Genomic DNA, 121,896 nt, shown 5'->3' on the forward strand with positions numbered 1-121,896 from the left:
CTTTCTGCAAGAACTCGGACAGAACTTCCGCGGTGTGTCTGTTGTCGCCCAAACACTTCATAGCCAATACAGCCTGCTGACGTTTGCCAGTAGCTGCCCCATAATGGGAGACCTGGTGTGCAACAGTGGCAGCTGCGGATGGAGTGGTTGTGCGACTGCGGTCTGTGGACGAGCTCTCGCTTCTGCAGGAGGACGAAGAGGAGGAGGAGGGGGTGCGAACGGCTACAGCCAACTGTTTCCTAGACCGTGGGCTAGGCAGAACTGTCCCAAACTTGCTGTCCCCTGTGGACCCTGCATCCACAACATTCACCCAGTGTGCCGTGATGGACACGTAACGTCCCTGGCCATGCCTACTGGTCCATGCATCTGTTGTCAGGTGCACCTTTGTGCTCACAGATTGCCTGAGTGCATGGACGATGCGCTCTTTAACATGCTGGTGGAGGGCTGGGATGGCTTTTCTGGAAAAAAAGTGTCGACTGGGTAGCTCGTAGCGTGGTACAGCGTAGTCCATCAGGGCTTTGAAAGCTTCCCTTTCAACTAACCGGTAGGGCATCATCTCTAACGAGATTAGTCTAGCTATGTGGGCGTTCAAACCCTGTGTACGCGGATGCGAGGCTAAGTACTTCCTTTTTCTAACCATAGTCTCATGTAGGGTGAGCTGGACTGGAGAGCTGGAGATCGTGGAACTAGCGGGGGTGCCGGTGGACATGGCAGACTGAGAGACGGTGGGAGATGGTATTGTTGCCGCCGGTGCCCTAGATGCAGTGTTTCCTACTACGAAACTGGTGATTCCCTGACCCTGACTGCTTTGGCCTGGCAAAGAAACCTGCACAGATACTGCAGGTGGTGCGGAAAATGGTGGCCCTACACTGCCGGAAGGGATGTTGCGTTGCTGACTAGCTTCATTGGCCGAGGGTGCTACAACCTTAAGGGACGTTTGGTAGTTAGTCCAGGCTTGCAAATGCATGGTGGTTAAATGTCTATGCATGCAACTTGTATTGAGACTTTTCAGATTCTGTCCTCTGCTTAAGGTAGTTGAACATTTTTGACAGATGACTTTGCGCTGATCAATTGGATGTTGTTTAAAAAAATGCCAGACTGCACTCTTTCTAGCATCGGATACCTTTTCAGGCATTGCAGACTGAGCTTTAACCGGATGGCCACGCTGTCCTCCAACAGGTTTTGGCTTTGCCACGCGTTTTGGGCAAGATACGGGCCCGGCAGATGGAACCTGTTGCGATGTTGATGCCTGCTGCGGCCCCTCCTCCTCCGCTTCAGAACTGCTGCCGCCTGCACCCTGTTCCCCCAAAGGCTGCCAATCGGGGTCAAGAACTGGGTCATCTATTACCTCTTCTTGTAGCTCGTGTGCAACTTCGTCTGTGTCACCGTGTCGGTCGGTGGTATAGCATTCGTGATGGGGCAACATAGTCTCATCAGGGTCTGATTCTTGATCATTACCCTGCGAGGGCAATGTTGTGGTCTGAGTCAAAGGACCAGCATAGTAGTCTGGCTGTGGCTGTGCATCAGTGCACTCCATGTCAGATTCAACTTGTAATGGGCATGGACTGTTAACTGCTTCACTTTCTAAGCCAGGGACGGTATGTGTAAAGAGCTCCATGGAGTAACCCGTTGTGTCGCCTGCTGCATTCTTCTCTGTTGTTGTTTTTGCTGAAGAGGACAAGGAAGCGACTTATCCCTGACCGTGAACATCCACTAACGACGCGCTGCTTTGACATTTACCAGTTTCACGAGAGGAGGCAAAAGAGCTAGAGGCTGAGTCAGCGGTTTTCCTACTCCCAGAAAAGGGAGCGTTCGAGGCCTTGTGTAGCCAGACGACGAACCTGGCTCCACAGCTCCAGACTTAGGTGCAATATTTTTTTTCCCACGACCAGCTGATGCTCCACCACTACCACTACCCTCATTACCAGCTGACAATGAACGCCCCCGGCCACGACCTCTTCCACCAGACTTCCTCATTGCTTTAAAAATGTAAACAAACTAACGGTATTTGTTGCTGTCACACAACTTACACGGTGAGCTATAACTTCAGTATGATTTAGCTACCCCTTTACAGGTGAGTGAGACCACAACGAAAATCAGGCACAATGTTACACACTCTGTTGTTGGTGGCAACAAATGAGAGAGATGCCACACACGCTGGACTGTCACTGAAGCACAAATGTAAATATTAATCTCCCACTGATTTTTTTTTTTTTTTCAGGGAGACTTTAGGAAAAAAAAAATAATAGAATAAAATGATTTTTTCAGGAAGAATTTAGAAACCAAATAAAATAAAATGATTTTTTCAGGGAGAATTTAGAAAACAAATAAAACAAAAAAAGGCTTTCTATGGCCCACTGAGTGAGAGATGACGCACACAGGAGTCAGGAGTGGCACACAAGCCCAGAGGCCAATATTTATCTCCCACTGATTGATGTAGTGATTTTTTCAGGTAGATTTTGGAACCCAAATCAAGCTAAAAAAATATTAGGCTTTCTATGGCCCACAATTGGAGAGAGAGAGAGAGAGAGATGGCACACCCAGGAGTCAAGACTGGCACACAAGCAGAAAGGGCAATATTAATCTCCCACTGATTTTTTTTTTTTTTTTTCAGGGAGACTTTAGGAAAAAAAAAAAATAGAATACAATGATTTTTTTCAGGAAGAATTTAGAAACCAAATAAAATAAAATGATTTTTTCAGGGAGAATTTAGAAAACAAATAAAACAAAAAAAGGCTTTCTATGGCCCACTGAGTGAGAGATGATGCACACAGGAGTCAGGAGTGGCACACAAGCCCAGAGGCCAATATTTATCTCCCACTGATTGATGTAGTGATTTTTTCAGGTAGATTTTGGAACCCAAATCAAGCTAAAAAAATAATAGGCTTTCTATGGCCCACAATTGGAGAGAGAGAGAGAGATGGCACACCCAGGAGTCAAGACTGGCACACAAGCAGAAAGGGCAATATTAATCTCCCACTGATTTTTTTTTTTTTTTTTTTTTCAGGGAGACTTTAGGAAAAAAAAAAATAGAATAAAATGATTTTTTCAGGAAGAATTTAGAAACCAAATAAAATAAAATGATTTTTTCAGGGAGAATTTAGAAAACAAATAAAACAAAAAAAGGCTTTCTATGGCCCACTGAGTGAGAGATGACGCACACAGGAGTCAGGAGTGGCACACAAGCCCAGAGGCCAATATTTATCTCCCACTGATTGATGTAGTGATTTTTTCAGGTAGATTTTGGAACCCAAATCAAGCTAAAAAAATAATAGGCTTTCTATGGCCCACAATTGGAGAGAGAGAGAGATGGCACACCCAGGAGTCAAGACTGGCACACAAGCAGAAAGGGCAATATTAATCTCCCACTGTTTTTTTTTTTTTTTTTTTTATCAGGGAGACTTTAGGGAAAAAAAATAATAGAATACAATGATTTTTTCAGGAAGAATTTAGAAACCAAATAAAATAAAATGATTTTTTCAGGGAGAATTTAGAAAACAAATAAAACAAAAAAAGGCTTTCTATGGCCCACTGAGTGAGAGATGACGCACACAGGAGTCAGGAGTGGCACACAAGCCCAGAGGCCAATATTTATCTCCCACTGATTGATTTATTGATTTTTTCAGGTAGAATTTAGAACCCAAATCAACCAAAAACATAAATAGGCTTTCTATGGCCCACTATTTGTGAGAGAGATGGCACGCTCAGGACTGGCACACAAGCCCAGAGGCCAATATTAATCTCCCACTTTTTTTTTTTTCAGGGAAAATTTATAAACCCAATAAAAAATAAATAAATAGGCTTTCTATGGCCCACTATCTGAGAGAGAGAGATGGCACGCTTAGGACTGGCACACAAGCCCAAAGGCCAATATTAATCTCCCTTTTTTTTTTCAGGGAGAATTTATAAAACCAAAAAAAAAAAAAAAAATAGGCTTTCTATGGCCCATTATTTGTGAGAGAGATGGCACGCTCAGGACTGGCACACAAGCCCAGAGGCCAATATTAATCTCCCACTTTTTTTTTTTTTGTTCCAGGGAAAATTTATAAACCCAATAAAAAAAATAATAAATAGGCTTTCTATGGCCCACTATCTGAGAGAGAGAGATGGCACGCTTAGGACTGGCACACAAGCCCAAAGGCCAATATTAATCTCCCACTGATTGATTTATTGATTTTTTCAGGTAGAATTTAGAACCCAAATAAAGCAAAAAAAAAAAAAAAGGGCTTTCTATGGCCCACTGAGTGAGTGATGATGCACACAGGAGTCAGGAGTGGCACACAAGCCCTGAGGCCAATATTTTTCTCCCACTGATTGATGTAGTGATTTTTTCAGGTAGATTTTAGAACCCAAATCAAGCAAAAAAATAAATAGGCTTTCTATGGCCCACTGACTGAGAGATGGCACACACAGGAGTCAAGAGTGGCACACAAGCCCTGAGGCCAATATTTTTCTCCCACTGATTGATGTAGTGATTTTTTCAGGTAGATTTTATAACCCAAATCAAGCAAAAAAATAAATAGGCTTTCTATGGCCCACTGAGTGAGAGATGGCACACACAGGGATGGCACTCTAGCAGAAATGTCAATCTTAATCTCCCACAAAAAAAAAAAAAAAAAAAACAGGGAGTGTCCAACAATTACTATCTCCCTGCAGTAATCTCAGCCAGGTATGGCAGGCAGCAATAAGGAGTGGACTGATGCACAAATTAAATAAAAAGTGTGGACAAACAAAAAAGATAGCTGTGCAGAAAGGAAGGAACAAGAGGATTTGTGCTTTGAAAAAAGCAGTTGGTTTGCACAGCGGCGTACACACAGCAATGCAGCTATCAGGGAGCCTTCTAGGGCAGAGGTCCCCAACTCCAGTCCTCAAGGCCCACCAACAGGTCATGTTTTCAGGATTTCCTTTGCATTGCACAGGTGATGCAATTATTACCTGGGCAAGACTAAGGAAATCCTGAAAACATGACCTGTTGGTGGGCCTTGAGGACTGGAGTTGGGGACCCCTGTTCTAGGGCAGCCCAATGAGCTACAGCGCTGAGGGGAAAAAAAAAAAAATGTAGCTTCCACTGTCCCTGCACACCGAAGGTGGTGTTGGGCAGTGGAAATCGCTACAGCACAAGCGGTTTGGTGGTTAATGGACCCTGCCTAACACTATCCCTGCTTCTGACGAAGCGGCAGCAACCTCTCCCTAAGCTCAGATCAGCAGCAGTAACATGGCGGTCGGCGGGAACGCCCCTTTATAGCCCCTGTGACGCCGCAGACAGCAAGCCAATCACTGCAATGCCCTTCTCTAAGATGGTGGGGACCAGGACCTATGTCATCACGCTGCCCACACTCTGCGTTTACCTTCATTGGCTGAGAAATGGCGCTTTTCGCGTCATTGAAACGCGACTTTGTCGCGAAAGTCGCGTACCGCATGGCCGACCCCGCACAGGGGTCGGATCGGGTTTCATGAAACCCGACTTTGCCAAAAGTCGGCGACTTTTGAAAATGAATGACCCGTTTCGCTCAACCCTAGTTGGATGCACTGACCAGTAAGGAAAGGCTGTCTGGGAAATTTGTAAATACTTGGTCTCTTTTTATACCATCTCTTCCTTTCGGGATTAAAGAAAACTTATGAGCTCGATGGTATCTAATGCAGCGAATAGGTGGTCATACACCAATTCCATAGCACAAATCGAATAATAGATGCACGCAGAAAAGGGTAGGGGTGGGTTTGGGGTGGGTAATTGTATTTGGGCAGTGGTAATGCTATTTGCATATTTGTACTGTTCATATACGATTTGTCTAATTGTACTGTTTATTTATTATTATTTATTTGTACTATTATTTTAAATTCAATAAACAGATTTATTAAAAAAAAAAAATATATATATATATATATATATATATATATATATATAATTGGTAGTTAGTACAATGACTGCAAAGATACTTTGTAAGAAGTGAACCTGCTGCTCATCCAGGGAGGTGAGGACTCACTAACCAGTCGAAGCCTACTCCCCTTTAAGGCTACTTTCACACATCCGTCCTTCACCGTCAGGCATAATCCGGCGGTGGGACCGATTGCTGGATCCGGCAAAATTAATGTAAAAACTGATGTGACGGATCAGTTTTTGTTCTGGATCCATAGAGCTGTTGTGACCAATCGGAGCATTCCGTCGAGCTGTTGTGGCCAATCGGAGAAGGGAGAGAGAGGGAGAGAGAGAGACCCGGAATAGGGAAAAAACCAATTCTGGGCATGACCAGACGGAAAAACAGAATCTATCGCCGGAATCCGTCACTGACTGATTTCAACACCATAGGCTTCCATTACAGGAAAAGCTGGACGGCATCGGATCAGGCGCTGTCCGGTTTTTCGCCGGACACAAAAAAGGTTCATCTGTACGTTTTGTCCGGCCGCCGGATCAGCTATGATTGCCGTCGAAAAACGGACGAAACGGAAGGCCATTCGGCACAATCCGGAGCTAATACAAGTCTATGGGGAAAAAACGGATCAGGCAGCATCATTCGCCGGATCCGTTTTTTTCACAATTCGCCGGATTGCGCCTGCCTGCGAAAGACGGATGTGTGAAAGTAGCCTAACATAAGGTTAACTCCTTCAGCCATACTCACACTTTGACAGAAGCGAGCAGTTTCTTATTTTTCTGCTCCTATGCTGAAATACACAAACATACTTGACAACGCAAGTGTGAACTCAGTCCTATATCAGGGCACTATTCATACATTGCTAATCTCCTCCCAGGTGCCCCACTTCTGGGCTGTACTGCACATTGGGCACAACCTACATCCCTTTAAATTCGGAAATAAGAGGAAGAACACCAAGCAATAGCTGTAAGCCCCTGTAAATGCACACTGCGAGCTGCAGAGACCCCCGGGACGTGATGAGCCTGCCCTCAGCAAGCACTGTACACGCCTCCACAGAGGTTGCATCAGAAACTCCCCAGCAGCTGCCAAGCAGAACGGGTTCTCGGCTGTGGGCGTGACCTGCATGACAGATAGGTGTGCCCTTAATGACAGGGGGCGTGGCCTGACGAGAAGGAGAAGCATCGCTGCGGTAAGCTGGGTTCCACGTCAGCTGACATGATGGACAGGAAAGAGGGTGGGGTTTAATTGCGGGGGGCGGGGCCTAGCTGGATTTGGTCCTTGTTGTTTGCAGGGTCTCCAGTCAGCCAGGGCTCAGGGCTGCAGTTGGTGATTGCTCCTTCTCTGCTGCTGTCTAGGTGGCATTGGGTGACTGACCACTTCTAAAAATGCTGTGGGCTGCCAATCAGTTCTTCAGGAAGTTCTCCACCGCAACAGTGAGTAACCTGGCACTGAACTGGCACGATTATACAGCTGGCACCCAGTCACTGGGTTGTATGTAATCCCATCTGCCCTGGACTTCCCTGCCATGTGGCAACGAATGACACACTCTGAGGGTCTACTAGAATGGATCTAACCCATGACACGCACACGCGCACACACACACACACACACACACACACACACACACACACACACACACACACACACACACACACACACACACACACACACACACACACACCTGTCCTGTTTCTATCTGAGCACACATAGGCATGTGTATATATATATATATATCTATCTCCTCTATCTATCCATCCGCCTATCTGCACATACATACATATACTAGCATGGATCTAACCCATGACACACACACACACACACACACACACACACACACACACACACACACACACACACACACACACACACACACACACACACACACACACACACACACACCCCATTACCATAATGTAATGATTACAATTAAACTTTCATATATTATAGATTCATTATCCACCAACTGAAATTTGTCAGGTCTTTTATTGTTTTAATACTGATGATTTTGGCATACAACTCCTGATAACCCAAAAAACCTGTCTCAATAAATTAGCATATTTCACCCATCCAATCAAATAAAAGTGTTTTTTAATAACAAACAAAAAAACCATCACATAATAATGTTCAGTTATGCACTCAATACTTGGTCGGGAATCCTTTGGCAGAAATGACTGCTTCAATGCGGCGTGGCATGGAGGCAATCAGCCTGTGACACTGCTGAGATGTTATGGAGGCCCAGGATGCTTCAATAGCGGCCTTAAGCTCATCCAGAGTGTTGGGTCTTGCGTCTCTCAACTTTCTCTTCACAATATCCCACAGATTCTCTATGGGGTTCAGGTCAGGAGAGTTGGCAGGCCAATTGAGCACAGTAATACCATGGTCAGTAAACCATTTACCAGTGGTTTTGGCACTGTGAGCAGGTGCCAGGTCGTGCTGAAAAATGAAATCTTCATCTCCATAAAGCATTTCAGCCGATGGAAGCATGAAGTGCTCCAAAATCTCCTGATAGCTAGCTGCATTGACCCTGCCCTTGATGAAACACAGTGGACCAACACCAGCAGCTGACATGGCACCCCACACCATCACTGACTGTGGGTACTTGACACTGGACTTCAGGCATTTTGGCATTTCCTTCTCCCCAGTCTTCCTCCAGACTCTGGCACCTTGATTTCCGAATGACATGCAAAATTTGCTTTCATCAGAAAAAAGTACTTGGGACCACTTAGCAACAGTCCAGTGCTGCTTCTCTGTAGCCCAGGTCAGGCGCCTCTGCCGCTGTTTATGGTTCAAAAGTGGCTTTACCTGGGGAATGCGGCACCTGTAGCCCATTTCCTGCACACGCCTGTGCACGGTGGCTCTGGATGTTTCCACACCAGACTCAGTCCACTGCTTCCTCAGGTTCCCCAAGGTCTGGAATCGGTCCTTCTCCACAATCTTCCTCAGGGTCCGGTCTCCTCTTCTCGTTGTACAGCGTTTTCTGCCACATTGTTTCCTTCCAACAGACTTACCATTCAGGTGCCTTGATACAGCACTCTGGGAACAGCCTATTTGTTGAGAAATTTCTTTCTGGGTCTTACCCTCTTGCTTGAGGGTGTCAATGATGGCCTTCTTGACATCTGTCAGGTCGCTAGTCTTACCCATGATGGGGGTTTTGAGTAATGAACCAGGCAGGGAGTTTATAAAAGCCTCAGGTATCTTTTGCATGTGTTTAGAGTTAATTAGTTGATTCAGAAGATTAGGGTAATAGGTTGTTTAGAGAACCTTTTCTTGATATGCTAATTTATTGAGACAGGTTTTTTGGGTTATCAGGAGTTGTATGCCAAAATCATCAGTATTAAAACAATAAAAGACCTGACAAATTTCAGTTGGTGGATAATGAATCTATAATATATGAAAGTTTAATTGTAATCATTACATTATGGTAAATAATGAAATTTAACACTATATGCTAATTTTTTGAGAAGGACCTGTATATCCTCTATCTATCCATCCGCCTAGCTGCACATACATACATATACTAGCATGGAACCCATAATACAACGACCAGCCTGGCCATTGGCGAGGGGACCCTCTGATGTTGCCACATATGTTTGCAGACAGCGGTGCATGTTGAATGTATGAATGCAATCAATATACAATACAATGTCTCTTCTGCACAAGCTCATACAGAGCTGGCTGCTTCATTTACACTACTGTTACTCTGTTGTAATGTTTTCATAGACAATGTAGACAAACAATTCACTGATATCAATGGAATTTTACTAATGTCAAATTTCATGTGGGGACATAAAAACGCCCAAGGTACATAAGGAAATGTTTCTTTGGCTCTCTAGAATGTCATATCCAACTAAACTATATGCGGAATAGAAAGGAAAATGAGCTTGAACTTGTGTTTATTTTCTGACATTGTAGTCATCATCTGGTAAGTAGCCAATCACTGGCCTCCGCCGTGATGCCTGCATGTATGGCATAAGCGCAGTGATTGGCTGCAGCATTCATGTATGCGTTGTTGCCAAGTAATCAGTGCAGGTCAGTTAACAAAGATCAAAGTAGAGGGATTTACTATAAGTAAGCTGGTAAATAAGTTGTTGTTTTGTTATTTTAGCTCATTGCCTGATATTTTTAATATTATGGCCAATCCCATTACTATTGTACAAATCATGAATAACGTCAAATAGTAGAATTTAGCAAAAATATTTGCAAGACCCTGCTCATCAGCCTTGTTGGCGGTCCATGGCCACCGTACAAACGCCAAAGCGAACCTTCTCCTACCTTCTGGTATCCTCATTCCTTCTCCTGATTAATAGGCTTTATGTGACATTGTAAGGGGTTGTCTAAAACTGTGATATACGTGCCTTAAATCTATGTTATGTATATTTAATGTTAAGGTTTACTGTAAGGTTTACTGTATGATTTTTATGTTTCTAAATACTACAAATGTACTGTTTATAGTATTTTTGTAGGGAAAGTGTATTACCCTATTTGGCCCACTAGATGGGGATATAGTTAAGCTCAGAGTGTAAATAGTTAATGTAGGAGGGGCAAGCTATGGTTAAAGGGAACCTGTCACCTGAATTTGGCGGGACTGGTTTTGGGTCATATGGGCGGAGTTTTCGGGTGTTTGATTCACCCTTTCCTTACCCGCTGGCTGCATGCTGGCTGCAATATTGGATTGAAGGTCATTCTCTGTCCTCCGTAGTACACGCCTGCATAAGGCAAGATTGCACAGCGCAGGCGTGTACTATGGAGGACAGAGAATGAACTTCAATCCAATATTGCAGCCAGCATGCAGCCAGCGGGTAAGGAAAGGGTGAATCACACACCCGAAAACTCCGCCCATATGACCCAAAACCAGTCCCGCCAAATTCAGGTGACAGAGTCCCTTTAAGCCGAGGAGCATCCGGCATTATTGGCACTCAGCCCCGTAATGTTTTAAGACAGGAGCCCAGCCGTTCAGGGCCTGAGGGCCACAGATGGCAGCGCAGAATATAACAGCACAGATTGTAGCAAGACAGCTAGCAGCTGTACAGCAACGCAGGTTGCGCATCATTTGGCAGCTTACTACGTGGGCAGACACCCTTTTCTTAGGTGAAGCGGACAGGGGAGTACCTGAGTGTGGTGAAGCTGGACAGGGAGGACGCTGTGATGCCAGATTGGACGGGATGCTGAGGGATGACAGGGAAAGCACAGGGAAAGTGAAGGCGACAACCTGTGTGGAACCTGAAGAGTATGCTGTAATTAATGTGAACGGACTGAGAACAGATAATAGTAAGGTTACACGTTTAAAGTTAGAGCTGCACTGTGTCTCTGTTTCTGAGCAAGTGTCGGAGGGAAGTCTCACCCACCTACAGGAAACCCTGACAGTGTGAAGAATGTAGCAACAGGTATGCTGACTGAGAACCGTGAAATGCATGTGATGGGAGACCAGGGCACGTTGGAGCCGTTTGCCTCAGCCATGACTACGGCCCTGGTCAACCCTCACACTTGACATAGACGGCAGGATGCCGTCACCTTGCAATGTGGACAAACCGCGAAGGAAAAAGATGCCGATGATTTGAAAGTGACTGATATATCAGATTTGTCTGACACCGTTTATGTGACAAAGATGACGGCCATAAAGATGATGGTAAATGGCGCAGAAGAAGACGGCGACTTGGACTACCCCCTTTGTCAGTGTTCTGATACCCAGTTGGTGACAAAATCTACCTATCTACATTCCCTAGTCTGCCCATGGTGGGTGCGGATGAAGAGAAATAAGCTTCACTCTCCCCTACAGAATTCAAGCAAATGGGTGGAGTAGTCGGAAGTGTCCCCACCCTGGAACGGGTGGGGTCCAGTAGAGATCCCTGAGGCTATGTGCACACGTAGCGGATTAGGCTTAGGAATTTCTGGTGAGAATTCTGCCTCCTGACAGAAAACGCACCTGCGAATTTGTTGCGTTTTTTGTGCGGTTCCACAGCGTTTTTCGTGCGTTTTTGCTGCGGTTTCCTTGCGGATTTGCTGTGTTTTTTACCCCTGCGGTTTTCTGTAATGGAATGGGTACAAAAACGCTGCAGATTCACAAACAAGAAGTGACATGCTACTTCTTTGAAACCGCAGCGTTTCTCCGCAGCGGATTTTCCGCAAAGTGTGCACAACATTTTTTTTTTCTCATTGATTTACATTGTACTGTAAATCAATTGCGGATCTGCAGCGTTTCTGCACCTCAAAAAATGCTGCAGATCCGCAGAGAATCCGCAACGTGTGCACATACCCTGAGTGCAGCTACGCGGTGCCATCATGTGATCCGGGACCGGCAGCAAAGGAGCATTCGTGCACCCAACACTGCAGGGGCGTAGGCCGCATGGAGTTAAAATGGCGGCAAGAAGAGAGAACCTGACCCGGACGGCAAACGGGAATGCAGGATGAGTTTTGGACTCGCTGCTTTCCCGAGCTTCCACAGGAGCAAGATCAGCATCTGCCAGAGTCATCACATCCACGGGGTCGGAGCCTCTTCATGCATAGCCAGTACCTCGATGTACTTTGGACGTTGCGGCTCCCCGCAGTGATGTTCCAGCTCCAGAGATAGAACCTCTTCGCTGGGAACCAGAATCAAGCCCTCAGGAGCTGGATGCAGGCGGACCGTAAACATTGACCGCCCTGGAGGAACCCGTGCTGGAAGTCAAGGCCGAGACGGATCTTTATCAGCAAATGTTGGAGTGCACCGCCGCAGTCGTGGAAGAATCCAGCAGTCCTTGGATGGGCGCGGACAGCATTCTGGAGCAGAAAAGGGTGAGTGCACCTCGGCCCTTAGAGGGATGGTCCCGGTCTCGACCCCTTGCTTTGGAAGCTGCTGTATGGCCCCTCATTCCTGAAGGGTGGTCTGTGTCTCAACCCTGGACCCTGTAGGCCCAGCCTATCTCCAGCAAAGCCATGTCCATGGGCGCCTCCCATTTCCATCACCCGGCGGAGGGCCCTTTCCCTACTCCTGGGCAGGTCACTTGGATAGACGAGGTCATTAAAAGAAACAAAGACAGTGGGAGATGGAAGTGTGGGCCGAACTACGTCAACCCGGAGAGGGCGCTATGGCCTGCCCACACACCCGCGGGCACCTTGTCTATATGGATATGGATCGTGGATACGGTTTTATCCGCGAGGAAGGTACCGAAGCAAAAAATTACGTCAGCATTGCGTTTGTGAAATTTGGGAAACCCTTAAAAAAAGGGGACCGGGTTTCATTTTTCAAAGAGAACTGCCCCCGGGGCTATTACGTGGTAGCGGTCACTTTATGCAGCGAGGATGAACTTGGACTTTATGCGAGTCCAGAGCCGACTAAGTCAGCACCTTGTACAAGGGCCGCTGCTAGGCCTAACCCTGCCTCTGCCACATCTTGGCAACTTACCACTCTTGCGGCTGCAGAGTCGCCCTCGACCTGAACCCGGGCATGGGATTCAGATACCGAGCAAGTGGCACGGGATGCGTGCCATTGAACTGTCACTATTGCTGATTAAAGGACATTGTGCTCATTGCACCTTGTTAATTTCGGGACTGTTCCGCGTCCCTACGGGCAAAGTAGCCCTAGAGCACCCTTGGAGTTGAGTGCAGCATGACCGGGCGGCCAGGAGTGAATGTTAATTTTTTTTGTTGTTGCACCAGTTGTGCCTTTTCTGCTGGATAGCAGGACTTTGCCCTTTCAGAATGACAGGTCCTTGGACTAATGCACCGGCCGTGGCTGTAGCAACAGACTGTGTTCTAGGACTAGGCAGCACGCACATGACCGTACTCTACTCAAAGGGAGGGGAATGCCTTCCCCTAAGGACTGTTGACCTAATGAATGGGTCACATGGTTTTACATATGATTTAATCCAGTGGACAGGACCAGAGTCTAATGGGCTAGGAGTCTGACCTGGGGGACTGTGAACCAGGCACCCAGGACCAGAACATGAACTCTTGCTTGAAATGACTCGGCTCGCGTTGAACCATATTTCTCCCTGCGTGGAGTGTTGTTTGTATCTAATAAAAATTTTGCATGGCATGGTCGGGGATGACCACTGTTAAGGAGAGGGGGAATATAAGGGGTTGTCTAAAACCGTAATATACGTGCCTTTAATCGATGTTATGTATATTTAATGTTGATTTAGGTTTACTGTTTGATTTTTATGTTTCTAAATACTACAAATGTACTGTTTATAGTATTTGTGTAGGGAAAGAGTAGTACCCTATTTTGCCCACTAGATGGGGATATAGTTATGCTCAGAGTGTAAATAGTTAATGTAGGAGGGGCTAGCTGAGGTTAAGCCGAGGAGCACTCGGCATTATTGTCAGTTGGTCAGAGAGCCCTGACAGGACAGTCAGCCTCGTAACATTTTAAGACTGGAGCCCTCCGTTCAGGACCTGAGGGCCACAGATGGCAGCGCAGATTACAGCAGCACAGATTACAGCAAGACAGCTAGTAGCAGTACAGCAACACAGGTCGCTCTTCATGTGGCAGCTCAGTAAGTGGGCAGATGCCCTTTTGTCTGGGGCGAAGCGGACAGTGGAGTACCTGAGTGTTGTGAAGCTGGACAGGTAGTAATACAATCCAACCCTGAATATGCGGACAAAGCTCACCTGATCAATTCAACAACAATTGTAGTGCAACCTACACTGGAAATGTTACTTAAAGAAGCATTTGCACTAAGTTTTTTATTCATTAAATGTGTCTACATTCATGTAATGTAGCGTGAGTATATTAATATATTCAACTACCACTGCTCCCTCCAGGATCCAGCATTGTTCTTCTCCTCTTCAGGGTGACGTCACTGCTCATCAGCCTCTCAAGGTCACATTGCGCTTTGTGTGACCCAGAAGTGACTTTTACAGTAACTCTTTGGAGTGTCAGGCCGAGGATCCATAGGCTTACATTGAAGAAGAGGCTTTTGGCTCAACACTTAGCATAGAGTGAGCCAACAAGTTGTAATTGGAATGACCCAACTCATAAAAGGAGAACAACATTGGACACTGGAGAGAGCAGTAGGTGAGTATATTTATAAACTCACACTACACTACATGCATATCCACACATTTTATGAATAAAAAAACAGTGCGTTTTTATGTCCATGACTGGAGTAATAATCCTCGTGGAGGTGCACATCAGTTGTAATCTGCATATAATTGTGAATGCACCTTTTTATGAATTAGGCACATCTTATTTCAATATGCCCAGCCATCATTAACCCCTTAATGAGCAAAGGCATTTCAGCTTTTGCATTTTTGTTTTTTTGCTCCACTTTTTCCCAGAGCCATAACTTTTTTTGTGTCAAAATAGCCATGTAGGGCTTGTTTTTTGCTGGACAAGTTGTACATTTGAATGACACAATTGGTTTTAACATATTACATACGGTACTTGAAAACGGGAAACAAATTCCAAGTGCAGTGAAATTGCAAAAGAAGTGCAATTCCACAGTTAAGTCTTGGAAAAATATTCAGCATTTGGTAAAAAAAATTAAAGACACCATTTTCCGAGACCTGTAGCGTCTCCATTTTTCGTCATCTTGGGCTGGGTGAGGGCTTAGTTTTTGTGCTCCGAGCTGACATTTTTATTGATACCATTTTGGTGCAGATAGGTTGTTTTGTCTGTTATTGCATTTTATTTCAATGTAGTGGCGACCAAAACAAGGTAATTCTGATCTTTTTAATTTTTTTATCAGTACACCGTATAGCGATCGCGTAAATTCTATTTTAATTTTCATAGATCGGGTGATTCTGAACACGGTGATACCAAATGTGTGTGTATTTGATTTATTTTTATTGTTTCATTTTGAAAGGTGGTTGATTTTAACTTTTATATTATTTGTATTTTTTTAATATTTTAAAAAAATATTTTAAAAAAGCTGCAGTACTTCAATCGCCTCTGCTACACACAAGTGATGATCACATAGCAATCCGGCAATGATAACCATAAAGGTCTGCTTCAGACCACCTCTGGTTGTCATGCCGACTAGAGATAGGCGGACACCTGCATGTTCGGGTCTGGCAGGTTCAGCCGAAAAGTTACAAAAAGTTTAGGGTCAGGTACCAAAATAGTACCCGGACCCAAATGCGCCAATTCTGGCGCTTTGCGCGGCGCTTCCCACTTGCCCTGTAGCTGTGGCAAGTGGAGTTCATATTTCTGGGGTTGATGTCACCTTTGTATTGTCAGGTGACATCAAGCCCACGGCTAAGTAATGGAGAGGTGTCTATAAGATACCTAACCATTTCTAATCCTATAGTTACAGTGGGTACGGAAAATATTCAGACCCCTTTAAATTTTATATTCTTTGTTTCATTGCAGCCATTTGGTAAATTCACAAAAGTACATTTTTTTTCTCATTAATGTACATTCTGCACCCCATCTTGACTGAAAAAAAGCAGAAATGTAGACATTTTTGCAAATTTTATAAAAAAGAAAAACTGAAATATCACATGATTATAAGTATTCAGATCATTTGCTCAGTATTGAATAGAAGCACCCTTTTGAGCTAGTACAGCGATGAGTCTTCTTGGGAATGATGCAACAAGTTTTTCACACCTGGATTTGGGGACTCTCTGCCATCCTTCCTTGCAGATCCTCTCTAGTTTCGTCGGGTTGGATGGTGAACGTTGGTGGACAGCCATTTTCAGGTCTCTCCAGAGATGCTCAAATGGGTTTAGGTCAGGGCTCTGGCTGGGCCAGTCAAGAATGGTCACAGAGTTGTTCTGAAGCCACTCCTTTGTTATTTTAGCTGTGTGCTTTTGGTCATTGTCTTGTTGGAAGGTAAACCTTCAGCCAAGTCTGAGGTCCAGAGCACTCTGGAAGAGGTTTTCATCCAGGATATCTCTGTACTTGGCTGCATTCATGCTTCCTTCAACCGCAACCAGTCGTCCTGTCCCTGTAGCTGAAAAACACCCACATAGCATGATGCTGCCACCACCATGTTTCACTGTTGGGATTGTATTGGGCAGGTGATGAGCAGTGCCTGGTTTTCTCCACACATACCACTTAGAATTATTACCAAAAAGGTCTATCTTCATCTCATCAGACCAGAGAATCTTAGTTCTTCATGTGTTTTTTGCAAACTCTATGCGGGCTTTCATACGTCTTGCACTGAGGAGAGGCCTCTGTAGGACCACTCTGCTATAAAGGCTCGACTGGTGGAGTGCTGCAGTGATAGTTGACTTTATGGAACTTTCTCCCATTATTATTATTATTATTTATTTATATAGCACCATTGATTCCATGGTGCTGTACATGAGAAGGGGTTACATACAAATTACAGATATCACTTACAGTAAACAAACTAACAATGACGGACTGATACAGAGGGGCGAGGACCCTGCCCTTGCGGGCTTACATTCTGCAGGATTATGTCCCTACTGCATCCCTGGAGCTCAGCCACAGTGATCTTGGGATTCTTCTTTACCTGTCTCACCAAGGCTTTTCTCCCACGATTGCTTAATTTGGCTGGACGGCCAGGTCTAGGAAGACTTTTGTTGGTCTCAAACTTCTTCCTTGTAAGGATTATGGCAGCCACTGTGCTCTTAGGAACCTTGAGTGCTGCAGAAATTCTTTTGCAACCTTGGCCAGATCTGTGCCATGCCACAATTCTGTTTCTAAGCTCCTTGGCCAGTTCCATTGACCTTATGATTCTCAGATTCTCATTTGGTCCGATATGCACTGTGAGCTATGAGGTCTTATATAGACAGGTGTGTTCCGTTTCCAAATCAAGTCCTATCAGTTTAATTAAACACAGCTGGACTCCAATGAATCTCAAGGATGATCACAAGGAAATGAACAGCATGTGACAAAGGGAACCTGTCACCTGAATTTGGCGGGACTGGTTTGGGGTCGTATGGGCGGAGTTTTTGGGTGTTTGATTCACCCTTTCTTTACCCGCTTGCTGCATGCTGGCTGAAATATTGGATTGAAGTTCATTCTCTGTCCTCCGTAGTACACGCCTGCGCCAAATTCAGGTGACAGGTTCCCTTTAAATATGAGTGTCTGAGCAAAGGGTCTGAATATACTTATGACCATGTGATATTTCAGTTTTTCTTTTCTAATAAATATGCAAAAATGTCTACATTTCTTTTTTTTTCAGGCAAGATGGGGTGCAGAGTGTACATTAATGAGAAAAAAATTAACTTTTGTGAATTTACCAAATGGCTGCAATGAAACAAAGAGCAAACAATTTAAAGGGGTCTGAATAATTTCTGTACCCACTGTATATGGTAAATAAAGACACAGCAAGAATAAAGTCCTTTATTAGAAATAAAACAAAACACACTTTTACATTTTTTATTTTAAAATAACAAACACAGTTATGCTCACCAAATGCCTAATTCCACCGAATCCCTTGTCTTCTGTAAGAAAATAAAAAACAAATGTATCCCTCACCTCTCTAACTTTCTGTCCAACACTGTAATCCATGTCTGGGGGAAAAACAGTTTTCAATCTGGACGGTGCCAAGATGCAACTGTCCAGGCTGAGAACCACTGGTAAATGAGCTGCTGCAGGTGCAGACTCAGTGAACGGTGGTGATGTCATCGAGGTTACCTCCGATCACTGAGGCTGCATTCCCAGCTGGGCTGAGCTGCTGTGACCCCGCTAGCACCATGGGAACTGTGGCTCTCTGACCGTTGGCGATATTTTCCTGATGAAGTCCGTGTTCGGTGTCTGTGCCCGAAGAGTAGATGTTCGGTATGGACGCTGAACTTTACTTTTCGGGTTCACTCATCTCTAATGCCAACCCATCGGTGACCCTCAATCATGTGACGGGGTCACCGATGGGCGGGATTAGCAACACGCTTCCGGTAAGCGCGAGTTAAATGCTGCTGCTAGAAGCTGACAGCGGCATTTAACTAGTTAACAGCCATGGGTGGATAGCGATTCCACCTGCGGCTGCTGCAGGTACATGTCAGCTGTAGATCAGCTGTCATGTGCTCAGAAAGGTGCGGGCTCAGCGACGCAGCCTGCATCAAACAGAGGGAGTCCAACATTGGCGTACTATTATGCCCAATGTCAGAAAGGGGTTAAAGGGATATTCCCGCAAGCAAAAGTTAAGTTTAATCACTAGATCATGGAATAATGTTACACAATGGGATGTGTTAAAGTTCCTGTGCTGAGATAATCTTATAAGTGTGCCACTGCTATGTACTGTGCAATGGCTGTGTCTTTCATTCTGCCCCGTGTCTCCAATCATGCCTCGTATCTCCATTCTTGCCCCATCTGTCTCCAGTCCTGCCCCCAGTGTGTCCAGCATTCTGCCCCAAGTGTGTCCAGCATTCTGCCCCCAGTGTGTCCAGCATTCTGCCACCAGTGCTCAAGCATTCTGCCACCAGTGCTCCAGCATTCTGCCCCAGTGTGTCTAGCATTCTGCCCCAGTGTGCCCAGCATTCTACCCCCAGTGTGTCCAGCATTCTGCCCCCAGTGCTCCACCATTCAACCACCAGTATGCTCTAGTGTTCTGCCCCCAGTGCGCCAGCATTCTGCCCCCAGTGTGTCCAGCATTCTGCCCCAGTGTGTCCAGCATTCTGCCCCCAGTGTGTCCAGCATTCTGCCCCCAATGCTCCAGCATTCTACCCCCTGTGTGTCCAGCATTCTGCCCCCAGTGCTACAGCATTCTACCCCCAGTGCTCCAGCAGAGGGAGTCCAACATTGGCGTACTATTATGCCCAATGTCAGAAAGGGGATAAAGGGATATTCCCGCAAGCAAAAGTTAAGTTTAATCACTAGATCATGGAATAATGTTACACAATGGGATGTGTTAAAGTTCCTGTGCTGAGATAATCTTATAAGTGTGCCACTGCTATGTACTGTGCAATGGCTGTGTCTTTCATTCTGCCCCGTGTCTCCAATCATGCCTCGTATCTCCATTCTTGCCCCATCTGTCTCCAGTCCTGCCCCCAGTGTGTCCAGTATTCTGCCCCCAGTGTGTCCAGCATTCTGCCCCCAGCGTGTCCAGCATTCTGCCCCAGTGTGTACAGCATTCTGCCACCAGTGTGTACAGCATTCTGCCACCAGTGTGTACAGCATTCTGCCACCAGTGCTCCAGCATTCTGCCCCAGTGTGTCCAGCATTCTGCCCCAGTGCTCCAGCATTCTGTCCCAGTGTGCCCAGCATTCTACCCCCAGTGTGTCCAGCATTCTGCCCCCAGTGCTCCACCATTCAACCACCAGTATGCTCCAGTGTTCTGCCCCCAGTGCGCCAGCATTCTGCCCCCAGTGCTACAGCATTCTACCCCCAGTGTGCCCAGCATTCTGCCCCCAGTGCTCCACCATTCAACCACCAGTATGCTCCAGTGTTCTGCCCCCAGTGCGCCAGCATTCTGCCCCCAGTGCTACAGCATTCTACCCCCAGTGTGTCCAGCATTCTGCCCCCAGTGCTCCACCATTCAACCACCAGTATGCTCCAGTGTTCTGCCCCCAGTGCGCCAGCATTCTGCCCCCAGTGCTACAGCATTCTACCCCCAGTGTGCCCAGCATTCTACCCCCAGTGCTCCAGCATTCTGCCCCAGTGTGTCCAGCATTCTGCCCCAGTGTGTCCAGCATTCTGCCCCCAGTGTGTACAGCATTCTGTCCCAGTGTGCCCAGCATTCTACCCCCAGTGCTCCAGCATTCTGCCCCAGTGTGTCCAGCATTCTGCCCCCAGTGTGTCCAGCATTCTGCCACCAGTGCTCAAGCATTCTGCCACCAGTGCTCCAGCATTCTGCCCCAGTGTGTCCAGCATTCTGCCCCAGTGCTCCAGCATTCTGTCCCAGTGTGCCCAGCATTCTACCCCCAGTGTGTCCAGCATTCTGCCCCCAGTGCTCCACCATTCAACCACCAGTATGCTCCAGTGTTCTGCCCCCAGTGCGCCAGCATTCTGCCCCCAGTGCTACAGCATTCTACCCCCAGTGTGCCCAGCATTCTACCCCCAGTGCTCCAGCATTCTGCCCCAGTGTGTCCAGCATTCTGCCCCCAGTGTGTCCAGCATTCTGCCACCAGTGCTCAAGCATTCTGCCACCAGTGCTCAAGCATTCTGCCCCAGTGTGTCCAGTATTCTGCCCCAGTGCTCCAGCATTCTGCCCCAGTGTGCCCAGCATTCTACCCCCAGTGTGTCCAGCATTCTGCCCCCAGTGCTCCACCATTCAACCACCAGTATGCTCTAGTGTTCTGCCCCCAGTGCGCCAGCATTCTGCCCCCAGTGCGCCAGCATTCTGCCCCCAGTGTGTCCAGCATTCTGCCCCAGTGTGTCCAGCATTCTGCCCCCAGTGTGTCCAGCATTCTGCCCCCAATGCTCCAGCATTCTACCCCCTGTGTGTCCAGCATTCTGCCCCCAGTGCTACAGCATTCTACCCCCAGTGCTCCAGCAGAGGGAGTCCAACATTGGCGTACTATTATGCCCAATGTCAGAAAGGGGATAAAGGGATATTCCCGCAAGCAAAAGTTAAGTTTAATCACTAGATCATGGAATAATGTTACACAATGGGATGTGTCAAAGTTCCTGTGCTGAGATAATCTTATAAGTGTGCCACTGCTATGTACTGTGCAATGGCTGTGTCTTTCATTCTGCCCCGTGTCTCCAATCATGCCTCGTATCTCCATTCTTGCCCCATCTGTCTCCAGTCCTGCCCCCAGTGTGTCCAGTATTCTGCCCCCAGTGTGTCCAGCATTCTGCCCCCAGCGTGTCCAGCATTCTGCCCCAGTGTGTACAGCATTCTGCCACCAGTGCTCAAGCATTCTGCCACCAGTGCTCCAGCATTCTGCCCCAGTGTGTCCAGCATTCTGCCCCAGTGCTCCAGCATTCTGTCCCAGTGTGCCCAGCATTCTACCCCCAGTGTGTCCAGCATTCTGCCCCCAGTGCTCCACCATTCAACCACCAGTATGCTCCAGTGTTCTGCCCCCAGTGCGCCAGCATTCTGCCCCCAGTGCTACAGCATTCTACCCCCAGTGTGCCCGCATTCTACCCCCAGTGCTCCAGCATTCTGCCCCAGTGTGTCCAGCATTCTGCCCCCAGTGCTCCAGCATTCAACCACCAGTGTGCTCCATTGTTCTAGCATTCTACCGCCAGTGTGCTCCAGAGTTCTGCCCCCAGGGCGCCAGCATTCTGCCCCAGTGTCCAGCATTCTGCCCCTGTGTGTCCAGCATTCTGCCCCAGTGTGTCCAGCATTCTGCCCGTGTGTCCAGCATTCTGCCCCAGTGCTCCAGCATTCTGCCCCAGTGCTCCAGCATTCTGCCCCAGTGTGTCCAGCATTCTGCCCCTGTGTGTCCAGCATTCTACCCCCAGTTTGTCCAACATTCTGTCCCCAGTGATCCAGCATTCTACCCCCAGTGTGTCCAGCATTCTACCTCCAGTGCTCCAGCATTCTACCCCCAGTGCTCCAGCATTCTACCCCCAAGTGTGCTCCAGCATTCTGCCCCCAGTGCTCCAGCATTCTACCCCCAAGTGTGCTCCAGCATTCTGCCCCCAGTGCTCCAGCATTCTACCCCCAGTGTGTCCAGCATTCTGCCCCAATGCTCCAGCATTCTATCCCCAGTGTGCTCCAGCATTCTGCCCCCGGTGCTCCTTCATTCTACCCCCAGTGTGTCCAGCATTCTGCGCCCAGTGCTCCAGCATTCTACCCCCAGTGTGCTCCAGTGTTCTGCTCCCAGTGCTCTAGCATTCTGCCACCAGTGTGCTCCAGTGTTCTGCTCCCAGTGCTCCAGCATTCTGCCCCAGTGTGTCCAGCATTCTGCCCCAAAGCTCCAGCATTTTGCCCCAGTGTGTCCGGCATTCTGCCCCCAGTGCTCCAGAATTCTGCCCCAGTGTGTCCAGCATTCTGCCCCCAGTGCTCCAGCATTCTGCCCCAGTGCTCCAGCATTCTGCCCCCAGTGCTCCAGCATTCTGTCCCAGTGTGTCCAGCATTCTGCCCCCAGTGTGCTCCTATGTTCTGCTCCCAGTGCTCCAGCATTCTACCCCCAGTGTGTCCAACATTCTGCTCCCAGTGCTCCAGCATTCTGCCCCAGTGTGTCCAGCATTCTGCCCCCAGTGCTCCAGCATTCTGCCCCAGTGTGTCCAGCATTCTGCCCCCAGTGTGTCCAGCATTCTGCCCCCAGTGCTCCAGCATTCTACCCCCAGTGTGCTCCAGCATTATGCCCCCGTGCTCCAGCATTCTACCCCCAGTGTGTCCAGCATTCTGCCTCCAGTGCTCCAGCATTCTGCCCCAGTGTATCCAGCATTCTGCCCCAGTGTGTCCAGCATTCTGCCCCCAGTGCTCCAGCATTCTGCCCCAGTGTGTTCAGCATTCTGCCTCGGGCCCCCCGATTTCCGCTCTCAATAATAAAAAAAAAAGAAATTCTTCTTACCTGGCCGCACTCCTGCGGAGAAAGTGAAGCACCTTCCACTCAGCTGAAGCGTGCACTTGCCGGCAACTGACACGGACATCAGACGCTGGCAACGTGCGCGCTGCGGGTGACGTCAGCTGCCAGCCTCCGATTGGCTGGCGGCTGTTAACTATTAACTTGCACCTACACATCAATAGCGTTAAACTGCCGCAGCATCGATAAGGGCCCGGTTTAGCCTGCCGGTAGGGGCCCGGTGAGCAGATGAGACGGGGCCCGATGCGGGCCCCCTCTGCCCACCGGGCCCCATACGCCAGTCAGGGCAGTAATGCCCTGATGGCAGCCCTGCCTGCAGCTAAGACGATAAAGCAGCTTTACTCATACAGCTTCCAGGCCGGGCATTCACTGAGCCATGTGTAAGGGGTATCGCATTACCCCCTTTACAGTGCCTTGCGAAAGTATTCGGCCCCCTGGAACTTTTAAACCTTTTCCCACATATCATGCTTCAAACATAAAGATACCAAATGTAAATTTTTGGTGAAGAAGCAACAACAAGTGAAACACAATTGTGAAGTAGAACGAAATGTATTGGTTATTTAAAATTTTTGTGGAAATTCAAAAACTGAAAAGTGGGGCGTGCAATATTATTTGGCCCCTTTACTTTCAGTGCAGCAAACTCACTCCAGAAGTTCATTGTGGATCTCTGAATGATCCAATGTTGTCCTAAATGCCTAATGATGATAAATATAATCCACCTGTGTGTAATCAAGTCTCCGTATAAATGCACCTGCTCTGTGATAGTCTCAGGGTTCTGTTTGAAGCACAGAGAGCATCATGAAGACCAAGGAACACAACAGGCAGGTCCGTGATACTGTTGTGGAGAAGTTTAAAGCCGGATTTGGATACAAAATGATTTCCAAAACGTTAAACATCCCAAGGAGCACTGTTCAAGTGGTCATATTGAAATAGAAGGAATATCATACCACTGCAAATATACCAAGACCCGGCCGTCCCTCTAAACTTTCATCTCAAACAAGGAGAAGATTGATCAGAGATGCAGCCAAGAGGCCCATGATCACTCTGGATGAACTGCAAAGATCTACAGCTGAGGTGGGACAGTCTGTCCATAGGACAACAATCAGTAGTACACTGCACACAAATCTGGCTTTTATGGAAGAGTAGCAGGAAGAAAGCCATTTCTCAAAGATATCCATAAAAAGTGTTGTTTAAAGTTTGCAACAAGCCACCTGGGAGACACCAAACATGTGGAAGAATGTGCTCTGGTCAGATGAAACTAAAATCGAACTTTTTGGCAACAATGCCAAACAATATGTTTGGCGCAAAGGCAACACAGCTCATCACCCTGAACACACCATCCCCACTGTCAAACATGGTGGTGGCAGCATCATGGTTTGGGCCTGCTTTTCTTCAGCAGGGACAGAGAAGATGGTTAAAATTGATGGGAAGATGGATGGAGCCAAATACAGGACCATTCTTGAAGAAAACCTGTTGAAGTCTACAAAAGACCTGAGACCGGGACAGAGATTTTTCTTCCAACAAGACAATGATCCCAAACATAAAGCAAAATCTACAATGGAATGGTTAACAAATAAACTTATCCAGGTGTTAGAATGGCCAAGTCAAAGTCCAGACCTCAATCCAATCGAGAATCTGTGGCAAGAGCTGAAAACTGCTGTTCACAAACGATCTCCATCAAACCTCACTGAGCTCGAGCTGTTTGCCAAGGAAAAATGGGCAAGAATTTCAGTCTCTCGATGTACAAAACTGATAGAGACATACCCCAAGCGACTTGCAGCTGTAATCGCAGCAAAAGGTGGTGCAACAAAATATTAACCCTTGTCAGGCTGCATAATTTTACAACCTTAACAGGCTGCATAGGTACAATTGTACCTTCACATATACCTCCACTGTGGGAAGACTTTACTTGGTTTCAGAAACTAAAGTTCATTCAGCTACAAATGTTATGCTGATATCTATTGTTCAGTGTTGTTACTGGTCACTTATGTTGCTGTCAATTAAGTTAATTCAAACTGGGAGTGGCTTCTACTTGTCTTCCTGCCTCCCTCCTCTCATTAGCCATTTTGCTGTTCATCTCATTGCTGTGAGCACACATTTCTAGGCTTGTGAAGTCTTCAATTTCTTGGAAACGAAGGTAGGAAAGTCTCACAGCATCTAACAGCCAGTTATACCTTTATTCTCATTATGTGGGGACAGAACAGTTAAATTGTCTTTCAGCCTGGACTTGGCTTACATATATTTTGTATGAAACTTATCACTATAGGTATAATTTTTATACGAAAAATGGATAATAATTAGTATCTACATATTGTTTTACGATGTTTTATTTATATTCAGCACAAAATACGAAGCCAAAATTCATCTAGCAAGTCATCATGAGTGATAGTAATGCTGGATCTAGTTTCCGCCATAATCCAAGAAAACATGTTTGCAGGTTAGTATAATTTTGTGAAAAGCCAATAATGTAGTATTTCGGAAAATTATTTATTTTACATTTTTTCATATTTACAGATTTACGTCTGACGAAATAATGCGAATGCTAGAAGAATCTGATTCTGAGCATGAGGATGAACCATATGTTCCATCTGATGATGAAAACTATGTACCACAAGTGGATGTTACTGAAGAAGATTCAGACATTGAACAAGAAATGGTCATAGAGCATGAAAATGAATACGAATCAGACGAAAGTGTTGAGGATGATTCTGTGCGTCAAAGTGCAGGCGACATTTGGACTGCTAAGGATGAAACTCAATGGTGCAGTAATCCACTGCCAAATGCACAAACAAAATCTCGTAATGTCCTACGACAAAGAGGTGGCCCTGCAGCAATCAGCAACCTATATACAGCAAAAGAGCTATTCAAGTCCATCATGACTCCCGAGATGTGTGACATCATATTACGGGAAACGAATCGAAAGGCCAAGAGAGTTTGTGATGCTTACAACAACGAACTGGTACAACGTTTTCCTGATTCTTCCAAACGGCCACCACAAAAAACATTCAAGCAATTTACTGAAACTGAACTTCATGCATTTTTGGGCATACTGATTGCTGCTGGTGTGCACAGAGCCAACAAAGAGAATCTGGAGGAAATGTGGAATGTTGCTGCTCTGCCTCTTATACGTGCAGCCATGTCTCGTGACCGCTTCAAGATGATACTCAGATTTATCAGGTTTGACAACGAAAATACACGTGCAGAACGTGTGCAAACAGATAAAGCTGCACCAATACGGGACATCTGGACAATGCTGAACAGTAATCTGGAGAGAGCCTACAAGCCATATCATTGTATCACCGTCGACGAGCAATTATTTCCATTTAGAGGTCATACTAAATTTACCCAGTATATACCTTCAAAACCAGCTAAATATGGCATAAAGATTTTCTGGGCTTGTGACTCATCAAATGCCTACCCTTTACAAGGTCAGCTCTACACTGGGAAACCAACTGATGGTCCTCGACAAGTAAACATTGGAGAACGAACAGTATTGGACCTAGTGAGCTCGTATAAAGGCTCTGGAAGAAATGTCACCACCGATAACTTCTTTACAACCATGGAACTAGCTAAGGTATTGAACTCCTGGAACATGACACTAGTTGGTACAGTGAGAAAAAACAAAAGGTTCCTACCTAACAACATGCAGCCTGCCAAAGAAAGGCCTGTATACTCGACAAATTTTGCCTACAATCATGATGCAACAGTCTGTTCATATGTACCAAAGAAGAACAAATCAGTCGTGCTTCTATCATCTATGCACATGACGGGAGAAGTTGAAGAGACACTAGCAGCCAAGCCAGAGATAATAAAATACTACAACATAACAAAAGGTGGCGTTGATGTTATGGATAAAATGTTGGGAGAGTACACTGTGAAACGACGAACATCACGTTGGACTTTGGCATTTTTCTACAATATGATTGATGTCAGTGGGTTAGCATCCTACATCATCTACAGAGAACACAATCCAAGCTTCAGGGCAAAGGATCAACGAAGAAAGTTCCTGAAAGATCTCGCAAATCAGCTGTGTATGATTGCAATTGAAGATCGTAGTACAAACAAAATGATAATGAGAAACCATTTTCTTCGAGGTGCAGTAGAAATGGTGCTTGGACGATGCATTGTGGTAGCATCGCAGCCAGCAGCTGGCCCCAAAATACCTCATGGTAGTCGTGGACCCTCCCCTGTTGTTGGTAGTTGCTATGTCTGCAGAGACCTGAGGCGAAAACAACGCAAGACTAGAAAGTCTTGTGTGGTTTGTGTGAAACCCATTTGCGATGAACACTCTGTAGCAAAGCCAACATGCATTACTTGCAAAGAAAATCAATAAAAAAAAGTTTCTTACATTTTCTTTTATAATGTAAATGAACAGTTTTTTACTTGTTTATAATAGTTAAATAGCATTATCATTAAAAAAAAATTTATGCTTTTTCCCTTGCATTATCTTCATTCAAAATATATGAGGTACATTTGTACCTATGCAGCTTGTTATGGATGCAAAAAGATCTCGACCCCTTATCTCGGAAGCGGGTGGAGATATTTTATTGAAATTTGGCCAATATATTCTGGACCAAAAATGTAGAGATGTCACGAAATTTCAGCCCTCTACGTCTTTTCAAAAAAAAGTTATTGCAATTTTAAAACGGAATAGTTACAATTGTACCTATTCAGCCGGATAAGGGTTAAGTTAAAGGGGCCGAATAATATTGCACACCCCACTTTTCAGTTTTTGAATTTCCACAAAATGTAAAATAACCAATAAATTTCATTCTACTTCACAATTGTGTTCCACTTGTTGTTGATTCTTCATCAAAAATTAACATTTGGTATCTTTATGTTTGATGCATGATATGTGGGAAAAGGTTGAAAAGTTCCAGGGGGCCGAATAATTTCGCAAGGCACTGTAAATGTGTAAATCCTTTTATTGTGTAAATTTGTTATGCTGCTATGTAATGTGTTATGACCTGGTGGTGAGGACAATAATGGACCTGGTGGTTAAGAGCACACGGAATGACCTGATAGTTACTGATAATAAGGACGAGCTCTGGGACGTGGGAACTCTGCTGACCGCAATCCCTAAACCTATCAAACACACTAGAAATAGCCGTGGATTGCGCCTAACGCTCCCTATGCAACTCGGCACAGCCTAAGAAACTAGCTAGCCCTGAAGATAGAAAAATAAAGCCTACCTTGCCTCAGAGAAATTCCCCAAAGGAAAAGGCAGCCCCCCACATATAATGACTGTGAGTAAAGATGAAAATACAAACACAGAGATGAAATAGATTTAGCAAAGTGAGGCCCAACTTACTGAACAGACCAAGGATAGGAAAGGTTACTTTGCGGTCAGCACAAAAACCTACAAAAAGACCACGCAGAGGGCGCAAAAAGACCCTCCGCACCGACTCACGGTGCGGAGGCGCTCCCTCTGCGTCCCAGAGCTTCCAGCAAGCAAGACAACAAATTAAATAGCAAGCTGGACAGAAAAATAGCAAACCAAAGAAATACAAGCTGGAACTTAGCTTCTGATGGGAAGACAGGTCACAAGAACGATCCAGGAGTGAACAGACCAATACTGGAACATTGACAGGTGGCGTGGAGCAAAGATCTAAGTGGAGTTAAATAGAGCAGCAGCTAACGAATTAACCTCATCACCTGTGAAACTCAGAAACACCCACCAGAGGAAGTCCATGGACAGAACCAGCCGAAGTACCATTCATGACCACAGGAGGGAGCCCGACAACAGAATTCACAACAGTAATGTTGGGTATTGTAGGATAGGGCAAGTGTAAAATCTGTTATAGGACACTAGATGTGGCTCCACATTATACATAGTTATGTAGGAGGGGCTGTCTGTGATAAGTAAAAGTGTCTTCCTGTTTTAGAGTTAGTTAGAGCCTGGGAGCTGAACAGCTCAGGAGGGCCGTTGTACCCAGATAGTCCCGTGGAGCTTAATGCCCCGGACCGCACAGGGACAGCCCTGTAACTTCAAGCAAAGTACCCAGCCATTCTGAGTCCGGACGGACAGAGGGTACAGCTGAGACAGCAGCGCTTTCCACAGTTCAGAACAGGAGTCAAGAAGTGGTTCTTAACCAGTACAGGGGACACAGGTCGCTCGCCACGTAGCAGATCATGGCTTGGGCTGATGCCTTTTGTACCAGGACGAAACGGACGGAGGAACACTCAGGTGTATTTAGCTCACACAGGGAGAATGCTGCATTATCGCAAGAGGTGGTATGTCACCATAAAGTACTGCAGGCAGTAGAGGAAAGCGTAGGAAAAGCGGAGAACGTGAACTGCGTGGAACCTGATGCTAATGCTGTAACTGACTGGAATGTGCTGAGACAATCTAATAGTAAAGTTCTTCGTTTTAAGTTGGAAAAGGATTCTGTCTCTTATTGTTCAATGGAAGCAGCGGAACCACAGCCAGCCTGATGGGACTCAGATGGTGCAGAAGGTGAAGCAAAAGGTATGCTGCAGAAGAGACATTGTTTACATGTAATGGGGGGCCAGAGCATTTGTAACCAGTTCATCTCAGCCACCACTATGGCTCTGGCTCTGCATTTTACACATGCACTCTTCCAAGCAGAACAGACATTGGCTGGCACAGCTTAGTTCAGTGGAGATTCCCCAGTACTGGCCCTCTTGTCTTATTAATTCATTTATAATCCTACCTGAAGAAGGAGCCTCTGTGCTCTAAAAGCTGCAAACATATTATTTTCTGGTTAGCCAATAAAGGTATCACTTCCGAGAATACTTTTGTCATCATTGGGCATAAAAGTTATTTACATTGTACTAATCCCTTGTACTATATGGACAGCATAAGCCTAGACTGGGCAATCTGGAAATTTGCCTAATTTATCACTATCACTGGATATTACATTTGGTGCACTCTAAGATACTTGTCTTACAGTTTTTACTATTTAAGTGCTTAACTTTGCACCAAAATTGGGCACCCAAATCCCCACCCTCTTGTCAAGTGAGGCAGAAATCTTATGATGCCATAAGTGAAATATTAAAACTAGATAGTCTTCCAAAGCATGAAAATATTATAACTATAAACAAGCAAATATGTATACTAGATATTTATTATACACAATGGATGCAAAGATAATGTATGTTTCTTTGTATTTCCTCTGTTGTGCCCCATGACAGTTTAATGCTCTGTTTGCTATACTTTACTTGTTGTTATCACCTTGGTGCTGCCTGGAATGGGGGATTTGCACAATTTAATGACACACCAATCTCTAATTCCTGTTATTTTTAGGTGCAACTACGCTTTATAACATATGCTACCTATGGGAGTAAAAACTGCTGTTATATGAATGCCCAGGTGTGCCCTATCGTTCGTGCCAGTAAAACAGCCACTCCCAGTATCTAAAGTAAATAAGAGCGACCTTGTGATTACCTGCAGCTTTCTTTCAGAGGTTTCCCTAGGTTGGGATGGTATCCGTATGCTGTATATTGTTAGGATAGGCAAGTTTTCATCCATCTAGCACATAGTGATTGCTTGCTCCATAGAGCTGGAGGTTACTCTTTGTGCTGACGTTGGCATAGCAGAAGACTGGTACTCTATAGAGCTGGAGGTTACTCTTTGTGCTGAGGTTGGCATAACAGATGACTGGTGCTCTATAGAGCTAGAGGTTGCTCTTGGTGCTGGAGGTTGGTATAGCAGAAGACTGGTGCTCTATAGAGCTAAAGGTTACTCTTTGTGCTGGAGACTGGCATAGCAGAAGACCGGTGCTCTATAGAGCTGGAAATAGCTCTTTGTGCTGGAGGTTGGCATAGCAGAAGACTGGTGCTCTATAGAACTGGAGGTTTCTCTTCGTGCTGGAGATTGGCATAGCAGAAGACCGGTGCTCTATAGAGCTGGAAATTGCTCTTTGTGCTGGAGGTTGGCATAGCAGAAGACTGGTGCTCTATAGAACTGGAGGTTTCTCTTCGTGCTGAGATTGGCATAGCAGAAGACCGGTGCTCTATAGAGCAGGAAATTGCTCTTTGTGCTGGAGGTTGGCATAGCAGACGACTGGTGCTCTATAGAGCTGGAGGTTGCTCTTTGTGCTGAGGTTGGCATAACAGATGACTGGTGCTCTATAGAGCTGGAGGTTGCTCTTGGTGCTGGAGGTTGGCATAGCAGAAGACTGGTGCTCTATAGAGCTAAAGGTTACTCTTTGTGCTGGAGACTGGCATAGCAGAAGACCGGTGCTCTATAGAGCTGGAAATAGCTCTTTGTGCTGGAGGTTAGCATAGCAGAAGACCGGTGCTCTATAGAACTGGATGTTTCTCTTCGTGCTGGAGATTGGCATAGCAGAAGACCGGTGCTCTATAGAGCTGGAAATTGCTCTTTGTGCTGGAGGTTGGCATAGCAGACGACTGGTGCTCTATAGAGCTGGAGGTTGCTCTTTGTGCTTGAGGTTGACATAGCAGAAGAGCAGAAGACTGGTTTTTAAAACTTGGCATTTCAGGTTGGGATAAGCTGTGATAACATGTTGTAACTTAGTAAAAGGTTGATATGACTTGGTAACATAGGTATGTAACCATATTGCAGAAAGATTGGAAGAAATATTAACTTTGATCCATACAAACCAATATAATTTATACTGTAAGAGCATCCTTCAGAATGCATATGGAGCAAATCAGAACCGAAAACATACAGTAATACAGATCTCAGTTGATGTATGTTTTGCATCTGGATAAAACACCATATTCTTACTGTATTGTAATACATGCGTGTGCCCTAAATCCCTAAGGTTAAAAATGATCTACCATATTTACCTTTATGAGTATCATATACTATGGGTGTCATTCAATTTTCCATAGATGATGTATAATTGTGCATTTCTATATATTATGGCTCGGTACAATAAAGGTTTGTGGAAAACTGAGTGTCAACGCTTGGGACAAAGCAATAAGTCATTAGTGCACTAGAGGAAAAAATATAAATGCCTAAGTCCGTAAATCAGAATTTTCTGAATCCCTTTCCTACAACAGTGTCAGTACTGATCATTTCCTTCACCATTGACTGCAGTGAGTGCACACCTATAAAGACTAAGTTTGTTTCTGGTTATTCTGGAGCCAACTTCCATCACTGTGTTAAATGTTCTTATTTTTTTAGGGTCGTTACATTGCTTTCTTTTTCTTCTGTTTATGGGTATAGCTTCTCCATAAACTGCTGCCTCTTCCAAAATACTGGGACATCCACAATAGAGTAGAACTATAGACATTAGCTCCAGGAGGATCAGAACACTTAGGCTACGTCCCCACAGTCAGTAATCGGCAGCGCTTTGGACACAGCACAATTCCGCTCCGTCCAAAGCGCTGCCGGCTTTTGAACGCAGGTGATTCCGCATGTATTCATTGAACCGTGCGGAATCACCGTGTCCAATACATTGGGCTGGTGACATTTATCTTGCGGAGACTGAGTGTCTCCGCAAAATAAATAGACATGCTGTGGTCTGGAAAGACGCTCCCCATGTCCGTCTCCACAGGGACACCGGAGGCATCCGCCGTGTACGCATAGTGGAGATGGGATTTCTTGAAATCCCATCCACTATGCTTTAACATCTGGTCGCTGCAGGTTGGACGCTGCATATGTATTCAGCGTCCAACCCGCAGCATTTATTGACAGTGGGAACATACCCTTAGTCTTGTCAGTAGGGGGTGCTGAGAAGACCACTATAGCTGACGATATGCTGCATATCAGCAGAGTGGTGGAATATATAGTGGTAATAATAATTATAATAGTTTATTTAGCACAGAGCAATGTGTTTCAACCTTGGTGCAAAGTCTTCGTCAGGCTCACTCCAGTGTAGAGTATATGCATAAGTTTTCATTGTCATATAGTTTTGAATCATTCTTCTTTGGCTCTTGTATATTGATGTTTATTAGAGAAACAATTGCTTGCAAATGCCATTGTGTGTTACAGGTATACTACAAGAATAAACTACGATTAGCTCTTATTGGTCAGAGCATCTTTGGCCAGGAAGTGTACAGTAATCTACGTAAAGAAGGGCATAAAGTGGTGGGAGTATTCACTGTCCCAGACAAGGATGGGAAGGCAGATCCTCTTGGTAAGTCTTATTTTTAGAGATGCTTGGACACTCATGTAATCACATTGTGGAATTACTCTATAGAAATCAATTTCTGACCTATTTATCACTGACCACAAGCTTTTCTTTCAGTAGACCATTCCTAGGTCATATAAATGTAAAACGAAGTACTGTATCTATTTTCGTCTGACTTCTCACAGGAGAAAAGAATAAAACTATTATAAAATTTAGTGGACAATATTATCTGTATCAGATCAGATAGCTGTTGTTAGCTGTCAGGTACCTAATTTGTTGCCAAGGCAAAAATGTAGGTAGGGCATGAAAGTCAAGTAACCTGGGGCTACCGGTACATTGGGAGCCTGCAGCAACCACATTCCCTGTTAAAAGAATATCTTTCTATCACTCGCATATCTATTCAATTTAGTGGTGATTTAAGCAGATATTTATGACTTTGATACCTACACTGAGCAGTGAAGTGCTGAAGAAAAATTGAAATTTCACTTCTGGTACCCCAAACAAAGAAGATATGTCTGTCTCTCAGCCACCAATTGTGCAAGTTCTTCCACTTAAAAAGATAAAAGAGGGCTGTAATTGACAATGACATCATAGGTAGACCACAACTATGAGAGTCAAAATGAGAAAACTCCAGAAAATCACCTTGACTGATTTGGCAAGACTTATTTTGCAAATTATGGTGGAAAATAAGTATTTGGTCATTAACAAAAGTTCATCTCAATATTTTGTTATATATCCTTTTTTGGCAATGACAGAGGTCAAATGTTTTCTGTAAGGCTGCCGTCACACTATCAGTATTTGGTCAGTATTTAACATCAGTATTTGTAAGCCAAAACCAGGAGTGGAACAATCAGAGGAAAAGTATAATAGAAACATATGCACCACTTCTGCATTTATCACCCACTCCTGGTTTTGGCTTACAAATACTGATGTAAAATACAGACCAAATACTGCTAGTGTGACGGCAGCCTTAGTCTTTACAAGGTTGGCACACATGGTTGGTGGTATGTTGGCCCATTCCTCCATGCAGATCTCCTCTAGATCAGTGATGTTTTGGGCCTGTCGCTGGGCAATACGGACTTTCAACTCCCTCCAAAGGTTTTCTATCGTGTTGAGATCTGGAGACTGGCTAGGCCACTCCAGGACCATATGCTTCTTACTCCCTGGCGGTGTGCTTGGAATTATTATTATGCTGAAAGATCCATCCACGTTTCATCTTCAATGCCCTTGCTGATGGAAGGAGGTTTGTACTCAAAATCTCACAATACATAACCCCATTCATTCTTTCATGTACACGGATCAGTCATCCTGGTACCATTGCAGAGAAACAGCCCCAAAGCATAATGTTGCCACCCCCATGCTTCACAATAAGTATGGTGTTCTTTGGATGCAACTCAGCATTCTGTTTCCTCCAAACACAATGAGTTTTGTTTCTACCAAACAGTTCTACTTTGGTTTCATCAGACAATACGACATTATCCCAATACTCTTCTGGATAATCCAAATGCTCTCTAGCAAATTTCAGACGTGCACGGACATGTACTGGCTTAAGCAGGGGGACACATCTGGCACTGCAGGATCTGAGTCCCTGGCTGCGTAGTGTGTTACTGATGGTAGCCTTTGTTACGGTGGTCCCAGCTCTATGTAGGTCATTCACTAGGTCCCCCCGTGTGGGGGCAAGTGTCATCCAACCATGTCAAGTTGTACCTGCATATGGATGATCCTTATCACTGAATGTTCTACCTCTCTATATGCCAAACAGCCTCATGTGAATGGGGAGGGAAAAGGATACCAGGCATAGTTCGCAATAAACACTTGATGTGGCAAAGTACCTTATATTTTAAACATTGCAATATTGGAATTCAGGTATTCATTAGTCGCAGTGTGTTGATGACACATCGTGTATGCGTATCTTTTCTACAGATACTCATTCATTATTCTGGGAGAAAAAAAATCTTGCGTCATCAGAAGTCAGGTGTCAGAAACCCCTCTCGGTCATGGGTCTTGGATGTATTAAATAATTATTTCCTCTTACAAAGGGGTAAGACTTCTCCTTGAGGAGAGTGACATACCAGCTCTGGCTTGTCAAGGTAAGGAGGCTTATTCGCCGTGCAATGCTCCCCTGGGAAATTTTATATGCACATTGCCTCTTCAGAGAGAAGGAGGACTTGAACTCGGTATAGCGCCACCTGATATATTGCAAGACTCGTTAAAGAGAACCTGTCACCCCCAAAATCGAAGGTGAGCTAAGCCCACCAGCATCAGGGGCTTATCTACAGCATTCTGTAATGCTGTAGATAAGCCCCCATGTATCCTGAAAGATGAGAAAAAGAGATTAGATTATACTCACCCAGGGCCGGTCCCGGTACGATGGACATCGCGGTCCGATCCGGGGATTCCCATCTTCTTACGATGATGTCCTCTTCTTGTATTCACGCTGCTGCTATGGCGCAGGCGTACTTTGTCTGCCCTGTTGAGGGCAGAGCAAAGTACTGCAATGTGTAGGCGCTGGGCCTCTCTGACCTTTCCCGGCGCCTGCGCACTGCAGTACTTTGCTCTGCCCTCAGTAGGGCAGACAGAGTACGCCTGCGCCGGAGCTGCTGCGTGACTACAAGAAGAAGAGGACGTCATCGTAAGAAGATGGGAGGCCCCGGACCGGACCGCAACGCCTATCGGACCGGACTTCAGCGGGACCACCCCTAGGTGAGTATAATCTAACCTCTTTTTCTGATCTTTCAGGATACATCGGGGGCTTATCTACAGCATTCCAGAATGCTGTAGGTAAGCCCCTGATCCTGGTGGGCTTAGCTCATCTTAGATTTTGGGGTTGACTGGTTGCCTTTAAGGCTATGTGCACACGTTCAGGATTTCTCGCAGAAAATTCCTGAGAAAAACCGGACATTTTCTGCAAGAAATCCGCAAAAAAAACGCATGCGTTTTTGCCGCGGTTTTGCCGCGTTTTTTTCCGGACACTTCCCAATGCATTTTGTAGTGGGAAATCCGCAAAAAAACCGCAAAATTAATGAACATGCTGCGTTTTTTACCACGATGCGTTTTTTTCGCGGAAAAAAACGCATCATGTGCACAAAACATGCGGAATTCTTTCTAAATGATGGGATGCTTATTGTATGCGTTTTTTTTATGGTTTTATATAGTTTTTATCGGGAAAAACCGCGAAAAAACCGCAACGTGTGCACACATCCTAAAGGGTTGATTGTGACTTGTAGGAAGAATTCAAGTCCTCTTTCTCTCTGAAGAGGCAATTTGCAAATAAAAATTCCTCTTACAAATTAATTAAATTACTTCTTATGCATAAAAGTGCCATCTGCCACAGTTTTGTGCACTTCTGAAAAGGATACAGCTGAACATAGGCTAGATGAAGTCCAGAGTAACTCTGCTGCCTCATTATAGTGAATGGATCCCTTGGGGGTTTCATCTGAATCACGTCACGTAGAGATTTAGATGGAAACCCCAAAGTAAGTGCTCATCGTAGAGCATTGGATAAATGTGATAACAAACTTTATGTAAAATGTTCCCAATAAAAGTTTCAACTCAATCCACAAAAAAAAAACAAGACCCCACTCAGGTCTGTCATCTGAAATATAGGGAGCTTCCACGTTACTACATAATAACATAGTTATTAAGGTTGAAGGAAGACTATAAGTTCATCTAGTTCAATCCATAGCCTAACCTAACACACCCTAACATGTTGATCCAGAGGAAGGCAAAAAAAAAACCCATGTGGCAAAGAGTAAGCTCCACATTGGGGAAAAAAAATACTTCCTGACTCCACATATGGCAATCAGACTAGTTCCCTCGATCAAACATAAAAAAACAGTGTATAAATCAAATACAAAAACAACCGAAACTAAATATATAAAGAACAAAAGTATATACAGATTTACGCAGGATTATACAATAGCCAGAGATATATTTCATAAATGTATAAGACGTATTGCGTAGCAGTAAGAACACGCTTATACATACTTGCTCGATATAGGTTATGGTGGATAAAAGAAACACACATACCGTGCTGTGCCTAAGAGTGGATACCGGACATGTCATGAGTTGGGATACAGATCATGCCTGTGGCCTAGTATAGCATAAGAGAAGGAGGATTTAGTGGAGGTATAGTGTGGACCAGGAGCCTGCGCCGGAGCGTGAAGACAAGAAGAGGACGTCATCTGATGAAGATAGGAGGCGCCAGACTGGACCGCGACACCCATAGGACCGGGACCGCCCCTAGGTGAGTATAATCTAACCTCTTTTTCTCATCTTTCAGGATACATTCCAGAATGCGGTAGATAAGCCCCTGATGCTGGTGGGCTTACCTCACCTTCGATTTTGGGGGTGACAGGTTCCCTTTAAAGCTCATTTGCCATTTATCAGCCCAAGCTTCTAGTTTACATAAATCATCCTGTAATATAAAATTGTCCTCCTCTGTATTGATTACCCTGCAGAGTTTAGTGTCATCTGCAAATATTGAAATTCTGGTTACTGGTGGTACAAAGGCTCTGAAAAAGCAAAATGGTTCCTCACCCTCCAAAAGAAATTCAGCAAATTCTCCGCTCCCAAATCCAAATGCCCCCTCCCTTCTGTGTACCTAAACCACATATAGTGTCCACATGTTTGGCATTTCTGAAGTGATGAGAGCCTGCCTAACTCACGGGTGCATGTTTGCAGAAGCACGGGCTGGGCATAACGTACTGATGACTGCAGCGTACTGGTCACTACAGCGTACTGTTCACTATAACAGCAATTTGCATTTTGCACTAGGCAACATTCATTGCTGCTTGTTTCTGGAAATTTCATTTCAAATCTGAGAGAGACAGAAGAGTCTGGGAATATAAACTGATGACGACCTTTGACACACTGTGTCACGAGACAAAAATAGGAAGACAGGAGATGAGGAATCTGGGCCCCTGAACTGCCCCTCAGGGGTAGCCCTGTCTTTCCTTAACTTGGGGGTACCCTTGAAGGTAGGGAGGCCCAAGTCACCGACCTGTCCCTGTCTCCTGTAAAACCCTGAACTAAACCCCCAACCCCCACCCCAGGAGGTGGACAATGTAAACAGCACCACAAAGCAAATAAACAGGAATAAACAATATGAGAGTGAAGGGAACATGATACCAAAAGGTGAATGCACAAACTACAAAGCCACAAAACTCAGAACTTAGCTTGTGCACGCCGCTGCAGACTCCACGATACAGATAGTTCAGCAACTGAGCTCCTAACACCAGACTAGGCTGACACCAGGGAGCTGCTACTGCGAGGTTGGTCTCCTAAAAGGACCTGTATAACCAACAGTCAGCTGATGCACCAGGTGACCTTATAAAGGATGGTGGGAGTGGTCATAAACATCAGCTGACCCAGCAGCAATGCAATGCAATAACACCAGCGGCCACCAGGGGGGGGGGGGACTGCATTAACCCCCAATGACCAGAAAGGAAAAAAGTTTTAAATTAGAGGGAAACCAGATTTGCCACAGATCCAAACATGGATCGTGACAGTACCCCCCTTTCAATGAGTGGCCTCCGGACACTCAACATCAGACCTCACCAGACCTACCTACAGCGAGGACACCTCGATCCACCAGAGTTCACCTCATCAGGCACCTGACTCTCAGGTCTATGGCAAATGCGACCTGATGAAAATGCCAGCAACGTAGGCTCCGGAGGGCCACAAATCTCCAGAGTGCCGACCTGGGGAATGAGTTGTGTACATGCATAACTGGGGGTAACTCCAACTGAAAAGTCCCCGGGCTGAGAATGGCCGACACTCGATATGGCCCAATCACCCTGGAACTCCAGGTCCCAGTTGCACATTTCCACCTGATGTTTTTGGTGGACACCCATACGTACTCATTCACACACAGGTCCAGACCTGAACGTTTATTTTCAAGCAAACGTTTGCCACAGGACTGAGAATTCTTTGAGGAATTGACAACAGAGGCTTCCCCCTGTGTCACTACACTCACACCCCCACAATGATCCGAGGGAACCACCACCCTCATCTGACCCCTCCTCCTAAGAAATCTCTGACCCACCAGGTTAACCTGTAGTGAGGGTAAAGTCTTGCCCCTAGTCCCTGGCAGGACCTCTGCTGCCCCCACTGAAGGGGAAGGGGTAGGTTTTAGAAGAATGGCAGAGATCGTAGCTCCCGGGCAGCAGTCCTTACTGACCCCAACTGACTACTTCCCTGGACCGCCAGTCTATGACTGGGTTATGTCTTTTCAACCAAAGGAGTCCTAAAACCATGGGAGTTGGTATGCCCTCCAAGACGTAGCATGATAATGACTCTTCATGACAAGTCCCTATACGCAGATGTATATTGTCTACGACTTGTGTAATGCTCCCCTGGCTGAGCGGAGCAGAGTCAATGGCCTGGACGCTTAAGGGTTTCGCTAGCGTCCTACTCATCAGGCCATGGGTCTGGACAAAATGAGCATCCACCAAATTGGCTCCTGCTCCACTGTCCACAAGCACCGGAATATTCTCAGTTACCCCACCAATAACCACCTCAGCAGGTAAGGTACACTGAGACGAAAAAATGGAGGAAATATACACACCCTGGTCGCCGCCCTCCACACGACCAGGGGGACGCAGCTCTTTGGATGGTGCAGGTACTTTGGCACGCGCTGGGCAGACATTGATAAAATGACCGGTCTGCCCACAGTAGAAACATGCCTCCACTCCACGGCAAACCACAGGCAACCCAGTTTGGGAACCAACTCCTCCCACCAACATGGGTTTGTCCGCCTGCACAGGTGTGTCCTCCTCCCTAGCAAGGACTATAGGGGGCACATTTGGTGTATGCCTCTCCCTCAAGCGTCTATCCACCCGGATGGCAAGGGACATAGCGGCCTCCAACGACCTGGGGGCTGCGTACTGCACCAGGGTATCTTGCAACCTAGGGGACAGACCCTGCACAAAATGGCTCCTAAGGGTAGGGTCATTCCACTGTGTGTCAGTGGCCCACCTCCTGAACCCTGAACAGTACTCCTCAGCCGGCCAACCCCCGTGCTTGATCTTATCGAGTCGGGATTCCGCCAGGGAAACGCCATCTGGATCACCATACACCAGCGCTAGAGCCGTAAAAAACTCGTCCACTGACCGTAGGGATGGTGAACAGGTCGGCAGGGAGAAGGCCCAGGATTGGGGATCACCCTTAAGAAGGGAAACGATAATTCCCACCCGTTGTTCCTCACTCCCTGATGAACGAGGGCGGAGCCTGTAGTACAACTTGCAGGCTTCCTTAAAAACCAAAAATGTATCTCTCCCTCCAGAGAACCTGTCAGGGAGATATCTTGGGTTCTGGTTGAGCCTGTACTTGAGCTGAGGCCCAAAACCCCAACAATTGCTGCAACTGCTGCACCACCTCACTACGCAGCACCTTACACTCATCGGTGAGAGTCTGTAGCAATTGGGCAAAGGCCTGCATCTGGGCCATGGCTCACCAGAAAAAACAAAATGGTTGGTTAAAATATCACGAGACAAAAATAGGAAGACAGGAGATTAGGAATCTGGACCCCTGAACTGCCCCTCAGGCTAGGGGTAGCCCTGTCTTTCCTTAACTTGGGGGTACCCTTGAAGGTAGGGAGGCCCAAGTCACCGACCTGTCCCTGTCTCCTGTTAAGCCCTGAACTAAACCCCCAACCCCCACCCCAGGAGGTGAACAGTGTAAACAGCACCACAAAGCAAATAAACAGGAATAAACAATATGAGAGTGAAGGGAACACGATACCAAAAGCTGAATGCACAAACTACAAAGCAACAAAACTCAGAACTTAGCTTGTGCACGCCGCTGCAGACTCCACAATACAGATAGTTCAGATCCAAACATGGATTGTGACACTCATTGCAGGAATGAATGTGTAGCATGGATTTATGTATTTTTACATCAATTAAGGAATTTGCTACTCAGACCATGTGGGGGCATCATAACCCAGAACCAGACCCCAATCAGAGGACAATAAAACATTTACACTCCTTATCTATGAACTGTTCAATATTTATAGACACAACTGTTTATCACTCTCAAGGCCCCTTCACATTAAGCGACGCTGCAGCGATACCGACAACGATCCGGATCGCTGCAGCGTCGCTGTTTGGTCGCTGGAGAGCTGTCACACAGACCGCTCTCCAGCGACCAACGATGCCGGTAACCAGGGTAAACATCGGGTAACTAAGCGCAGGGCCGCGCTTAGTAACCCGATGTTTACCCTGGTTACCATGCTAAAAGTAAAAAAAAACAAACAGTACATACTTACCTACAGCCGTCTGTCCTCCAGCGCTGCGCTCTGCTTCTCTGCTCTCCTCCTGTACTGTCTGGGAGCCGGAAAGCAGAGCGGTGACGTCACCGCTCTGCTTTCCGGCTCACAGCCAGTGCAGGAGGAGAGCAGAGCACAGCGCTGGAGGACAGACAGCGGTAGGTAAGTATGTACTGTTTGTTTTTTTAAACTTTTAGCATGGTAACCAGGGTAAACATCGGGTTACTAAGCGCGGCCCTGCGCTTAGTTACCCGATGTTTACCCTGGTTACCAGTGAAGACATCGCTGGATCGGTGTCACACACGCCGATCCAGCGATGTCAGCAGGAGTCCAGCGACGAAATAAAGTTCTGGACTTTATTCAGCGACCAACGATCTCCCAGCAGGGGCCTGATCGTTGGTCGCTGTCACACATAACGATTTCATTAACGATATCGTTGCTACGTCACAAATAGCAACGATATCGTTAACGATATCGTTATGTGTGAAGGTACCTTCACATACTGGTAGTTCGGCTTCATGTCTCTTGTCTTATCTATACAATTATTTCTGGGCTGTGTTGTGCATAAATATGTGTTTCTTCAGAATTTGTATTAGTCTATGTCTGGTGAAGGGACCTGAGTAATCTCGAAAGCTTGTAATTTGTTACCATCTTTTCAGTTAGCCATTAAAAGGTATCAACCACTGAGGACTCTCAATTCTAAATATTTTTTATCCTTGTGTAATTTTTCATGCATGTAACTGTGTATTTAATAAATAAGTATTGTTTCTCCTTGCGGAGATTGGCATGCTTAGCATGCCGAGATGAGGAGACTTAAAGCTGCAATGCTCATCTGGGTAATATGCTAATTATGCAAATTGTCTCTTCAGAGAGGAAGAGAGCTAGAACTCTAGCAATCCTACAAGTCAAATGCATGCTTAGCATGTCGATCTCCGCAAGGAGAAACGATGCTTACACAACAAATGTTGGGGTCCATTTTTTCCTGTTAGTCTTGTCAACATAAAAAAAAAAATTGGATCTGAATTTAATTCTTGGCGAAAAAAAGTGAACTGTTCATTTTCTTTTCCATATTAAAAAAATTCCTGTGAAGCACTTGAAGGGTTAACAAACTTATTGAATGCGGCTTTGACCAGACTGAGGGGTGCAGTTTTTAGAATGGTGTCAATTTTTGATATTTTCTGTCATATAGACCCCTTAGGGTATGTTTCTAAGTTCAGGAAACGCTGCGTGTTTGACGCTGCGTAGAGCCGCGGCGTCAAACACGGAGCATCCAGATGTTACAGCATAGTGGAGGGGATTTCAAGAAATCCCGTCTCCACTATGCGGTAAAACACGGAGGCGGCAGACCCACGTAAACGGACATGAGGCGCGTCTTTTCAGAATGCAGCATGTCTGTTTACAAAGCGGCGACGCTCTATCGCCGCGCCGTATATTTATATTTACCATAGACTATCATTAGATGCGATAAAATCGCATCTAATGATTAGTCACATGCGTAGAAACTGCGTACAAGCAGCTTACTATGCATGTCTGCCGGCTCACCTGTCCCCCGCCGGAAGTCCCTCGTCCACTGCAGTTCTCGCGATAACTTATGTTATCGCGAGAACTGCCATGCACGTGACCGAGACTTGTCTCCGGCCACTAGTCTGGTTCTCGCAAACAGCCGATCAGCTGTTTCTGAGAACGCTGTAGTGTAGGTGATCACTGGAGAGTTATGCATGCGATGACATGCAACATGCGGCAACATGCGACGACATGTGACAACATGCGACAACATGCAACATGTGACATGCAACATGTGACATGCAACATGCGACGACATGCAACAACATGCAACATCATGCAACATGTGACAACATGTGACAACATGTGACAACATGCAACATGTGACATGCAACATGTGACATGCAACATGTAACATGCAACACGTGACGACATGCGACGACATGCAACATGCGATGACATGCAACTTGCGACAACATGCGACAACATGCAACATGCGACGACATGCAACATGCGGCGGCATGCAACATCATGCAACAACATGCGACATGCAACAACAGGCGACATGCGACAACATGCACCGTACGACATGCAACATACACCATACAACACATACATACAGTACATACATACAACATACATACAGACATACAGTACATTAAGCATAGATTACATACTCACCATCATTTGTCACTTTGATCCCCGAAGCCATTGTCACTTGTAAAAAATATTAAAATAATAAACAAACACTATACTCCCTGATCCGCAGAAATCACCCGATGTCACTGTTCTATAGGGGAGATTGTCATGCGACACTCGTTTTTAATTGGACTGCGTCGGACAGGGAGTATACGGTTTATTATTTTACATTTTTTGCAGGCGATCGAGTATGGTAAGTATGGTGAAATTAAGAATAATAAAATACTTTTTTCTGGCCGTGTCTTTGTTTCTTTTTTAACTCTTTCACTACTCTAGGATTAATAATGGATAGGCGTCTTATTGACGCCTCTCCATTATTAACTCGGCTTAATGTCACCTTACACTAGCAAGGTAACATTAACCCCTTATTACCCCATATCCCACCGCTACACAGGAGTGGGAAGAGAGGGGCTAAGTGCTGGAATTGGCGCATCTTACAGATGCGCCATTTCTGGGGCGGCTGTGGGCTGGCATTTGTAGCTGGGGGGGGCGATATCCATGGCCCCTCTCTAGGCTATGAATATCAGCCCACAGCTGTCTGCGTAGCCTTTCTGGCTATAAATTAAAGGGGGACCCCACGTCATTTTTTTTTGGGGGGGGTCCCCCTATTTTAATAGCCAGTAAAGGCTATGCAGACAGCTGCGGGCTGATATTCATAGCCTGGGAGGGGCCATGGGTAATACCCCCTTCCCAGGCTACAAATATTGGCCCCCGGCCGTCGGCTTTTCCCCTCTGGCGCAGAAAATTGCACGGGAGCCCACACCATTTTTCTTCCTATTATTTTTTTAAATTAAACATTCATTCATAAACATCAGCCTTGCTATCATATATCTACTAGATGGTGGCCCGATTCTAACGCATCGGTTATTCTAGAATATGTATGTACTTTATTTACGAAGTGGTGTTTAAATCCCGCTGCAATATCACTGATTGGTCGCGGCCAGCCGGGCGCGAGCAATCAGCGAAGCGTGGTTTAAATCCTGCACCAATTCACGGCCTGACTGCACCTGTCGCTGATTGGTCGCGCCAGCCACCCACGACCAATCAGCAACGCAGGATTTCCGTTACAGACAAACAGACCCGTAGACGGTTATATATATACTAGATTGTGGCCCGATTCTAACGCATCGGGTATTCTAGAATATGCATGTCCCTGTAATATATGGACAATGATGATTCCAGAATTCGCGGCAGACTGTGCCCGTTGCTGATTGGTCGAGGCAACCTTTATGACATCATCGTCGCCATGGCAACCATTATGACATCATCGTCGCTGTGCCCGTTGCTGATTGGTCGAGGCCTGGCGGCCTCGACCAATCAGAGACGCGGGATGTCTACGTCCTTTATGACATCATCGTTGCTGTGCCCGTTGCTGATTGGTCGAGGCCTGGCGGCCTCGACCAATCAGAGACGCGGGATTTCTACATCGATGCTGTGCCGGTCTCTGATTGGTCGAGGCCTGGCGGCCTCGACCAATCAGAGAGCCGGGATTTCCAGGACAGACAGACAGACAGACAGACAGACAGACGGAAAAACCCTTAGGCAATTATATAGTAGATACTAGATGGTGGCTCGATTCTAACGCATTGGGTATTCTAGAATATGGTTGTATGTAAGTACGTCGCGCTGCGAGTGGGGGTTAAATTCTGCGCCAATATCGCTGATTGATCACGGCCGGCCGCGTAGTATATAGCACAGCCACGTAGTATATAGCACAGCCATGTAGTATATAACACAGCCCATGCAGTAGATAGCACAGCTACGTAGTATATAGCAGCCACGTAGTATATAGCACAGCCACGTAGTCTAAAGCACAGTAATGTAGTATATAACACAGCCACGTAGTATATCACACAGCCAACACAGTACATATAGCAGCCACGTAGTATATTTCCCAGACACGTAGTATATAGCACAGACACGTAGTATATTGCACAGTCACGTAGTATATTGCCCAGCCACGTAGTATATAGCACAGATACGTAGTATATAACCCTGCCCATGCAGGGTATAACACAGGCCACATAGTATAGAGCACAGCGTAATACACGAAATATATACTACAGCCACGTAGTATATAACACAGCCCACGCAGTATCTAACAGCCCACGTAGTATATAGCAATGTGGACACCATATCCCTGTTAAAAAAAAGAATTAAAATAAAAAATAGATCTATACTCACTCTCCGTCGGCCCCTGGATCCAGGCGAGGCATTTACCAATGCTCTTCGCGATGCTCCGCTCCCAAGAGTGCATTGCAGTCTCGCGAGATGATGACGTAGCGGTCTTGCGAGACCGCTACTTCATCTCGCGAGACTGCAATGCATGGACTGGTCACCGGAGCGTCGCGAAGAGCGGGAAAGGCCTCGGCTGGATCCGAGGGGCCGACGGACGGTGAGCATCAATAGTAAAAAGTTGGTCACACAGGGTAAATAGCAGCGTTAACGGAGTGCGTTACACCGCGGCATAGCGCGGTCTGTTAACGCTGCTATTAACCCTGTGTGAGCGCTAACTTGAGGGGGCACTGACTGCAGGGGAGTAGGAAGCGGCCATTTCACCGCCGGACTGTGCCCGTCGCTGATTGGTTGTGGCCGTTTTGCAGCGACCAATCAGCGACTTGGGATTTCCGTGACAGACAGATTATCCATCTACTATATAATTGTCTAAGGGTCACTTCCGTCTCTATTCTATCTATAGATATATTTATAGATAGATATATCTATAGATACATAGATATACTAAACATCGGCCTTAGTATTATCTATCGTATCTATCATCTATCTATCTATTATCTATCTATCGATATATCTATCTAGCTATCTATAGATATATCTATCGATAGATATATTTATAGACAGATAATAGATACGATAGATACGATAGATCTATCTATCATCTATCTATCGATCTATCTATCTGTTATCTATCATCTGTCTGTGTGTGTAAACATTATTCTTCAATGGAGTATGTAAATGAAGAGGTTGGACAAGAAATTACATCACCCTTATTTTTTGGTATATCTTTATTGAGCTTACAAAAACACACACAAATCCGCATGAAAAAAACGCATGAAAAACGCAGGTGACCTGCCAATGACCTCAGGTGCAGATTTACCTGCGTCAAATCCTGATCAAATCCTGATGCAATCCTGAACGTGGACACATTCCCTAAAAAAAATGGTTTCGTAAATTTTGTTGGAAAAATGAAAATAGCTGGTCAACTTTTAACCCTTACAACTTCCTAACAAAAAAAATTGGTTCCAAAATTGTGCTGATGTGAAGTAGACATGTGGGAAATGTTAATTATTAACTATTTTGTGTGACATATCCCTGTGATTTAAGGGCATGAAAATTCAAAGTTTAAAAATTGTGAAAATTTCGCCAATTTTCAGTTTTTTTCACAAATAAACGCAAGTCATATTGCAAAAATTTTACCACTATCATGAAGTACAATATGTCACAAAAAACAGTCTCAGAATCACTGGGATCTGTTGAAGCGTTCCAGAGTTAAAACCACATAAAGTGACAGTGGTCAGAATTGTAAAAATTGGTCTGGTCACTAACGTGCAAACCACCTTCGGGCGTAAAAGGGTTAAATTTAGGCCTCTTAGAGATCATTTCATCTTCAATTTGCTTAAATGTTCACAATAGCAGTAATTTTGACCAGGGGTGCCCAAACTTTTACATGTCACTGTAGCTGAGAGAGAGACATGCTGGGTTCTCTCTCTGAATGGAGTGACTGAGGAGTAAGGCCTCTTTCACATTTCAGTCTTCTGGCGTCAGTCAAAATTCGTCGTCACGACGGAGCGACGGATCCGTCAATAATAGTGAAAAACGGAAACAACAGATCCGGTTTTTCGATGGAGCCGTATAGCGGATCAGTCAAAAAGCCGTATCCGTTGCATCCGTCGCATTTGTTTTTTCATCCGTTTCTTCAGTTTTTTCAACAGATCCGTTTCCGGGCAAATTCGCTGGATCTGTTTTTTTCACAAAACGACGGATTTTGACTGAAACAAAAAGACTGAAGTGTGAAGAGGCCTTAGTCCAGAGGTCTCAAACACGCGGCCCGCGGGCCACATGCTCCGGCTGCTTCATGCGGCTCGCAGGCACATACACCCTGTAACGATCGCGCTCGCTCCAGCAGCCGCCGACATCCGCACTTGTAGTGCAGTGTATTGCCGCTCAGAGACCGGATCTCGGCACAGCAATACTAGTGTCAGCCGCCGGCCTATCAGGAGCCTACAGCTGACATCTGCGCATGGCAGTGACATAATACGCCGCTGCGCCGGGACACAGATGTCAGCTGCTGGCCTCTGATAGGCCGGCGGCTGACAGTAGTATTGCTGTGCTGAGAGTCGCTCTCTGCACGGCAATACACTACACTACAGTGCGGATGTCGGCGGCTCCTGGACCGGGCTGCGATCATCAATGGGTCTATGTGCCTGCGGGCCACAGGAGCAGAAAGGACGCCGAGGGAACGGAGGACAGGTTAGAAGAATCTTTCTTCTCTGTTATGTCTATGTGAAAATGGGGGGACCTGGATGGGGGACCTGTCTGCAATATGGGAAGGGGGGGGGGGGGGGCGTGGATGGGGGACCTGTCTGCAATATAACAGAACAGGAAAAAAAATCCAGCTTCCAAAAATAGTCCAATTTATTGAGAGTAAAATGCAAAGTCCAAAAACATGGGAACAAGAGAGTGAGTAGCAGCAGGCTACGCGTTTCGAACAGTGTGTTCTTTTTCAAAGCTGCTCCATATGCATCACAGCAGGATTAAATACCAGCTGTAACCAATCAGAATGATTGGGACTAACATTTGACACATATATATAAGTCCACAAAAGAGAAAGGAATAAGAAAAACATAATATACAAAATACAAATACACAAGAGAAAATAAAAATATACAAAAGTGATGACCTAACAGTAAAACATGATTTCTTTGCGAGCATTTAAGCCCGCAAGATAACAGGTATTGAGACAGAACATTCAATAAACTTCACGCATCATTAAGCGTTTTTTTAAAGTCTCCCCCTATAGCGATATGGGGGGGACCTAGATGGGGGACCTGTCTGCAATATGGGGGGGCCTGGATGGGGGACCTGTCTGCAATATGGGGGGGACCTGGATGGGGGACCTGTCTGCAATATGGGAGGGACCTGGATGTGGCATATGTCTGCAATATATGGGGGAACTTGGATGGGGCATATGTCTGCAGTATATGGGGGAACCTGGAATAAGCACATGTCTGCAATATGGGTATGTGGATGGGGAACATAACGACAAGAATGGGACCAGGATGGGGACGTTAGTACCAAATGAGGACCAGGATGGGGCCATGTCTACAAGATGGGGACCTGGATGGGGCACATTACTACAGCATAGGGACCATCCTGGGGCATTACTATAAGATAGGGACTAGCATGGGGCATTACTGCAAGAGGGGGACCAGCATGGGGCATTACTACAAGATGGGGACCAGCATGGGGCATTACTACAAGATGGGGACCAGCATGGGGCACATTGCTACAACATAGGGACTAGCATGGGGCATTACTGCAAGATGGGGACCAGCATAAGGCATTACTACAAGATTGGGACCAGCATGGGGCATTACTACAACATAGGGACCAGCATGGGGCATTACTACAACATAGGGACAAGCATGGGGCATTACTCCAAGATGGGGACAAGCATGGGGCATTACTACTAGATAGTGATCAGCATGGAGCACATTACTACAAGGTAGGAACCAGCATGGGGCACATTACTACAAGATAGTGATCAGCATGGGACATATTACTACAAGGTATGGACCAGCATGGGGCACATTACTACAAGGTAGGGACCAGCATGGGGCACATTACTACAAGATAGTGATCAGCATGGGACATATTACTACAAGGTATGGACCAGCATGGGGCACATTACTACAAGATAGTGACCAGCATGGGACACATTACTACAAGATAGTGACCATCATGGGGCACATTACTACAAGGTAGGGACCAGCATGGGGCACATTACTACAAGGTAGGGACCAGCATGGGGCACATTACTACACGATAGGGACCAGTTCAAAAGGTGTATAGAGAAAAATGTGGTATCACTAAAAATGTCATTTTGTCATGCAAATAATATGACCCCTGAAAGTAAATGTTTTTCCGTGTGCAGCCCATATACCCAGCTGAGTTTGAGACCCCTGCCTTAGTCAGTCTGCTGGATGTAGCAGAGGCATATGTGTTAGCTCATGAATACACAGACTATGGGCACCAGACTAGATGCGTCTTGGAGCTAAAGAGAGGCCAATAAAATCTTTACCTATTTGTACCAATACTGCATTGCCTGTGTGAAAGCTACTTAAGGCCCAATGCCTAACGCCTACCAGATAAAGTGAACCCCTACAATTGGTGCAGAATGTGGGCATAAAATCCCATAGAGCACAGGCAATTGCAGTGTAAGGATTGGATGTCCTGGATTAAGATTACAATGTTGCAGATGTGGTCTGAAAGCATGGCATCACTGGCCAGAAGGAGACATTTCTGCAGGGTCATGGTATCGTTGGTGCAGCTCAAAGGACTGCTAATAGCTGGGAGAACTGGGGTCCGCAATGTTGGGGGCCGGTGGACTCCAGCATTGGCTGGCGCAACTAATACTTCGCCTACCCTGCCTGCAGTATTGTTCCTCTTCCTGGCGGGGGACCTCTGGTGTGCAAGGTGACTGTGAATGGTGTCCAATTGATGGGACTTCTGGACTCAGGGAGATTGGTGACCCTGGAAAGGGGCAAAATTCTTCATGTGATAGTTCCTCAGGGAGGTAAGGTGTATCAATGGTGATGCCAAGAACTATCCCATGGCCTAGGTAAACATACACACAGATTGTGGTTTTGTGCCCCACGAAGTGGGAATGCTCAAGAACTTGTTGCATGCTATGAGACTTGTGGGCTGAAGTGATAGCACTCAGTAGCCCAGTATTCCCCCAGGAGTTGGCTGTGGTGACAAGATCACATGATGTGTGATGTACTCATGATGTGTAGTGACAAGGTCATTAGATGTGTGGTGATGTACACATGATATGAAGGGTGAATTTTTTCTTGATGTACTGGAGCAATAAGAGAATGTAGTGTCAGTGCAGACCACAGTCAGTGCAGTGTGTAGGACCATCAGTATGACTGTGTACAATGTGTAGGATTGTGTGCAATGAGTTTGGTAATGTGCAAGTGGTAGGGCCTGTGAGCGTAATGTAATCTGTAGGTGGCAGAGCATTGCATGTCGTCTGTAGATAGTAGAGCGCTGTATGTACGCTGTAGATAGCAGAGCCCTGTGTGAATGGTGTTTACCAGAAGTTGGGAGACAGTAATCAGTTTTGGTAGAGTGACCCCCTGTTGGCACTGTAAGTTGGCAGGTGTTGCCTAGCCCTCGACTTTGGGCAGAGGTGGAAGTGGGGTATGTAGCATAGCTGGGAAGAACACGGTTAAATCCCGACTCTGCAAGGTCTTGATTAGATTCACATACAAGGTTTTTATAAGAATAATGAAGTAGGTTCAGGAAAGCTGACCAGCCAAGATGTGAGCTGTAGTTGAGAGTGAGACGTGCAGGGGTCTCTTTCTGAATGGATTGACTGAGGAGTCTGTTAGTCTGCTGGATGAAGCAGAGGCAAAGGTGTTAGCTTGGGGATGCACAGACCATGGGCAGGCACCAGTCTGGATGTGTCTTGGAGCTAAAGAGAGCCCAGAATGAATCCCTCTCTGAGAAGAGTCTGCACCAGGCCGTGTGCTGAGAACCGCAAGTATCACTTGTTGTTATGGACTGTAGCTGTTTTTTGTGACCGAGCTGGGGCTGAGCCGTGTATGAGTAACCAGGGTCTGTTCGGTTTAGCTAGCCCCTGGAGAAGCCAAAGGAATTATATTTATAAGTTATGAGTTTATTTTGGTGCTGCACAATCTGTACAAAGCAATAACAACTGCACATTTGGGCCAAAACTGCATTGCCAGTGTGAATGCTGCCTAACGCCGATCAGTGAGAGTGAACCCTACAATTTTTATCTTTTATGGCATCTGCTATAACTTTTTTTTAATATAACAAGTAATTTTACCGTGTGTTATTTCCACGTGTATTCTAACTCAGTATTTTTTTCATGTTTGTTCCTGACACTTGGCCATAATGATTGACTGTTAAGTATGTCATCTCTGTTCTAGCTGTAGCCGCAGAAAAGGATGGCACACCAGTATTTAAGTTCCCGCGATGGAGACTGAAGGGGAAATCGATTCCTGAAGTAGTAGAGGCCTATAAGTCTGTTGGAGCTGAGCTCAATGTTCTACCTTTCTGCTCCCAATTTATACCTATGGATGTCATTGATAACCCCAAACATGGATCGATCATTTATCACCCCTCTATCTTACCTCGCCACAGAGGAGCCTCAGCTATTAATTGGTGAGCCCCCTTTTGATAAACTTTATAATAGGCAAAAACTCTAAAAAGCAAAGTGGAAAACCCACAAAATACACCAAACAAGCTATCCTCCAATAAATCAAATTTAATTAATTCCAGTAATAATATCTCTGACATGCTTTGCTTTTATTTTTTTTGTTCTTGTACGTATAACTAATGTTGATTCACTTGCCAATATTTTTTATCTGTCGCATGCATGTTTTTTTTTGTCAATAGCATGAGAAAATCACCATAGAGGATAGTTTAGAAATTTTTCCACAGGGGCTAATATTTCACTCAATTGTGATATAATTCACAGGACCCTAATTCATGGAGATAAAAAGGCGGGCTTTTCTGTTTTCTGGGCCGACGACGGTCTGGATACAGGACCAATCCTGCTCCAGAGGGTTTGTGATGTTGAGCCCAGTGATACTGTAGATTCTCTATACAACCGTTTCCTATTTCCAGAAGGAATAAAATCCATGGTAAGTAAGAATCACTGTTATTTATGCTGCATCCTTATTATCTATTTGCTCAAACTTTGTTGCTTTTCTTAACACTACTTGTTCTGCTATGACTGCCCTGGTGAGATTCTGTTAGTGCTCGTGCACATGACCGTATTTTCGGTACTATCCGTTAAAAAACGGATTGCACTTGGACCAGTGTTATTCAATGGATCGGTGCAGATGACCAGTTTTTCACTGACCAATTTGGCGAGTGAATATAATCACAGCATGCACCATTTTCCTCCATATAGCATGCAGTTTTTATGGATACATTGCAATTCTTGAAATGATTAATAGCTGCTGCTGTAAAAAAGAAAACAGAAAAAAATTGTCCCGCTTTCTGGATGAAATTCTGAACAGTTTTTTATACGATTGTGTGAACCTACCTTAATAGTAATATACTCACTAATATGCATCGTCATGTTCCTGGTTAATGGAATGTTCACACAAGTGCTCTTTTACAACATTTTTTCTTTCCCTCTTGTAAAAAATACAGCGTTTTGGGAGTAAAACCATTCAATATATTACATGTGTTTTTTATGCATTCAGTTGAATGGATAAAAAAATTTAAAAAAAACACTTAAAGAATTGATATGATGCGGTTTAAAAAAAAACTCACAGCAGCTCAAAGGTGCATGAAAAAAAACACTGTGTGAATGAATGAGATTTTAGAAATCAAATTTTTGTTGCTGATACTGTAGAACGCTGCATTTGTTCTTCATGGGGAAAAAAAGGCAGCAAAAATGCAAGAAAGCCCTTAATCTCTAGGATGAGTAAAACAACAAGTTTGGTTGAGAGATGGCATTCTGTCCTCCGAGTGAGTCCACCTGCGTATCATTGTATTGGCTTTGTCATATGCCCTCCATTAGACGGCAGCGGCACTGCACAATGCACCCCTTTAACCCTTGTCCTTGCCATTTTAATGTATATGAAATATGCTACTTGTTGTTATTATGCACATTATATATAGTGCAAGTGATCCACACTGCCAGGAAGAATAACTTCATTAGCTCTCCATTATAGAGTGAACCTAGATATGTAAGAGACAGCAGGCTAACTTTAATAAGACCTCAATTAAGGCATCTGATGTGTGAAAAACGTTGTTTGGACTGGTTAGGTGGAAGCTGTACAATTAATTGCTGATGGGAGAGCACCTCGTATAGACCAGCCGGAAGATGGAGCTACTTATGAAGGCATTCAAAAGAAGGAAAATGCTAAGGTAATTGGCCGTGCTATGGTCTATCGCATGCTAGTATTTAGTCTAATAGATATGACTATTACAGACTTAATATGGTTTATATCCAACCAAAGGTGATAAACTTAATTGAACAGTACATTGAAGAAGAGACCCCCACCTGATCTAATGCCTATTAATTGTACATAAGTGTAATATAGTTGCTCTTAAACACCAACATATGACATTTGGGCAAATAATCTAATATTAAATCCCCATTAAGGGGACATTTAAATGTCACTCCCAATCAGCTCAAAAATACCCATAAAATCCCAACAGCGTCCATTTGAGAACACATTTGCCCTTGCTCCTTTTAAGAACCATTTCACTTGACAGCTCAGACACTTTGGAGGCTTACCATTGGACACCAAGCATCTTAATACATTCAACTTCTAAAATAACCATTAATAAAGACTTTTGTATTAGTAACACTTTCTAATTCACTAAATTGGCTAGATCTGTTGGGACAACTCTGCGGAGGCAATCCATAATTGGATCCGAGGACATGATAAAGTACCTGGAGCGTGGACAGTCATTGATGATCATGTATGTAATGTAAAAAAGTCTCTGCAATGATTATATTATTATTTAGTATCAAATTCATCTACATGTTAATTCTTTTTCAAAATGTTTCACCAGGTAGTAACACTATATGGATCTTCTTTACTGGAGGGTACAGTGCCCACCGGTGAACCACTGCATATTGAAGGAGCTTCAAAGCCAGGGTTTGTAACAAAAAATGGACTAGCTCTATTTGGCAAAGATGGGAAAATGGTGAGTTATTATATCCTGCTCTAGGTGAGGGGTTAAATTATAATATCGTTAAAAGGTTTATTGTGAAATTGGAATAGTCATGATAAAATGTATATTATATGGTAGAGCAGTGGTCTCCAAACTCTAGATCTCAAGCTTAGTGTGTTCTGTTATGGGTACAAGTCACAGTGCCCCCTATTAGGAGACATAAAGGGAACCTGTCACCAGGTTTTCCCAATATAAAGTAGGGCCAGCACCTGTAAGCCCGCATATATAGCATTCTAGTGTGCTGTATATATGTCTCCAATCCGCTCTACATAACATGAAAAAGAGCTTTTTTTGTATTTACCTACGGGGAGGTCCGGTCCTATGGGCGTCTCTGTTCTTGATCCGTTGACTCCTCTCTTCTTGCGATTGCCTTCCTGCTTCATGTGGATGACGCATCCTACGTCATTCACCCCGGGTCCTCCTCCTCAGGCATTCTTCTCTCTGCCCTTCCGAAGGCAGAACAAAGTGCTGTAGTGTGCAAGCATTGATGCTCTTTGGCTTTTCAATGCACATGTGCATTACCGTATTTTGTACTGGAGGACGCTGTGTGGAGGATGTAGGATGCGTCATCCAAACGAAGCATGAAGGAGGACGGCGACCGCAAGAAGAGAGGAGGAATCGGATCAAGACCAGCGACAACCATAGGACCGCACTGTAGGGGAGTATAATAAATCTCTTTTTTGTGCTATGCAGAGCACATTGGGGACAATGTTCCAAAATTCTTACTTCATGAAGAATACAAGCATTTACTGAAATAAGAGAAACAACAAATTCTCTTTCATACACTCCAATGAGAAACATGGGCAAAGCCTACTAGTCAGTGTGGGACGCAACAGGACCCAGCTGTCAGGGGTTACCACAAGGATCTTTATGATCTTGCGGAGACTGGTGTGGTCATATGTGCATTTTGTTGCTAAATGTGGTTATTGATCTCTTTTAGGTAATCACTGTATAATCGTTTCAATATATTTTATGTGTCCCAGTTAATAGTGAGAAATCTTCAATTTGAAGATGGAAAAATGATTCCTGCATCCAATTACTTTTCAATGGGCGATGTCTCCATTTTGGAATTAACAGAAGAGGAAAAGGTCATGGAGTCCCATATAAGGGTAAGCAATAATGTAACTTTTTAATGTAGGAATATAAGTTAAAATCTGTAAATGATTGATAATAGGAATGCAACTTGAAATAAATGATGAAAGAATGTCTGAGCGTGTAAATCTACATCATCTTATTGGGTGCTGTATCCATTATTAACACCTAAGAGGTATCTTTTACTTACATAGGATATTTGGAAGGGGATTCTAAGCAATGTTGCTATAATTGAAGATACCACAGACTTTTTTAAATCTGGAGCTGCCTCGATGGATGTAGTCAGGTTAGTGATATCAAAAAAAATACAGTATGTCAGATGTCTTACTTTGATATTTTATGCATAACATAGAAAATGATTAACTGTCAGCGAATATCATTGATTTAGCCCACAATCCGAATAGCTTGACTATCCTTAATTACTTACTGGCTGTCCGGGAGTCAAGGAGATAAATGATGCTAGAGATGCCTGGTTGGCTCTTATCCTGTTCTTCATACCACAATCAAGATTCTTCTGGAAATTAAGAAAATATTATATGTAATTGATTGTGCTTGAAATAAGGATAGTATTATTATTTAAAAAATTAAAAAAATATTCTGATGTTATATTAACACTAACAGGCTACAATCCAAATTTACATGTGAGAATAGTGGTATCAAATCTACATGTGCATACCCATAACCTACCCATATTCTAATTCACCACTAAAATGACTGCTGGTTTGGTACACTACTGGAAACTACTGATACGACTGCTGGTACCAGTTATAACTAATCTCAATTTACGGGACTTGTCTGTCAAAACACTTTGTTACTTCCTAAACTCTACAAAGTGGTTTCATGGAATATATTAACGACTACTACATCCTTGCACAAATATGTAAATCCTCTGAAATTTGTACTTTACGATCTATTATCAGGGAAATCAATACCAACTATATGTGGACACATTATCACGTGTAGCCGACACAGGTGTAGCAAACTCAATAATTCATGGGAATGTTGAAACCTCTCCAAACGTGCTACAGCTATTTATATATAACTCTGAGTTTTGAACTCTGAATTATAATTACCTAAGTACTGCGCAAAAGTTCTAGGCAGGTGTGGGAAAAAATGCTGGAAAGTAAGTATGCTTTTAAAATTAGAAGTTTTAATAGTTTATTTTTATCAATTAATAAAATGCAAGGTGAATGAACAAAAGAGAAATCTAAAACAATTTTTGGTGTCACCACACTTTTCTTCTAAACAGCACCAATTTTTCTACAGTAGGTATGCTCACACCGTTTTTCCAGCAAGAGTGCGCCAAACATCTTGGGAGAACTAATCACAGATCTTCTTTGGATGTAGGCCTGTACAAATCCTACTGTCTCTTCATGTAATACCACACATTCTCATTAATTCTGAGATCAGGGCTCCATTTACTGAAATGCAGGGCCCAACCTTGCAAAGAACCTCTATTATGCTTCACTGTTTCCTGCAGTCATTATTTTTCTGCTCTTTGATCCTTCAGTAAATAAACTGCCTTATGTTAAAGCCAAATATTTCATATTTTGACTCAGTCCATTTTTCTGCATCCCCATTTCCCATATTTTGTGCATAGTTGAGTTAGGTGGCTTTTTTTTCATGTCAAAGGTATTGCTTGTCGGCCAAAATTCTTATATGAAGATTATTTCTGGCCAGATTTATCCAAACAGTAGACGGGTTTAGTTTAAGTCTTCAATGATTGCTGCCAGTTCTGAGCTGATGGCACTGCTGAACATCTGCCTATTTCAACTGAAAGTAAGCATGGTGTGTCTTTCATCTGCTAAACGGTTTCACTGCCTGACCACAGCACTTTCAGTCCTCAACACTGCTAATTCTTGGTGCTTCTTCAAAAGAGCTTAAATAGCACATTTTGAATCCCCAGTCTGCTTTAACCCCTTCATGACCCAGCCTATTTTGACCTTAATGACCTGGCCGCTTTTTGCAATTCTGACCAGTGTCCCTTTATGAGGTAATAACTCGGGAACGCTTCAAAGAATCCTAGCGGTTCTGAGATTGTTTTTTGTGACATATTGGGCTTCATGTTAGTGGTAAATTTAGGTCGATAATTTTTGTGTTTATTTGTTAAAAAAATGGAAATTTGGCTTAAATTTTGAAAATTTCGCAATTTTCTAATTTTGAATTTTTATTCTGTTAAAAGAGAGAGTTATGTGACACAAAATAGTTAATAAATAACATTACCCACATGTCTACTTTACATCAGCGCAATTTTGGAAACAAAATTTTTTTTTGCTAGGAAGTTATAAGGGTTAAAAGTTGACCAGCGATTTCTCATTTTTACAGCAAAATTTACTAAACCATTTTTTTTAGAGACCACTTCACATTTGAAGTCAGTTTGAGGGGTCTATATGGCTGAAAATACCCAAAAGTGACACCATTCTAAAAACTGCACCCCTCAAGGTGCACAAAACCACATTCAAGAAGTTTATTAACCCTTCAGGTGCTTCACAGCAGCAGAAGCAACATGGAAGGAAAAAATGAACATTTAAATTTTTAGTCACAAAAATGATCTTTTAGCAACAATTTTTTTATTTTCCCAAACGTAAAAAGAGAAACTGGACACCAAAAGTTATTGTACAATTTGTCCTGAGTACGTCGATACCCCATATGTGGGGGGTAACTACTGTTTGGGCGCACGATAGGGCTCGGAAGGGAAGGAGCGCCATTTGACTTTTTCAATGAAAAATTGGCTCCAATCTTTAGCGGACACCATGTCGCGTTTGGAGAGCCCCTGTGTGTCTAAACATTGGAGCTCCCCCACATGTGACCCCATTTTGGAAACTAGACCCCCCAAGGAACTTATCTAGATGCATAGTGAACACTTTGAACCCCCAGGTGCTTGACAAATTGATCCGTAAAAATGAAAAAGTACTTTTTTTTCACAATTGTACAATTTGTCCTGAGTACGTCGATACCCCATATGTGGGGGGGGGGGGGGGGGAACTACTGTTTGGGCGCACGACAGGGCTCGGAAGGGAAGGAGCGCCATTTGACTTTTTCAATGAAAAATTGGCTCCAATCTTTAGCGGACACCATGTCGCGTTTGGAGAGCCCCTGTGTGCCTAAACATTGGAGCTCCCCCACATGTGACCCCATTTTGGAAACTAGACCCCCTAAGGAACTTATCTAGATGCATAGTGAGCACTTTGAACCCCCAGGTGCTTGACAGATTGATCCGTAAAAATGAAAAAGTACTTTTTTTTCACAATAAATTTCTTTTAGCCTCAATTTGTTCATTTCCACATGGGCAACAGGATAAAATGGATCCTAAAATGTGTTGGGAAATTTCTCCTGAGTACACCGATACCTCATATGTGGTCACAAACCACTGTTTGTGCACACGGCAAGGCTCAGAAAGGAAGGAGCACTATTTGACTTTTGAATGAAAAATTAGCTCCAATCGTTAGCGGACACCATGTCGCGTTTGGAGAGCCCCTGTATGCCTAAACATTGGAGCTCCCCCACATGTGACCCCATTTTAGAAACTAGACCCCCCAAGGAACTTATCTAGATGCATAGTGAGCACTTTGAACCCCCAGGTGCTTCACAAATTGATCCGTAAAAATGAAAAAGTACTTTTTTTTCACAAAAAATTTATTTTAGCCTCAATTTGTTCATTTCCACATGGGCAACAGGATAAGATGGATCCTAAAATTTATTGGGCAATTTCTCCTGAGTACACTGATACCTCACATCTGGGGGTAAACCACTGTTTGGGCACACGGCAGGGCTTGGAAGGGAAGGAGCGCCATTTGACTTTTTGAATGAAAAATTAGCTCCAATCGTTAGCAGACACCATGTCACGTTTGGAGAGCCCCTGTGTGCCTAAACATTGGAGCTCCCCCACATATGACCCCATTTTGGAAACTATACCTCCCATGGAACTAACCTAGATGTGCGGTGACCACTTTAAACCTCCAAGTGCTTCACAGAAGTTTATAACGCAGAGCCGTGAAAATAAAAAATCATTTTTCTTTCCTCAAAAATTATTTTTTAACCCGCAATTTTTTATTTTCACAAGAGTAACAGGAGAAATTGGACCCCAAAAGTTGTTGTCCAGTTTGTCCTGAGTACGTTGATACCCCATATGTGGGGGGGAACCACTGTTTGGGCACACGTCGGGGCTAAGAAGGGAAGTAGTGACGTTTTGGAATGCAGACTTTGATGGTATGGTCTGCGGGCATCATGTTATGCAGTGGCATATCCAGGGGGGGGCAGCCGGGGCATGTGCCCCGGGCGCAGCCGGCAGGAGGGCGCAGTCGAGCCGCCTAATGCGGCGGTCCGCAGTGTCTCCCCTGGCGGCTGCATTCTGCCGCCCCCTGTCTGGGAGTCAGCTGTTCTCTGTGCCGACTGTCAAGCTGACAGCCGACACAGAAAAGCTGCGAATGTGCAGAGAAGTGAATGGTGTGTGTGTGGGGGGGGGGAGGATAGGGCAATGATGGGGAGAGAGCAATTATGGGGATGGGGGAGGAGGAGAGGGCAATGATGTGGCTGATGGGGAGAGAGCAATGATGGGGATGGTGGAGGAGGAGAGGGCAGTGATGGGGCTGACGGGGAGAGGGCAATGATGGGGATGGTGGGGGAGGAGACGACAATGATGGGGCTGACGGGGGCATATGTCCTTGGGGGGGGGGGGCGCCGAAATGAATTCTTGCCCCGGGTGCCAGAAACCCTAGATACACCTCTGATGTTACGTTTGCAGAGCCACAAGTGACCCCATTTTAAAAACTAGACCCCCCAAGGAACTTATCTAGATATGTGGTGAGCACTTTGAACCCCCAAGTGCTTCACAGAAGTTTACAACGCAGAGCCGTGAAAATAAAAAAATAATTTTTCTTTCCTCAAAATGATGTTTTAGCAAGCAATTTTTTATTTTCACAAGGGTAACAGGAGAAATTGGACCCCAATAGTTGTTGCCCAGTTTGCACTGAGTATGCTGGTACCCCATATGTGGGGGTAAACTACTGATTGGGCACACGTCGAGGGTCGGAAGGGAAGTAGTGGCGTTTTGAAATGCAGACTTTGATGGAATGGTCTGCGGGCGTCACGTTGCATTTGCAGAGCCCCTGATGTGTCTAAACAGTAAAACCCCCCACAAGTAACTCTATTTTGGAAACTAGACCCCCAAAGGAACTTATCTAGATATGTGGTGAGCACTTTGAACCCCCAAGTGCTTCACAGAAGTTTATAACACAGAGCCGTGAAAATAAAAAAATAATTTTTCTTTCCTCAAAAATGATGTTTTAGCAAGCAGTGTTTTATTTTCACAAGGGTAGCAGGAGAAATTGGACCCCAATATTTGTATTGCAGTTTGTCCTGAGTATGCTGGTACCCCATATGTGGGGGTAAACCACTGTTTTGGCGCATGTCGGAGCTCGGAAGGGAGGGAGCACCATTTGACTTTTTGAATGCAAGATTGGCTGAAATCAATGGTGGCGCCATGTTGCGTTTGGAGACCCCTGTTGTGCCTAAACAGTGGAAACCCCTCAATTTTAACTCCAACACTAACCCTAATCTCAACTCTAGCCATAACCCTAATCACAACCCTAACCCAGCCCTAACCCCACACACCCCTAACCCTAATCCCAACCCTAACCATAAACCTAAACCTATTCCAAACCCTAACCCCAACACACCCCTAACCACAACCCTAACCCCAACACACCCCTAACCATAACTCTAACCACAAGCCTAATCTTAACCCTATTTCCAACCCTAGCTCTAATTCCAACCCTAACTCTAATTCCAACCCTAACCCTAAGGTTATGTGCCCACGTTGCGGATTCGTGTGAGATTTTTCCAAACCATTTTTGAAAAATCCGTGGGTAAAAGGCACTGCATTTTACCTGCGGATTTACCGTGGATTTCCAGTGTTTTTTGTGCAGATTTCACCTACGGATTCCTATTGAGGAACAGGTGTAAAACGCCACGGAATCTGCACAAAGAATTGACATGCTGCGGAAAATACAACACAGCGTTCCCGCGCGGTATTTTGCGCACCATGGGCACAGCGGATTTGGTTTTCCATAGGTTTACATGGAACTATAAAGCTGATGGAAAACTGCTACGAATCCACATCAGTTTTTCCAGCCATGGCCGATGATATTGCAGCATCGGCCATGGTTGGATTGTAATATTTCACCAGTTCTTTAGGTGAAATATTACAAATCGCTCTGACTGGCAGTTTCACTTTCAACAGCCAATCAGAACGATCATAGCCACGGGGGGGTGAAGCCACCCCCCCCCCCTGGGCTGAACTACCACTCCCCCTGTCCCTGCAGATCGGGTGAAGTTGGAGTTAACCCTTTCACCCGATCTGCAGGGACGCGATCTTTCCATGACCCCACATAGGCGTCATGGGTCAGATTGACACCGACTTTCATGACGCCTACGTGGCGTCATGGGTCGGGAAGGGGTTAAAATGTTTGCCTAGGAGAGGCCATGCGATTGCAGTATACCTACTTTGTGTCTTAGGCCGGGGTCACACTTGTGAGAAACTCACACGAGTCTCGCGTCTCAATGCCCAGCACTGTCGCCGACACTCAGGACCGGAGCGCTCAGCTGCATGTATTTCTATGCAGCTGAGCGCTCCGGACTGAATGCCGGCGGCAGTGCTGGGTATTGAGGCGCGAGACTTGTGCGAGTTTCTCGCAAGTGTGACCGTGGCCTTATTGTTGTGCTCAGTCTTGCCATGGTGTATGTTCTATATTCCACAGCCTCTCCTTTGTAGCAGAGTTTGTCTGTTCCTCACCCAGTTTAAGCCTCCTACACAGTTGTTACTGCTTAAATTAATGACTATGTTTCAACCTACATATGAAACTGATGATCATTATCACCTGTTTAGTAGAATCGGTTACTCATACACCTGGTTATGAGCCTAAAAAATCCCTGACTTTGTTCAAGTGTTCATAAAAGAATTGATGCCATTCTGAAAGATAAGGGTGATCACACCAAAAATTGCTCCACCCCTGACCAAGCATCATCTGTGCGCATGTATGATGTTTCTTCTCCCTTTCTCTGCTGTCTTGTATTGTGGCTCATATGTCAAAGTAGAGCTACAAAGAAGCACAAATCGAGTGTGTGCGCGGTTTTAACTCTTTTATGCTATCTCCCTGCTTCTTTATTCGTCTTTCCTCATGCCTCCCTGTCTGCTTGCCCTGGTAAATCGCCAACGCTCACTCACAGATTGTATGTGACATGGCAGAGCATGGAGGACGCACAGTGTAAGCAGGGAGAGAGCCATGAGGCGCTACGTAAGACCCAGAGGGAAAAAAAAGGAAGAGAGTGCAAAATTAGCCATAACAATACACATACTTGTTCTGTGCTCGTTACAGCTTTTATATGACATATGAGTCACAACAATATAGAGATAGGAATGGGGGAGATCAAATATACATACATGAAGTTGGCCCGGGGGCTGACTTTTATAAGGTAAAAGAAGTAAGCCATGCCCCCCTTTTGTGTGACTAAGTGTCCCAAAAATGAGGTGGAGCACTCGGGAGCAGCATCCATACTGTCAGTAGTAGTAAGGCTAGGTTCACATTGCGCTAGGTGAGTCCGTCTAACGGACACGTTTTTAAGTAGTAAAAACGCAATGTAACGCACATACTAACGCGCCCATAGACTTGCATTGTCTGACGCATCGTGACGCATCCCTAAATTGGTATGCGTTTGTCACATAACGTTTTTTTTCTGACGGACCTTGAACGCGGCTTGCAGCATTTTCGGGTCCGGCCAAGCTAACGCAATACTAACGGAAGCGTTCATTCTGCCATAGAAGGCTATGGCAAACGCAGTCAGACGCAAATCATGAAAAATTTCCAAATAGGACCACACGTTTTAATAGCGTTTGAGGGTGGTCACATGTGGTCATGTGACAGGAAATGTGATTTCGGCCAAATGAGGAGTATCCCACCCACACATTTCTCCTGAGGCCTACTGCACGTGACAGAGTGTTGCAAGAGATCACAGGAAATGTAAGTATATTTCTATATATTATATATCTCTGTATACATCATGGGAGTCTGTAATATCCGTCGGATGTGTGTATACTAAAAACGTATTGCTTTGTTGCACGCAGATGTCGGATACTGATGTCAGCAGCAGCAGCAGCGTGTCAGCGGTGTTTTCATCGCAATCAGTAGGCTTGCACTTTAAAAAACCACAATAATGTTGTGTGAAACTCCATTGTATTGAGCTAAGCACGTAATAAAAATCATGTTTTTATTGTGAATAGGAGTCTTCTGAGCCCGAGGCTGCTAGACCTCCCCCCAAAAAACAGGCAAAAACCACAAAGGTACATAGCACACATTTTGAATTTTTCAGGCATAAATTTATTGATCCAATAAATGTTAATTTTTTTTTCATTTTACATACACAATAGGTTGTGGCACACGGTGGACACAAAAGAAAGAAGGTCCCTAGCCGCCTGTCGTCGCCACAACTGCCAGTGGTAAATATAAAACTAGAAATATTCTATCCAATATTTATCAACAATCTATCTATTCACTTTCTATCTACTATATCTATAAACTATCTATCGCTACATCTATGTATCTATCAATATCTATGTATCTATCTATCTATATCTATGTATCTATCTATCGCTATATCTATGTATCTATCTATCGCTATATCTATGTATCTATCTATATCTATGTATCTATCGCTATATCTATGTATCTATCGCTATATCTATGTATCTATCTATCGCTATATCTGTGTATCTATCTATATCTATGTATCTATCGCTATATCTATGTATCTATCTATCTATCCATCTATCTCTGTATATATGAATATGGGCATCCAGTGAAATTGACACTATCAACATAACGTTTTGTGTTTACATAGTCCAAGTCAGCGACCAAAAAAAAAAGGATTGTCGTTGACGAAGAGCCATTGACTATTCACAACGAGACACTGATCAACCTTGTGGAAGCCAACCCCTCCATATGGGACCAGAGCGACAGCTCCCACCATGACATTGTGAAGAACCGCAAGTTGTGGGATCAAATTATCTGTCACTTTGATCCCCGATACATGGAGAAGTCGACAACCTCAAAGAAAAAAATTGGTAAATATTGGTGACGTTACATCGAAAAATGTGAAAAAATAAAAAAAAAATTTCTATCCTATCAACCTATCCACTTGTTGTCTGCTATCTATCTCTTTTATTATCAACTATCTGTACACTATATATCTATCTATACACTATTTCTAAACTATTTCTCTATTATCTAACAACTATCTATATACTATTTATATATCAACTATCGTAAAAAACTATGAACAATTTTTCATATATCTTCAAACTATCTATCTACTATTTTTATATATATATATTTTTTTAATTTAAAGCCGATGCTGTCCATACCCGTTGGAAGTCCATCCGCGATCGCTTTGTTCGTGACTACCGGAACAGTCAGAATGCACCAAGCGGATCAGGTGGCAAACGGGTGACACCGTATGTGCATTACGACCAATTGCTCTTCCTTCAAAAAACATTGTCTCAGCGCTCGTAAGTAGAAATAGGTCTGTGTGCGAGACATATTTGTTTAAAGGAAAATAATTAATTTTTTTTTTGTGGTTTTACAGCACGATATGCAGTACCGCTGCGCCTAGACCGGCAGAGGAACTGGAGCCTTCTCCAGTGGAACCAACCCAACCTGAAGATGTGTCTGGCATCAGCGAGCCACGATCTGTGGATAGAAGCACTCTTGCTGCAGGTGTGAGTGCCCGGTTGCAATCACAGCGTGGACGCAAGCGAGCATCACAAAAAGATGAAGCTGATGCAATTATCGTCGATGGACTGCAACGGGTAGAGGACATGTGTCGCAGTGAGCTCAAAGACCTGAGGCGGGAAATTACCGAGCTGCAAGCCCGCGAGTCTGTATACTCTGCTAATGAGTGGAAGCTACCTTTCTTATCCTATGTGCCTGTAGCACAAAATATCCCGGCACATAGAAACCTTATGTTTAGACAAAGACTGAACGACCTTCTTGAGGAATTTGTGGGCCCCCAGGAACCCGCTCCATCGGGAACAAGAAGAATGGACATGCCGGCCTACAACCCTCAATATAGAGGCCGGGGTGAAACGAGCATGGAACCTCATAGACAATGTAGCAGTCCATCATACAGTTGGGCAGACAATACGCCCGTGCAGTACCAAAGTCTTTAGTACAGTTCAGTGTCCCCAGCCAAGTGCAATTACCGCGTTGCAAGTTTTGTTTTTTCATTTTTTTTTTTTTATTTCAATTTTCCTTTGGTTTTCATCCCTATGGGATATCATATGTTAAACCTGTCTACCAACAGTTTGTTGGCAAAATCCATAACCATTTAGTAAACTGTTTCAAATTTAAGATTCTTGTATTACTTAAACTTTTAACACAACATAACTTTTTACACGACATAAGGTAACTTTTTACACGACATCAGGTTAAACAACATAACTTTTTACACGACATAACGTAACTTTTTACACGACATCAGGAAGACTTTAAATTATTTTCACACGTATCTGTCTTGCCATGGAACATGGCCTTCATGTGTGAAGTAATGTGCAAATTGATCACGAATCCTCATTATTTGTGCTGTAGACCGAACTGCATTCGATTCAATGCTAATGAGGTTCGACTCACAATCATCGGGGTCTACCACCTGGGGTTCATGTCTCGCCACAAAATTATGCAGACAGATGCACGCCTTCACAACACGGTCCACATTTTCTGGTTGCAGTTGCATGCAGGTTAGTAAAATCCGCCATTTTAATGTCAAAATCCCAAAGGCACACTCCACATAACGTCTTGCCCGGCTCAAGCGATAATTAAAAATGCGCCTGGTGGAGTCTAGACTACGGCTTGAGTACGGCTTGAGGAGATTTTGTCCGAGTTGGAACGCCTCATCACCAACTAAAACATAAGGCAAACTTGGGCCTTCGGTCCCCGGAAGAGGTCGTGATGAGGGTATGTTGAAACTTTGGCTGTACAAACATCGGCCCATGTTGGAGTCTCTGAAGACTCTGGAATCGTTAGTCCGGCCATAAGCACCAATATCCACAGCAACAAAACGGTACCTGGCATCCGCAATCGCCATCAATACTATAGAAAAGTATTTCTTATAGTTATAGTAGAGGGATCCACTATGCGCAGGTTTCTGAATCCGAATGTGCTTGCCGTCCACGGCACCAATACAATTGGGGAAATTAGCCACATCCTCGAACTGTTGGGAAATCGCTAGCCACATTTCTGATGTTGGTGTTGGTAGCACAAGTGGTCGCAAGTTGTTCCAAATGGCATCATAAGTTTCCCGAACAAGTTGGCAAATTGTTGACTTCCCAAGTCTAAACTGATAATGCAGTGACGCAAAAGATTCTCCGGTAGCCAGATATCTGTCGACATTCAAAAAGAAAAAAAAATTAGGATTTTAATGATCATCTAAAAGGCTAGTTACAATAGAATATACAATTGCTAAATGAACATTAGGCCACACGATACCGAGATCTAGTCTTTGTTAATAGAATGATAAAAAAAAAATGTATAATTACCTCACAGTCACTACTAAACGTTGCTCCGCACAGATGCTTTCACGAAAAGTGCTGCGATGATGATGTATCTCATCCTTCACATGTGAGAGCAGAACATCAAAGGTCTCAATGGACATCCGTAGATAGCGTTGGAATTTGAAGGGATGATCCCGAAGCTGCACATACAGGGTGTGAAAGGCACCATATGTATTCCGCAAGAAATTCACTTCGTGGATCCAATATCTCCTTTGAGAACTACGCTTTCTCTGCCGAAGTCGCAACCGCATCAAGCGAAATCTAACAAGCTCAGACAAAAACATCTTGCTAGCAGAAGTTCACTCAATGCTTTCAAAATGGAGAATGAGTCTGTGCCCACACCCGACAGTGACAAAAGGGAAAAAAAAAAAAGAACAACTTTATTGACAGTGACAAACGCAGCCAAACGGATACTTCGTAACGGACATCAAAAAGAAAAAACGCGATCACATGCGTTAACGCTAGCGTTACCGTGACGACGAATTTTTACATATTTTGGCTCCTTTTCTGTACATGCGTTTAACGAATCCGTTTAACGCCATGTACTTGACGCAATGTGAACCTAGCCTTAATGACAAAATGTGGATTTTTCTCCCCAGAGTACCACTTTAAGATTGTTAATTTGGGATATGTTCTATATTTGCTTGTAAGCTACCAGCCTGTTAAACTTCTATTTTGCCTTTGTTATAGGCGTTTCTCTCATTTAAAAAAAAAAAAAATCAATAAACTATATTGTAACAAACATATGGCAGCAATTCTTTACAAAACACAGCACTGAAACAATGATAACATAATGGCTGCAAGAAAGCAGGAGGAACGGATGAGAGTGGCATTATATCGATCATTGTAATATTAAAGTGCTACATTTTCTTTTATGTACAGATTAGTGGAAGAGATCAAACAGAAATGCGCTGGCTTAGAGTTACAGAATGAAGATGTCTACATGGCCACCACATTCCAAGACTTTATACAGATGGCAGTAAGGAAATTCCGGGGAGAAGATAAAGAAGAAATTGTCATAGATTATGTAAGTAACTCCACTATAGAATGGAAATGTAAAAAAGGGCCATATGAGTGTTTACAGGACATATGAATGTTTTTAAAAACCCAAATGAAGAGCTAGTTTAGGTAGCCGTGGTTATGACCACTCATATAGTGACCGTTCGTTGTTAGTGGTCGTAACCATGGATACCTAAGGTCCTGCACATGAGGTAAGAACTATACTACATTTCTAATTGGAGGTATTTGCTAATATTATTACACCTACTACTTATTGAGACAGGCTCTTGGAGATGGGAATACCCATGTAAAGCAAATAAAATCACTTTGCTAATCTACACAGCAAGTAAATCTGTCTCTTTAACACATCGGTGTATATTAATAAACTGCCTTGTCTTGTCTATTTATTCCTTTTATCTACAGTCTACATTAAATGTGAACAATATGACTGTGAAAATGCCATACCAGTGTTTTATTAATGGGCAGTTTGCGGATTCTGACAGTGGGAAAACATATGACACTATTAATCCGACAGATGGATCTGTAAGTATGCTTGTTTTCTTATTTATATAATACATACAGTATATTAGTAAAAAAAGAAATCTAAATCCACACTGTGTAATTAGGTAAACGTTGTGTGCAGATGTTTGGTAATCTTGATTTATGAATATATGTACATCTCTGTTTGGTTCTAGGTGTTATGTAAAGTCTCTTATTGCTCTGTAGCGGATGTAGACAAGGCTGTGGCAGCAGCAAAAGAAGCCTTTGAGAATGGGGAATGGGGAAAAATGAATGCTCGAGATAGGGGGAGATTACTGTACAGGTGAGTGCGTGCGTCACAACCTTTGGTTCGGTATATCGCTATTAATTTATTAGTACATGAAAGGACAAATCATAGTCTAGGAGCAGCTCCAAAATACGCAGTGTTAAAGATTGCTCTGTAGCTCAACTAGACATGCGAGACAGGCCTTATATATTGCTTGAGGCTTTTGTCCTCCTCTAAAGGAGTTAGATGAGACCCAACATTCATAATATTCACTGTCTCTGAAAGTAAAAGTTTTGGCCTGCACTCTCCTGTCTTTTCCACAAACCACAGCAGTCTTCCCTGCCCATTTCATTTGCAGACACATTAGTCTCCATATTTTTTTTGTGATCAGATAAAGAAAAATTGCATATAAAAATCTTTTTTATTTGTCTGATTTCTCATGATCCGCCCACACTGGTCTTTTGTGCAGACGACTTGCTCATATTAGAAACCGTTATTTTACCAATGCATGTGTCATTTTCTGACTATGGTTCCTAGTAACTGCACATTTTATTGGAACGCTAGACTTGCAGATCTTATGGAAGAGCATCAAGAAGAATTAGCCACCATTGAAGCTTTAGATTCGGGAGCAGTGTACACACTGGCTCTGAAGACCCATGTTGGGATGTCTGTGCAGACCTTCAGGTACTTCGCTGGATGGTGCGACAAAATTCAGGCAAGAGTTTGCTTATTTTTTAAAAAAATCAGTTAATTTTTATTGAAAAACCACATCATTAGATTTTCCATTTTCCAAAACATATACCGTACATCAAAGAGGAACACAGGAATACCTAAAGGAGTTGTTCAATACTAGGACAACCACTTCTCACTCTGAATGTTTAACGCCCCATTAAAATAAAAACACCCATAGTCATCTCCGGTGTCTGTGCTGTTCCAGCAGTGTCACCACTTGCGTTCCCGAGGCTCACAGGAGATTGTTTTGTCCCGTCAGCCCTGCACCCAATCAGCGCTGGCGTCACTGTTCCTGCATTCAAACATATACATAAGAGGAAATGGGAGCTGGGACTGAAGGAGGAGATAGTAACGCCAGTGCTGATTGGGCTCACATTACAAAGAAACCGCAGGTGAGCCTGGGAACGCGAGTGCCGACACTGCTGGAATGGAGCCAGAACCGGTGGTGAGTATATACAAGGGTAGACATTAAGAGTGAGAAAGGGTTGTTCTCATTGTGGCATCCATATAACACAATATGAAAGTTGCATATTTCTTATGTGGACACAAAGTCAAACCTGTCATCAAGAGTTTGCTTATTAGTTTTGTACGTTTAATAGTTGATTTACTGAATTGAGTTATTGTACAACATGAAGATCTACTACCTATAATGTGTTAAATTATGTTTTTCAAGAAAGGCATTCAGGTCGTTCTTTTTCCTGTTCAATGAATCAGACATCTTAATATTGTGTGACAGAGAGTTGTAAATTATTCTGCTCTAACAGTAAAGAATCCCCTTCTGTGATGATTTTGAAACAAAATTAATGCCCTTCTTAGGCTACTTTCACACTAGCGTCAGCCCGACGTACCGACGCAGGTTGCAAAAAAAATGAACAACGGGGGCAGCGGATGCAGTTTTTCAACGCATCTGCTGCCCCATTATAAGGTCCGGGGAGGAGGGGGAGTTCCGGCCGCGCATGCGCGGTTGGAAATGGCGGACTCGACGCACAAAAAAAGTTACATGTAAGGTTTTTTTTGCCGAGGGTCCGCCAAAACACGACGCATCCGTCGCATGACAGATGCGACATGTGGCGATACGTCGCAATGCGTCGGCTAATGCAAGTCTATGGAGAAAAAACGCATCCTGCGGGCAACTTTGCAGGATGCGTTTTTTCTCCAAAACGACGCATTGTGACGTACGTACGTCACACAACGCAAGTGTGAAAGTAGCCTTAGGCTATGTTCACATATTGCTACTTTTTACGCAAATTAAAAGCTGATTTTTACAGTACCAGCAAAAGCTATGTGATTTCAAAAAATCTTGTGCACACAATTGATTTTTTCTCCTGACTGAATTTGAAAAATGCTACTAAAATCTGCAGCATGTCACTTCTTTCAGCGTTTTTGCAGCAATCTTTCACCCATAAAAAGCAACGAGTAAGTGCAAAAATGCTGCTAATCAGTTTTTGCTGTGTTTTTGGTGAAAAAAAAAACACAGGTACAGCAAGATGTGAGACCAATTTATTTTTGTGATTTTCCCAAGTTTAAACCATAATGTCTTGGTCTCCTCACCTGAGCTTAGCAGTAATTAGTACAGTTTCATTAAATTAGTGATATGGATGAAAGTAAACAATGACTGACCAACTCAATGTTCTACTCAGAGGTATAGGTAGGGGTTTAGCTCAGGAGAGGCGAAACATCTGAGTGGGCCTCTAACCAGGTAAGGCTACTTTCACACTAGCGTTTTCTGCAATCCGTCACAATGCATCGTTTTGCAGAAAAAACGCATCCTGCAAAAGTGCTTGCAGGATGCGTTTTTTTCCCCATAGACTTGTATTGACGACGCATTTGCGACGGATTGCCACACGTCGCATCCGTCGAGCGACGGATGCGTCTTGCTTCTGCGGACCGTTGGGAGCAAAAAACGCTACATGTAACGTTTTTTGCTCCTGACGGACCGCTTTTTCCGACCGCACATGCGCAGCCGGAACTCCGCCCCCACCTCCCCGCACCTTACAATGGGGCAGCGGATGCGCCGGAGAAATGCATCCGCTGCCTCCATTGTGCAATGCGCTAAACGCTAGCGTCGGAATCTCTCCCCGACGCATTGCGACGGGGAGATTCCGACGCTAGTGTGAAAGTAGCCTAACCCTGATTACAACCATACTGGGGAACCTTAATTGTGGGCACAGGGAAACCTCAGTAGATGATAATGGTATTACTTAAAATAAACCTCTATAAAAAAAACAATACTGATATTATCGCATTTGGTGCTGATATAGTAGTAGATACCAGTCCGCAGATCATATAGGATATTACAGTACAATTATAGTGAGCTACAGATGACGTTCTTTCTGGTGGAGTCATTCACTTTTCCATCTGGCCCAGAACGACAGGACAAGTTCTTCCAGCCAGGACTCGGCTGCAGAGATTACAACAAAGACACATTTGACTTTCCTGCCCCATCACCATCTATTCCCAACCTGCACAATCAGACAATACTGCTGATATCCGAATGATGAGCTTCTGCTGCTGTATACAGGGGGTACGGAAAGTATTCAGACCTCTTTAAATGTTCCCCTTTTTTTTTCATTGCAGCCATTTGGTAAATTCAAAAAAGTTCATTTTTTTCTCATCAATGTACACTCTGCACCCCATCTTGACTGAAAAAAAAACAGAAATGTAGACATTTTTGCAAACTTAGTAAAAGAGAAAAGCTGAAATATCACATGGTCATAAGTATTCAGACCCTTTGCTCAGAATTGAGTAGAAGCACCCTTTTGAGCTAGTACAGTCATGAGTCTTCTTGGGAATGATGCAAAAAGTTTTTCACATTTGGTGATCCTCTGCCATTCTTCCTTGCAGATACTCTCCAGTTCCGTCAGGTTGGATGGTGAACGTTGGTGCACAGCCATTTTCAGGTCTCTACAGAGATGCTCAATTGGGGTTAGGCCAGGGCTCTGGATGGGCCAGTCAAGAAGAATGGTCACAGAGTTGTTCAGAAGCCACTCCTTTGTTATTTTATCTGTGTGCTTAGGTTCATTGTCTTGTTGGAATGTGAACCTTCAGCCAAGTCTGAGGTCCAGAGCACTCTGGAAGAGGTTTTCATACAGGATATCTCTGTACTTGGCCGCATTCATGTTTCCTTCAATGTCAACCAGTTGTCCTGTCCCTGCAGCTGAAAAACACCCCCATAGCATGATGCTGCCAACACCATGTTTCACTGTTGGGATTGTATTGGGCAGGTGATGAGCAGTGCCAGATTTCCTCCACACATACCGCTTAGAATTATCACCAAAAAGGTCTATCTTCTTCTGATCAGACCATAGAATATTTATTTCTCATAGTCTGGGAGTCCTTCATGTGTTTTTTAGCAAACTCTGTCCTGGCTTTCATATGTCTTGCACTGAGGAGAAACTTCCGTGGGACCACTCTGCCATAAAGGCCCGACTGGTGGAGGGCTGCAGTGATAGTTGACTTTGTGGAACTTTCTCCTATCTCCCTACTGCATCTCTGCCACAGTGCCACATAAATCTTGGGGTTCTTCTTTACCTGTCTCACCAAGGCTCTTCTCCCACGATTGCTCAGTTTGGCTGGACGGCCAGGTCTAGGAAGACTTCTGGTGGTCCCAAACTTCTTCCATTTAAGAATTATGGAGACCACTGTGCGCTCAGGAACCTTGAATACTGCAGACATTCTGTTGTAACCTTGGCCAGATCTGTGTCTGACCACAATTCTGTCTCTGAGCTCCTTGGCCAGTTCCTTTGACCTCATGATTCTCATTTGGTCTGACATACACTGTGAGCTGTGAGGTCTTATATAGACAGGTGTGTGCCTTTCCAAATCAAGTCCTATCAGTTTAATTAAACCCAGCTGGACACCAATGAAGGAGTAGAACCATCTCAGAGAGGCTCACAAGGGAATGGACAGCATGTGAGCTAAATATGGGTGTCTGAGCAAAGGGTATGAATACTTAGGACCATGTGATATTTTAGTTTTTCCTTTTTATTAAATTTGCAAACATTTCTACATTTCTGTTACTTTTTCAGTCAAGATGGGGTGCAGAGTGTACACTAATGAGAATTTTTTTTAACTTTTTGAATTTGCCAAATAACTGCAATGAAACAAAGATTGAAAAATTTAAAGGGGTCTGAATACTTTCTGTACCCACTGTATGTCCCGATTACTGCACCTGCTGATTGGCACAAAAACAGCGCTCCTCTTACTGCCCGACATAGCAATGCCAGCATTATGCCTTGTACGCAGTAATAATGCCTTGTTTGTCCTCCTTGATGGCAAATTTACACCTAGAAATTATTAATGTCCTGTGCAAGTGTGCTAGAAGACAGTGTCCACATTTTGCCCCTAGAACGTGATAATGCCTCATGTGCATATTTGACGGCCACTGTACTCTGCGTGCTCCTATAACAATAATGCTTCTTAAGTGTCCACTTAACATTTAATAATGTCCCCTGAGTTCCCCATGTAACATAGTAACATAGTTAGTAAGGCCGAAAAAAGACATTTGTCCATCCAGTTCAGCCTATATTCCATCATAATAAATCCCCAGATCTACGTCCTTCTACAGAACCTAATAATTGTATGATACAATATTGTTCTGCTCCAGGAAGACATCCAGGCCTCTCTTGAACCCCTCGACTGAGTTCGCCATCACCACCTCCTCAGGCAAGCAATTCCAGATTCTCACTGCCCTAACAGTAAAGAATCCTCTTCTATGTTGGTGGAAAAACCTTCTCTCCTCCAGACGGAAAGAATGCCCCCTTGTGCCCGTCACCTTCCTTGGTATAAACAGATCCTCAGCAAAATATTTGTATTGTCCCCTTATATACTTATACAGGTCCTTCTCAAAAAATTAGCATATAGTGTTAAATTTCATTATTTACCATAATGTAATGATTACAATTAAACTTTCATATATTATAGATTCATTATCCACCAACTGAAATTTGTCAGGTCTTTTATTGTTTTAATACTGATGATTTTGGCATACAACTCCTGATAACCCAAAAAACCTGTCTCAATAAATTAGCATATTTCACCTATCCAATCAAATAAAAGTGTTTTTTAATAACAAACAAAAAAACCAACAAATAATAATGTTCAGTTATGCACTCAATACTTGGTCGGCAATCCTTTGGCAGAAATGACTGCTTCAATGCGGCGTGGCATGGAGGCAATCAGCCTGTGACACTGCTGAGATGTTATGGAGGCCCAGGATGCTTCAATAGCGGCCTTAAGCTCATCCAGAGTGTTGGGTCTTGCGTCTCTCAACTTTCTCTTCACAATATCCCACAGATTCTCTATGGGGTTCAGGTCAGGAGAGTTGGCAGGCCAATTGAGCACAGTAATACCATGGTCAGTAAACCATTTACCAGTGGTTTTGGCACTGTGAGCAGGTGCCAGGTCGTGCTGAAAAATGAAATCTTCATCTCCATAAAGCATTTTAGCCGATGGAAGCATGAAGTGCTCCAAAATCTCCTGATAGCTAGCTGCATTGACCCTGCCCTTGATGAAACACAGTGGACCAACACCAGCAGCTGACATGGCACCCCACACCATCACAGACTGTGGGTACTTGACACTGGACTTCAGGCATTTTGGCATTTCCTTCTCCCCAGTCTTCCTCCAGACTCTGGCACCTTGATTTCCGAATGACATGCAAAATTTGCTTTCATCAGAAAAAAGTACTTGGGACCACTTAGCAACAGTCCAGTGCTGCTTCTCTGTAGCCCAGGTCAGGCGCCTCTGCCGCTGTTTATGGTTCAAAAGTGGCTTTACCTGTGCACGGTGGCTCTGGATGTTTCCACACCAGACTCAGTCCACTGCTTCCTCAGGCTCCCCAAGGTCTGGAATCGGTCCTTCTCCACAATCTTCCTCAGGGTCCGGTCTCCTCTTCTCGTTGTACAGCGTTTTCTGCCACATTGTTTCCTTCCAACAGACTTACCATTGAGGTGCCTTGATACAGCACTCTGGGAACAGCCTATTTGTTGAGAAATTTCTTTCTGGGTCTTACCCTCTTGCTTGAGGGTGTCAATGATGGCCTTCTTGACATCTGTCAGGTCGCTAGTCTTACCCATGATGGGGGTTTTGAGTAATGAACCAGGCAGGGAGTTTATAAAAGCCTCAGGTATCTTTTGCATGTGTTTAGAGTTAATTAGTTGATTCAGAAGATTAGGGTAATAGGTCGTTTAGAGAACCTTTTCTTGATATGCTAATTTATTGAGACAGGTTTTTTGGGTTATCAGGAGTTGTATGCCAAAATCATCAGTATTAAAACAATAAAAGACCTGACAAATTTCAGTTGGTGGATAATGAATCTATAATATATGAAAGTTTAATTGTAATCATTACATTATGGTAAATAATGAAATTTAACACTATATGCTAATTTTTTGAGAAGGACCTGTACATGGTTATTAGATCGCCCCTCAGTCGTCTTTTTTCTAGACTAAATAATCCTAATTTCGCTAATCTATCTGGGTATTGTAGTTCTCCCATCCCCTTTATTAATTTTGTTGCCCTCCTTTGTACTCTCTCTAGTTCCATTATATCCTTCCTGAGCACCGGTGCCCAAAACTGGACACAGTACTCCATGTGCGGTCTAACTAGGGATTTGTGCAGAGGCAGTATAATGCTCTCATCATGTGTATCCAGACCTCTTTTAATGCACCCCATGATCCTGTTTGCCTTGGCAGCTGCTGCCTGGCACTGGCTGCTCCAGGTAAGTTTATCATTAACTAGGATCCCCAAGTCCTTCTCCCTGTCAGATTTACCCAGTGGTTTCCCATTCAGTGTGTAATGGTGATATTGATTCCTTCTTCCCATGTGTATAACCTTACATTTATCATTGTTAAACCTCATCTGCCACCTTTCAGCCCAATTTTCCAACTTATCCAGATCCATCTGTAGCAGAATACTATCTTCTCTTGTATTAACTGCTTTACATAGTTTTGTATCATCTGCAAATATCGATATTTTACTGTGTAAACCTTCTACCAGATCATTAATGAATATGTTGAAGAGAACAGGTCCCAATACTGACCCCTGCGGTACCCCACTGGTCACAGCGACCCAGTTAGAGACTATACCATTTATAACCACCCTCTGCTTTCTATCACTAAGCCAGTTACTAACCCATTTACACACATTTTCCCCCAGACCAAGCACTCTCATTTTGTGTACCAACCTCTTGTGCGGCACGGTATCAAACGCTTTGGAAAAATCGAGATATACCACGTCCAATGACTCACCATGGTCCAGCCTATAGCTTACCTCTTCATAAAAACTGATTAGATTGGTTTGACAGGAGCGATTTCTCATAAACCCATGCTGATATGGAGTTAAACAGTTATTCTCATTGAGATAATCCAGAATAACATCCCTCAGAAACCCTTCAAATATTTTACCAACAATAGAGGTTAGACTTACTGGCCTATAATTTCCAGGTTCACTTTTAGAGCCCTTTTAGAATATTGGCACCACATTTGCTATGCGCCAGTCCTGCGGAACAGACCCTGTCGCTATAGAGTCCCTAAAAATAAGAAATAATGGTTTATCTATTACATTACTTAGTTCTCTTAGTACTCGTGGGTGTATGCCATCCGGACCCGGAGATTTATCTATTTTAATCTTATTTAGCTGGTTTCGCACCTCTTCTTGGGTTAGATTGGTGACCCTTAACCCCTTAGCGACCGCCGATACGCCTTTTAACGGCGGCCGCTAAGGGTACTTAAACCACAGCGCCGTTAATTAACGGCGCTGTGGAAAAAGTGTATAGCGCCCCCCACAGGCCGATTTTCTCCGGGGTCTCGGCTGCCGAGGGTAGCCGAGACCCCAGAGAACATGATTCGGGGGGTTTTTAACCCTCCCCGCATTTGCGATCGCCGGTAATTAACCGTTTACCGGCGATCGCAAAAAAAAAAAGCGATCTCTTTTTAATTTCTCTGTCCTCCGATGTGATCGCACATCGGAGGACAGAGAAAAGGGGTCCCAGGTGGCCCCCCAATACTCACCTAGCTCCCCCGATGCTCCTCGTGTCTCCCGGTGGGCGCCGCCATCTTCAAAATGGCGGGCGCATGCGCAGTGCGCCCGCCGGCCGGCACCGGGAGAATCTTTGGGGTCTCGGCTGCCTGGGGTAGCCGAGACCCCAAAGAGCATGATCGGGGGTCGGTTTTAGCGACCCCTGTTTTGCGATCGCCGGTAATTAACTGTTTACCGGTGACCGCAAAAAAAAAAAAAAAGTAAAGTGTAATTCTCTGTCCTCTGATGTGATCGCACATCAGAGGACAGAGAAATAGGGGGATTCGGGGACCCTAGCATACTCACCTAGGTCCCTGGATCCTCTTGCTGCTCCTCCTGGCCGCCGGCAGAAGAACATGGCGGACGCATGCCCAGTGCGCCCGCCATCTGTCTCCATCTGCCGGCCGGCAGGAGAACAGCGGTTAGGGCTAAAATTAGGGTTAGGGTTAGGGGTAGGGGTAGGGTAGGGGTAGGGTTAGGGTTAGGGCTAGGGTTAGGTTAGGGGTAGGGTTAGGGGTAGGGTTAGGGGTAGGGTTAGGGGTAGGGTTAGGGTAGGGGTAGGGTTACGGCTAGGGTTAGGTTAGGGGTAGGGTTAGGTTAGGGTTAGGGCTAGGGTTAGGTTAGGGGTAGGGTTAGGGTTAGGGGTAGGGTTAGGGTTAGGGGTAGGGCTAGGGTTAAGTTAGGGGTAGGGTTACGGCTAGGGTTAGGTTAGGGGTAGGGTTAGGTTAGGGTTAGGGGTAGGGTTACGGCTAGGGTTAGGTTAGGGGTAGGGTTAGGTTAGGGGTAGGGTTAGGTTAAGGGTAGGGTTGGGGCTAAATTTAGGGTTAGGGTTGGGGCTAAATTTAGGGTTAGGGTTGGGGCTAAATTTAGGGTTAGGCTTCTTTCACACTTACGTCGGTACGGGGCCGTCGCAATGCGTCGGCCCGACATACCGACGCACGTTGTGAAAATTGTGCACAACGTGGGCAGCAGCTGTAGTTTTTCAACGCATCCGCTGCCCAATCTATGTCCTGGGGAGGAGGGGGCGGAGTTACGGCCACGCATGCGCGGTCAGAAATGGCGGATGCGACGTACAAAAAAACGTTTCATTGAACGTTTTTTTGTGCCGACGCTCCGCTAAAACACAAATGATCCAGTGCACGACGGACGCGACGTGTGGCCATCCGTCACGATCCGTCGGCAATACTATGGGCAAAAAACGCATCCTGCGGGCACATTTGCAGGATCCGTTTCTTGTCCAAAACGACGGATTGCGACGGAATGCCAAACAACGCAAGTGTGAAAGTAGCCTTAGGGCTAGGGTTAGGGTTGGGGCTAAAGTTAGGGCTAGGGTTGGGGCTAAAGTTAGGGTTAGAGCTGGGATTAGGTTTAGGGTTTGGATTAAGGTTGGTATTAGGGTTAGGGTTGGCATTAGGGTTACGCTTGGGATTAGGGTTAGGTTTGGGATTAGGGTTAAGGTTAGGGTTGTGATTAGGGGTGTATTGGGATTAGGGTTAGGTTTGAGGTTAGGGTTGAGATTAGGATTAGGGGTGTGTTGGATTTAGGGTTTTGATTAGGGTTATGGTTAGGGTTGACATTAGGGTTGTTTTGGGGTAAGGGTTGTGATTATGGTTAGGGTTAGTGATTAGGATTATGGATCAGGTTGGGATTAGGGTTAGGGGTTGGAGCTAGAATTGGGGGGTTTCCACTGTTTAGGTACATCAGGGGGTCTCCAAACACGACAGCCAATTTTGCGCTCAAAAAGTCAAATGGTGCTCCCTCCCTTCTGAGCTCTGCCGTGCGCCCAAACAGTGGGTTACCCCCACATATGGGGCATCAGCGTACTCGGGATAAATTGGACAACAACTTCTGGGGTCCAATTTCTCTTGTTACCCTTGTGAAAATAAAAACTTGGGGGCTACAAAATCTTTGTGAAAAAAAAAAATATTTTTTATTTTCACGACTCTGCATTCTAAACTTCTGTGAAGCACTTGGGCATTCAAAGTTCTCACCACACATCTAGATAAGTTCCTTGGGGGGTCTAGTTTCCAAAATGGGGTCACTTGTGGAGGGTTTCTACTGGTTAGGTACATCAGGGGCTCTGCAAATGCAACATAATACCCGCAGACCATTCTATCAAAGTCTGCATTCCAAAACGGTGCTCCTTCCTTCCGAGCTCTGCCGTGCGCCCAAACAGTGGTTTACCACCACATATGGGGTACCAGCATACTCAAGACAAATTGGACAACAACTTTTGGGGTCCAATTTCTCTTGTTACCCTTGTAAAAATAAAAACTTGGGGGCTACAATATCTTTTTTGTGGAAAAAAAAAATATTTTTTATTTTCACGGCTCTGCATTATAAACTTCTGTGAAGCACTTGGGCATTCAAGGTTCTCACCACACATATAGATAAGTTCCATGGGTGGTCTAGTTTCCAAAATGGGGTCACTTGTAGGGGATTTCTACTGTTTAGGCACATCAGGGGCTCTCCAAACGCGACATGGCGTCCGATCTCAATTCCAGCCAATTCTACATTGAAAAAGTAAAACGGCACTCCTTCTCTTCCAAGCTCTGCGGTGCGCCCTAACAGTGGTTTACCCCCACATATTGAGTATCAGCGTACTCAGGAGAAATTGCACAACAACTTTTGTGGTCTAATTTCTCCTGTTACCCTTGTGAAAATAAAAATTTGTGGGCAAAAAGATCATTTTTGTAGAAAAAATGCGATTTTTTTTTTTTCACGGCTCTACGTTATAAACTTCTGTGAAGCACATGGGGGTTCAAAGTGCTCGCCACACATCTAGATAAGTTCCTTAAGGGGTCTAGTTTCCAAAATGGTGTCACTTGTGGGGGGTTTCCACTGTTTAGGCACATCAGGGGCTCTCCAAACGCGACATGGCGTCCAATCTCAATTCCAGCCAATTCTACATTGAAAAAGTAAAACGGCGCTCCTTCACTTCCAAGCTCTGCGGTGCGCCCAAACAGTGGTTTACCCTCACATATGGGGTATCGACGTATTCAGGAGAAATCGCACAACAACTTTTGTGGTCTAATTTCTCCTGTTACCCTTGTGAAAATAAGAATTTGTGGGCAAAAAGATCATTTTTGTGTAAACAAAAGCGATTTTTTTATTTTCACGGCTCTACGTTATAAACTTCTGTGAAGCACTTGGGGGTTCAAAGTGCTCGCCACACATCTAGATAAGTTCCTTAAGGGGTCTAGTTTCCAAAATGGTGTCACTTGTGGGGGGTTTCCACTGTTTAGGCACATCAGGGGCTCTCTAAACGTGACATGGCGTCCGATCTCAATTCCAGCCAATTCTGCATTGAAAAAGTCAAACGGCGCTCCTTCACTTCTAAGTTCTGCGGTGCGCCCTAACAGTGGTTTACCCCCACACATGGGGTATTGGCGTATTCAGGAGAAATTGCATAACAAAATTTATGGTTACATTTCTGTTTTTACACTTGTGAAAATAAAAAAAATGGTTCTGAATTAAGATGTTTGCAAAAAAAAGTTAAATGTTCATTTTTTCCTTCCACATTGTTTCAGTTCCTGTGAAGCACGTAAAGGGTTAATAAACTTCTTGAATGTGGTTTTGAGAACCTTGAGGGGTGTAGTTTTTAGAATGGTGTCACACTTCATTATTTTCTATCATATAGACCCCTCAAAATGACTTCAAATGTGATGTGGTCCCTAAAAAAAAATGGTGTTGTAAAAATGAGAAATTGCTGGTCAACTTTTAACCCTTATAACTCCCTAACAAAAAAAAATTTTGTTTCCAAAATTGTGCTGATGTAAAGTAGACATGTGGGAAATGTTATTTATTAACTATTTTTCGTGACATATCTCTCTGATTTAAGGGCATAAAAATACAAAGTTTGAAAATTGCAAAATTTTAAAAATTTTCGCCATATTTCCGTTTTTTTCATAAATAATCGCGAGTAATATCGAAGAAATGTTACCACTAACATGAAGTACAATATGTCACGAAAAAACAATCTCAGAATCAGCGGGATCCGTTGAAGCGTTCCAGAGTTATAACCTCATAAAGTGACAGTGGTCAGAATTGCAAAAATTGGCTCGGTCATTAAGTACCAAATTGGCTCTGTCACTAAGGGGTTAATATAGGGTTTTCATTGTTTCTTGGGATTTCACCTAGCATTTCATTTTCCACCGTGAATACCGTGGAGAAGAAGGTGTTTAATATGTTAGCTTTTTCCTCGTCATCTACAACCATTCTTTCCTCACTATTTTTTAAGGGGCCTACATTTTCAGTTTTTATTCTTTTACTATTGATATAGTTGAAGAACAGTTTGGGATTAGTTTTACTCTCCTTAGCAATGTGCTTCTCTGTTTCCTTTTTGGCAGCTTTAATTAGTTTTTTAGATAAAGTATTTTTCTCCCTATAGTTTTTTAGAGCTTCAATGGTGCCATCCTGCTTTAGTAGTGCAAATGCTTTCTTTTTACTGTAAATTGCCTGTCTTACTTCTTTGTTTAGCCACATTGGGTTTTTCCCCTATCCAGTATGAGGGACCCACAGGTCCACTATGCACAGTATATTGCTCCCACAGCTCCCCTATACAGTGTGAGGGACACACAGCTCCATTATACACAGTATACTGCTCCCACAACTCCCCTGTACAGTATGAGGGACCCACAGGTCCACTATGCACAGTATACTGCTCCCACAGCTCTGCTATACAGTATGAGGGACCACAGCTCCATTATACACAGTATATTGCTCCCCAGCTCTCCTATACAGTATAAGGGACCCACAACTCCACTATACACAGTATATGGCTCCCATAGCTCCCCTATACAGTATGAGGGACCACAGCTCCATTATACACAGTATATTGCTCCCACAGCTCTCCTATACAGTATAAGGGACCCACATCTCCACTATACACAGTATATTGCTGCCACAGCTCCTCTGTACAGTATGAGGAACCCACAGCTCCACTATGCACATTATATATTGCTCCCTTATACAGTATTAGGGACCCACAGCTCCACTATACAGTATGAGGCACCCACAGATCCACTATGCACAGTATATTGCTCCCACAGCTCCGCTATACAGTATGAGGGACCACAGCTCCATTATACACAGTATATTGCTCCCCAGCTCTCCTATACAGTATAAGGGACCCACATTTCCACTATACACAGTATATTGCTGCCACAGCTCCTCTGTACAGTATGAGGAACCCACAGCTCCACTATGCACATTATATATTGCTCCCTAAAGGTACCGTCACACTTAGCGACGCTGCAGCGATACCGACAACGATCCGGATCGCTGCAGCGTCGCTGTTTGGTCGCTGGAGAGCTGTCACACAGACCGCTCTCCAGCAACCAACGATGCCGGTAACCAGGGTAAACATCGGGTAACTAAGCGCAGAGCCGCGCTTAGTAACCCGATGTTTACCCTGGTTACCATCCGAAAAGTAAAAAAAACCAAACAGTACATACTTACCTACCGCTGTCTGTCGTCCAGTGCTGTGCTCTGCACTCCTCCTGTACTGTCTGTGTGAGCACAGCGGCCGGAAAGCAGAGCGGTGACGTCACCGCTCTGCTTTCCGGCTGACCGACGCTCACAGCCAGTACAGGAGGAGAGCAGAGCACAGCGCTGGAGGACAGACAGCAGTAGGTAAGTATGTACTGTTTGTTTTTTTTTTACTTTTAGGATGGTAACCAGTGTAAACATCGGGTTACTAAGCGCGGCCCTGCGCTTAGTTACCCAATGTTTACCCTGGTTACCAGTGAAGACATCGCTGAATCGGTGTCACACACGCCGATTCAGCGATGTCTGCGGGGAGTCCAGCGACCAAATAAAGTTCTGGACTTTCTTCCCCGACCAGTGACAGCACAGCAGGGGCCTGATCGCTGCTGCCTGTCACACTGGACGATATCGCTAGCGAGGACGCTGCAACGTCACGGATCGCTAGCGATATCGTCTAGTGTGACGGTACCTTTATACAGTATTAGGGACCCACAGCTCCACTATAAACAGCTGACTGTGCCCTCTGCCATCTGTTAGCTATGCAACTGGTACTCCTGTAAACAATAATGCTTCTGAAGTGTTTGCTTAACATTTAACAATTAGTATACCGCACTCCAGAGTAGGGTTCCAACCCATGATAGAAAATAAAAGTAAACCCCGCACTATGCAACAAGAATGACATTTTATTCACATTGTATTAATTTGATAAATCACTCTTGTTCTATACCTCAAGTGCTGAATTCTTCCTAAATTTTAACATTTAACCCCTTAATCGCCGGGCCATTTTCCATTTTTGTGTTTTAGTTTTTTGCTCCCCTTCTTCCCAGAGCCATACCTTTTTATTTTTCTGTCAAAATGGCCATGTGAGGACTTGTTTATTGCGGGACAAGTTGTACTTTTGAACGACACCATTGGTTTTAACATATTGTGTACTGGAAAGCGGGAAACAAATTTCAAGTGCGGGGAAATTTTTTAAAAAAGTGCAATTCCACAGTTGTTTTATGTTTGTTTGTTTTTTACCATGTTCACTAAATGCTAAAACTGACCTACCATTATGATTCTCCAGGTCATTACAAGTTCACATATAAACATAAGGATGAATGACCTCGGGGAGATCAAAACATCCAACACCCCGGAGACACCATCACGTGTGTCTCAATGCAGTGATCCAGAACACTGCCCCCATCCCTTATGGGAAATATGCAAATGCATGTAGAAAAGCCGCGGAGACACCATCACGTGTTTCTCAACGCAAGCAATAAATAGCCAGGTCCTTCACCGGGAAGGAACAACCACGGGAAGGGCAGCATCCATAAAGGAAAACCACCTATGCCAAAACATGGTATCCATCCACAGACAGCTGTTCCGGGGTATTTGCCCCTCATCAGTGTGGAGTAGGAAACTGGCTATTAGGAGCAGTGCCTAGTAGAAAGTCTATAAACATAAGGATGAATGACCTCGGGGAGATCAAAACATCCAACACCACGGAGACACCATCACGTGTTTCTCAATGCAGTGATCCAGAACACTACCCCCATCCCTTATGGGAAATATGCAAATGTATGTAGAAAAGCCGCGGAGACACCATCATGTGTTTCTCAACGCAAGCAATAAATAGCCAGGCCCATTATTGTGCTGCACAAACGTTATGGCCCCATAAGATCATCCATACAGTCACTTGCCCATTATAGTGCTGCACAAACGTTATGGCCCCATAAGATCATCCATACAGTCACTTGCCCCTTATAGTATTGCACAAATGTTATGGCCCCATAAGATGCACCATACAGTCACTTGCCCCATATAGTGCTGCACAAGCGTTATGGCCCCATAAGATGCTCCATACAGTAACTTGCCCCATATAGTGCTGCACAAGCGTTATGGTCCCATAAGATGCTCCATACAGTCACTTGCCGCATATAGTGCTGCATAAACGTTATGGCCCCATAAGATGCTCCATACAGTCACTTGCCCCATATGCTTTTGCTGCGATAAAAAAAAAAAATCATACTCACCTCTTCGTTCAGGCCCCCGGCACTTTCAATAGTCACCTGCTCCTCGTTCCCGTGCGGCTCCGTCTTCAGCACTGACGTTCACGCAGAGGGCGTGCACTGACCACATCACCGCGCCCTCTGACCTGAGCGTCACAGCCAGAGGACGCTGAAGACGGAGCCGCAGCGGAACGAGGAGTGGTGAATATCGCACAGCGCAGCACTCCCCTCCACGTTATACTCACCTGCTCCTAGCACGGTGCAGTCCCTGCTTGTTCCAGCGCTACATCTTCTTCCTCTATTGAGCGGTCACAGTTACCGCTCATTAAAGTAATGAATATGCGGCTCCACCTCTATGGGAGGTGGAGCCGCATATTCATTACTGTAATGAGCGGTACCATGTGACCGCTCAGTACAGGAAGAAGCTGCAGCGCTGGAAGAAGCAGGGACGTGCAGGGACCGCACCAGGAGTAGATGAGTATAATTACACAGCCCCCGCTCCCCCTCCCCTGCCGACCCCTGGGTATGACTCGAGTATAAGCCGAGAGGGGGACTTTCAGCCCAAAAAAGTGGGCTTAAAATCTCGGCTTATACTCGAGTATATACGGTAAGTGGTGAAAAAAATCCAAAATTTGTTTAAAAAAAATGGCTCTATTTTCCGAGACCTGTAGCATCTCCATTTTCCGTGATCTGGGGCTGGATGAGAGGTTATTTATTGCGCACCGAGCTGATGTTTTTATTGATAGCCTTTTTTGGTGTAGATGTGATCTTTTGATCACCAGTTATTGCATTTTATTGCAATGTAGCGGCGACCAAAAAAAAGTAACTCTGGCATTTTTAATATTTTTCTCGTTACGCCGTTTAGCGATCGGGTTAATTCTTTTTTCATATTGATAGAATGGGCGATTCTGAACACGGGGATGACAAATATGTGTATATTTGATTTATTGTTTTATTTTGAATAAGGCGAAAGGGGGGTGATTTCAACTTTTATAAATTTTTTTCTTTTTTTAAAAACTTTTTTTTATTTTTACTTTTTGCATGCTTTAATAGTCTCCATGGTACACTACCTGACAGAAGTTATGTCACTTATCCATGTTATGTAAATAAAAGCTTATAACCTGATGTTAAATTCATCCATTGATGGTATAAATTATTCTTTTGAAAGCTGAAACCCTCCAAAATGTGGTTTAGGTGAAGAAAGTAATTTGGCATCAATGCAGAAATATTGATCAGTTAATGGACCTAGAATGGTCAGATTTTAGCAAGACAAAAGTTTTGTCACCTGGTCATATAATGCACCCAATCCTAGTTTACATCCTCACCTGTGCTCAGTAAATGATCGGTTAATTAGTGTGCGTGTATAAAAAGGAACTCAGCACCCCAAACCTTCACTTGAACTGCAACTTGAGCTCTGACAACATGCCAAAAATCCACCCTGCGACCAAAGCCTGGATTATCAAGAGGCTGAAGACCAGATCCACTGCAGAGGTGGCTGGCACCTTTAGGCTATGTGCACACTTTGCAGATTCCACTGCGGATTTTTCCGCAGCGGAATTGCAAAATCCGCAGTGAAAACCCATCGCGGTTTTTACTGCGGATTTATCGCGGTTTTTACTGCGTTTTCTTCTGCGGATTTTCAACTGCAGTTTTCTATTGGAGCAGCTGAAAATCCGCAGAAAAGAAGTGACATGCTGCGGAATGTAATCCGCAGCGTTTCCGCGCGGATTTTTCTGCAGCATGTGCACAGCGTTTTTTGTTTCCCATAGGTTTACATTGAAATGTAAACTCATGGGAAACTGCTGCGGATCCGCAGCGGTCAAATCCGCTGCGGATCCGCAGCAAAATCCGCAAAGTGTGAATATAGCCTTAGGCCGGTTTCACACGTCAGTGGCTCCGGTACGTGAGGTGACAGTTTCCTCACGTACCGGAGCTACTGACACACGTAGACACAGTGAAATCAATGCATCTGTGCAGATGTCATTGATTTTTTGCGGACCGTGTCTCCGTGTGCCAAACACGGAGACATGTCAGTGTTCGTGTGCCGTGCAGGAGACAGCGCTACTGTAAGCACTGTCCGCCCCACATGGTGCTGAAGCCGTGATTCATATCTTCACTGCAGCAGCGTTTGCTGTAGAGAAGATATGAATAATCATGTTTAAAATAAATATCCATGTGCCCACCCTCCTCCCACCCCCTGTGCGCCCGCCTGCTGTTCTTAAAATACTCACCCGGCTCCCTCGCTGGCTGGCGCTGCTTCCTGTCCTGGCCGCACCTTCTACTGTATGAGCGGTCACGTGGGGCCGCCCATTACAATCATGCATATGCGGCTCCACCTCCCATAGGGGTGGAGCCGCATATTCATTACTGTAAATGAGCGGCCCCACGTGACCGCTCATACAGTAGAAGGTGCGGCCAGGACAGGAAGCAGCGACAGCCAGCGAGGGAGCCGGGTGAGTATTTTAAGAACAGCAGGCGGGCGCACAGGGGGTGGGAGGGGGTTGGGCACATGGATATTTATTTTGAACACGATTATTCATATCTTCTCTACAGCAAACGCTGCTGCAGGGAAGATATGAATCGCGGCTTCAGCACCAGATGCAGGGGACAGCGCTAAACTTTAGGTCTGTCTCCTGCACGGTGCGTGTGGTACCCAGTGGGCACACGGGCGGCACACGTATTCCGGTACCGATTTTTCCAGTAGTGGAATTATCTGGACGTGTGAGACTACCCTTAATGTGATTTGAAGAGACTGGAGATGTGTTTGACAAGCCCAGGTCTGGAAGGCCCGCAAGACAACTGCTCAGTAAGAACGTTTATTGGTTAGAAAATCCAAAGCAAGCCCCTCTTCCACTGCAGCAGAGCTCCAACAGGCCTGGTCACCTCAAGTCCCTGTGTCGACTATAACAGTTTGTAGGATTCTGTCTCGAAATGGCCTCCGTGGTCGAATCAGTGCCCAGAAGCCAGCACTAAACAAAAGGCAAATAAAAAAACGTATGGCATTTACAAAGTCCCACAGCCTGCTAAACAGATGGACGCTGGAAAAGTGACAGAAGGTGGATTTCTCTGATGAATCTTCAGTAGAATTACACCAGAGCTGCCGCAAATACTGCAGGAGACCTACTACAGCCCGCATGGATCCAAAATACACCCAGAAATCAATTACATTTGGTGGTGGAAAGATCATGGTTTGGGGTTCCATTCAGTATGGGGGTGTGCGAAACATTTGCAAGGTGGAAGGCAATACCAATAGCCTTCAATATCAAGAAGTATTAGCTGCCTCGTATATTCCAAATCATAAAAGGGGTCAAATTCTGCAGCAGGATGGTGCTCCATCTCATACATCCATCTCTGCAACAAAGTTCCTACAGGCAAAAAAGATCAAGGTGCTCAAGGACTGGCCAGCCCAGTCACCAGACATGAACATCATTGAGCATGTTTGGGGTAGGATGAAAGAGGAAGCTTGGAAGACAAAACCAAAGAATCTAGATGAACTCTGGGAAGCATGTAAGACTGCATTCTTTGCTATTCCTGATGACTTCATTAATAAATTGTATGAATCATTGTTGAGCCGCATGGATGCAGTCCTTCAAGCTCATGGAAGTCACACAAAATATTAAATATGACTCTAATAGCACCACAACTTCACCAATGTTATGCAACACATTTGTATTTTAAGTTAATTATTTGTTTGAATATCACATTACTTTCTGTAATTTACTGAGCACAGGTGAGGATGTAAACTATGATTGGGTGCATTATATGACCAGGTGACACAACTTTTGTCTTGCCAAAATCTGACCATTCTGTGTCCATTAACTGATCAATATTTCTGCATTGATGCCAATTTATTTTCTTAACCTAAACCACATTTTGGAGGGTTTCAGCTTTCAAAAGAATAATTTATACAACAATGGATGAATTTAACGTCAGGTTATAAGCTTTTATTTATATATCATGGATAAGCGACATAACTTCTGTCAGGGAGTGTAGACTAGAAGCTGCAGTACTTTCATCGCCTCTGCTTCACACAGGTGAGGATCAGATCACCTGTGTGTAGCAGAAATGCTCACTTGCTATGAGAGCCGACCACCGAGCGGAACTCATAGCAGTCTGGCAATGACAACCATAGAGGTCTGCTGGAGATCTCTGGTTGTTATGCTGACCCATCAGTGATCATGTGATGTTATCACCGATGGGCAGGATTAGTGACGCGTTTTAAATTAAATGCCGGCTTCTCTCAGTTTTCTTCTATTGAAAGATGCCAAGCTTATCTAATCGGCACTTGCAAATTGCAAACATATGGTCGCATGTGATCGTACTCATGACAACAGACACACTGAACACTGTCATGATTTGGCAGTCTACAGGTACGTGATTGAACGCAGACTTCTATCCCAAGCCTGGACAACCCTTTTAAAGGGAGCCTGGCAGGTGATGCATGATGCCCAAACCATGTCCAGCATGTATCAGGCCCCAGCTGTACAATCTCAGCAAGGTATGTTTGTCCCTGTAAAGCTGTGGCGTTTCAGAGAAAAACATACTTTTAATAGCTGAGGCATATACTGCTTAGTATTGCTTAGAAATAGAAGCTGAAACGATGTATGGGTGTTGTAAGTAAAAGTAGTACCCAATTAATAGAATATTATTAACATATTATATAGGTTTCCAATCTAAGAGTATAAAAAAACATATATAGTCATGTATGATGGGGACAAATCCATAAAGTGCAGCTAGCAGTTAATGCCCAGGTGTTATTAACCTGACTATTGTTTTCTACAGGCAGAAGGATATAGTGTTCATGTAAGGTACCCAATTTTTCGGATGATGATACACACTTTTTTCCCCAAAAAATGTTGGGAGAAAATGGGGTGTGCGTCTTTTCATTCAGATATTCCTTACCGGCCACATGCTGGGATGAGGGGGTGTTCAGATGTGCAGTGTGGCGCTCCGCTGCTGGTGTCCGGTGCTGCAGGGGCTCTGCGGACATCTTGTGAAAGTCGAGAGCCCATGCAGTGACATGGTTTCCTATGCGGTGGACTGAACTCCGGGAAAATGTCTGCCGGCCGGGGCGGCGCATGCGCAGATGGAGATCTTGGCACCAAGATCTCGGGAGATGAGATCTCAGCGCTGAGAGATGTAAGAGAACCTGTAAACCTCAGATGTAAGAGAATAGCATCCCCATACAGGTGACAATCCAGCACTTGTCTGCTGTACTCTGTAGCTGACAACTTGCTGCATTAGCCACGATCAACGTAGACACTGTCCATATCTGTTTAACCCCTTAGATGCTGCTGTCAAAAGTGATTACATCATATAAATGGTTATTGTGTGTGGGGGGCTTCCTACTTAACCCCATGAGTCTGTTGTCCTGATGTTTGCCATGGCAATTCACAGCCATATAACCGCCTTAGAGTCTCCCGGCTACAGCAGCCTGTTTAGACGTTAGCAACATTTAGGTGGTAAAAATACAATTTTTCATTTCTGTCATGCCACTTTACATTAATTCCTGAAAATTACCTGAAGGGTTAATTAACTACCAGACAGCAGTTTTCAACATGTTCAGGGGGTGCTGTTTTTAAAATGGTATCACTTTGGGTTTTTTCCAATAAATACGACCCTCAAAGTCACTTCAAACCTGGATAGGTCACTAAAAATGTTTTTGTACATTTCCTTGAAAAAATGAAAAATTACAGCTACATTTTTAAACCTCCTAAAATGCTAACAAAATAAAATAACATTTTACAAATGGTGCTGATGTAAAGCCGACATGAGGGAAATGTTATTTATTGTGGTATGACTATCTGGATTAAAGGGATAATCATTCAAAGTTTGAAAATTGCATTTTTTTTTTACATTTTTGTCAAACTTTGATAATGTTTATAAATGAACGCAAAATATATTGATCCAAATTTAACATCATCATAAATTTATAGCGTGCCATGAAAAATCACTGGTATTTATTAAGGAATTTCAGAGTTATTACCACATAAACTGACAGTGGTCAGATTTCAAAAATTTGGCTCTGTCAATAAGGGGTTAAGAAAGAAATCTAGGGTGGGCACTAGGACCCAGGGGAGGTCCAGCGTGCCGTGAACTAGAGCAGCATGGTAGTGATTGGCAGTCCGGCTCTTTTTGGTGATCCAGCTCTCATGGCTCCGCTCATGGCTCCGCTGGTTGTTTCAGCTCACAAAACGGCTTTTTGGATCCTAAATGGATCCCCATTGAATGTGTGTTCAGGCGCCCAAAACCACGCCCACTTACTGCAGTAACTCCGCCCACTTGCTAGGAACCAATTAAATTGATGAGTGGGTGGAGTTTTGCTCATGTGGGCGGGGTTACGCCTGCCGGAGTCCGGGATTTTATGCCCAGTGTGAGCCATTCAGGGATTTTAGTGGCTCTCACTGGTGTGCCCATCGTTCACAGTAGGGAGCCGGCTCTTTGTGTCAGATCGTTCGCAAACGACACATCACTAGCCCATGGAGTGGAGCTGACTGTAGCACTGACAGTGGAGCCTGTGAGAACCTTATCAGGTCAGCTTCTCTGCACAGTACACTGCACTGAGACTTCGCTACTGTGTTAGCTAGTGTGCCGCATCTGTCAGATAGGGAGCAGGCATTTTGCTACGCTCTCCCTGATATCTGCCTCATGACAGAAGGGGCTGGGGCTCAGAGTGGGCTGTGGAATGTCTAAAAGTAAACTATAAAGAAATGCAAGAGCCCAATAGGTTCTTAGCCAACATAAACGATTGGTAAAGATTAAGAAGTAACAGAACTGCTCACCTAATAGGGTTGCGTGTGACACTGCACCTAAAAAGCTCGAAATTCAGATGCTACAGCTTTCTATGGATATCTCAGAATTAGATGCTGGGAATGGAAGTTATTCTGTGCTCTCTGGATTATTTTAAATTATTTATACCATGTATGTGTGATTATCTCGTGTTATGTATGGTTGTCCTGAAGAAGGTGTTGGTGAACTGTAAACGCTTAGACAATAAACCTACATTTTTACTTTACTTCTCCTTCGTTGTGACTCCAGAGAGCCCAGAATAACTTCCATTCTCGGCATTTAATTCTAAAAGTAAACTATGATCTACCAACTCAATAACCTACCAACGTGAGAAGGCAAACAGTGCCCTATCAATGTGTGAAAGTGAACAATGCCCTACCAGCTGAATCCCTACCAAGGTGTTAAGTAAATAATGATCTACCAATTCAACTTCTCCCTGCTATTTTTACATTAAAAAAATGTTTTATGGTTTTACATAAGGTATGTCTTGCAATGGTGGCCTAACACTTTGTATTGTTCATTGCTGCAAGGTGGAAGCAAAGCTGAACTTTGGTATCCTGAAAAATGCAGCAAAACAAAAAATTGCAGCAAAACCTACGTTTGTCTGCAGCTTTTTTTTTTTTTACTGCCAAGAGGTCAGGTTTTGGCTGCAGAAAAAAAAAGCTGCAAAAAAGCAACGAGTGAACGTACCTTTCTGGTTACTGACCTAGGTATAAATAAAATAATTCCCATACTCCACAGACAGATGTCATTTGAACAACAGCTAACTTTCCAGACTTCCAAAATATACTTGGTCCACTTGGCTTGGGCAAGTATTCATATGCTCTTTAAGGGGAGAGCGCAGTGAACCGCTGGCAGACATCTCTGGTGGTGACCTGTATACCTGGACGATAAATGGTTTATGTGTTTGATTTCAAACTGCCCAATCTCCCTCCCCCCAACATCATTAGTCGAGGGAGATTTGTGAAGCCTTCATAAATAGTAGATCAAATTTGTCTGGACCCACTAATTTGGCATGACCTTCGACCATCTAATGTGGTGGGCTTTTACACAGATCTAAGCATTTACAGTAAATGGTAATTACAGTGACCTTAAGCCATCTTTGTTTCAAACATTTGATTTGTATTGACAGTGGCTGCCTAGCAGTGGTTGCTAAAGTTACACATAAGAATGTTGGTAAACAGTAAATGTATTAAACACAATAACATTTATTTTTTAGGGCTCTACTATTCCAATAAATCAAGCTCGTCCAAATCGTAACTTAACATTTACAAAGAAAGAGCCATTAGGGTAAGTACATGAGTTACTATAAAGAACAAAAAAAAAATTTAGAATTGAGAGTCCTCAGTGGTTGATACCTTTTAATGGCTAACTGAGAAGATGGTAACAAATTGCAAGCTTTCGAGACTACTCAGGTCCCTTCATATTTCTAGTGCAGTAATGCAGTTCAAATTTCGTGTTTTCAAGTTTGCATGTTTTGGCGCTGCAGTGTGCTGCCCTATTTACTTAACTATATGCAAGTTGGCGACTCTGGGTTCAGCACCTGTTCACACTCAGTCTATGTTTGGATGTGCAGATCAGGGTTTTGAAATGTATTCTCTAGCCTTCTGATCGTGCACTCCCGCCTCCTAGCTTCAGGTGTTTTAATTATACATGGGCTACTTGCACAGTGAACAAGTCTGTATGATCATGTTCACACACCACCAAGAAACCTGAAGACACAAAAGAGAATAGTAAAACCAAAAACACTCAGTTTGAAAAAATGTTGCAGTAATCCGCAAGTGATAGTAAAAGATGTAAAAAACAGGGTATTTGGTTGATACGTTTTTTGCAAAAAATGTATACTAAGCTGCTCTACCAATCTTCACGGTATACCCTTATCAGAGCAGTCCTAACTAATGTATGCAATCCCTATCTGATGTATTTAAAAACCTGATCATCTGTATATAACCTGTGTGAACAGGGTTCAGAGAGGAAAAATCCATGTGTGCATACAGGGTAGAACAGCTTTTGTGCAGATAGCCCAAGAGGAGTGGTGGAACTCCCCAGTCTTGTAGACACAAGAGAACAATTATGGAAACAGGAACACATGGGCTACTTGCACAGTGAACAAGTCTGTATGATCATGTTCACACACCACCAAGAAACCTGAAGACACAAAAGAGAATAGTAAAACCAAAAACACTCAGTTTGAAAAAATGTTGCAGTAATCCGCAAGTGCTAGTAAAAGATGTAAAAAACAGGGTATTTGGTTGATACGTTTTTTGCAAAAAATGTATACTAAGCTGCTCTACCAATCTTCACGGTATACCCTTATCAGAGCAGTCCTAACTAATGTATGCAATCCCTATCTGATGTATTTAAAAACCTGATCATCTGTATATAACCTGTGTGAACAGGGTTCAGAGAGGAAAAATCCATGTGTGCATACAGGGTAGAACAGCTTTTGTGCAGATAGCCCAAGAGGAGTGGTGGAACTCCCCAGTCTTGTAGACACAAGAGAACAATTATGGAAACAGGAACACATGGGCTACCTCTTGGGCTATCTGCACAAAAGCTGTTCTACCCTGTATGCACACATGGATTTTTCCTCTCTGAACCCTGTTCACACAGGTTATATACAGATGATCAGGTTTTTAAATACATCAGATAGGGATTGCATACATTAGTTAGGACTGCTCTGATAAGGGTATACCGTGAAGATTGGTAGAGCAGCTTAGTATACATTTTTTGCAAAAAACGTATCAACCAAATACCCTGTTTTTTACATCTTTTACTAGCACTTGCGGATTACTGCAACATTTTTTCAAACTGAGTGTTTTTGGTTTTACTATTCTCTTTTGTGTCTTCAGGTTTCTTGGTGGTGTGTGAACATGATCATACAGACTTGTTCACTGTGCAAGTAGCCCATGTGTTCCTGTTTCCATAATTGTTCTCTTGTGTCTACAAGACTGGGGAGTGCCACCACTCCTCTTGGGCTATCTGCACAAAAGCTGTTCTACCCTGTATGCACACATGGATTTTTCCTCTCTGAACCCTGTTCACACAGGTTATATACAGATGATCAGGTTTTTAAATACATCAGATAGGGATTGCATACATTAGTTAGGACTGCTCTGATAAGGGTATACCGTGAAGATTGGTAGAGCAGCTTAGTATACATTTTTTGCAAAAAACGTATCAACCAAATACCCTGTTTTTTACATCTTTTACTAGCACTTGCGGATTACTGCAACATTTTTTCAAACTGAGTGTTTTTGGTTTTACTATTCTCTTTTGTGTCTTCAGTTTTAATTATAGTAGGTCCAATACCCCTCCACAGAGAGAGAGAATTTGAGTCCAAGAAGAGGTTTCACATGTACCCATTCAGATGGAGACGTTTATTCTCAGCGAGGTAGGTCAAGCGTAGGACCTCGTATAAGAGAGATGCCGTAAAGTGGCTACGAGGTACACATAAAATTGGCCATTTTTATGCGCTAAAAGCTCTCATTTTTCATATTTCTAGTGCAGTAATGCAGTTCAAATTTCGTGTTTTCAAGTTTGCATGTTTTGGCGCTGCAGTGTGCTGCCCTATTTACTTAACTATATGCGAGTTGGCGACTCTGGGTTCAGCACCTGTTCACACTCAGTCTATGTTTGGATGTGCAGATCAGGTTTTTGAAATGCAGGTCCCTTCATCAGGCATAGAATAACACAATCTGTTACCATCTTCTCAGTTAGCCATTAAAATGTATCAACCACTGAGGACTCTCAATTCTAAATATTTTTCTCTCTACTGTCTAACACGGTACAAATATATATATATACAGTGGGGCAAAAAAGTATTTAGTCAGTCAGCAATAGTGGAAGTTCCACCACTTAAAAAGATGAGAGGCGTCTGTAATTTACATCATAGGTAGACCTCAACTATGGGAGACAAACTGAGAAAAAAAAATCCAGAAAATCACATTGTCTGTTTTTTTAGCAATTTATTTGCATATTATGGTGGAAAATAAGTATTTGGTCAGAAACAAACAATCAAGATTTCTGGCTCTCACAGACCTGTAACTTCTTCTTTAAGAGTCTCCTCTTTCCTCCACTCATTACCTGTAGTAATGGCACCTGTTTAAACTTGTTATCAGTATAAAAAGACACCTGTGCACACCCTCAAACAGTCTGACTCCAAACTCCACTATGGTGAAGACCAAAGAGCTGTCAAAGGACACCAGAAACAAAATTGTAGCCCTGCACCAGGCTGGGAAGACTGAATCTGCAATAGCCAACCAGCTTGGAGTGAAGAAATCAACAGTGGGAGCAATGATTAGAAAATGGAAGACATACAAGACCACTGATAATCTCCCTCGATCTGGGGCTCCACGCAAAATCCCACCCCGTGGGGTCAGAATGATCACAAGAACGGTGAGCAAAAATCCCAGAACCACGCGGGGGGACCTAGTGAATGAACTGCAGAGAGCTGGGACCAATGTAACAAGGCCTACCATAAGTAACACACTACGCCACCATGGACTCAGATCCTGCAGTGCCAGACGTGTCCCACTGCTTAAGCCAGTACATGTCCGGGCCCGTCTGAAGTTTGCTAGAGAGCATTTGGATGATCCAGAGGAGTTTTGGGAGAATGTCCTATGGTCTGATGAAACCAAACTGGAACTGTTTGGTAGAAACACAACTTGTCGTGTTTGGAGGAAAAAGAATACTGAGTTGCATCCATCAAACACCATACCTTCTGAAAAGCATGGTGGTGGAAACATCATGCTTTGGGGCTGTTTCTCTGCAAAGGGGCCAGGACGACTGATCCGGGTACATGAAAGAATGAATGGGGCCATGTATCGTGAGATTTTGAGTGCAAACCTCCTTCCATCAGCAAGGGCATTGAAGATGAAACGTGGCTGGGTCTTTCAACATGACAATGATCCAAAGCACACCACCAGGGCAACGAAGGAGTGGCTTCGTAAGAAGCATTTCAAGGTCCTGGAGTGGCCTAGCCAGTCTCCAGATCTCAACCCTATAGAAAACCTTTGGAGGGAGTTGAAAGTCCGTGTTGCCAAGAGAAAAGCCAAAAACATCACTGCTCTAGAGGAGATCTGCATGGAGGAATGGGCCAACATACCAACAACAGTGTGTGGCAACCTTGTGAAGACTTACAGAAAACGTTTGACCTCTGTCATTGCCAACAAAGGATATATTACAAAGTATTGAGATGAAATTTTGTTTCTGACCAAATACTTATTTTCTACCATAATATGCAAATAAATTGTTAAAAAAACAGACAATGTGATTTTCTGGATTTTTTTTTCTCAGTTTGTCTCCCATAGTTGAGGTCTACCTATGATGTAAATTACAGATGCGTCTCATCTTTTTAAGTGGTGGAACTTGCACTATTGCTGACTAACTAAATACTTTTTTGCCCCACTGTATATATATATATATATATATATATATATATATATATATATATATATATATATATATATATATATATATATTTTCTGTATAAAGAACAAGACATTAAAAAGTCTTCTGTCCCTTAGATATTTATTGAAAATCCACAAGAGTCTGGCCAATCAAAAAGGAAAAAGTCCTGTTGATGGCTGCATCCAGACTGATGGACATGCAGGTTGTCCCCGAGTCAATGCAGCAGGATTATGATATGGGTCAAATATGTCACCTTTGCTTCTCTTCCTAAACCATTGCATCCTCCTTTCTTTCATATGCAGCTGAATTTACTTAATCTATTTTTTTTTTATTTGAGACATACAATACCAGTCAGAAGGTTAGACACAACTGTTCATGCAGCACTTTTCCTTGTTCTTATTGGAATGTGCATATTATAGATTCAGACTGAAAATAGTAAAACCACAAAGAAACATGTAGTAAAGAAACATGTGAAACCAACCAAGTTATGTGTAAAACCTTACTTTCCTCAAAGTTCTCCCCTTTAACTCTGAATAGTCTTAAACACTCTTGGCTCTCTAGCATTTTCATCAGATCATCACTTGGAATGGCTTTCTAATGGTATTATTATGAATTCCCAGAGGTGCTGAATATTTATGTTGTCCAACTTATCTGAAACCATCTCCATCAGGTTGAGATTGGTTAATTGTGGAGGCCATGTCATCTGACACAGTACTCAATCCCCCTTCTTCTTTGTCACATAGCCTTTATGTAGCCTGGGTGTGTTTTGAATCATGGTATTGTTACAATACAAATGATGGTCTCACGAAGTGCAGTCCAGATGGGATGATATGATGTTGAATGCTGTGGTAGCCATTCTGGGTAAATATGCCTTGACTTTGGAATAAATCACTAATGGCTGATGCTCAAACCCAAATGCTAAAGTTCCGGATCCGTACCGGACACTTAGTGTCCGTGGATGGACTCACGGAAGTCCATGTTACTTTTCGAATTTGGTAGCCCGAAAAAAACTTTTTGAAATACTTTGTCACAGCCAATTTCAGGCCCCAACACAGCTATGCTAAGTATTAGCATGGCTATGATTGCAGAAAAAAAATACTAAAAAAAGATGTTTCGTCCCTCCTATTTTTGATAACAAGCACATGGAAAGCAGTCTGCTGCAAGCTGCAGCCCTCACCTGTCAGCTTTATCTTGGCTGGTTATCAAAAATACAGGGGTACCCATGCTGTTATTTAAATGATTTAAATAAATCATTTTAAAAAACTACGTGGGATCTATTTTTGCTATCCAGCCAAGGTAAAGTAGACCAATGTGGGCTGGTATTCTCAGGCTGGAAAGGGCCATGGATATTTGGCCCTCCCCAACCTAAAAATAGCAGCCTAAAGTATTTTTCTTGTATGTCTGTACTTTTTTTTAAATATTCATTTACCAGGTTAATAATGTCGGGGTCTGATAGATGCTGCTCCATTACTAACCTCTGGGCTTGATGTCAGCAAACATTACACAACTGATATGAACACCAAATTACCCCATTTGCTAACGCACCAGGGCAAGAGGCAAGAGCCAGACAAAGTGCCATAATTGGCGCATCTAATGGATGCACCTTTTCTGCGGTGGCTGCGGGCTGCTTTTTTTAGGCTGGGGAGGGAAAAATATCCATGGACCTTCCCAGCCTAAAATACCAGCCCCAGCTGTCTACCTTACCTTGGCTGATTATTGAAAATAGGGTGGACCACAAATAAATAAATGAAAAATACTCAATAAAAAAATGACGTGGGGTCCCCCCTATTTTTATAACCATCCTAAGGAAAGCAAACAGCTGTATGCTGGTCTGATTATGCTGGGAAGGGGCCAATATCCAAAGACCTTCTCAGTCTATTAATATAAGATCCCAGGTGTTGTGAATTCTGTGGCAGAGCTCCCTCCTGTGGTCACAAGTGGTACTTCGGCTGATTCTGTCTGTGAGCTTCCGTTGGTGGAGGAGAGTGGTACTGCGGCTTCTGAGTTTCCTTCCTCAAGTGATGTGGTGAAGTCGTTAGGTGCTGCTCTATTTAACTCCACCTGGTGCTCTGATCCTGGCCTCCAGTCAATGTTCTAGTATTGGACTTGCTTCCTCCTGGATCGTTCCTGTGGCCTGCTGCTCTGCATAGCTAAGTTTCGCTTGTGTTATTTTTGTTTGCTGTTTTTTCTTTCCAGCTTGCTTATTTGGTTTTTCTTGCTTGCTGGAAGCTCTGGGACGCAGAGGGTGTACCTCCGTGCCGTTAGTCGGTACGGAGGGTCTTTTTGCCCCCTTTGCGTGGTTGTTTGTAGGGTTTTGTGTTGACCGCAAAGTTACCTTTCCTATCCTCGCTCTGTTCAGAAAGTCGGGCCTCACTTTGCTAAATCTATTTCATCTCTACGTTTGTCTTTTCATCTTAACTCACAGTCATTATATGTGGGGGGCTGCATTTTCCATTGGGGTATTTCTCTGAGGCAAGGTAGGCTTATTTTCTATCTTCAGGCTAGCTAGTTTCTCAGGCTGTGCCGAGTTGCATAGGGAGCGTTAGGCGCAATCCACGGCTGCCTCTAGTGTGGTTGGAGAGGATTAGGGATTGCGGTCAGCAGAGTTCCCACGTCTCAGAGCTCGTTCTATGTTTTTGGGTTATTGTCAGATCACTGTATGTGCTCTGACTTCTATGTCCATTGTGGTACTGAATTACCTAATCATAACACCCAGGTGTCTGCTTTGCCTTTGCTGGTTATTAAAAATGGGGGACCCTTAAAAAATGAAGTGGGGTCCCCCCTAATCTTAATAACCAGCTAAGGAAAAGCAGACAGCTGGGGACTGATATTAATAGGCTGAGAAGGGTCATAGATATTGGCCCCGTCCGAGCCTAATAAGACCAGCCCTCACCCATCCAAGAAATAGCACATCCATTAGAAGTGCCAATTCTGGCACTTTGCTGCGGTTCTTCCAGATTGCCCTGGTGTGGTGACAATCTGGGTAATGGGATTGTGGGTTGATGTCAGCTGTGTAATGTGCACTGACATAAAGCCCACAGGTTAGCAATGGAGAGGTGTCTATCAGACACTCCCATTACTAACCCAGTAAGTAAAAAGAGAAGTAAACACACACAAAAAATCATTATTTGAAACAAAAAAAAAAAACAGAAAAAAAATCTTTATTGGAAAAGAACTCCCCAACAATTTCCTTCTTTACCCCATTTATTAAAATATAATAATCCATAGATTCTGCCGTAATACAAATGGAGGTCCCAAGACGATTGTTTATCCAGTCTATGGAGCTTTATTCAGAGAATGCAGATCCATAGACTGGAGCAGCAGCCTCTGCCGGGTTTCGCGGAGTGCAGAGAGACCCAGCCACTGTGACCTGAGGTGACTTCAGTAAGGTTACCTTCATTTCACAGCGGCCGGTTCTCACGAGGGCAGCACAAGTGCCGGACTGATGAGCGGTCACCGAAAGTCGTTGTGTTTTTAATCTTTTGGAGATTACCATTACCTTTACTTTTTCTCACTACTCTCCAAACTATGCCTCTCTCCCCTCTCCATAGATTATATTAGGAGATATAACCTGACACCTCACTGTGCTGTCAGCCTGTCTGTCTTTGACCAGAAGATGAGCTATTTTTCAGAGTAGATGATAACTCCAGGAGGCAGAGGCATGGGATGATGTGGCTCATAAGTGGAAAAAGCATATTTCTATAATAAGATGTATTACAACATACTTTGTTATTTCCCTGTATTATAGATTTATGCAACCTTTGTTGAAAGTGGCATTGATTGTCAATTTGAAGAAAATGATCAAATTGTCTATGCTTTATTATAAACTTATTTTTTTCTCAAATTTAACCCAGTACCCACAATATATCGAGCAGTAAAATGATCTGATTGTATGTGAACTGTGTGTTCTGCCCACAGTGTCTGTGCCATAGTTATCCCGTGGAATTATCCATTGATGATGCTTGCCTGGAAAAGTGCAGCATGTCTGGCTGCAGGGAATACTCTAGTTTTGAAACCTGCACAGGTACTTTATCAATGTATTATAGGGATCTGAAACCAGGTCCAGTATGTGTGTGTACTGTTTGATACTGTTGTCATAATATAATAATTCTTACTTATTTCAGGTGACTCCATTAACAGCATTAAAATTTGCAGAACTTGCAGCCAAAGCAGGTATACCCAAAGGTGTCATCAATATCCTGCCTGGATCAGGTAATTTATGCTAAATTAGATGTGATGATTTACAAACGTCATGATTCTCTAGGGATAATTAGTGAATCTTAATCTGTATAATCCCTAATGTTGAGCGAGTGTGCTCGTTACTCGCGTTTTCCGAGCATGCTCAGCTGTTCTCCGTGTATCTTGGGCGTGCTCGGTGATTAGGTTTGAGTCCCCGCAGCTGCATGATTTGCGGCTGCCAGACAGCCTGAATACATGTGGGGATTCCCAAGATACTTGGAGAACACCTGAGCATGCTCGGAAAACTCGGAGTAACGAGCACACTCGCTCATCACTAAAAATCACCAATGTGATTTTACGTTTTATTTATTTATTTTACATGACAACACAATTTCAATAGATGTTCTGAATGGCGGGTAAGAGTCACATACAAACCCACATAATATACATGCATAAAATACTATGGCCCCGATTCATCAAAGTGATTTTGCTAGAATTCAGCTATTAACTGCTTTGAAAAAGCAGAACATTTTTGTGCACTGCAGAGTTGTGCAAAAATTTAGCAAATGTTGCTGTTTTCAGGCCAGTTTCTCTCAGTGGGTAGAGCTGGAAGAGGATGAGGGTGCTTCGGGAGCGTGATGCGTAGCTCATCTAATTCATCACCAGCTGTGGTGTTCTCTACTCCAGAAATCTTATTCCAGTCTCAGACTGGAGTAAGATTTATAGCACAGTGCACAACACTTGTCAAATGCCCCTGATTCCTTAACGTGTGTGCCCCTTAATTAATCAGGAGCGTCTGACTCCAAAACACCCCCTCATCAAGACCAGCGTGAACAACAGGGTCTATTTATCTATCTTGTTTATAGGGTGTTTTTTACCTATAGATATACCATTCTAAATGAAAAAAATTATATAAAGAAATAATATATCTGTGAAATATGGTGCTGCACGTAACACCAGGTGTAGACATGCCATAGGTACAGCCTAAGCAGCCGGACAGGTCCCAAGAGGTAACGTGGCCCACTTCTACCTCTAAAGAAGGTGGTTTTGTGAATAATTGGACCGCATATAGGCTATATATTGTTCTTACACAGGGACCCTCTTCTGTCTGTGCTCACTACTGTGTAACACCCTACCATGGTGCACAGGGTCCCTGTGACAAGTACTTGTGCCACTATACAGCTGCTAACACATGATAAGTGCGAATAGGCCATAAGAGTGAATGCTATACTTCTACCACATTACTGTAATAAGTGCATGTAAACTGTTAAGCCTTTACCATGGTATTCTCCATCATTTTCATTGGCTTCTATAGGTGGTCTAGTGGGACAGAGGTTATCTGAACATCCAGATGTACGTAAGCTGGGTTTTACAGGATCCACCCCAATAGGAAAGCAGATCATGAAAAGGTATGTTTATATTCAGCCTTCTTTGTTTATAGGAAGCTTTCTTTCATATACATAACCTGAATATTTACCATTATCCATTGCTGTATTACTGTACATTTGGTCTTCTATGTTTTATAGTTGTGCTCTCAGCAATCTGAAAAAGGTGTCACTGGAACTTGGTGGTAAATCTCCTCTGATCATCTTCAATGACTGTGATCTTGACAAAGCTGTGAGAATGGTGAGCATATTCACCCATTAATTGAATATTAGATCAGCTAAAATAATTTAAAAGAGCATACAGTTAAACGTTAAACTATAGCTTTGAGTCAGTTATACAAAGAAAGCTTATGCACAATTGTGCCAATGCATCTTCACATAGCCGTGTGAAGGGCAGTAGTAAATTATTCACATACAGATGCACATAAAACATTATTCTAGATACAGTAATAGTACCAAATCACATTGTGCAATAAAGTGATGTTTCTTGGGGAAGATCATGAGAATGTGACGTCTGATCCCTGAAATCCTATAGGCATTGCAGCTGTTCTGTACAAGTGCCTGTGCATGGTACTGCTGCTCAGCCCCATTCCTTTTCCAGTGATACTAAGCATTTACCATTATATTACCTGGCTCAGACAGTAGTGCTTCAGATTTTGTATCGCCTGCCAGTAGAGAATGTTGCTGTTCAGAGAAGAGCTACCAGGATGGTGAGCCGACTGGAAACTATGTCCTATGAGGAACGGTTAAAAGATCTGGGAGTGTTTAGCTTGCAAAACAGAAGGCTAGGAGGACACTTAATAGCTGTCTACAAATATCTGAAGGGATGTAACAGTGTGGAGGGATCATCCTTATTCTAATTTGCACATGCAAACACGAGAAGCAATCGAATGAAACAAAAAGGGAGAAGATCCAGATTAGATATTAAAAAAAAAATGTTTAACTGTACAGATGATCAATGAGTGGAACAGGCTGGCACGAGAGCTGATGAGTTCTCTTTCAATGGAAGTCTTCAAACAGAGGCTGGACAGACATGTTTCAGAAGGGCTACAGTTGTGCGCAAAAGTTTACATTCCCCGGCAGAATTTTTGCTTTCTTGGCCTTGTTTCAGAGAATATTATTATTATAGTGCCATTTATTCCATGGTGCTTTACATGTGAGAATATGATTGATAACACCAAAACTTTTTCTCCACTCATGGTCAGTGGTTGGGTGAAGCCATTTATTGTCAAACTACTGTGTTTTCTCATTTTAAATCATAATGACAACCCAAAACATCCAAATGACCCTGATCAAAAGTTCACATACCCTGGTGATTTTGACCTGATAACATGCACAGAAGTTGACACAAATGGGTTTGAATGGCTAGTAAAGGTAACATCCTCACCTGTGACCTGTTTGCTTGTAATCAGTGTGTGTGCATAAAGGCTGTGAGTTTTTGTAATCCAGACAGACTCTTGCATCTTTCATCCAGCCACTGACATTTCTGGATTGTGAGTCACAGGGAAAGCAAAAGAATTGTCAACAGATCTACAAGAAAGGTAGTTGAACTGTATAAAAAGGAAAGGGATGCAAAAAGATATCCAAGGAACTGATAATGCTAGTCAGCAGCATTCAAACTGTGATTAACAAATGGAAAATCAGGGGCTCTGTAAAAACAAAACCACGGTGAGGTAGACCAACAAATATGTCATCCACAACTGCCAGGAAAATTGTTCGGAATTCACAGAAAAACCCACAAATAACATCAGCTGAAATACAGGACTCTCTGAAAACTAGCGGTGTCACTGTTTTCAAGATGCACAATAAGGAGGCACTTGAGGAAAAATGGGCTGCTTGGTCGAGTCGAGAGAAGAAAGCCATTACCGTGCAAGTGCCACAAAGTATCTTGCCTACAATACCAAAACAGCACAGAGAAAAGCCTCAAAACTTCTGGAACAAGGTAATTTGGAGTAATGAGACCAAAATTGAACGTTTTAGCCACAACCATAAACATTACATTTGTAGAGAGGTCAACAAGGCCTAGGATGAAAGGAACACCATTTCCACTGTAAAGCACGGAGGTGGATCGCTGATGTTTTGGGGATGTGTCAGCTACAAAGGCACAGGAAACTTGGTCAAAGTTGAAGGAAAGATGAATGCAGCACGTTATCAACAAATACTGGAGGCAAATTTGCACTCATCAGCCCAAAAGCTGTGCATGGGACGTACTTGGACATTCCAACATGACAATGATCCAAAACACAAGGCCAAGTCGACCTGTCATTGGCTACAGCAGAATAAAGTGAAGGTTCTGGAGTGGCCATCTCAGTCTCTTCCCCTCAATATCATTCAGTCACTCTGGGGAGATCTCAAGCACGCAGTTCATGCTAGACAGCCCAAGAATTTACAGGAACTGGAGGCTTTTTGCCAAGAAGAGTGGGCAGCTTAACCATCTATGAAAATAAGGAACCTCATCCACAATTATCACAAAAGACTTCAAGCTGTCATTGATGTTAAAGGGGGCAATACACGGTATTAAGAAATGGGGTATGTAAACTTTTGATCAGGGTCATTTGGATGCTTTGGGTTGTCATTATGATTTAAAAAGAGAAAACACAGTAGTTTGACAATAAATGGCTTTACCCAACCCACTAACCATGAGCGGAGAAAAAGTTTTGATGTTATCATTCATATGCTCTGAAAAAAGGCCAAGAAAGCAAAAATTCTGCCGGGGCATGTAAAGTTTTGAGCACAACTTTAGTGAATCCTGCATTAAGCAGAGAGTTGGACACGATGACCCTGGAGGTCCCTTCCAACTGTAGCATTCTATGATAAAAGTATTTTGACATACTTCATGGTATAATATGGAGCAGCTTAAGGGGACAACAGGATTACTACAAATGTCTAATGGATTCACACATTTACATCTATTCATATATGGATTTATGCACAGTGTTTTGTATTTTTTTGCATGTTGAGTTAAAAATAGAATCTGTTGAATTAATTGTCGTGACAGAAAAAAACAGTAATGGGAAGGATTCGACAGTTATGATGATGTGGACTACTGTACTGGTTGCGTTGGTGCATGTTATGGAGATTCGATGACTATAATTTGTATGTCTGTTTTGTCTCATCAAATAAAGATAGTTTAAAGGAAAAAAAAAGAGCTTTGAAAATGTCAACATTTTTGCGAAACGAGGAGTTCTGCTAAAATTGTATGACTTTTACCATATTCTTGCCAGGTTTGCTCAGCTCCACTAAAACTGCCGAAGCTGATGCTTGATGCTGCAGCTTTTCTAATTGATAATGAGCTGTGGCATTCCTTCACCAGAAATCCTATTGCAGTCTTTGGCCCCAAATCATCAAGACAAATCTTAAGTCAATGTCTCCATCCAGTAGCTCAAAAACAAATGAAAACTAGCGATGAAACATGAATGTGAAAATGGTGAAAAATGCATAATACAAGTCATGTAAATACAATGTTTCATTTTGTGAAAAGTTATGTGAATAATCTAAACTTTTAACGGGCATTTGTGTGAGAAATTCCAACCGCCTCTTTACTGACAATGCCCAACGGGGCCATCTTTTTGAGACAGATGCAGGTCCTTTTGACGAGACCCACTGTTATTAAACATATCCTGCAGATGTGCCATAAAAGTATGCGATGGGAATACCCCTTTAATGTATATGTTTTTTTGCAGAACATATTATGGAAAACACAGCAGAAGAGGTTGACTATTTTAGTATCCATATACCCACAATGCCCATTGATTATATTCTCTCTCTTTTTTTTTTATTACAGGGTATGGGAGCGGTATACTTCAACAAAGGGGAAAACTGCATTGCAGCTGGTAGGCTTTTTGTTGAAGAATCTATACATGATGAATTTGTTAGAAGAGTGGTAAGTGTACACTATAATGTTATCTTAGCAGTTCGTGTCCATTTTCCCTTGATCATCGTTTTTAAAATGCCTATTATAAAGTTTAGATGCTATTTTAAATGATATTTAGGTGGTGCCTATACTTCTAAGTGGATCACAAAAGTAGCTATCATCAGTCAGTAGTCAGAACACTTTTGAATGAACGTGAGCAGAAGCAATTGAGTTTCACTGGAAACATTTTGAATAGCACTAAATAATATTAAAACAACCTTGAATTTGGAAACTACACAAAAGAAATCAAACTAGATAATATACTTGCCTTTATGAGCCTAATCTTGTATAGTACACTGTACCTTATATATAATGTGAACCACACATAACGGCAGTGTTAGTTGTGTACAGATATCACTGCAGCTCTGCAAGGGAAACAAACTGACATCAATCAGATACATAGACAACATTTCCAATCACAAATTGTTTAAACAATGCCCAAAAAATGACAAACATCATATAAAAATGTCACTACAATATCTAAAGATTAGGTATGAGGTAGGTTAAGTGGAAAAAGAACATGTAATAGGAATCCACAAATTCAAATATAGAAACCTTATGTCATACACATAATGTGGAGCTGCAGATATGGGAATATACAGAATCTATGCAATACCAACTATCAACAGGAATGGTGTCCAAGATAATGGCACCCAAGGTAGTATATCGAATACATGGGGGGAAACACTGATCTTCTTTGGATGTAGACTTGTGCAAATCCTTCTATCTCTTCAGGTAAACCATGGGTGGCCCGTAAACGCCAGGTGTCTCCTGTCATGTGTATGCCCCAGCACCTGTGTCCCCTGTCATGTGTATGCCCCAGCAGCAGTGTCTCATATGTGATATATGTACAGCAGCCTCGTTGTCTCCTGTGTGATGTATATACAGCAACCTCGTTGTCTCCTGTGTGATGTATATACAGCAACAGCAGCATTGGTGTCTCCTATGTGATGTATATAAAGAAGTCTTTGTGTATTCTATGTGATGTATATACAGCAGTTTTGGTGTATCCTTTGTGATGTATTTACAGCAGTCTGTGTCTCTTATGTGATGTATACTGCAAAGTTCCAACTGTTTGAGGTTTATAAATATAATGTGAGCAGTGATGGATTTCCCACTGTAACTAGACATACAGTGCAACATACATCTGTGTTCGGTACGACTCACTGCTGCAAATTCTTTACAAAACGTATCATGAAAAGACTCACCTGCACTCCATATTGACGGAAACCTGGAAAAGTAGTTACGAGTAGCAAAATCGTCCATACCACCTAACAGCACAGCTGTACTAAAGAGAAGCAGCCCCAGCCATCACCTTAGGGGTGAGTTAAATAAATGTTTGACCAAATGTAGCAAGGTAATTTTTAAGATGATAATTTTGTATGGCCCCCGAAGGATGGTAGAAATATCCAAATGGTCCTTGGCAGAAAAAAGGTTCCCTATCCCTGATGTAAATTGACACTGACACAATGATATTGAGATCATGGTGATGTGTGGGCCATATCATCACATCCAGGACTCTTTTTCCCTTTACGTGGAAGATAGTTCTTAGTGGCATTCCCTGTGTGTATGGGGTTGTTGTCCTACTGCAAAATAAACAAAGAGTCCTGGAAGTGATATGGTCCCACCGAGCTCTGATTTCAATATCATAGATCATGTCTGGAATTACATGAAGAGACAGAAGGATTTGTAGAGGCCTACATCCACAGAAGATCTGTGGTTAGTTTGCAATCATTTTCTTTTGTTCATTGTTATTCACTTTGTATTGTGTTAACTTTATAAAAATAAACTATGAATTCATTAGAATAGACTTCATCCCCTTATGGAAGTGTTCCCCAACTTCGGTCCTCAAGAGCCACCAACAGGTCATGTTTTTAGGATTTCCTTAGTATTGCACAGGTGACTGAATGCTTGCCTGTCCAGGTGATGCAATTATCACCTTTGCAATACTAAGGAAATCCTGAAAACATGACCTGTTGGTGGCTCTTGAGGACCGGAGTTGGGGAACACTGCATTATGGTGAGGGCTTCTCCAGTTTCCCCGTGCTTGCTTTTGAATATTGAATAAAATGTATTACAAAGCATTCTGTCCATTCTTCAGGTGGAAGAAATTAAGAAGATGAAGATAGGAGACCCTCTGGACAGGTCTACCGACCATGGACCTCAGAACCACAAAGCACACTTAGACAAGCTGCTGGAATACTGCAAAACTGGAGTCAAGGAAGGAGCAACTTTGGTTTATGGAGCCAGACAAGTGCCTCGGCCAGGTGAAAAACATGGTTTCTAGGATACGTTAGGGAATTGGTATGTTAAGTTTTAGATTTGGAAAAAAATGAGCGAATCCACTCTTATTGTGTTTTATGTACTGTTGGGAAAATTGAAATTCCGTCATTTCCATTGGTGACTGAATCATTTAGAAAATAAAGTATACAAAAATGGGATACTGGTTTTATCTGATCATAAACACCTTGATTCTCAAACATTTTAGGTTTCTTCATGGAACCAACCGTATTCACAAACGTGGAAGACTATATGTACATAGCAGAAGAAGAATCCTTTGGACCAGTAATGGTCATCTCCAAATTTAAAGATGGGTAGGTCTTCTTATTTGGTTGACATAAAATCATTTTCCAGATATATTGGAAAATATTATTGTGTGATACAGAGTTAATGATCACCTTAAAAAGGAAATTGCACAGGCTAGTTAGAGCTGGCCATACACATGGCATAACTGAGCAAAGCAACCAGATGTTATATACCCAACTTCCCCATAAACTTCACTCTTGCGTGGCCTATATTTCTGGAGCACTTAAACAAAATCATCCTCGAAACGCATGCTGGCAAAGTTTTATGTAGCATTGAGGCTGTTACATACCCACTGTTAGAAGATATGGATACCTTTTGGGACATTTGTTTTGGGTTGAAAATCATTTTTTCCAATTGTATTTCATAAAAATAATTGCCCTTTATAGTTTGTTTGAACGCTATATTGCCGGCTGCAGAATGAGATAAATAAAAATATATCAGTGAGCATATTCCAAGTGCAGTTTGCAACTTTTTTTTATCTGTTTTGTACTGAAGAGCTTTTGTGTTGATTTATGATCACAGACCCTTGATATGCCCATGAATTAGCTAAAAGCGGCTCAGTAAAGACAGATAAAACAATTACAAACTCCAAGCCAGAACAAGCCTATGGATGGACCGGATGCTTAGTGAACTCATTCTGCAGTCAGCAATAGACAGTGCAGTCCCGAGACTATAGATTTTTTTTTTCTAAAAACCCAATTGCAAGAATTATTTTTAAATGCGATTAAGTAAATTTATAAATACAACTAAGTAAAAAAAAAAAAATGCTCCAAAGGTGTCCTAAATCCACATCCTGTTGGACATACCCCGGGTTGATCCCAGTTTTTCATATGATGATGGTGCCCTCCACCCCCCTTGTTTTGTCTAAATCCACATCCTATAACCTGCAAAACAGGCCTTAGATGCAGACAGCTTTGATATGACCGTTTTTATTTTTGTCTTATACAGCGACATTGATGGAGTACTAGCACGAGCCAATAACACAGAATATGGGCTAGCATCCGGAGTTTTCACAAGAGACATTAGTAAGGCCATGTATGTGAGCGAGAAGCTGGAAGCAGGAACTGTTTTTATCAACACCTACAACAAAACTGACGTTGCGGCACCATTCGGAGGATTTAAACAGTCTGGATTTGGCAAGGACTTGGGTAAATATTTAATGAACTAGAAGATCATTTTATATTGAGACGGCAATATGGATATACTGTTTGTACACAGTGATCAGTTTTCAGTCCGTGGGCTGATTTTAATGTCGCACCATGTGTTGGCTTGTGACATTTATCAAATCTGATAACAGGAGTGACAAATCCTCCATATATAACATGGAGTTGTCTGGAGCTTGAAGTGTTGCAAGATAAGGCTTTCTGATTCACCAACCATTGTAATTCTTTTTATGTCCCCAGCTGCCTGTATCCTACAGCCATTATTAAGACCAATCATCAATGATGTTTTTAATGGGTCATAATGTTATGTCAATTGTTGAATGGTCCCTCTCAGACTACAATTATTATTTAGGACAGCACTATGATCACCATGATATACAGAACCGCTGCAATTGGTTGTGATTATAATGATTGCTCTATGGCAGTAACATATGCAGTTCCCTATTATATTCATACTAGATGGTGGCCCGATTCTAACGCATCGGGTATTCTAGAATATGTATGTAGTTTATTTATGAAGATTTCAGAATAATGCAATGAATACACAGGATTCGGCCGGCCGGGCATGACCAATTAGCGAAGCGTGGTTCAAATCAGGCGCCAAATCGCGGCCGGACTGGGTCTGTCACTGATTGTTCGCGGTCGGCCGGGCGCGACCAATCAGTGAAGCCAGGGCCATCTCCAGGTTTTTGAGGGCCCCGGGTGAAAGAGTCTCACAGCCCACGCAGCATATAACACAGCCCACGTAGTATATAGCACAGCCACGCAGTATATAACACAGCCCATGCAGTATATAGCACAGCCCACGCAGTGTATAACACAGCCCACGCAGTACATAGCACAGCCACGCAGTATATAACACAGCCCACATAGTATTTAGCACAGCCCACGCAGTATATAACACAGCCCACGCAGTATATAGCAATGTGGGCACCATATCCCTGTTAAAAAAAGAATTAAAATAAAAAATAGTTATATACTCACCTGGCAATAACCCGTGATGATGTAGCGGTCTCGCGAGCCCGCTACGTCATCTGGGGTCATTGCTGCAATGCATTCTTGGGACCGGAGCGTCGCAAGGAGCTGGAAAGGCTGCTGCGGACACCGAAAGGTGAGAATATAATTTATTGTTTTTAATTATTTTTAACATTATATGTTTTTACTATTGATGCTGCATAAGCAGCATCAATAGTAAAAAGTTGGTCACACTTACAGGGTTAATGGCAGCGTTATGCCGCGGTATAACGCAGTCCGTTTAACGGACTGCTAAAACGCTAGGTGGGCGCTGACTGGAGGGGAGTATGGAGGGGGCACTGACTGGAGGGGAGTAGGGAGGGGCCAATTCGGGGCCGGCCTGTGCCTGTTGCTGATTGGTCGTGCCCAGCCGGCTGCGACCAATCAGCGACACGGGATTTCCATGACAGACAAACAGACGGAAGTGGACCTTAGACAATTATATATATAGATATGTTACTCAAATCTTTGCTTGTTTATATGCAGAAATATATCAGATAAGTATCTTGTAATAGTATTGCATTACTCACTTTACATACTAGTCTATATTATAATATAGAGTCGAGCTACAATCTCCCAATTTCATAAAAGAAACTGCAAATATGATTAAATAAATCACTTAGACCTGATGAGGCCAGTGTACTTCCTTTGAAAATTCAAATAAGAATGTCTGTATAAACACTCAGTGGTACCTTCTTCAGACAGTCAGCAGATCCACTCCTATACCTTGAAACCTTGACTTACTAAATGAGTGCAGAGTTAGGGAAGAGGGTAAGGTTGGGGGAGGAGGGGTATGTTTATGCTGCTCCTTCAAAGATATGTACAACCTTTCCTTTTATTATGCTCTTAAACTCTGTTTGTTTAAAAAAAAATGTCTGTATAAACCTTATATTGAAATGAGCATGTCATGAGACTAGCTAGCTCTACAGCCACAATTCTAAAAAAATTGAGATGCTGTGTAAAATGTAAAGAAAGCAAAAATACAATGATTGAGAAATGTTTTACAGTAATTTTCTTCACAACAGACTTAAATACAGATCAGAAGTTGAAAAGTAATTTTTCCATTTGATTTGAAAAAAATTAACTCATTTAGACATTGATGGCAGCAACATTTCTCAAAAAAGTTGGGATAGAGTTAGCAAAAGGCTGGAACAGTAAGCGGTACTGATAAACTCACATGGCTGTGTACTAAAAGAGGATATTACAGAGGCAGAGTCTCTCAGAAGCAAAGATGGTCAGAGCTTCACCGCGTCTAAAAATTGTGGAACAATTTTAGGAGTCCCACCAGCTACAGCCCATATCATGAAAAGATTCAGCATTTCTGGAGAAATCCATGTGTGCAAAGAAGAAAGCCAAACATCAATATTGGATGCTTGGTGCACTGCATTAAAAACAGGCTTGATTCGGTCATGCAAAAATAACGATTTGGTCATGCAAAAACAGGCATGATTCGGTCAGAAATGCTTCCAGAAATCATGGTCTGTGAACATAGTTCGCCATGCAACCGACAAATGCAAGTTAAAGCATATTGCAAAGAGGAACATTTAGGCCATGTGCACACGTTCAGGTTTTTTCTCGTTTTTTTCGCGTTTTTTCGCGCTAAAAATGCTATAAAAACTCATTAAAAACGCATACATTATGCATTCTATCATTTAGAATGCATTCTGCATGTTTTGTGCACATGGATGCGTTTTTTTCCGCGAAAAAAACGCATCGCGGTAAAAAAAAGAGCATGTTCATTATTTTTGCGGATTTTCTGCATTTTTCCCGCAATTCTATGCATTTGGGAAAAAACGCACCAAAAACGCATCAAAAACGCGTCAAAATCGCAGTAAAATCGCAGTAAAAACGCATGCAGATTTCTGGCAGAAATGTCCGGTTTTTGTCAGGAAAATTTCTGCAAGAAATCCTAACGTGTGCACATACCCTTAGGCTATGTGCACACGTTGCAGATTATTTGCGGTTTTTAAGCGTTTTTTCGCTATAAAAACGCTATAAAACCGCAAATAATCTGCATACATTAAGCATCCCATCCTTTATAATGGAATCCGCAATTTCTGTGCACATGATGTGCGTTTTTCCGCATGAAAAACGCATTGCGGAAAAATAATGAACCTGCTCATTAATTTTGCGTTTTTTTTCGCGGATTTCCCACTGTCTAATGCATTGGGAAATGTCCGGGAAAAACCGTGCAAAAAAACGCGTCAAAACCGCACAAAAAAACGCATGCGGATTTCAAGCGGAAATCTGGCAGAAATGTTCGGATTTTCACAGGAATTTTCTGCATGAATTCCTGAACGTGTGCACATAGCCTTACAGACTGTTGTAAAAAGAAAAGGGGATAATACAGATTGGACTTTTTTTTAAATGTGTTGCTGCCGTCATTTTCCAAATGAATTCATTTTTTCAAATGAAATGTAAAAATGTCTAATTCTCACCTTCTGATCTTTGATCTATGTTCTGTTCTTCATAAAAATTTATCTATAAGAGATTTCCACATCGTCGCATTGTTCTTTTCTTTGCATTTTACAGAGAGTCACAACTTTTGGGAATTGGGGTTGTATTTTCATATTAAGCAGTGAATTTTGAAAAAGAATTAAATGGCCAGTCTGACATGGATTGTTACAGCAAGTGCACAAGTCTTATCAGGTCTAAAAGATTTGTTTATTAAGGTATGCGGTTTGTACTGTGAAATCTGGTGACGGATATCCTTGAATGGGTGCTCCTACCTCGTACGTTTATAGTGTATCCACAGGATTTGATATAATTGTATAGTAGAGGTGGATCCCACCAATGTGCCCTACATCTATTGTCACAATGGGTGGTCCTTATGTCAGTGGATATGTGGATGAAATTCTCTTACCAATCAATGGAAATACTAACCAAGTGTATTACAACTTTGCGGGCCTGTGCCCCTTTCTCAAAAAAATGGGATTGTGGTTCAGATAAGAATACCCCTTTAGCGTCAAGAGGTTGCTTTGGTGATGAAATGGTAAATTAATTTTAAGTATTGTGCATTGTGGATTTTTTAAGCTTTTTTGGAAGCTATTTTTAAACATGTAAAAGTTCAGATTTTCAGCAATTTGAAAAAAATCACAATGGCTGATCAAAACTTGTATTTCTTTACTGCAGGGGAGGAAGCTCTTCATGAATACCTCAGAACGAAAGCCGTCACTGTAGAGTATTAACAGATAAGGCTACAGTAAAATCATCCTGGACTTATTTTCCTAGTGTGATTCATCTTCACCATATCAAGAACTGTATATTTGAAATGGGGGAACAATGGAAACCATGTGCCTATACCGTCATTTTCATGCGGCGCCAAGACTTTTCACATAAACACGATATATGCAATCCTTCAGTCATAGCGGGTAGTAGGGTTGCTTTACAGACATCTCGATTGTGCCATATTAGACAAACATGTGGTTTTGTGCCGCAATGTGTCCTTCAGGTTACAACAGGAATACCTGCTGTGACATATTACATTTAAATTTACTGTCAATGTTTCCACTACTACAATACGGTTCCCAGTGGCCTAAATGGAAACCATATTGAATTTAAATCTGGCCCCATAGTGGAGGAAGTGACAGCAAATAATTTTAACGTGTATGAAGGAACAGAAAATGTATGACTATTGATCTGTTACAAAGCACTGAATCCTTCTCAAGGTAATTCCCATGAATTTATTAAGTACTAGATGGCAGCCCGATTCTAAAGAATCGGGAGTCTAGAATCCATATATACTTTATTTATTCAAATGTAAGAATAATACAATTAATAAATAATAGTAAGAAAGAACAAAAATAATAGGCAGTATATGGAGAAAACACCAAACAAAAGTTCAAAATTGGTGTGAAAATGTCACTGAACCACTTCACAACTAAATATATATAGTTTTGGTAAATGGTATTATCATTTTTTTGACGAAATTCGGCAGGAGCTTGAAGAGCAACGTCACTGGGCCCGCCTCCACGCAGTAGAAACTTGCTGTGAGGTAAAAATTCAAAAATCACACCAAAATGGCGGGCGGAGTGTGTCACAGTACGGCACGTTTCTGATTGCTCGCTCGCTCGCAGCAGGCGGCAACCAATCAGACACTGGACACTGTTGACGTCACTTATCTCCGGACATTAGCTCCGGACATTATCTCCGCACATTAGCTCCAGACATTAGCTCCGGACAAAGCCACGGAAGTTGGCACAAATTGCAGGAAGTAGTATTCTAGGCAATTAATCTCCGGACATTAGCTCCGTACATTAGCTCCGGACATTAGCTCCGGACAAAGCCACGGAAGTTGGCACAAATTGCAGGAAGTAGTATTCTAGGCAATTATATATTAGATTTGCTCCAGCTGGGAGTACAATTTGATGGCATATTCCTAGAATATTAATGTACAATTTTCAAGAGTCCAACCTCTCTGACCCAGCAGATTGCTGGAATGAAGTGCCAATGGTGGAAAAAAAATGTTCTACTCTATTTCTACACTATTTCATCTCGTGTTTGAAGTTTCTGGACAGCTGCAAGAATAGCCATTGACTATAACAGGCTGACTACCGGTACTTGCTCAGAGGCATAGCATTCCTAGTGCCGCTGCCACTTGTAGCTAATGTCTAAGGTCATGCCATATCCTGCCACCACAATGTTTAGAGTCTTGTCATTAAACTGGACTGACTTCTTATCAACATTTGACAGTCACCACTTGACATCTTTAGGTTTTCCTACCTCTTATATTAGTTGACCAAATGTTGCGTGGCCAAGGATAGTTGTGTGCCCTCTGGACTCCCTTTTCTGACCCCTTTTATCTCCCAGTGCATGGTCCTGTGGTCAGCACATTGCCTCTCTGACAGCAGACACTACATATTTGTTGGCTTCTGCTTTCTGACAATCTTTGCGCAAGTAGAAGCTGATCTTCTGCAGGGAGAAGAGCGCAGATCATGCAAATGTTCACGCCAAGGTTTAAAAAGAGGAAACAAACATCCTGAAAGCACAGTTATAATCCACAAGCATCAACTGAAACCAGCATTACATTGTATGGGCACTGAACAAAGAATAAATAAGTGCTTTCCTACATCTGAAGTCTTTTTTTTTTTAGGAATTGTTTTTGGTGAAACTACATTAACATTAATTTTGATCTGTTAACAAGTAATAACCATCAGTTGTCTGCAGCAAAAATGGTACATTTGTTACATGAACAAACATCTAACATCCTATGCATAGGGTACACAGTCTCATTTACTGCAGGTGAGCAAAGCTACCATATAAGCCAACTAATGGATAGGTAATGTTTTTCTAATTCTGCAGCACCCTTTTTAGGCCGGTGTCACACTTGCCGAGTTCAATGCGAGTCTCTCGCATCAAGTCCTGGCACTGCCGCCGGCACTGGGGACCAGAGCGTGCGGCTGCATAGAAATACATGCAGCCGCACACTCCGGTCCCGAGTGCCGGCGGCAGTGCTGGGTATTGATGCGAGAGACTCACACGAGTTTCTCGCATTGAACTTGCAAGTGCGACCCCGACCAAAGAAAAACGTACTGATTGTGTCCGACACTTGTACATAAATCCGACAATTAATCCCACCTCTTTAGAACTTTTCTGCTTGTATATAAGTTGATGCCTATGGCAGATTAACTGTCCGAATACTAAACCTATCAAACTGGCTTGTGCAGTTATTCCCCCATCTTAGATTTATGATGTATTATGCATATGTAAAACCATGTCACAATAGCACATCACAAAGCAAATTGTGTCAAATTCATAAAACACCAAAAGCATTCTGTTACAAAGTAACTTTATTTGGAACATGTGGATTAAAATAGGACATTGACAACCAGCAATAAATATCAGAATAAGGCCTTATTCACACGTCCTTGAGTCTCGTACGTGTTGTAACCATGAATAGAGCATAAACCATTATAATCTATGGGGCTGTTGACATGTCTGTGTTTTTTGTGAACCGAGTGATCCAGAAAATATCACGGTGACACGTCAATTTTTAATCTAAATCCTTGATCAATATGTCCCATATAAGTCTATTGGTCCGTGTACTGTCCATGATTAACCTTGCAACGAACAGGAGAAGCATTGTAGTTTTTTCCACCAGTGAAAAAAAAAATCACTGTTTGGTAATACTGGACATCGACCAAACACTGATAAAATAGGATCCAAAACACTTATGAACAAACATACATTCGAGAGAAATTGGGGATGTCTGAATAAAGACTTAAAGGTACTGAGGTTGTGTGTCTCCAAAGTATTTATAGGCTAGAAGGACAAAATATCATGATGAATGACACAAGGTAGGAAAAGGAGAGAGGTTCATAAATTGAAAGTATTAGCAGGTCAAAACTGTTCTCAATCCCTATTAAGACTTCAATATTTTAAAATAAAATAAAAGATAATAATTGCTTACCAATAATTTGATTTTCCAGAACTATGAAAGCACCCTAAATAGAGAGAGTATCCGCCCCCAGGAACAGGAAACCTATCGAAATAAAAGGGGCGGTACCTCTCCACTTCCCCTGTGTGCTTACAGAGCACAAAAGTTAACAGACATATACTGTATACATACAAAATATCAATTATTCTTCAACATATACTATTATATACAATTTTTTTGTGTGAAAAAGAGGAAAGCCATTTATCACCAGAAATATAACGGATGGAAGTAGGACGGTGTGGTCATGGTTCTGGAAAATCAAATTACGAGTAAGCAATTATCTTTTCTTTTCACCATGACAGCACCATACAGAGAGAGTAAAATAGAAGAAATCCCTAGGGAGGGACCACCGCTGAAAGAACCTTTCTCCCAAAGGAAAGATCACAGAGTCCTAAATTCATCCTGCAGTGCTTAACGAAGGTGGAAGGAGATGACCAGACTACTGCCTTGCAGATTTGATCAATAAAGACATTCACTCTTTCCGCCTAAGAGGTAGCTATGGTTCTTGTAGAGTGTTTCTTGATGGGGATTACAGTCAGAAGCAGAATAGGCAAAAAATATGGCCATCCTAAAGGATCTAGCGATTGTGGATTTAGTAGCCCCTTAATCCTTTCTTGGCCCCTGAAAAATAATAAACATGGCCAAGGACTTCATCCAGTGCTTTGTTAAGGTATCTCAGGATACACTTAACATCCAGGGAGTGAAACGGTGCTTTTCTTTGGGTTTCTGGTTTGAAGGAAGAACCATTTCCTGACTTCTGTGAAACCTACAACTTACTTTTGGGAAGAGTTGCGGATCCGGCTTCAATGTTACGCCCTATATTCCAAGATGTTTGTAAAACAGAGGTTGACCGAAATAGTTTGTAAGTTGCTCACCCACCTGAGGTTAGTGCAACCAGAAGTACGGTTTTTAGTGCAAGCATACTAACAGTAGAAGATGACATAGGTTCGAAAAGAGCCTTTGTAAGAGCATTCAAAACTAAATTCAGATCCCAGAGGGCTAGCCGAGGGCCGTTACTGGTCTATATGAAAAAGATGCTTTAATGTCATAGCGGGGTCCCGATCATTGCCATGGTAACCCGATGTCGTCTTGATGACATCCAGGTCCACCAGAGCTAGCAAAGTTGCTTGATCATGCTCAGAGCATGAAGAGGCAAGTTTGCCTGTCAGTGCAGCGCTGACAGCTTGCATAGCATAGGCATGCTTCTGCATACCTATGCTATACAAGCAATCAGTCTGCAAGAAATGAAAGTCCTATGGTGGGACACAGTAAAAATGTGAATAAAAGCAAACTAATAAAAATATGGTGTACCCAAAAATATTTTTATGAAAAGAAAAAAGTATAAACAATAAAAGTAACCTTATTTGGTATTGCCGCATCTAGAACGAACCAACCTATAAAACTGTGTGATTAGTTAAAGGGACACTGTCACCTGAATTTGGAGGGAACAATCTTCAGCCATGGAGGCGGGGTTTTGGGGGTTTTGATTCACCCTTTCCTTACCCGCTGGCTGCATGCTGGCTGCAATATTGGATTGAAGTTCATTCTCTGTCCTCCATAGTACACGCCTGGGCAAGGCAAGATTGCCTTGTGCAGGCATGTACTACGGAGGACAGAGAATGAACTTCAATACAATATTGCAGCCAGCATGCAGCCAGCGGATAAGGAAAGGGTGAATCAAAAACCCCGCCTCCATGGCTGAAGATTGTTCCCTCCAAATTCAGGTGACAGTGTCCCTTTAATCCCTTTAGTGAACACAGTAAAAAAAAGGCAAAAAACAATGCTTTATCATCGCAAAGCCAAACAAAAAGTGGAATAAAACCTGATCAAAAAGACGAATATAAACATGTTACCGCTGAAAACGTCGTCTTCTCCTGCAAAAAACAAGCAATCATAAAGCCCCATCAGCGGAAAAATAAAAAAAGGTATGGCTCTCAGAATAAAGTGATGCAATTTTTTCTTTCTATAAAATAGCTTTTATTGTGTAAAAGTGCCAAAACCTTAAAAAAAATATATATAAATGTGGTATTGCTGTAATTGTACTGACCTGAAGAATAAAGCTGCCTTATTAATTTTACCCCACACGTAACGACAAACGCCCCTCCCCCCAAAACAACAATTCCTGAATCCCAATTCCACTACCCCCTTCTGCTACTCTCCCCTCGTTTGAGGTGCACTCCATCCGCATCTACTCCCCCTCCAACCTCCAGCTGGCTGTCATCTACCGCCCCCCAAAACTAGCCATCTCCACCTTTCTCGACCACTTCACCACCTGGCTATTTCATTTCCTCTCTGCTGACATCCCCCACTATCATCATGGGTGACTTCAACATCCCCATTGACACTTCCACCTCAGCTGCCTCTAAATTTTTATCGCTCACTGCCTCCTTTGGCCTCACTCAATGGTCCTCTGCGGTCACTCACAAAGATGGTAACATGCTGGACCTTATCTTCACCCACTTCTGTTCCCTTACTAATATCACTAACTCACCCCTCCCCCTGTCTGACCACAACCTACTGACATTCTCTTCCCTCTCCTCTCCTAGTGTGCAACCCCCACTCCACAAACTCACCCTTGCAGAAATCTCAAACACCTCAATTTACAATCACTCTCTGAGTCCTTTCTTACAGACATAGCTTCCCTTCATGACACAGATGCTGCTGCCAATTTATAACACCACAATAACAGCAACACTTAGTTACATAGTTATTAAGGTTGGAGGAAGACTACAGGTCCTTCTCAAAAAATTAGCATATAGTGTTAAATTTCATTATTTACCATAATGTAATGATTACAATTAAACTTTCATATATTATAGATTCATTATCCACCAACTGAAATTTGTCAGGTCTTTTATTGTTTTAATACTGATGATTTTGGCATACAACTCCTGATAACCCAAAAAACCTGTCTCAATAAATTAGCATATCAAGAAAAGGTTCTCTAAACGACCTATTACCCTAATCTTCTGAATCAACTAATTAACTCTAAACACATGCAAAAGATACCTGAGGCTTTTATAAACTCCCTGCCTGGTTCATTACTCAAAACCCCCATCATGGGTAAGACTAGCGACCTGACAGATGTCAAGAAGGCCATCATTGACACCCTCAAGCAAGAGGGTAAGACCCAGAAAGAAATTTCTCAACAAATAGGCTGTTCCCAGAGTGCTGTATCAAGGCACCTCAATGGTAAGTCTGTTGGAAGGAAACAATGTGGCAGAAAACGCTGTACAACGAGGAGACCGGACCCTGAGGAAGATTGTGGAGAAGGACCTATTCCAGACCTTGGGGAACCTGAGGAAGCAGTGGACTGAGTCTGGTGTGGAAACATCCAGAGCCACCGTGCACAGGCGTGTGCAGGAAATGGGCTACAGGTGCCGCATTCCCCAGGTAAAGCCACTTTTGAACCATAAACAGCGGCAGAGGCGCCTGACCTGGGCTACAGAGAAGCAGCACTGGACTGTTGCTAAGTGGTCCCAAGTACTTTTTTCTGATGAAAGCAAATTTTGCATGTCATTCGGAAATCAAGGTGCCAGAGTCTGGAGGAAGACTGGGGAGAAGGAAATGCCAAAATGCCTGAAGTCCAGTGTCAAGTACCCACAGTCAGTGATGGTGTGGGGTGCCATGTCAGCTGCTGGTGTTGGTC

General features: G+C 43.4%; 1 protein-coding gene across 1 annotated transcript; it reads left to right on the top strand.

Moving 5' to 3' along the window:
* Nucleotides 1-7,124: 7,124 nt before the first annotated feature.
* Nucleotides 7,125-116,881, top strand: ALDH1L2 (aldehyde dehydrogenase 1 family member L2). Its single transcript, XM_069764215.1, has 23 exons — nt 7,125-7,303; nt 33,106-33,250; nt 51,911-52,145; nt 52,462-52,627; nt 53,766-53,867; nt 54,339-54,428; nt 54,522-54,656; nt 55,667-55,792; nt 55,970-56,061; nt 68,260-68,404; nt 68,800-68,919; nt 69,072-69,199; nt 69,707-69,857; nt 93,380-93,450; nt 101,491-101,596; nt 101,697-101,784; nt 103,067-103,160; nt 103,278-103,377; nt 106,921-107,019; nt 109,150-109,315; nt 109,537-109,642; nt 110,583-110,782; nt 114,944-116,881. The coding sequence occupies exons 1-23, from the start codon at nt 7,256-7,258 to the stop codon at nt 114,997-114,999; spliced, it is 2,769 nt and encodes a 922-aa protein (XP_069620316.1). The 5' UTR covers nt 7,125-7,255; the 3' UTR covers nt 115,000-116,881.
* The last annotated feature ends 5,015 nt before the right edge of the window (nt 116,882-121,896 follow it).

This window comes from Ranitomeya imitator, chromosome 4 (genome assembly GCF_032444005.1).
Source record: "Ranitomeya imitator isolate aRanImi1 chromosome 4, aRanImi1.pri, whole genome shotgun sequence".
Classification (NCBI taxonomy): domain Eukaryota; kingdom Metazoa; phylum Chordata; class Amphibia; order Anura; family Dendrobatidae; genus Ranitomeya; species Ranitomeya imitator.

Excerpts from the sequence above, each read along its gene's own strand:
- ALDH1L2 (XM_069764215.1), top strand. The coding sequence starts at position 7,256 with ATGCTGTGGGCTGCCAATCAGTTCTTCAGGAAGTTCTCCACCGCAACA. Across the intron at positions 103,378-106,920 it reads TTGACAAAGCTGTGAGAATG|GGTATGGGAGCGGTATACTT; the intron begins GTGAGCATATTC and ends TTTTTATTACAG. Across the intron at positions 107,020-109,149 it reads ATGAATTTGTTAGAAGAGTG|GTGGAAGAAATTAAGAAGAT; the intron begins GTAAGTGTACAC and ends TCCATTCTTCAG.